The sequence below is a fragment of the Hemitrygon akajei genome, chromosome 5, assembly GCF_048418815.1.
Source record: "Hemitrygon akajei chromosome 5, sHemAka1.3, whole genome shotgun sequence".
In the NCBI taxonomy this organism is placed as follows: domain Eukaryota; kingdom Metazoa; phylum Chordata; class Chondrichthyes; order Myliobatiformes; family Dasyatidae; genus Hemitrygon; species Hemitrygon akajei.
Genome location: NC_133128.1, coordinates 91,918,705 through 92,062,883, shown reverse-complemented (window position 1 = coordinate 92,062,883; position 144,179 = coordinate 91,918,705). Strand labels below are relative to the sequence as shown.

At 42.7% G+C, this 144,179-nt stretch overlaps 3 protein-coding genes across 8 annotated transcripts; 1 reads left to right on the top strand and 2 right to left on the bottom strand.

The window, feature by feature from the left end:
* Window positions 1-2,240: 2,240 nt before the first annotated feature.
* kbtbd7 (kelch repeat and BTB (POZ) domain containing 7) lies at window positions 2,241-6,995 on the bottom strand. The gene is made up of 2 exons (XM_073046044.1): window positions 6,511-6,995; window positions 2,241-3,931 (listed from the first exon to the last, which is right to left on the bottom strand). Exons 1-2 carry the CDS (start codon window positions 6,940-6,942, stop codon window positions 2,438-2,440), a joined length of 1,926 nt encoding a protein of 641 aa, XP_072902145.1. The 5' UTR covers window positions 6,943-6,995; the 3' UTR covers window positions 2,241-2,437.
* Window positions 6,996-36,310: 29,315 nt separating this feature from the next.
* On the bottom strand, window positions 36,311-89,331 carry tmco3 (transmembrane and coiled-coil domains 3). 3 transcript variants are annotated; one of them, XM_073046042.1, is made up of 14 exons: window positions 89,220-89,331; window positions 83,627-84,141; window positions 80,118-80,297; window positions 77,943-78,134; window positions 69,046-69,174; window positions 63,396-63,488; window positions 62,714-62,735; window positions 60,977-61,094; window positions 54,993-55,126; window positions 54,261-54,367; window positions 50,739-50,889; window positions 46,756-46,835; window positions 42,469-42,618; window positions 36,311-42,349 (listed from the first exon to the last, which is right to left on the bottom strand). In XM_073046042.1, exons 2-14 carry the CDS (start codon window positions 84,071-84,073, stop codon window positions 42,236-42,238), a joined length of 1,917 nt encoding a protein of 638 aa, XP_072902143.1. In that variant the 5' UTR covers window positions 84,074-84,141; window positions 89,220-89,331; the 3' UTR covers window positions 36,311-42,235. The 3 variants fall into 3 exon arrangements, with proteins under 3 accessions (XP_072902143.1, XP_072902142.1, XP_072902144.1); XM_073046041.1 differs by lacking the exon at window positions 54,261-54,367 and having other exon boundaries at window positions 54,931-55,126; window positions 62,549-62,735; XM_073046043.1 differs by lacking the exons at window positions 36,311-42,349; window positions 42,469-42,618; window positions 46,756-46,835; window positions 54,261-54,367 and having other exon boundaries at window positions 50,768-50,889; window positions 62,549-62,735.
* An 11,882-nt stretch (window positions 89,332-101,213) lies between these two features.
* Window positions 101,214-110,831, top strand: LOC140727979 (uncharacterized). Of its 4 annotated transcripts, XM_073046036.1 has the most exons (6): window positions 101,280-101,320; window positions 101,428-101,501; window positions 102,916-102,984; window positions 108,779-108,942; window positions 109,092-109,270; window positions 110,506-110,831. In XM_073046036.1, the coding sequence occupies exons 4-6, from the start codon at window positions 108,835-108,837 to the stop codon at window positions 110,732-110,734; spliced, it is 516 nt and encodes a 171-aa protein (XP_072902137.1). In that variant the 5' UTR covers window positions 101,280-101,320; window positions 101,428-101,501; window positions 102,916-102,984; window positions 108,779-108,834; the 3' UTR covers window positions 110,735-110,831. The 4 variants fall into 4 exon arrangements, with proteins under 4 accessions (XP_072902138.1, XP_072902140.1, XP_072902137.1 ...); XM_073046037.1 differs by lacking the exon at window positions 109,092-109,270 and having other exon boundaries at window positions 101,214-101,320; XM_073046039.1 differs by lacking the exons at window positions 102,916-102,984; window positions 109,092-109,270 and having other exon boundaries at window positions 101,214-101,320.
* The last annotated feature ends 33,348 nt before the right edge of the window (window positions 110,832-144,179 follow it).

Here is a 144,179-nt window from a genome sequence, read left to right as displayed (position 1 = left end):
ACAGTAGGATAGGAAGAACCATCTCCCTGCTTATGGGTTCGCAGAAAAACCATTGTCTCCTCTAACAGTTTTGATCTTGAAGAAGCAAAAAAGATAACCTTTTATTGAATATAGCAATAATAGTACAAATGCATGAACTTTTATGGATTAGCTGCCCATCGTATATAACAGGTCATTTTAACATCAAACTCAAAGCATTTGCTTCCTAAACAGCACTCAAATCTGAATAATCTGTTCTGCTGCCAATTTCCAGTGAAAAATACGTCAAATAGCAAGCTATTAAACCTCTACACTGAAAGGCAAGTTGGGAGGGTGGTGAGGATAGATTTAATAAACTATTGTTTATAAATGTGTATTTGACTGTAGCAATTTCAGCTAAGAATTTGTACAAACATGCATCATTTAATTAAAAGTCAAAACTCATGAAACACACCCTATCTAAAATACTGAAAAGATGAAATTACAGATAATCAATGGAATAGCTTAAATGCCTTATTTAGGAATAAATTATTCAAGTCAATAAATGGTTTTAAAAATGCTATACACTGTTTAATGAAGATCAAGCCTAATCAGGCAATAAGTTCAGCTGCCCAAGCCCTAATCTATGGAATTCCCTCTCAAACTCATCTAACCACAGCCCCCCACCTAAAACCCTCACTCTAACTAAACACCCCTTTATGCAAACTAAGATACATTTTACCATGTTAAAGACATTACATTAATACAAGTTGCTGCCAAGGTTATGAAGGTTAATTTCCAAGTTTCTAAAGTCATTTGTACCTTAATACTTTAAAATTGGAATTCTATGAACTTTTTTTTTAATTTAAAAGGATTGAAAATGTTCGTTTGAAATGCCTCATTCCATTTGCTTAGCATAAACAAATCTTATTAAAATGACTGAACTGTCAAGGTAGGAGCAGGATGAAGTATGATGAATTTAATTCAATTCTAGTTAAAATGTGTTAAATTTAAGCTGCTTAATTTAAATTCCTTTATCAAATGTTTTTAAATTAAGAATATAATTTAATAAACAAAAGATCTTTTTAAACTGAAAATTTAAATCATGCACCACCACAACCTCTCATGCTGGTATAAACTGAAGACAAATGCATCACCTAGCCAAAACAAAACATTGTAAAAATCTGAGATCTCCTGATTCAAATTTTGCTCTTTTAACTGGATGTCGTGGCCATCTTTATTCTGTCTACTTCTGCCATTTTCAGAACATTAGAAAGTATAAAATGGTCAGAATGAGCAGGTTTCACTAGTTACACAGATCTTTCCAAATGAGTAGAGCATTGTGCTGTTTAAATCTGTGCTGCCATTGAAATACATCATGGTTAATGTCTCAATAATGTTGTCAGAGAAGTGATTAAGATCAGCAAATAAAATACAAGTAGGGTTGGGGTGATCGACATAAAACAGAAATACTGTATGTGCATTTTGGAAGCAAGCAAACACAGCCAGTTCTCATGCAGAAAACAACAAACATTCCTATTAGGCACATCTGTACTTTCGATGTCCATACAGACAGGTTCAAAACAGTTCCAATCTTACTGGCCAGCTTTTAAATTGCTATTTTCAGGGGGAAAAAAATTCCCACAAATTTATACAAATATAATACATGTTGATCTACTTTTCAAAAGGGGAATGTTACTTAATGACCAGTTTTTTCTTTTATATGAGGATTTCCACCAAATGTATTTGGGTTCTACTAAGGAGATATAGAACATGGCTACTTAATCCATTCTTACTACCAATCTGACAATACCACAAGCTTGCTGAGTTACTTGATTTCATTAAGGTCAACAGATTACCCAAATGAAGGTTGCAAGTTAAATCTGGATTGTTCTTATTCTTGAAATAGAATTCACTAAATTAAACTAGAGCTGTTTATTCCCTGGTGAGCTGAAATAACCCTTGGCTTCTTTACAAAAGTCACCACAGGCCATTCTAGTTGCAAGTTTGCTGCTGTTTTACTAATTCTTCATGGATTCATCGTCTTGTGTGTATTCGTCATACAAGAATATGAGATTAAGTATCACATACAAGTATGTAATGTAAATGCATATATGATAAGTAAACCTCAGACCTCTACTTTTACTGAGAACAATTCTGAACACGGTTAACCACTTCACCCCCATCACCAAAGTAATCATTTTTAAAATGGTGCTGCACACTTAAAAAGGACCAGAAAAAAATGCAGAACAAATTTGTGGTGTAACTGCCAATACAGAAGATCAATTTCAATGCAATTTTTATTTTCCTAGTTCTTTCAAACATACTAACATGTACCGCAAAAAATATAACTGTCTGTATTTGCCAAAAACTACCAGATCAGCAACAATCCAAAAAAAAAATACTAGTTACTTTTCACTATTTTTGAATCTTCTGTCCCCCCTCCCCCCAAATTAAAGAGCATTTAAAATAGAGTTGGTTAGTTCCCACTTTGACCATTCATATGAGGAAGTCTATTATCTGGAGGGACTGAGTGGCCATTTTGCTGTATTCGTTCAACTCTTAGTCCTCCTGGTGGCTGCCAAACATCATCTGAAAATGAACTTGAGCTCCCTGACTCTGAGTCAATATCACTTGAGCCTTCAAAATCCCAGTCTGCACTTGACTCACTCCGGATATCATCCTCCTCGCTAATAAAGCTCTGCCCAGGCTCCAAGCATGAAGGGTATAGACGTGCTGAAAGGCATATAAAGTCACTGTCGTAGTGTAGCAAACCCAGCATTGTACCAATGTTGACCCACTGATCATTGCTTGCATCGTACTGATGAACAGTCACTCTGTTCTTCCTCCACTGTGGCACTATGGTAGTTATGAGAAGCAGTTTGTTGCCATGACAAACAATCTGAAAATTGTGGATATTGGCATCGATGGGGATATCACTGATCTTTCGCCACTCACCTTTTGAAGGGTTGTAAACTTTTATGACTGGGATGTCACAAATACAATAAATTTCTTCATTGAAAACACAAGCTTCCTGGAACTCACTCCGCTTTAAGGAAGCACAATTCAGCCACTGATTCCTTTCCGGTACATAGCATAACATCCTCTTATTATTGACCGCGTACAAGCAGTCTCCAACTGTAATCAGCTCGAATGAGTGCAGTGCATGAGGCAAAGGGGCTACAAAAATCCACTGGTTTCTTTGAATACTGTAACACTCAACTTCTTTAACCTTGAGGCCTGTCGACGGGTCACGACCACCTAGAATGTAAATGTATCCATTCAAATATGCAACATCCATCCCTTCTCTTGCCAGCAGTCGTTCGGCAAGCTGTTGCCAGCTATTCTGAACTGCATTATATACCCAGAGTTGTTTACTTGGCTGTGCTGCCAAAAAGATATCGTTGTCTGGTGAAACACAGACAGCAAGTGAACTGATGGACTTTGTAAGGGCTGGACTAGTCAAAGGTGAAGACATTGCATAAATGTCACCTGAATAGGGATCGTAACAGAGGAAAGGCTCCTTTCGATGGCCAAAAAATATAACCATCTCTTTAGCACTAAATCCAATCCTTTTTGAAGAGTTATGTATGCTGGTAGACACATCAACACCTTTGGGAGCAGAAAGGTCATCCAAAATGGAAACAAGAGACTTGTTTTTGACAAACAACTGAGATTTAAGTGCATCGACATCCAGCCTGTCTTTCTCACTGAAATGATGCCATCTGACACACCTTAAGACTTCAAGTGCATGTGCAGCACGCTCAGTGATATTTGATTCAATCCACTGAATTGCCACTGCGCACACCTTCCCCTCGCTGTCAACATCCAGTGTATCCAGTTTTAGTATCTCTTTGATCTGTTCCAGTGAAAGCTCACACAACTCCTCCATTTTGCACAAATGCTGTAAGTTGCAAGCGATGAAAGCAAGTGCCTTTTCTTTCAGTTCCACGTTGTCAAAAGCATCTGCAAACTAAGGGTAAAGAAATCAGTTACAGATTTGACAAGTGAGTTTTCAGAAATGCACTGATTTAATACGTCATATCCTCAAAGTCTCAGCTAACCAAACACCTTTCAAAATATATCACAACTACCGGTACTACACATGTCCACTTGTCATCGCATATTCAAGATCCAAAAGAGTATAATCCCATCAACATACTTGAGGTTTGTTGGCAGATGGATGTCGATCATATGGTCTTTTGTTTTATTTAAATAGCAAGCAGACAGATGGAGCATGTTACACAAGTTATGCAACTGCATTGGTGCCGCACGGTAGCCTAAACAAGTGGTCAAATTAAAACACATTAACTTTTTATTACTGGAAAAAAAACAAAATACATTTTCAAATCTATTCTTTATGAAACATAAGAAATGCTGGCTAAAACAAATCCATGGACTACCTGGTTCACTGACAAAGGTAATCATGTAAAGCAAACTTTTAAAAAGAGAAATCACAGCTATCAGTCTAAAACAGACCCAGACGTGGTTAGGAAACCCTCACATCAATATTTAATGGATGTGAAAAACACAAATGCAAATTCAACTATTAAAGAAAACCATATTTTCCAAAGGAATTTTTAGGGAATTTTCTTGATGAACTGATTGCTATTCAGGAAGGAAACTGTACAATATCCTGTGCTGTGCAGTGTAACTAAACTGCAGCGTTTTTCACTGGAGAATATTTAAAGAATAATTATATCAGGATATGGTAAAAGAATAAGACACTACTGAATGAGAAGGAAATTTTGTTCAAGGAAACAAAAATGAGTAATCAAAGAAAGACAGCTTGGGTAGAAAACAGGCATGAATGTAAAAACATTTATAAAAGACTAAATAACTTCTTGTTCTTGTAAGCTCAGCCACAACCTTAACTTCTAAATGGCTCAACCTTCCATCAAGTCAAGCCATCCTAGACATCAATGAAGGAGAATAGGAGTCCAAAACTACAACAATGAGATATTAGACACATTTACAACACTCAAGAATATGGATTTAACTTAAGACAGAAAAGGAAGCCATGATGATTTCAAGGTAAGTAATTCATTAGAGAACTAGACTGTAGCACTGAGATCCAAAAGAAATAAGAGCCAGAGCACTAAAGATCAACAGCTCCACCATAAAAGGAAAAAATGTCTTTTAACTAAACATTGAAATGTAATCTAAAGAGTTAGAAATAAGCTTGTAAAGACAAAAGATGTGGTTGAGGTTAAAAGACTTGCAACGTACACTTTCTGGGCCAAAAGGTTTCCAGCTGTGTCATTGAATAATTCTGAAGGAGGAAATACTATGAAATGAATTTGCCATTTCAAAGCCCATTCTTTGGACTGTTCACTGATCTTGGAAACGTTACCTCAGTGAAATTGTGGACTTTCTCATTCAAGCATAGGCAACTTTCAGGTGGAGCAAATCTGAAACAAATTTTCCATCACTTTGGTTCTACAGTTAAATACAAAGCATCCTAATCACAGAAGTCTCAAAGATCTTAGCTAGAAAAACAGTCATTCAGAAATCTAATCCTGACTAGTCATGACTCTCTGCCCTAGTGATCCCAGTTTACACTAGGATTATTGAGTATGAAACAAAATGTTTTTGTTAACATAAAATCCATTCAAAACATGTTAATCTTATAAACATTTTAATAGCTGGAACATATTTATCATAACCAATTGCTTCAATACTACAGATTTGTGAAGGGCATAACATGAATGTAATTTTATATACAGGGAATGGAAGAATAAAATGGACCATGGACGGGCTGAAATATTTAATTTAATTCTGCACTGTGTTTGGCACCTGGGCTGAAGGATCTGATCAGTATTTTTAAAGCCTATGTTATGTTTTGCAAATGCATCCAAGATTCTATCAGGTCAGCTTCACGGGAGCAGGACCAGAAACAATACTTAAATCAATTAGGACAGCATCTTCTGAATAAAGGGGGACGAGGTGGGTTTTCAAGGGTAAATTTGGGAGTTAAAAAAGAAAAGTGATTGTGCATGGTAGCCAAATGGAAAATGATCAAAGCAAGGAACAGTGTAAACAAAGAGTTCAAGGGCAAGGAAAATTGTAAATAGACACCCATTTCATGTTTTTTTTTAAACTTGAAAGCATGTACCATTTGAAACAGGGCAGTGAATTGCTGCAACAAACAGAATCAAATGTGTATCTTCACTAGCAATTGGAAAGGTATACCTGGAATGTGACCAAAGTAAGGAAGTACTGTACATACATACCCTGGGAAATCAAGATCTCTTTTCTAGGCAAATCTACTAGACCATGAAAAGGACACAGGCGAGCCACACTTTGAGATTTGCTCCTCCAGTTTTAAAACAGGTACTTATACGGATTGGGGAGGTCCTCTTCAAAGCCCTCTCGTGGGAAGACGGGGGTATCCCCTTCTCCCCGGAGACCGGGAGGTTCCACCCCCACCCCCACCCCCACCCCCACCCCCACCCCAAGCTTTCAGCGGTCAGTTTCCCCTGGGCCCGCACACCGAGAGGTGCAGGCGCATTGTGCCCGGGAGTTTTGGAAGGGGGAGGAAGACCCGCTCACCTTTAAGATGCCGGCACAGTTGTAGAGGTCGAGGCGCCGCGCCATGAAGGCGGCGCAAGCCTGCCTCACGTACTCGAGCTGCAGCATGTTGGCCGCCACGTACAGCTTCTGCACGCTGGCCTCGCACACGGTGACGCGGCCGGTGTAGCAGTAGTCGATGATGAGCGCCATTGAGTCCGAGTCCACGTCGTGGATGGTGACGCTCTGCTGTTTGCTCTCGAACAGGCCGCCCGTGAACATACTCCTGAAGTAGGGGCTGGCGGCTGCCAGCACGTTCCGGTTGCACAGGAAGCGGCTCCCGCCGTCCACCTCCAGCGTTACATCCACCAGCAGCCGCGCATCGTAGAAGGACTTGAGCTCCCGGAGCAATGCCCCAGCATAAGCCGCGTCCTCCAGCTGCTCGGGACCCGAAAGGCACTGCAGAGCCTCCATCTTGTCCAAGCCCGGTCCCGCAGTCCAAGCCCCGCCTCCTGCCCCCCACCGAGTAGGCGGGCCTCTACCACATTTGACCAATCAGGCACTACCATGCGCGACCCTCCCGCTCCTTCATTGTCCCTTTTGAACGTCAATCATCTGACGTAATCGGCGGACCGGCGAAGGGGGTTATTCGTATTAGCGCTCCTATACGCAAACAGATACCAGACTGATAAGTTCCAGAATTTTCTCCAATTGAAAATAGATACAAAATTATAAAGTGATTCCATAAACACACTCTAAAATTGTCTAACTGGAATCATTACTATTAAGCTGGTTTTTCTGATTCATAGGACACAACTTGTCTTAAGTGGATATTAATTGGTTCCTACAATCTAAAATCTAGGACGCTTGATTAAATCCAATTTATGAGACACGCTTTGCATTAAAAATGCTTCTTAAGTATTGATTTCAGTAGTACAGCTATAATACTTCATGGTATCAGTAAGACCCATCTGTTACCTGACTCTCTCAATCCCCTACTTGCTGTCACGTTAGTGCAATGTATCCAAAGATCTCCGCCCAAAACATCAACTGTCTATTCCTTCCATAGATGCTAACTAATCTACTGAGTTCCTCCATTTTCTGTATTTTGTTCAGGATTTCTGTAAGAGGTGATTAAGCTGTTAAGATGTGCATTAACACGAAGTAGTTAAAATTTTAAGCTTCTGCTAAACTGTTAATACGTACTTGTAGCCAAAATGCTGAATTCCAGACATGTAACCGCAAAGATGGTGAAGTAAGTTACTGATAATAAAATAGAGGATGTAAACGGTTGATCGTGGGTCCTAACAAAAGACAACCCTAAGTATGGAATGGAAAAGTACTGAGCTCAAAATTGTGCACCTCATAGCTCTTCTGAGCCGGGAGGGGAGGAGTTAAGAGAGACATATAAAAATCTGAACTGTGTAAGGCTCGGGGTTCCTTTTTTAAGGCACCCAGCTCTGCAGACCTGTTCTAATAAACTTTGTTTCCTTGAATTTGTCCTTGGCCATTATTCAGGGGCAGGACGTTTCTGACAATTTCCAAAATCTTCATAACACTATACAGTTTTCATCTCCATTTCTCTAAGCTTTTTGAAGAATAATTTTTGTCCTATTTAAGTGAAGCTTTAATGGGGTCCGAAAATGTATTATGGTTGACATTTCTTTCTGCAAACACGAGGAAATCTGCAGATGCTGGAAATTCAAGCAACACACACAAAATGCTGGTGGAATGCAGCAGGCCAGGCAACATCTATAGGAAGAAGCACTGTCGACGTTTCAGGCCGAGACCCTTCGTCAGGACTAACTGAAAGGAAAGATAGTAAGAGATTTGAAAGTAGGAGGGGGAGGGGAAATGCAAAATGATAGGAGAAGACCGGAGGTTGTGGGGTGAAACTGAGAGCCAGAAAGGTGATTGGCGAAAGGGATACAAAGCTGGAGAAGGGAAAGGATCATGGGACAGGAGGCCTCAGGAGAAAGAAATGGGGGGGGGGGGGGAGCACCAGAGGGAGATGGAGAACAGGCAAACAACTAAATATGTCAGGGATGGGGTAAGAAGGGGAGGAGGGGATTTAACGGAAGTTAGAGAAGTCAATGTTCATGCCATGAGGTTGGAGGCTACCCAGCCGGTATATAAGGTGTTGTTCCTCCAACCTGAGTGAGGCTTCATCTTGACAGTAGAGGAGGCCATGGATAGACATATTAGAATGGGAATGGGACGTGGAATTAAAATGTGTGGCCACCGGGAGATCCTGCTTTCTCTGGCGGACAGAGCATAGGTGTTCAGCGAAACGGTCTCCCAGTCTGCGTTGGGTCTCACCAGTATATAGAAAGCCACACCGGGAGCACCAGACGCAGTATACCACACCAGCCGACTCACAGGTGAAGTGTCGCCTCACCTGGAAGGACTGTCTGGGGCCCTGAATGGTGGTGAGGGAGGAAGTGTAAGGGCAGGTGTAGCACTTGTTCCGTTTACAAGGATAAGTGCCAGGAGGGAGATCGGTGGGAAGGGATGGGGGGGACGAGTGGACAAGGGAGTCGCCTTGGGAGCGATCCCTGCGGAAAGCAGAGGGGGGGAGAGGGAAAGGTGTGCTTGGTAGTGGGATCCCGTTGGATTTCTTTCTGCATTTTGTTTTGGAATTGTGAAGATGATGCCCCCCCCCCTCCACCACTATTGGATCTGTTCTCTGCCACCATCAACCATTCTCATTTTTATCAAACTTTCCATCGAACAGCGAGAGAAGCAACATCTGTCCCTCTCCCTTCCCGCAATCCAGGGGCTGAAAGTTCAAACAAATCACTTCATGAAGTGAAGTAGTAATTCACTTGCATATCTTCCAATCTCATTTACTACATTTGGTGTTTATGATATGGTCCTCTCTCTACTGGAGAAACAAACACATATTGGATGACCATTTTGTCTGCATTTAATCTGCAGGAGTGTGCCCATCCACTTCAATTCCCCTTTCTAGTGCTACTCTGATTCATTCATTTGTGGTCCCTTACATGGTTACATCTCGACTGGGAAACAACTTCTCTTTCGTCCTGGAATGTTGAAGCCTTCCTTACTTAAATCTGCAACTTCTGGTAACTCGATGCCTCTATCAGATCTGGCCACTTCTAGTGAAATTTTCTGATTGCAATTTTGCTCAGTTTTTCCTCCCTCCGGTCATGGTGCCTGAAATACTGAGCATGTTCTACAGCACAACGTTTTACAATATTTAACACTTCTCTGTTTATAACACATTAACTGCCACCATTAACCCTTCAATAAGTATGACGTTGTGGCCATCTCTGAAACTTGGCTAAAGGATGGCTGTAATTGGGAGCTGAACGTCCAAGGATATATGGTGTATTGGAAAGATAGGTTAGTAGGCAGAGGGGGTGGTGTGGCCCTGTGTATAAGAAATAATATTAAAACATTAGAAAGGGATAACATAGGATTGGAAGGTGTAGAGCCTCTATGAGTTGAGTTAAGAAATGGCAAGGGTAAAAGGACCCTAATGGCAGTTGTATACAGGCCTCCAAACAGCAGCCGGGATGTGGATTACAAATTACAGCAGGAGATAGAAAAGGCGTGTCAAAACAGCAATGTCATGATAATTGTTGGGGATTTTAATATGAAAGTGGATTGGGAAAACCAGGCCAGTACTCAACCTCAAGAGAAAATTTGTAGAATGTGTAAGGGATGGTTCTTTAGAACAGCTTATTGTTGAGCCCACTCGGGGATCGACTGTGCTGAATTGGGTGTTGAGTGTGTTAAGAGAGCTTAAGGTTAAGGAACCCTTAGGGAACAGTGATCACAATATGATTGAATTCACTTTGAAATTTGAGAAGGAGAAACTAAATTCCAATGTGTCGGTATTTCAGTAGAATAAAGGAAATTACAATGGCATGAGAGGGGAACTGGCCAAGTGGTTGACAAGTCAGAGCCAAAGTAAAAGCAGAACAGAGGGCCTACAAGGAAGCCAAAGCTAGAGGAAAGATAGAGGATAGGGAAATTTTTAATAACTTGCATGAAGGAAACTAAGGAAGTCATCAGGAAGGGAAAGGTGAATTATTAAAGGAAGCTGGTGATTAATATCAAAGAAGATACTAAAAGCTTTTTAAAGTATATAAAGGGTAAAAGAGAGTCAAGGGTAGATATAGGACCAGTAGAAAATGATGCTGGAGATATTGTAATGAGAGATGCAGAGATGGCAGAGGAACTGAATGTGTGTTTTGCATCAATCTTCACATTGGAAGACATCTGCAGTGTACCGGGCATTCAAGAGTGTCCGGGAAGTGAAGTAGGTGCATTGAAAATTACAACTGAGAAGGTGCTCAGGAAGCTTAATGGTCTGAGGGTGGATAAATCTCCTGGACCTGATGGAATGCACCCTCGGGTTCTGAAGGAAGTAGCTGGTGAGATTGCAGAGGCATTAACAATGATCTTTCAAGAGTCGATAGATTCTGACATTGTACCGGATGACTGGAAAATTGCAAATTTTACTCTATTTAAGAACAGTGGGAGGCAGCAGAAAGGAATCTACAGACCTGTTAGCCTGACATTAGCAGTTGGGAAGTTGTTGGAATCGATTGTTAGGGATTAAATTACGGAGTTCCTGGAGACAAATGACAAAATAGGCCAAAGCCAGCATGGTTTCCTGAAAGGAACATCCTGCCTGACTAATCTACTGCAATATTTTGAGGAAATAACAAGCAGGGTAGAGAAAGGAGATGCAGTGGATGTGGTGTACTTGGATTTTCAGAAGGCCTTTGACAAGGTGCCACACATGAGGCTGCTTAGCAAGATAAGAGCCCATGGAATTACAGGGGAGTTACTAGCATGGGTAGAGCATTGGCTGATCAGCAGAAAACAGAGAGTGGGAATAAAGGGATCCTATTCTGGCTGGTTGCTGGTTATCAGTGGAGTTCCACAAGGGTTGGTGTTGGGACTGCTGGTTTTTACGATGTATGTCAATAATTTGGACTATGGAATTAATGGATTTGTGGCTAAATTTGCCGATGATACAAAGATAGGTGGAGGAGTAGGTAGTGTTGAGGAAACCGAGAGCCTGCAGAGAGACTTAGATAGTTTAGGGGAATGGGCAAAGAAGTGGCAAATGAAATACAATGTTGGAAAGTGTATGGTCATCCACTCTGGTGGAAGAAATAAATGGGCAGACTATTATTTAGATGGAGGGAGAATTCAAAATGCAGAGATGCAAAGGAACTTGGGAGTCCTTGTGCAGGATACCCTAAAGGTTGACCTCCAGGTTGAGTCAGTGGCGAAGAAGGCGAATGCAATGTTAGCATTCATTTTTAAAGGTATAGAATCTAAGAGGAGGGATGTGATGTTGAGGTTCTAAAAGGCACTCGTGAGACCACACGGAGTGTTGTATGCTGTTTTGGGCTCCTTATTTTAGGAAGGATATACTGACATTGGAAAGGGCTCGGAGAAAATTCACCAGAATGATTCCAGTAATGAAAGGGTTACCATATGAGGAACATCTGGCAGCTTTTGGGCTGTATTCCCTGGAGTTCAGGAGAATGAGGGAGGATCTCACAGAAACATTCTGAATGTTAAAAGGCCTGAACAGATTAGATATGGCAAAGTTATTTCCCATGGTAGGGGAGTGTAGGACAAGAAGGCACGACTTTAGGATTGAAGGATGTCCACTTAGAACAAGTATGCAGACCAATTATTTTAGTCAGAGTGTGGAAAATCTATTTGTTGTCACAAGCAGCTGTGGAGGCCAAGTTATTGGGTGTATTTAAGGCAGAGATAGATAGAGTCTTGATTAGCCAGAACATCAAAGGGTATGGGGAGAAGGCAGAGGAGTGGGGATGACTGGAAGAATTGGATCAGCGCATGATTGAATGGTGGAGCAGACTCGATGGACTGAATGGCCTACTTCTGCTTTTATATCTTATGGTCTTATAATTACTTAACCTCACTATAACCTTGGAAAATCCTGGTCTCTCATTACCAGACATATTACCTTTATCCTATCTATTCCTCCCCTCACCCTCTCTGCAACTTAAATGTAACTTGTTTTTTTTTTCTCTCAATCAGTTCTGATGGATCTCAGACATAAAGTGTTAATTGTGCTTTCTTTCCACAGGTGCCGCCCGACCTGCTGAATGTTTTTTAGTATTTTCTGCTTTTCCTTATACCAACGAAAAGACCCAAATACTGTATCTGAATTATTTAAATATATTTGGAAGGACACATTAGAAAAGGAAGCTGAAATACAGTTTAAAATACTTTAAGGTAGACTTTTAAAAGTAAACAGTTTGCAAGTTGAAAAAGTATTCTCTGTTCATGAATAAAATTTACCAAGGACACAGTTTACAGTATCTGTAATCTCCCTAGTCTGATTTTATGTGAAATTTTAGTACAGTAGAAACTTTTCAAGGTGTTGATCAACTCAAAGTTCTTCCCATTAAATTAACTCTTCAGTGATGATTGCTGAATCAATGTTAGCTGGACTAATTATGTTGTGCAGAGCCTTATAAGAACTAAACTGGACAATTAGAAAGAGAGAGGTTGGCATCAATCATTGTCACAGACATGATTTCTTTGTATTACAAAACAGGAGGTTTGGTGGATAGTTTGCATGAATATCCTTTATGTGCTGTAACTACACCAATGACTGATACAATTTAAGAACACATCATCATCGGAGTATAATTTGACCTCACCTTCTGTATGACAGAAGAAGCAAAGTGCGTTTTTAATACAGTAGCTAACTGTACTATGGAAACTATAGCTACAATTACAGGATTATCATGGTCAGCATACTGTATATTGTGTATAGAAACAAACTGTACAAATACTTGCAGAAGTTCATTCCGGCAAGAAGGAATGCAGTGTTCTCTGACCAATAATACTCCTTGTTTCTCCCCAGTACTTATTTCAAGAAGAAGACAAATGGATTTTGGGGGAACATGTTGTCAGAAGGAGATAATTTTTAATGTTGAGGAAAACTTGAAAGAGGAACTATTATATGTGTAAATTAGTTTTCTTACACTATACCTCTTGAACCAGAGCACTGAAAGCAGATAAACAACAGTTAGATCTGGTTCAGAGATGTTATTATCATTTGCTCTTGAGAAGTGGAGAAGTACAGAACGACATTACTCACAAAAAGTTAATTACTTGATATAATGATATATAGGATTGTGGAATTAATGTAAGATTACATCCCTGAGAAAGGATTATATCCATATTTTGGTCTACAGGTTGAAACTCTCCAGTCTGGCACCCTTGGGAGCGGACCACAGAAATTGCCCAGGGAATCCCTAACCCCTATGCATGCCTAACGCATGCCTAGCCCCTGGCTATGCCAGTTCATTCACCACAGACTTTAAGTGGCCTTGCAGCTGCAACAACCAATGAAAGAGGTTGTTCTTTTAGTTTCCAAAGCAAATCTCTTAAGTGGCCTCCTGTTGCACATCAGTGCCTGCATACATTGTCCTGGGTAAACTAGTTCAGTTCTCTACATATACCTTGTGTTTATTTCTTTTTCCACATAAATTCTGTAAGAACACATTTTAATCCTGTATCACAGAATCTGCTAATACAAGTTGCTAGCCATCCCTGTGGCCATTATGCAAACAAATGGCTTCAGATAAAAAAAACCTGCCAGTTGCTGGATCATTGAAGATCAGAGAGTTTCAACCTATAACACAATTAATATTGATCTTTACTTTGTTAATAATAATGCGTGCAAAGTATAAAACACAGCAGTTAAAGCAAATAATTAGCTAAATATGTTATTATTAATCACAGTATAAATGAATAATGACAGTGAAAGGTGTAAATGGGTATTCTACAATAATATATGGTCTGCTAGGGCATTTAGAATGATAATTCTATCCAGGATCAATGCTTTAATATATAAATGATGTATTACACACACTTCTAATCCATGTAATCAGTTGAATGTAGAGTAGCTTGTTTGGGTTGACTGTCTGAAGAACAACAAGATTACAATATAATTCTTTTAAGCAAGTACTTCAGACTCAAATGGATGAGTGGGGGGGGGGGGGGTGTGAGGAACTTACAAAGGTTTTTGGTGACTTACTAAATCCCCACGGACTTGTAACAAAGTACTGCCTTTTTCATGTTTGTATCAATGTGTTGGGCCCAAAATAGACTCATCTTATATAAGCCACACAGTTATGTGCAGTGAGATTAGGGCAGCGGGCTCAGCACACATCATTGAGGTACACCAGTGTTGATTGTCTGTGAGGAGGTGATGTTACCACAGACTATGGTTTTCCTATAAGTAAGTCAAGGATCCAGTTGCAGAGAGAGGTACAGAGACTTGCTGATTATTACTGTGGAGCTGATGGTGTTGACCGTCTAGCTGCAGTTAATAAACAGCAGCGTGAGGTTTTGCTTGCTGTTGTTTAGGTGATACAAAACCAAGTAGAGAGCCAATGTGGTTATGTCCACTGTAGACTTACTGTAGCAGTAGGCAAATTGCAGTGGGTCCAGGCCCTTGCTGAGGCAGGAGTTGATTCTGATCATGACCAACCTCTCAAAGCACTTCATCACAGTGGACATGAGTGTTACCTGGCAAAAGCAGTTGAGGCAGCTCACCCTTGCGTGCAGTATGATTGCTGCCCTCTTGAAACAAGTGGGAACCTTTGACTGCAGCAGTGAGAGCTTGCAGATGTCCTTGAACACTCCAGCCAGCTGGTCAGTGCAGCCCTGCCACGTACACCACTGGGGTTTGATGCCTTCCAAGGCTTCTGTACCAGCTGCTTAATTTCCCTAACTCCTTTTTGCCTTTTGCTTTTATGTCTACTTCAAAATTATTGATGGAATTTGACTGAACGTGTAACAATCTCCAAATTAACGTATCTCACTTTCAGAGATGTTCTCCCAGTTAATTTTAATCACTTCTTTGTTTATTCATCCACTTTGGAGAGGGATACATTTTATTTAACTGCTCCTCCAGCCTCCCAAAAGAGGCTTTGAGTTGCATCCCTGTCCTTGCAGAGTTAAGCTATACGACACAGCTGTCCTTGCTGCCAAAGCTTCCTTGAGAAAAAGTGGGGATAAACTGGTTCATGGCTGATCCAAATAATGATCAAGGATCCTGATCACACTGCCAGTTGGAAATCTTTCTTCTTAGGCAATCTCCTGAGACTGAAGGAGAGGCTTCCAGTCTAGTTCTATAGATTCTAAATGAGGCTAATACAGGAGTGCCAGATTTTTCTACAGATGTTATATGTCCTCCTTCTTCAGTGACTCCAGATTCTTAATACCATTCTGAATGCTCCTTCTCTACTTTGAGACACAGATTTCCAGGAGTCAAAAGGGATGCTGCGTTTTTTCAAGCAATCTATCAACGTAAACCTGGACCTTTTTCTGTGTCTTCTTGTAACACAGTTTGGAATAGGTTGTGTTTGGGGCATGGGCTTTGCAGCAGCACTGGCCAAGTGTTGCATGCTGGGGATGTTGGTTTTGCAACATCACACATAAAGACTTCATAGTCACATGGTGCTTTGAAAGAAGCCAAAGAGCTCCTGATGCAGGGTCCCAAACCAAAATATTCTCCATTTCTTTACCTCTACAGATGCTGCTCGAGTTCCTGTAGCAGTTTGTTTGATAGCTCAAATATCTTTTATCATTGTTTTGTTGGTGCAAGCACTATTTATAGGATGACTCTGCTCAACGATTCAAGAACAGCTTCTTCCGCTCTGCAACCCAATACTGAAATTATATTGAACCCATGGACCCTACCTCACTACCTTTTTTATTCCTATTTATTTGCCCTACTTACTTAATTTAACTATTTGATAAATAAATGTATGTACCTACCATAACTCAGTTCTTTTCTCTCTGTTATCATGTATTGGCACTAAGTTAACAAATTTCACAACATTTGCCAGTGATATTAAACCTGATTCCGATTCTGATTGAATAAGCCCTCAAATATGAACCGGAATTTGTTCTAATTTTAAAACATTTAAGGTTTTATTTTATATTGCTTTGGTTGTTTTTATTCTATTCTTATCTTTTATTCAGGTAAATTTTGTTATATTTAATCAAAATTTGTCTAAGTTGGTCTATTTTTAAGAAGTAGAGATATTTTGTTCAGGATTTCATAAGAAAGTTTCTTTTTAGTTTTACAAATATGTTAACCTGCTTATAATCCTTGTGGATCCTCAAATGATGGATTACATGGGCTACATTATAATTAAGCTAGGTTTGAAAGTAAATCTACAGTGTCTATAAAGAGTATTCACCCCTCTTGAAAGTTTTCATGTTTTATCATTTTACAACATTGAATCACAGTGGATTTAATTTGGCTTTTTTGACACTGATCAACAGAAAAAGACTCATGTGTGAAAGTGAAAACAGATCTCTACAATGTGATCTAACTTAATTACAAATATAAAACACAAAATAATTGATTAAGTATTCACCCCCTTTAATATGACACATTAAATCATCACTGATGCAGCCAATTGATTTTAGAAGTCACAAAATTAGTTAAATGGTGATCAGCTTTTGAAGACCTGTGTGCAGTCAAGGTGTTTTGATTGATTGTAGTAAAATACACCTATATATGGAAGGACCAACTGCTAGTGAGTCAGTTTTCTGGCAAAAATTACACCATGAATACAAAAAAAAACACACATCAAGTGACTCCACAAAAAAGTTAGACCAAAACACTGTGAGACATAGGAGCAGAATTAGGCCATTCAGCCCATCAAGTCTTGTCTGTCATTCAATCATGGCTGATCCTGGATCTCACTCAATCCCTTACTCCTGCCTTCTTGCATATCCTTTGATGCCCTGACCAATCAGAAACTATCAACTTCTACTTTAAATATACCCACAGACTTGGCCCCCACTGCAGTCTGTGGCAGAACATTCCATAGATTCACTACTCTCTGGCCAAAAAAAAATTCCTCCTTATCCCTCTTCTAAAAGGTCACCCCTCAATTTTGAGGCTGTGCCGTCTAGATCTTGATACCCCCACCACAGGAAACATCCTCTCCACACCCACCCTATCTAAGTCCTTTCAATATTCAGTAGGTTTCAATGAAATACCCCGCATTCTTCTAAATTCAGGTGAGTACAGACGCAAAGCTGCCAAACACTCCACGTATGTTAACTCCTTCATTCCCAGAATCATCCTCATGAACCTTCTCTGGACTCTCTCCAAAAACAATACATCCTTTGAGATATGAGGCCCAAAACTGTTGTCAGTACTCCAACTGTGGTCTGACTAGTGTCTTATAAAGCTTCAGCAATATTTCCTAGCTTTTATATTCTATTCCCCTTGAAATAAATGCCAACATGACATTTGCCTTCTCTACCACAGACTCAGCCTATAAGTTAACCTCCTGGGAGATTTGCACAAGGACAAATCCCTTTGTACCTCTGATGTTTGAATTTTCTCCCCATTTAGATAGTAGTCTGCATTATTGTTCCTTTTACCAAAATGCATTCCCAGCACTGTATTCCATCTGTCAAGTTTTGGACCATTCTTCCAATTTGTCTAAGTCCTGCTGCAATCGCATTTCTTCCTCAGCACTACCTACCACTCCATCTATCTTCATATCAGTCACAAAATTTGCCAGAAAGCTATCAATATTATCTAAATCATTGACAAACAATGTGAAAGCTAGCAGTCCCAATACTGACCCCTAAGAAACACCATTATTCACTGGCAGCCAACCAGAAAGGCCCACTTTATTCCTACTCACTGCCTCCTGTCTGTCAGCCATTTCTCTATCCTTGCCAGTATCTTTCCTATAATGCCATGGGATTTTATCTTGTTAAGCAGCCTGATGTGTGGCACCTTATCAAATGCCTTCTGAAAATCCAAGTAAATGACATCCACTGCTTCTCCTTTGTCACCCTGCTTGTTACTTCCTTAAAGAACTCTTACAGATTTGTCAGGCAAGATTTGCCTTTACAAAAAAATATGCTGACTTTGACTCCAAGTAGTCTCTAAGTACTCTGAAACAGCCTTAATAATGGACTCCAAAACTTAGTTTGTCATTGGTCTCCAAATACCTTGAAACCTCCTCCTTAATAATAGACTCCAACACTTTCCCAAACACTGAGGTTAGGCTAACTGGCCTATAATTTCCTTTCTTTTGCCTTCCTCCCTTCTTAAAGAGTGGAGTGACCTTTTGTGGTGAACTACATATACCAGAGTGGTTTGCTCCCAACAGACCCCTGCTGACTGCTCCTGTGGCTCCTCCCACAAACCCCTGTATAAAGGCGAATGAGGCCTGAGGCCGGCCCTCATTCTCCAGGATGTTGTGTTGTTCATTCTTCCAGTCAATAAAAGCCGATATCTCACTTCTATGTCTCAGAGTGAGTTATTGATGGTGCATCACCTTTGCAATCTTCCAGTCCTCCATGACCATGCCAGAATCAAGTGATTCTCCAAAGATCATAACCAATGCATCCGTGATCTCTTCAGCAAACTCTCAGGACTCTAGGATGTAGTCATCTGGTTCAGGTGACCTATTCATCTTAAGACATTTGAGCTTTCTAGCACTTTTTCCTTTGTAATAGCAATGGCACTCACTCCTGTTCCCTGACACTCACAGACCTCTGACACACTGCTAGTGTTTTCCACAGTGAAGACTGATGCAAAGTACTCATTAAGTTCATCCGCCATTTCTTTGTCCCTCATTACTGCCTCACCAGCATCATTTTCCAGTGGTCCAATATCAACTCTCACGTCTCTTTTTACTCTTTATATAACTGAATAACTGTTGGTATCCTGCTTTATATTATTGGCTAGTTTGCCCTCATATTTCATCTTTTCTCTTCTTATAGCCTTTTTAGTTGCCTTTTGTTGGATTTTAAAAGCTTCCTGATCATCCAATTTCCCACTCACTTTTGCTACCTTATATGCCCTATCCTTGGCTTTTATGCAGTCCCTAACTTCCCTTGCCTACCCCTGCCATGTGAGAACTTCTTGTGTGGGACATATCTGTCCTACACCTTGTGAACAGAGGCAAGGCCACTGTTACTTCTCACAGGTAGGTCACCCCCACAACAGTACTCAAAATGGAGTACTTATTGTTGAGGGGGAATGGCTATGGGGTGCTCTACATATCTGATATTCTCTCTTCACTCTCCTGTCAGTCACCCATTTATCTGTCTCCTGTAGTGTTGTGGTGACTACCTCTCTGCAACTCCCTTCTATCTCTTCTTTAGTTTCCCTAACAAGCCGAAGGTCACGGAGCCTTGGCTTCAGTTCCTTAACACGGTCTCTAAGGTGCTGCATCTTGATGCACCTGGTGCAGACGTGGCCATTGAGGGGGCTGGTAGTCTCCTGGATATTCCAAATCTGACACCCAGGACAGAACACTGGCCCTGTAGACATACCCCCGTTTTCTCAAAAGTTAATTAAGAAATGAGGCATGAACATACCTACTTACCTTGCCATCGTCTGTTTTCGCCAAAGCCCTGTTGAGCCAAAGCCTTACCACTCTGACTCAGGTCACTCCCATGATGACTGCTCTGCTAAGTGGTACCCCTCTTTTATGGAGACTGGGTTTTTAAAGCACTTTGCTGGACTTGCACAGGAACGCTTCTCCTGCATCTGTGCAGTGTTCCAATCTAAAACCTTTTCAAAGGTTATTGAAAAGCTCAAATCAGGAGATGGATACAAGAAAATTTCCATAGAACCATAGAACACTACAGCACAGTACAGGCCCTTCAGCCCTCCATGTTGTGCTGACCCATATAATCCTTAAAAAAAGTACTAAACCCACACTACCCCATAACCCTCCATTTTTCTTTCATCCATGTGCCTGTCCAAGAGGCTCTTAAATACCCCTAATGTTTTAGCCTCCACCACCATCCCTGGTAAGTCATTCCAGGCACTCACAACCCTCTGTGTAAAAAATTTACCCCTGATGTCTCCCCTAAATTTCCCTCCCTTAATTTTGTACATATGCCCTCTGGTGTTTGCTATTGGTGTCCTGGGAAACAGGTACTGACTATCCACCCTATCTATGCCTCTCATAATCTTGTAGACTTCTATCAAGTCCCCTCTCATTTTCCAATGCTCCAAAGAGAAAAGTCCCAGCTCTGCTAACCTTGCTTCATATGACTTGTTCTCCAAACCAAGCAACATCCTGGTAAATCTTCTCTGCACTCTCTCCATAGCTTCCACATCCTTCCTATAATGAGGTGACCAGAATTGAACACAATACCCTAAGTGCGGTCTCACCAGAGATTTGTAGAGTTGCAACATGACCTCTCTACTCTTGAACTCAGTCCCCCATTAATGAAGCCTAGCATCCCATAGGCCTTCTTAACTACCCTATCAACCTGTGCAGCGACCTTGAGGGATGTATGGATTTGAACCCCAAGGTCCCTTTTTTCATCCACACAAGAGTGTAACTGACCATTAATCCTGTACTCAGTCTTTTGGTTTGTCCTTCCAAAATGCATCACCTCACACTTGTCCAGATTGAACTCCATCTGCCATTTTTCTGCTCAACTCTGCAACCTGTCTATATCCTCTTGTAACCTTTGACAACCTACAGTTCCATCCACAACTCCTCCAATCTTCTTGTCATCCACAAAATTACTCACCCATCCTTCCGCCTCTACATCCAGGTCATTTATAAAAATCACAAACAGATCTCTGCGGCATGTTGGGTGGCGTGTTGGGGAGGAAGCATTAAGAAGAAGGACGCCTCACGTCTTAATAAGCTGATAAGGAAGGCGGGCTCTGTCGTGGGCAAAGTACTGGAGAGTTTATCATCGGTAGCTGAGCGAAGGGCGCTGAGTAGGCTACGGTCAATTATGGAAAACCCTGAACATCCTCTACATAGCACCATCCAGAGACAGAGAAGCAGTTTCAGCGACAGGTTACTGTCGATGCAATGCTCCTCAGACAGGATGAAGAGGTCAATACTCCCCAATGCCATTAGGCTTTACAATTCAACTGCCAGGACTTAAGAACTTTTTTTTTTTTTAAAGCTATTATTAATGCTTTTTGAGTTAGTGATTTAGATGCATATCATATTATTACTGAGTTAAGTATTGTATGTAATGAGTTTTTGCTACAACAAGTGTATGGGACATTGGAAAAAATGTTGAATTTCCCCATGGGGATGAATAAAGTATCTATCTATCTATCTATCTATCTGAACATCCTTTGGAGTACAGTTAAGTCAATCATCCAAGAAATGGAAAGAATATGGCACAGCTGTAAATCTGCCTAGAGCAGGCCATCCTCAAAAATTGAGTGACCATGCAAAAAGGGGATTAGTGAGGCAGGCCACCTAGAGACCTATGACAACTCTACAGGAGTTACAAGTTTCAGAGTCTGAGATGGGAGAGACTGTGCATACAACAACTGTTGCCCGAGTGCTTCACCAGTTGCTGCTTTATGGGAGAGTGGCAAAGAGAAAGCCACTGTTGAAAAACTCTCATGAAATAGAGAGTATATGGAGGAATTTAAGGTGGGGAGATATATGGGAGGCAGGGTTTGAGGGTCGGCACAACATTGTGAGCTGAAGGGCCTGTACTGTGCTGTACTATTCTATGTTCTATTTTCTAAATCTTGGTTAGAAAGGCATGTGAAAAGCTTTAAAGTCAGCTGGAAGAAGGTTCCATGGTCTGATGAAACCAAAATTGAGTTTTTTGGCCATCAGATTGAAAGTTATATTTGGCATAAGCCGAACACCACACATCATCAAACACACAGTATCCCTACTGTGATGCATGGTGGTGGCTGCATCATGCTGTGGGAGTGCTTCACTGCAGCAAGCTCTGGAAAGCTTGTGAAGGTAGAGAGTAAATGTATGCAGAAAAATACAGGGAAATCCTGGAGGAAATCCTGATGCAGTCTGCAAGAGAACTGTGACTTGGGAGAGGATTTATTTTCCAGCAAGACAATGACCCTAAGCATAAAGCCAAAGCTACAGAGGAATGGTTTAAAAACAACAAAGTTAATGTCCTGGAGTGGCCAAGTCAGAGTTCAGACCTCAATCCAATTGAGAATTTGTGGCTGGACTTGAAAAGGGCTGTTCACTCACAATCTCCTGCAATATGAATGAGCCTGAGCAGTGTTATATAGAAGAATGGGGAAAGAATTACAGTGTTTAGATATGCAAACCTGATAGAAACCTATCCACATAGACCCAAGGCTATAATTGCTGCCAAATGTGAATCTATTAAATACTGACTTGAAGGGGGTGAATACTTTTGCAATCAATTATTTTGTGTTTTATATTTGTAATTAATTTAGATCGCTTTGTAGAGATCTGTTTTCACTTTCACATGAGTCTTTTTCTGTTGATCAGTGCCAAAAAAGCCAAATTATGTCCATTATGATTCAATATTTTAAAACAATGAAACATGAAAACTTCCAAGGAGGGTGGGGGTTAATACTTTTTATAGGCATTGTATCTCTACCTTTCTAAGCTTGGATTCAAGGACATTATATTCTAGGTAAAGGGCAAAATTTATCACATCATGTTTCTTGTCTAGTTGTAGAAAATGCAGGACATTGAAGAGATGTTTTAAATTTCCCTTGACTCTAAGTTTTCCAATAGGAACTTTAAGTTTGACAGACAAAAGTAATCTTTGGTTCACTTTGTTATCTCATCTACTGGTTCAGAATTGTTCATTTTGTTTGAGGTGGTGGTGGGAAGGAATCTGAGTGTTACATCATCACTGACTAACTGGACTCTGGCAACTTGCTCTTGTTTGTTAGTGACACTTTATTTACTGGTGCATAAGGAGAACAGCTCAGTCCCTCTCACTGAATTGTAATGAAGTTACAGCTCAAGATTGTTAATTTTTATACAGATATTGATTCAATAGACACATTGTGCATCTTCAAATCTATTATTCCCATATTTAACTACAAATATAATACATTTCAGATGTTAAGAAAATTCAAACGTATGCGTCAATGGCCAATAATACTTGAGAACTAGTGAAATAACTGTCTAATAACTAATAAGTGTCATCGAGCTGTCACCCGCTTTTTATCTTGTCTGCGTATGTTCGGAGGCCTTGGTTCTCAGGCTTTCAACAGGGAAGTCATGCAAAGAGGAGCTAGGTTCTCAAGTTTCGAGTTTTGTTTGGGTAGCCATGTTGAGCTAGATAACCATGCAATTTCTGCACTCTGCCTCTGTCTCACAATCTCTTAGCCCTTGCTGTGATACAATTGCCTACTCCCCCATTTTGGCCTGGCTGAGGCTCACAAAGCCTCCCAAATGACGCCATCAGGTGAGAACTGCTGTTGGACCACAATGGAGGTCTTTGCTCTTTGGTCCATTACTCCACAGAGTGATTTCAGACAAGAACAAATATCACAACTAGCTATAATATGGTCCCCAATGCCCACTGTAGATTGGAACTGCCCTGACCAGTGTGAAGCCAGCTAAAGGATTCCCAAGGTGAAGATGGCACCCATGTAACTCCTGCCGAACCTTTCTGACTTTGTCAGCTTCCAACTGAATATGTACGGCCAAATGAGTGGTATTTTCTGGATTTATCAGAGATTATGCGCAACCATCCTGGACGATAATGGCACAATACCACTTTGCTCCGGTATTAGGTAATCTAATGGTTTCTGATCTGGAAAGCCACAGTAGGCATCTTTAATGGCCTGGCTGGTGTCATGTAATGCTAGGGCCAAGCTCCAATGCCAAGGCTGTATTGATGCCTCATGAGCTAATCTGGCAGGTCCCCAGAACAGGGACACTATTTTCTAGAATTGCTCAGATTCTGTAAGTCCTTCAAAGGCAATCCCACACAATTGAATGTAGGGAGAGTGATGCTGATGGTACCCCCAGCAATCAATGGTGGGCCTTGTGGCCACACATCCACTAGGTACCATTGACAGGGTTTGAAGGGTAGTATGTTTTCCAATTCTAATCCCAGTCCATGATCATTGCAATAATAGACCTCAGCCTGAGTTTCATGAAACAGCTTAAGAGATGAGGTTTGTGTAACCCATCAAAAAAAAGGCAGATACCATTCCTTAAAGCAGATGCATAGACAAGATTCTACTTTATGACCCTGTCTGCCTGTGCCACCAAATTCAATGAATTATGGAACTGCATTCTCAGATCCCTTTGTTCAACTGCACTCCTCAGTGCCCTGCTATTCACTTTGCAAGACCTGGCCTGGAACGCAAAACACGAGGAAATCTGCAGATGCTGGAAATTCAAACAACACACACAAAATGCTGGTGGAACACAGCAGGCCAGGCAGCATCTATAAGGAGAAGCACTGTCGACGTTTCGGGCCGAGACCCTTCGTCAGGACTCAAAACTTGAGAACGCAAAACTTGGCACTTACCTGCATTAAATTCCTTCTGCCAGTTTTCAGTTCATTTTTCCGGCAGGTTCAGATCCCGCTGCAAGTTCTGATAGTCTTCCTTGCTGTCCACTACACCCCCAGTCTGGGTGTTATCCACAAACTTACTGGTTCAGTTAACCGCATTATCATCCAGATTGTTGATATAGATGACAAACAACAACAGACCCATCACTGATCCCTGTGGACTCCAGTAGTCACAGGCCTCCAGTCAAAGAAGCGACCATCTACTACCATCCTCTGGCTTCTCCCACAAATCCAATGTTTAATCCGCTTTACTACCTCATCTTGAATGCCGAGCGACTGAACCTTCTTGACCAAACTCCCATGTGGGACCTTGTCAAATGCCTTGTTAAAGCCCATGGAAAGGAGACAGGGGAGGGGGAGAGGGAATTTAAGCATTCTGTAGATCAGTTCATGTTGAGGATAAGGATTATTTTGATTTCTGTACTCCTGTTACTTACTGCTGTAGAGATTTGTTTTTTCCTTTTGTATTGCACCTGTGCTAGTTCTAAGGAAGTGTTTTCTTGTGGCCCTGAACACGTGTTTGATTGCGAATACACATGTTAATACACTGAGCTAAACCAGGAAAGAACACAAATGAATGTTAAAATAATTTTTGTTTACACACATCACTTCATAATTATACTGGCTTATCAGCAGAATTGGGAAAGGATGGTAAACACAAAGTACACTGCAGATGCTGTAGTCAAATCAAGATGTACAAAAATGCTGGATGAACTCAGCAGGTTGGGCAGCATCTGTTGAAAGAAGCAGTCAACGTTTCGGGTCGAGACCCTTCGTCAGGACTAAAGAAAGAGGGGGCAGGGGCCCAATAAAGAAGGTGGGGGGGGAGGGTGGAAAACCAATCAGAGGAAATATCAAGGGGTGGGGGAGGGGAAGCAGTGAGGGGATAGGCAGGAGAGGTGAAGAAGGAATATAAGGGATAAGCACTATGGGTAGTAGAAGAAGGCAGAGTCATGAGAGGTGATAGGCAGCTAGAAGAGGAGACAGAGTGAAGGTGGGATGAGGGAAGGGAGAGGGAGGGAATTACTGGAAGTTGGAGAATTCGATGTTCATGCCAAGGGGCTGGAGACTACCCAGACGGTATATGAGATGTTGCTCCTCCAACCGAAGTTTGGCCTCGTCACGGCAGTAGAGGAGGCCATGTATGGACATATCCGAATGGGAATGTGAAGGAGTGTTGAAGTGAGTGGCAACCGGGAGATCCTGTCTGTTGTGGCGGACGGAGCATAGGTGCTCGACGAAGTAGAGGAGGCCGCACCGGGAGCATCAGATGCAATAGATTACCCCAACAGATTCACAAGTGAAGTGTTGCCTCACCTGGAAGGACTGTTTGGGACCCTGAATGGTGGTAAGAGAGGAGGTGTAGGGACAGGTGTAGCAGTTACGCTTGCAGGGATAAGTGCCAGGTGGGAGATCTGTGGGGAGGGACGTATGGACCAGGGAGTTGCGGAGGGAACGATCCCTGTGAAAAGCAGAGAGGAGTAGAGAGGGAAAGATGTCCTTAGTGGTGGGTCCTGTTGAAGGTGGCGGAAGTTGCGGAGGATAGTATGCTGGATCCGGAGACTGGTGGGGTGATAGGTGAGGACAAGGGGGACACAGTCCCTGTTGTGGTGACGGGAGGATGGGGTGAGGGCCGAAGTGCGGGAAATGGAGGAGATGTGGGTGAGGGCATCATTGATGACAACATAAGGAAAACCACAATTCTTAAAGAAAGAGGACATTTGGGATGTCCTGGAACGGAAAGCTTCATCCTTGGAGCAGATGCAGTGGAGACGGAGGAACTGGGAATAGGGAATAGAATTTTTGCATTTGGCAGGGTGGGAAGAGGTATAATCAAGGTAGTTATGGGAGTCAGTGGGTTTATAGATGTCAGTGGACAGTCTAATGGAGACCGAGAGATCAAGATAAGGGGAAAGAACCGAGAGATGGAGAAAGGGGAGAGAAAGGATTGGCAGCCTGAACATACCAGGGTACCACATGCCCATGACTTGGCTCCAGTACCAACTAGGAAATCGAATTGCCATCCGTTGTAGAAGTGGGAATGTTAGCCAAATGGGCTACTTAAAGTAAACTGTATAGTTTGTGGTGCCAGTGGCAGTGGAAGTGGTTACTGGCTATTTGCAAAATTGCCTTGGTGCTGAGGCATCTTTGAGCCCATTGGGAAGGTTGTCCATAAGCAAAGCACTCCACACATGAATGTCCCACTCTTTCCCCTAACAATCCCATGGGGCTGTCCCCAGAGCAGAGACAATTATCTTATTCTCATCTCCCCTGACATTTTCACTCTCTTATGTTGTAATTGCCTTTGACAATTTTGTAAGATGCTTACAATTTTAACTCTTCCTCACCTTTTGCATCCCACAAAAATGAGTGAACATCCCAGTCTCCCAGATAATCTGGAAGAACACGTATTTGTTAAGATCCTTGTCTGTCCTTTGTACAACACCATATCTTGCGTCAATCCACAGTATGAGTATGAAAGCTTTAACAAATTTTAACAAAGGCGAAGGTCTTGCTCTAAGTAAGAACTGGAATTTGATTGTAAACAATGTGAAACAACAGAAACCTGACTGGATGAGGACTAACCAATCAGGAGGGATGACGGTGGGGGTATAAATACCACCGGACCAGACATGCCCAGGTGTCATCCCAGATGAAGATGGCAGAGTTTGTCATTGAAATTTTAGTTAAAGCCGAAACCTGTACAAGGCTGGAAGCCCGAGAAGAGTTTGTAGTTACTTCGGTTTATTTTGTGATATAATTGCATCTACATTTTGAGGTGCATCATATTCTGATTCACGTGGAGTTTTAAGTTAACTTTGCTGCTAATTAAAAATGGCATGTCCTGATGCCTTAAATTGGGCAGTTCACTCTCAGTAGCAGGGAGAGAGAAACTGAGCATCCAAGAGTTCACACTGGGCAGAGTATGGAGCTGTTACTGTGTTTTCTCATTGACATATTTTTGTAAATACTGGCAGTTTTCTTTTCAAATCTTTTTATTATATTATTCAAAAATAACACAAGTACATTGAAGTAACAACACTTACAATGCCTCAAGGAAAAAACTTATCTTAAAGATTGAAAATTTTGTGAATAAAAAAACCCTACTAAGCAAAAAAGTGGGAAAAAACCCATAAGGGGTACAACCCCGGAGCCATGCATCATACGAAAAGCTTCTAAAAATAAACATCAAACCGCCAGCAAGAAAGAAAAATATATCAAAAAAATTTACAGTTAGATCGTGGAGAAGATCTATCAATTAGCTCAAATGATAATAACGAGCAAATGAGCCCCATCTTTTCTCAAAATCAAATAAAGGTTCAAAGGTTCGACTTCTAATTTTCTCCAAACTAAGACATAGCATTACTTGAGAGAACCATTGTGACAAAGTAGGAGCTGATATATCCTTCCACTTCAACGTAATGGCCCTCCTAGCTATCAATGTAACAAATGCAATAACATTGGTCAGACACAGAAATACCATGGATATTTTGAAGAATTATTCCAAAAAGCGCAGTCAATTTATTAGGTTGTAGGTTAAATCTGAGTGCTTTAAAAATTGTCGAAAAAACTGACTTCCAGAACTGTTCCATTATAGAACATGACCAGAACATATGTGTCAAAGTGGTTATCTCAGTTTTACATCTATCACAATAACTATCAACACTGGAAAATATTTTAGAGAGCCTCTCCTTCATCAAATGGTAACAATGTACAATTTTAAATTGAATCAGTGAATGACTAGCACAGATCGAAGAAGAGTTAACCAGCTTCAGAATCCGCGCCCAATCCTCCCATATAAAAGTTAAATTGAGTTCCTTTTCCCAATCCTGTTTAATCTTAAATAAAGGACGCTTATCCTATTGTAATAATAAATTATAAATTTTTCCAATAGAACCCTTCATCAAAGGGCTCATACTCATAATAGTATCTAACAGGTCAGCCTCTAATATGTAAGGAAAATTACTTAAATATTTTTGTAAAAAATGTCTAACTTGAAGGTATTGTAAAAAGTGTGAATATGAGAGAGAATATTTATCGACTAATTGTTCAAAAGACATCAGTCTGTCTTCTTTAAATAAATCCAAAATCGAATTAATATCTTTATTTTTCCAAAGTAAAAAAATTGGATCACTCAAAGGTGGTTTAAAAAAGTAATTACAATAAATTAAACTACAAAGTTTAAATTTTTTAAGATTAAAAAAATTGCAGAACTGGAGCCAAATTTGTAAAAAGTGCTTAATCACAGGATATAGGTTTAAATTAGCAACTTTAGCTAATTGTATAGGTAAAGCAACTCCCAATAACGAGGTTAAATAAAACTGTTTCACAGCTCTCAGTTCCAGGTCTACTCAAATTGGCCGATCATTCCTATCAACCCAATATAACCAGAAGGACATGTATCGCAAATTAACAGCCCAGTAATACATTCTTAGATTAGGCAAAGCAAGACCCCCATCCTTTTTCAACTTTTGTAAATGACATTTACTAACTCTTGGTTTTTTATTATTCCAAATAAAAGACAGAATAAGAGAATCAATCTAATCAAAAAACTTAGTCAAAAAAACAGGAATATTCTGAAATAAATATAAAAATTTTGGTAAAATCATCATTTTAACTATATGAATACGACCAACAAGTGAAAATGTAAGTGGACTCCATCTACTAAATAAATACTTCATAAAATCCACTAAGGAAACAAAATTGGTTTTATAGAGATCCTTATATTTTTTTTAGTAATTATAACACCTAAGTATCTAAAAGAATCCGTAACTTTAAAGGGAATATTATCATATATAGAGACAGATTCATTTAAAGGAAGCAATTCACTTTTATTAAAATTTATTTTATATCCTGAAAAATCTCCAAATTCATTAAATAATTTTAGCAAAGCAGGAATAGATTCATCAGGTTTAGATATATAAACCAATAAATCGTCAACGTAAAGAGAGATCTTGTGCATGGTCTCATTCACAAAAATCCCATGAATATTTTTGGTTTCACGAAGAGCAATAGCAAGGGGTCCTAATATTAAGTTAAATAACAAAGGACTTAATGGACAACCTTGACTTGTCCCCCGTGATAGCTGAAAAAAAAAGACCTACAGTTGTTAGTGACAACAGTAGCAATAGGAGCTTTATATATCATTTTAATCCAATTATTAAAATTAGCACCAAAACCAAATTTTTCTAAAACATTAAATAAATATTTCCATTCGACTCGGTCAAACACTTTTTCAGCATCCAAAGATACAACGCATTGTGGAGTTTTCGAAGAGGGTGAATATATAATGTTAAATAGTCTCCGAACATTTGAAACACAAAAGAACAAACACCAAAGAACAACAGACAGTTCCATCTCCGAGTCACAGTTACAGCCAGCAACCTTGGCTTGCTACAGAAACAACCGGATCCCTACCTAGCTCAGAGTGGCTGACAGCCACCTGGCAGGCCCAGGAAACAGCCAAATCCATACCACAATGACAGCTCCAACTACTGACAGCAAGGCTCCAAGAATAATGGTTCTCCATCCCAGCCTAAAGATGGCAAGTGGCCATTCTAGCCTTCCACCAGCCATTTGCTCCCAGGGAAGCTTGACAAGACAACCACACTCAATCCCAGGGCCACTTATATTCCCAGCCAACAAGATGAGCATCAGGTGCTTATGGTTAAGTCCAACTGAAACAAAGGGCAGCTGGAGGATCTGGAGTCTGGAGTCCGCGGACCGGACCGTGAACCGGAATGTGGACTTCGGACCGGACCATGACAGATCAGGCATATAGATGAGGATAGTGCAGTGGATGTGATCTACATGGGTTTTAGTAAGGCATTTGACAAGGTACCACACGGTAGGCTTATTCGGAAGGTTAGAAGGAATGGGATCTAGGGTGGTTTGGCCAGGTGGATTCAGAATTGGCTTGCCTGCAGAAAGCAGAGGGTCGTGGTGGAGGGAGTACATTCGGATTGGAGAGTTGTGCCTAGTGGAGTCCCATGAGGATCGGTTGTGGGACCTCTGCTTTTCGTGATTTTTATTAACGACCTGGATGTGGGGGTAGAAGGCTGGTTTGGCAAGTTTGCAGACGACACAAAGGTTGGTGGTGTTGTGGATAGGGTTGAGGATTGTCGAAGATTGCAGAGACATTGATAGGATGCAGAAGTGGGCTGAGAAGTGGCAGATGGAGTTCAACCCGGAGAAGTGTGAGGTGGTACACTTTGGAAGGACAAACTCCAAGGCAGAGTACAAAGTAAATGGCAGGATACTTGGGAGTGTGGAGGAGCAGAGGGATCTGGGGTACATGTCCACAGACCCCTGAAATTTGCCTCACAGGTAGATAGGGTAGTTAAGAAAGCTTATGGGGTGTTAGCTTTCATAAGTCGAGGGATAGAGTTTAAGAGTCACAGAATAATGATGCAGCTCTATAAGACTCTGGTTAGGCCACACTTGGAGTACTGTGAACAGTTCTGGTCGCCTCACTATAGGAAGGATGTGGAAGCATTGGAAAGGGTACAGAGGAGATTTATCAGGATGCTGCCTGGTTTAGAGAGTATGCATTATTATACTTGGATTTTACTCTCTGGAGAGAAGGAGGATGACAGGAGACATGTTAGAGGTATACAAGATATTAAGAGGAATAGATAGAGTTGACAGCCAGCGCCTCTTCCCCAGGGCACCACTGCTCAATACCAGAGGACATGGCTTTAAGTTAAGGGGAGGAAAGTTCAAGGGGGATATTAGAGGAAGGTTTTTTTACTCAGAGAGTGGTTGGTGCATGGAATGCACTGCCTGAGTCAGTGGTGGAGGCAGATACACTAGTGAAATTTAAGAGACTACTAGACAGGTATATGGAGGAATTTAAGGTGGAGGGTTATATGGGAGGCAGGGTTTAAGGGTCAGCACATTGTGGGCCGAATGGCCTGTACTGTCTATGTTCTATGTAAAAAGAATAGCGACCCTTTATGAAGCCTGTTTGATCTTTAAAAATACTTTTACCCAAAATACTCTCTAACCAATTAGCCATTATCTTTGACAGAATCTTAGCATCAACATTCAATAATGAAGTAGGTCTGTATGAGGCACAATCAGTAGGATCTTTATCCTTTTTAAGAATTAAAGAAATAGAAGCCTCACAAAAAGTAGAGGGTAAATCATCTTTCACAAAAGAATCTTTGAACATCTCCAACATATATGGAGAAAGTAATTTTCCAAATTTTTAAATAAAATTCTACAGGATGACCATCAAGTCGAGGGGCTTTACCAGATTGCATTGAAAAAATAGCTTAATGAATTTCAGATTCAGTAATTTGGGCATCAAGAGTTTTTTGATCCTCAGCAGAAATTTTAAGAAAAGCAATCTTTCATTAAAAAAAAAGAATTCATTTCAGAAGAATCTACTGGACATTGAGATTTATAAAGTTCAATATAAAAATCTTGAAAAATCTTATTAATTTCCGGAGATCAATGCAAACCCTGAGTGCCAACCTTCTTGAGGATGATAACAACAGGACAGCTTCACTCACTATTTGAAGGCTCAATGACTCCCAGCTCCAGCGTAGTCCGAATTTCATCCTTCAGGTCTCCCACAAGTCACTCTGGCACTCCGTAGCAGTGTTGGCATACTGAACCCAGGTTGAATGTCCTGGCCTCTACTGGAAAAGCTCTGAAAGATCAGCAAACACCCTCTACAGCTCCAGGTCAATTTTCCTAGGGCCCTTCCAGGCTATCATCAATGGGTACTTCATCTGTACAAGTAGCAACAGAGGCAGGAGAACCAGCACATTTCCCACAGTGCCATTGCCGGTATGACTTTATAGGCTTGTGGTTTCTCCCTCGCACAAACTAGCATCCAAGTCAGGCAGAAATTATAATCCAGACAAAATATGAAACAGCGCTATCTACTCCTGGATTTTCAGATGAATGCGATTGGCTATTTCCCTTCCTTGGTAATTCATGTAACACAGACAAGTCTCTCCCCAGAATCACGTGAACTGGTCATTTCTCCAGCACCAGACTTTCATCAAGTACTTGTGGTCATCCAGTTCTATAGCGAGTTCTGCCAGTGGCTCAGACTTCCAATCGCCATGGACACATTGGCCAGGTGTTTGGTGACTGTACTCAACATCAAAGGCATGACTTTCCTTAATAAATGACAGTGAGTACCAGAATCTAAGAGAGCTCTAACAGTTTTTCCATTAACTTTGACTATTATAAACTGGCTCTTTCTCCTCACATTCTGCTTGTTTTCCATGACCAAGCTCACAATTATTACAGTCAATATTGGATCATCATCATCATCACATTTCTCTCTTGGTACATATCACATCCCTGACAATTTGGGATTCTTGAGAGGACACACAGAGGATTTATGACCTGGCTGTTGACAGTGGTGGCAAATAAAACTCTTAGAAGAATCAAAGATTCTTTGGCCTCATTTACAACCATAGAACATTACAGTACAGAAACAGGCCTTTTGGCCCTTCTTGGCTGTGCCAATTTCTCCCATTTCCCAATTCCACAGAGTTACCCTTAGGGTCCCTTGGCGTACGAGTTTCTGTTGCTTTGAAATTATCAATGTAATGACACCCCTTGTGGGCATTGAGGTACTGCAGGATAAGTTGGGCTATAGTGAGTCCAGCAATTGGCTCATCGTCTCAGACCCACGTTCTGATGTCTGGAGAAAGAACTCTAAAACAATGGCCACATCAAACTCCTTGGACTTCTGCTCAGATCGAATTCATCAGTGGTGGAGACCCTTCAGGCAATGATGAGTCTCAGTATTTGACTCCATAAGACACAGGAGCAGAATTAGGCCATTTGGCCCATCGAGTCTGCTCTGCCATTCAATCATGGCTGTTCCTTTTTTTTCCCCCTCCTCAGCCTTCTCCCTGATCTTTGATACCATATCCAATCAAAAACATTTCAAGCTCTGTCTTAAATACAACAAGTGACCTGGCCTCTACAGCTGCCTGTGGTAATAAATTCTGCAAATTTACCACCCTTTGACAAAGGAAATTTCTCCACATCTGTTTTAAATGGACACACCTCTATCCTGAAGCCGTGCCCTCTTGTCTTAGACTCCCCCACCTTCCTACATCTACTCTGTCTAGGCCTTTCAAATTTCGAAAGGTCTCAATGAGATCCCCCCCTCATCCTTCTAAATTCCAGTGAGTACAGATCCAGAGCTATGATAACAGTTCCGTTCCCAGAATCATCCTTATGAACCTCCTCTGAATCCTCACCAATGCCAGCACATCTTTTTTTAGGTGAGGAGTGCAAAATTGTTCACAATACTCAAAGTGAGGCCTCACCAGTCCCTTATAAAGCTTCAGCTTCACATCCCTGCTCTTGTATTCTAGACCTCTTGAAATGAATTTGCCTTCCTCACCACTGACTCAACCTGCAATTTAACCTTTAGGGTGCTCTGTACGAGGACTCTTAAGTCCCTTTGCATCTCAGATTTTTGGAATTTCTCCCCATTTAGAAAATAGTCTGCACATTTATCTCTACTACCAAAGTGCACGACCATGTGCATTTTCCAACATTGCAATTAATTTGCCACTTTCTTGCCCATTCTCCTAATCTAAGTCCTTCAGTAGTTTACCTGTTTCCTCAACATAACCAGCCCCTCCACCAATCTTCATATTATCTGCAAACTTGGCAACAAAGCCAATCTATTCCATCATCTAAATCATTGTTATACAGCATAAAAAGCTGTCCCAAAGCCAACCCCTGTGGAAAACCCACTAGTCACTGGCAGCTATAACACTAGAAAGTGGGCCCTTGAGACCTTCAGTACTACCTCCTTAGCAGAAAGTTTGACATCTACATGGAAAATGCTACTGCATATTACGTGTCTTAGATGCCAAGTATCATTGCTGCAGGAGAGGAGTGTGGTAAGTGACAAAGAGCGTTCTGTACACATGTGCATTTACAGATATATTGCCTTATCATTCTGCTGTTGTTGCATTTCAATGTCTCTCTCTTCCCCCCCCCCCCCCCCCAGTATAATAATAGGTCCTAACGGTTTGGCTTTTTTGTGCTTTTCCCACAAACACTTTGGAATATTCCATTTCTTTAGTAATAGGAATGTGTAAATGTGCATATGTTGATTGCATACAGTATTTAAGATAGATATTTCCATTTATTTTGTGATAAGATTGTAACTACATTATGAGATGTGTCAATCTGATTCCTGAGTAACTGTACATTAACTTTGTTGGTAATTAAAAATGGTATGTCCTAGTGCCTTTAAAAAATGGACAGTTCACTCTCAATAGCAGAGAGAGAGATTGAGCTGCCAGGAATTTACGCTAGATAAAGCATAGAGCTGTTATTGTGTTTTCTGGTAGATATATTTTTGTAAATATTGGCAGTTTTCTTAATTTTTCAAATTTCTTATGTTTTGGGTAATTTTTGTAAATTTGATTTTCTGACGCACCGAACACCCTCACACAAAAATACTAAGTGATTCCAGCCACATTTTGTAACCCATGTATCACAACACACAGAAACAGGCCCTGCCACCTACCAATTCCTAGCTGACAATTAAGTACTCAGTTATTCCAATCCTATTAGAATACCTACCTGGTCTATACCATTCTATGCATTTGCAATCCAACTACTCATCTAAATATTCAAATGCTACACTGCCTCTACAACTCCCTCAGTGTGTTCCACATTCCAATTATAATTCAAGTACACAAATTTCTCCTCAGATAATCTCCAAACTTCTTACCTTAAACATACTTCCGCTTGTTTAATATTACATTAAGTTAAAGTAGAACACAGGGAACAATTTTTGTTTCAGGATTACTAAATAAATTACAGTCGGTTTTATGGTCTGGCCAATGTTACCGTACTTCTATTGTAAGGATCTGAAAGAGGTACATGGTCAGATATATGGAAATGGGCAGATAGGAACATAGAACATTACAGCACAGGAACAATGTTGTGCCAAACCAATTAAATTAGTAATGGTAAACTAATCCCTTTTGCCTATAGAATGTCTATATCCTTCTATTTCCCTCACATTCATGATCTGAACACCTCTTAAAATCCCTAGTGCATCCGCCTCTGCTACCTCCCAAGGCAGCACATTCCAGTCACCCATCAATGGGGGAAAAAAACTTGCCCGTCACATCTCCTTTGAACTTACCCCTTCTCACCTTAAATGCATGCCCTCTGGTCTAAGCCATTTCAACACCAGGAAACACATATTCCCTGTCCACTCTGTCTATGCATCTCATAATCTTATAAACCTCTGTCATATCTCCCCTCAGCCTTCACTGCACCAGAGAAAGCAACCCAAGTTTGTCCAACCATTTGTTACAGCACATGCCCTCTAATTCAGGCAGCATCCTGGTAAACCTCTTCTGCTCCCTCTTCAAAACCTCCACTTCATGCCCAATCAATAAATTAACCGAGCTTGTGTTTAAATATTAAAGAGCTACATTAAAGATACACTTAGAGATGAACAAAGTGATGTAAAGTGTAAAATTATTAATCTTATCTTTATTACAAGAATTGTTAAAAGGAACAAACATCACAGTGATAGCCAATATGTGATATAAATATGCAATGACTCAAATGGTTTCATTATATTTCTATATTCATTAAAGTTCTACAATGCTCTAAATTAATAGCAAGTTGTGCCTCTTCAAATATATTCAAAATTACTGATGACAATTTCCTATCCTCTAAGTAAAAACAATTCCTGGATTTTTCCACTCAGTTTTATTTTAACCTTAACAATATCTCAAATGTAGTGCACCCAAGATTTCTTCCGGCAAGCAATCAGAAGAACTGAGGAAATTCCTTGCACATTCAGCCCAGAATTAGGAAACTGGATGCTATAATTCCAAAAAATGTCAGTAAAATTCTTAAGTAAAACACTTAAAAGCAAAATCCAAAGAAATATCAATTTGCAAAAGCAGCCATCTTAGGATTTCTTTCTTAAATGGAATTTTATTTTACTGGGGTATTTGTGCTTCAGTGACAGGGTCAGCATTTAATGCCTATCCCTTATTGCCCTCAAAGTGGTGATGAACTGTCTTCTTGAACTTCTGCTGTCCTGGTTGAAGGTGCTACTACAGTAATGTTGAAGATACACAATTTAGAGCCTGTGCAATAAGGGACTATTGACTTTCAAATCAGTATGATGTGCAACTTAGCAAGGACTTTGCAGAGTTTGTGTTCCAATTCACTTGCTGCCCTTGGCCTTGGTTGATAAGAGTTTGTGGCTTTGAAATAACATTGTTTTGGGTGATGGATGGGGTTCCTATCTGCCTTGCAGGTTTTATCCTGGTAATTAAAACTTAAGGAGTTTTTGTTGGAGTTGCACTCATCCAGGCAAGGAGTGAGTATTCCATCACACTTCTGACTTGCAGCCTATACACTGTACAAAGCATTTGTATTGCCAAAAGGTACCCAAACCCTGAATTGTTCTTCAATGACAGTATTATATGGGGTTTGTCCAGGTGGTGATATGAAGGAGCACAATGCAGACAGTGACATGGAAACAAGATACAGAAGACCAGAGTGAAATCAGTATTTCTGGTGGGAATAAATCAAGCAGGAGCTTACCTTTAAAGTTATGAAGAGCAACACTTTTTGTAGTAGAGTAAGAATGAACTTGAGAATGAGCGGTCGTGCTGTGAACAAAACTGAGACCATTGGGTTTTCTTTTGCATAGTGCAGCAGGTTGTTCTATTGAAGTGTTCTGATCTTTACACCGCAGAAAACACATCATGATATGGAACCAGTGGCACTGTCTAAGACACATTGTAAAATAACTTCAGTGCATGGGTTTGACTTTACTGTGTCCAAAAGGTAAAGATACACTCTCTCCTTGCCTGGATGAGTGTAGATCCAATAAATACTGCACAGAATGCAGCCCCTCTGTATTTCTTAATCAACAAAAAAAAAGTGTGGCCCAAATAATTTCATTATTAAGGTAAGGTGGTGGAGGAGGGGGGAAGAAGAGGGATGAGCTAGATCTTGTTTAGAACCAGTCTAAAGTAACCATTCAGATACAGTGGATGAGTGTGGTCAGGTAGGAAGTGGCATCTCCCTGCCCCATCTGCACTCCAACTCCACACAGCCTTGAATTGTGTGTGTCAAGATGTTTAAAAACAGTACCAAGAAACAAAATGGCTGAGTCTGGCACTGTGGCTCAGAAGGGAAGTGGGGTGGGGTGGGAGAAAAGAAGAAGTGAGCTTAAGTGATAGGGGAATTTATTGGTTCTGTGAACAGCAAGTAGGTTGAGAACAAGATTCCAAGATGTTGCCTTCCGGATGCCAAGGTCAGGGATATTTCAGACCAAGTCCACAACATTCTTAAGTGGGAAGGTAAGCAAACACAGGTCGTGGTCCACATTGGCACCAATAACATGGGTAGGAGGGGTGATGAGATCCTGCAAAGTGAGTTCAGGGAGTTAGGTACTAAGTTAAAGGACAGACCATCCAGGGTTGTGATCTCAGAATTGCTACCCATGTCATGTACTAGTGAGGCCAGAAATAAGATCATATAGTCTAACACATGGCTAAAGTCACAGGAGGGAGGGCTTCAGATTTTTGGATCACTGGGCTCCCTTTCAGGGAAGTTGAGACCTATTCAGAAGAGGTGGCTTGCATCTGAACTTCAGGGGAACAATATCCTGTGCTGCATTGGGGGTGGGGAGGGGCGGGGAGAGCTTGAACTAGAGCTGCATGGGGATGGGAATCCGAGTGCCAGAACACAGTGGAGCGGTTGTGGAGAAAGATGTTGTAACTCCTACATACGAAGTCAGGAATCAAAAGGTAGGACTAATATCCTGAGCTGTGTGTATTTCAATGCAAGGAGCATTGTAGGAAAGACGGATGATCAACAAGTGGAATTATGGTACTGTAGCCATTAGTGAGACTTGTTCGCAAGTGGGACAGGACTGGCAGCTCCATTGGTTTAGAAGTGACAGAGCGGGAGGGGTGGCATTACTAGTATGGAAAATATCATGGCAGTGCTCAGTCAGGACAGACTCATCTAGTGAAGCTTTATGGGTAGAACTGAGGAATAAAAAGGGTATAGTCCACATTAATGTGATTATATTACACACCACCCAACAGCAGAATTTCGAGAGAGATCTCAGACTGCTGCAAGAAGGTTGTGATAGTACATGATTTTAACTTTCCACATTGACTGGACTCCCATACTGTAAAAGGGCAGGATGAGAAAGAGCTTATCAGATTTGTTCAGGGAAGTTTCTTTAATCAGCACATAATAGTCCAAACTAGACAGAGTGTGATACTAGGTCTCCTATTAGCAAATAAGGCAGAGCAGGTGACAGAAGTTTGTGCAAGCAAACACTTTGCATCTTGTCATCATAACGCCATTAGTTTCAAAGTAAAAAATTATAGGTCTGGTCTTCCAGTTAAGATTTCGATCAAAACCAATTTTGATGGTATTAGAAAGAATCTGGCAGGAGTAGATTGGAACAGACTGCTTTCTGATAAGGTGTACTTGTAAGTAGGCTTACAAAAGTGAAATTTTGAGAGTACAGAGTTTGTGTGTTCTTGTCAGAATAAAAGGCGAGGATACAAGGTTTATGGAACCTTGGTTTGAGAGATATTAATGCTCTGGTTAGGAAAGGAGGTGCATAGCAGGTGTAGGCAGGCAGAAAAGAATGAGGTACTGAGGAGTACGAAATGCAAGAGAACAGTTACGAAATAAATCAGGAGGGCTAGAAGAAGGCACAAGTTGCTCTAGCAGACAAGGTGAAGGAGAATCCTAAAGGCTTCTACAGATAAATTAAGAGCAAAAGGATAACAAGGGACAAAATTGGTCCTCTGGAAGATCATAGTAGTAATTTATTCATGGAGCCAATAGAGAGGAGGAGATCTTAAATGGATATTTTGCATCTGCATTTACTCGAGAGATGGAAGTGAGGCAAAGTGGCATCATATTCATGGACCCTATAGAGATTACAATGGAGGTGGTGTTTTGAGGCAAATTAGGTGAATAAATCCCGAGGGCCTGACGAGGTTTTCCCTGGATCCTGTGGGAGGTTAGTGCAGAAATTGCCGAGGCTCTAGTAGAGATATTTAAAACATTTTTAGCCTTGGGTGAGATGCTAGAGGATTTGAGGGTAGCTAATGTTGCTCTGCTGTTTAAGAGCGGTTCTAAGGATAAACTAGGAAATTACAGGCCGGTGAGCTTGACATCAGTAGTGGAAAAATTATTGGAAGGTTTTTTTGGGGAATGGATATCTAAGTATTTGAATAGACAGGGACTGATTCAGGATAGTCAAGTTGGCTTTGTGCCTGCTAAGCCTTGACTAACCAATCTTAAAGAGTTTTTCAAGGAACTTAGCAGGAAATTTGATGAAGGCAAGGCAGTGGATGTTGTTTAGCAAGGCCTTTGACAAGGTCTCACATGAGAAGTTAGTTAAGAAGGTTCCGTTTCTTGACCTTCAAGATGAGGTAAGAAATTGGATTAGACATTAGCTTCATGGGAGAAGCCATAGAATGGTAGTAAATTGTTACCTCTCTAAATAAAGGCCCACGACTCTTAGCATGCCGCAGGGATCAGTGCTGGGTCCTTTGTTGTTTGTCATCAATAACAATGCTCTGGATGATAATAGGATAAGCTGGATCAGCAAGTTTGTGGATGACACCAATATTGGGGGGTGTAGTGGACAGTGAAGACGATCGAAGCTTGCAGTGGCTTCTGCACCAGCTTAAAAATGAGCTTAAAAATGGCAGATGGAATTTAATGCAGGCAAGTACGAGACTGGGAAATCGGTGCAGAGTAGGTCTTACACAGTGAATGGTAGGGCACTGAAGAGTGCTGTAGAACAAAGGGATCTGGGAATAGAGGTCCATAATTTCTTGACTGTGGTGTCATAGGTAGATTGCTGATCCAGCTTATCCCATTATCATCCAGAGCATTGCTATCGATGACAAACAACAAAGGACCCAGCACTGATCCCTAGGTAGATTTGTTACATTGGCTTTCATAAATCAATGTACTAAGTACAGGCAATTGTATCAGACATTGGTGAAGCCTAACTTGGGAGTACTGTGCGCACTTTTGGTCACCTATTGTATTTACAGGAAAGACTGAAAGAGTGTAGAGAAAACTTACAAGGATATTGCTAGGACTTGAGGTCCTGAATTACAGGGAAAGACTGAAAAGGTTAGGACTTTATTCCCTAGAATGTAGAAGATTGAGGGGAGATTTGATGGAGGTATACAAAATTCTGAGGGGTATAAATAGGGTAAAAGCAAGCAGGCTTTTTCCATGGCATTTTTGGATGGGACTACAACTAGAAGTCATGGGTTAAAGGTGAAATTTTAAGGGGAACATGAGAGGGAACTTCTTCAGAGGGTGGTGAATGTGTGGAATGAGCTGCCAGAGCAAGAGGTCGATGCAAGCTTGTTTTCACCATTTAAGAGAAATCTGTATAGTACAAGGATGGGAAGGCTATGGAGGGCTATGGTCCAGGTGCAAGTTGACAGGACTAGGAAGATTAATGGTTTGCCACAGACTAGGTGGGTCAAAGGGCCTGTTTCTGTGCTGTGTTCTATGACTCTATAAAAGTTAGCTATGTTTGCCAAAAAGGGCTCCTTTGCATGGAACTTTACAATGTATCGATTTCACAATAAGCCTCAGTGTCTTGGGTTGTAAAGAGGTTAGATGACAGGACTCAGAAAGTTGGGGTAATGGATCTGTTTATCAATTAGTGAGATACAAACTGCAGTATTCCTAGATATCTATACCAGGCCATTAGCTCTTCACAGTATTTAGGAATGACTAGTAAGGACTCTGGGAGACAATTATACATTAAATTAAGCATACACTATAGGTAGCAAGAGATAGGAGTAGAAAGTTATACCGAGATCTGAAGGGCACCTTTTGAAATGCAATCAAGGCAGACAATTAGGTAGTGATTAGACATGATACAGGCAACAACTTTAAATTCAAGTAGTTCAAGAAGCCTGTGGAACATGAATTTAAGCCAGTCTGGAATGTACACTGAGTGAATGAATGTAGTTCTACCACCTCCCAATGAAAACATCACTAGCACCTAAAAATGAATACACACTTATCAAAAATATGTCTTCTTGCTTCCCTTAATTGGTATTCCACAAAGTATATTATAAACTTCAGCACATTTCAGTGTTATTTTGCTCCAAAAGTCCATTTCTTTAATCAAATATGAGGAATATGAAGCAGCATGAAATGTTCCAGCAGTAGATTCAAGGTGACTTTTGCCTTTCCAGTTGTCACCTTAAAGGCAGGGGAAAGCCAGGGAAACCAACTTCCGTACTTCTATTGGTAGAGCTTTCTACAAGAAGTCTCTTAAGGAGACTGAGAACAGCCGGAGGCAGCGACCTCCAACATTTAACAAGTGAAGTGAATGGACCGTATTATCTATATCCCATCACGTGGTCAATCGCCTGTCTGGTTTTGGTGCACATTTCAAAATTGCTCCTCTCCACAATGCAGGGGCAAGTAAAAGGCTTAAAGTAGTGACACTGAGAATGAGAAGGTACACCTGTAGAGAAAGAAGATGGTATCTGCTTTATTTTAGGTTTTATTGTGTATAATGCAAAATTATCCAAATACATTATTGCAATGCTTAAACTGATACTGAACAATTAAAAAATAACCTACCTCTCGAGATATAATCCCCGACTTACGGGCCCGACTACTCAGAACAAAAGAAAACTCACTGACTTGCGCTAAACCAGCAGAAACTATCCATCTGATGTACCTGCTGTTTCTTGGGAGAATCAGAGAGAGGACAAGAACTGCTAAGATAAACTAGAAGAGAGAAAATAAATTAAAAATGCATTAAAACTATCACTTACACACTGTCCTCAATGATTTTAAACACTCTAGGTCATTTCATTGTATTGCACATGACCTGTATTTTTAAATTATCAGCAACTGCTTAAAAACAAACAGCACTTCACAAGAGGAAACAGACTTTTGAAAACCCAATGATAACATACACTCAGTAGCCACTTTATTCAGTACATTAATGCAAATATCTAATCAGCCAATAATGTGGGAGCAAATCAACGTATAAAAGCATGGTCAAGACTCTAGAAGTTCAGTTGTTGCTCAGACCAAGCATCAGAATGGGAAAGAAATGTGATCTAAGTGACTTTTGACTGTGGAGTGAATGTTGGTGTCAGATGGGGTGGTTTGAGTATATCAGAAACTGCTAATCTGAAAATCTCAGATTCTGATTTTCATGCACAGCAGTCTCTTGAGTTTACAGAGAATCCAGCAAGTAGCAGTTCTGTGGGAGTAAACACACTGTTAATGAGAGGGATCAGAGGAGAATGGCCAGACTGGTTCAAGCTGACAGGAAGTTGACAGTAACTTTTAACAACCACACACTACAACAGTGGTGTACAGAGGAGATCTCTGAATGCACAATATGTTGAACCATTAGTGGATGGGCTACAGTAGTAGAAGACCATACTGGGTTTGATTCTTGTACCTAATAAAGTGCCACTGTGTATATAATCTTTGAAGTTATTTTAAACTCAAAACCTAAGTTTGCTGTAAAAATGTCCTTATACAAATGGCACCTCAGAGAGATGATTTCTTGTGTGCAGCTCTCAAGGTAATCATCAAATTTTCCCATTTGGAACTACTGCAGCTAAAATCTGTAGCCACAAACACTGCAGTGAGTAACATTGTTTCAAGCTATTTAAAAAACTAAATCCTCACTGATGAACTTTGGACTGCAGACCACTCGGAATGAGTTTAACAGCTAGAAGCTCAGGTGAGGTGTCCATTGTCTCAAAAAAACCCACAGCTGTCTTGGAGGGCTCCAGGGAAAATGAGGTGCAAGGCCCCAAGACCTTCCCCCACCATCATCCTGGCTAATGCAGTGACTCTGGAAAATAAAACAAGACCCCAGAGCAACACTGCAGTACCAGAAGGACATCGGGGTCACCCACAGCACCATCCACCTCATGGACCAGACAGTGGCGGCAGGTAAAGGCAGAGGCTACACTGTTTACTCATCATTGTGAAAAGATATGGTAGTTTTGTCTCAGTCCAGCTCCCGACCTGGAACAACGGGCAGTCAAGTGTCATCTGTTCTACCTGCTGAGGGAGTTCTCTGCCATCATTCTGGTAGCAACGTACATTCCACACCTGGCAAACTGGACAAGCTGAGCATTACAATCAACATTCATGAGGTAGCACACCCTGACATCTTCCCAATCATCACTGGAGATTTCAGCCAGGCCAGCTTGAAGTCCCTGAAAACTTATCTCCAACATTTCACGTGCAGAGAGAAGCCAACACACTCGATCACTGTTACACTTCTATCAAGAATGCTTACTATGCCATCCTGTGCCTGCACTTTGACAAGCTCAATCACCTGGCTGTACGTACCATGACAGGCAGAGAAGCATTTATAGGACTGCTTCAGAATCAGTGGACTGGACCATTTTCAAGGTTTCATCTGAATGAATATGCCACAGATATAACTGACATCATCAAGACCTACACCATTGTGTGTGCGGCTTCAAGAACATACTGAGTTTCCCAAACCAGAAGCCCTGGATGAACCAGGAGATTCACAGTCTGATGAGGGCGAGATCTGTGGTGTTCAAGACCAGTCACCCAGAAGGTCATCATATGAGCAAAGAGACAATTCCATGAGAAAGCAGAGATGCAATCAGATGTATGGCAGTTGTGCTAGGGTTTGTATGACATTATTTCCTATAACGTGAAACCTAACAGCATAAACGATAGTGATGTTTCACTCCCCGCTGAGCTCAATGCCCTTTATGCACACTTTGAAAGTGAGAGTAACACAACCCCCATGCAAATCCCCACAACATCCGTCTATCCTGTGATCTCTGTCTTGGGGAGGGGGGGATCAATATCAGAACATCCTTCAAGAGAGTTAACCCTCACAAAGCATCAGGGTACTGAAAACTTGAGTCAACCCATTGGCTGCAGTAATTAAGGACACTTTCAACCTCTCACTGCTACAGTCTGAGGGTCGCACTGTTTCAAAAGGGCAGTAATCATTCTGGTGCTCAAAAAATGCAGGGCGACTTGCCTCAACAGCTATTCCCAGTGCACTCACATCTGTTGTGATGAAGTGCTTTGAGAGTTTGGTCATGGTTAGAATCAACTCCTCCATGAGCAAAGGCCTGAACCCACTGCAGTTCATCTACCATCACAACAGGTCTACAGTGGATGCAGTATCACTGACTCTCCACTGCTTTAGGGCATCTAACAGCAAAATATACTGTTGTTTATTGATTAAAAGTCAGCATTCAATACCATCACCCTCTTAGTATTAATCCACAAGCTTCAAACCTGGCCCTCTGTACCTCCTTCTGCAACTGGATCCTCAACTTCCTCATTGCAAAACCGGTCAGTATTGATTAATAATAAAATTTTCTCCTTGCTGGCAATCAACAATGGTGCACCTCAATGATGTGTGTTTTGCTCACTGCTCTACTGTCCCTACACTCATGACTGTGGGGCTAAGCAGAGCTAAAACACCATCTATAAATTTGCAAATGACATCACTGTTGTTAATAAAATCTCAGGAGGCAACAGGAAGGTATACAGGAGATAGATAAGCTGGTTGAGAGGTGTTGCAACAAAAACTCACACTCAAGATCAAGGAATTGATTGCGGACTTCAGGAAAGGGAAGTCAGGAAAATACATACCATTTCTCATTGAGGGGTTAGTGGTGGAAAGGATGAGTAACTTTAAGTTCCTGGGTGCCATCTTGTTGGATCCTTGGCCCAACATACTAATGCAACCATGAAGAAAGCAGTCAGTGGCTCTACTTCATTAGGAGTTCGAGGAGATTTGGTAGGTGAGTAGGTCACCAAAAACTATTACAAGTTTATGTAGGTGTATAGTGGAAAGCATTCTGACTGGTTGCATTATAGCCCGTTATGGAGCTTCCAATATACAGCACTGTGTGAGGTTGTAGACTCAATCATCACAGACACAACCTTCCCCAACAATGAAACCTTCATGAGGCAATACCACAAGAAGGCAGTATACATCACTGAGGACCCTCACCATCCAGGGCATGCCCTGTTCTCATTACTACCTTCAGGGAGGAGGTACAAGAGCCTGAAGACCCATACTCAAGCATTCATTAACAGTTTCTTCTCCTCTGCCATCAGATTTTTGAATGTTCTATGAATACATGAACATTACCTCATTATTCTTTTCTTTTGCAATATTTTGTAATATATGGTAATTTTATGTATTTCCACTAAACTGCTGCCACAAAACAACAAATTTCACATCATACAAGACAGTGAAAATAAATCTCACTGGTTCTGAAAATGTGCCTCTAAATTTACTTACTGGATTTCCTGATAAATTAGAGAGAGGCTCACTTGTCAAACTAAAGATAGCCACCTGATGGCTGGTTACAAGCAGCAGCAAATAGTAACAACCTTAGTTAATTTTAACTACAATTAACAATTAGTTCCAAGTACAAATATTATTGCACTTAGTAACTCAGGGCAACAGTGCACAAATGTGCCATCAAAACAGTAAATAAAAGGCTCAGTAATGCTAGCTTTTATAAACAGAGACAAGAATACATAAACAAAAATAAGAGTACCAAAACAAGAACGTTATGCTAAACCTATATGAAACTACAGCTTAGCTCCAGTTGGAGTATGGTATCCCTCTACATTTTGAATTTTATATAATCCAGTTTTCCACAAAGCCACCATGCTACTTTCAAAGTATCACAGGATTTCAACAAACACACTCTTACTAACATCACATAGATTCCAAAAGCATTTCAACAAATAAAGGAAAAATATCACAGCTGTAGGAATCCTAAAAACTCAAAAATTAGGGAACGGAAATACTCAGGTCAATCTATTGAGAACTGGAAGCTATGTCAGCCTTCCTCAAGCTGGTATTAACTACATTACCTTAAATACCACCACAGTCAGTGTAAGGCACATTAGGACAGTCAGTTCATAAAGCACAAATGTTGGGAACACGTGTAGACCTGTGAAAAGCAGAAAATCATTATCAGTAGTCTAGTTAAAATGATAGTTTACATATTAGTTCCCAATATCACTAATCTGGCTTTGTTAACAGCTAAAAAAAAAACAAAAACTCAATGCAAATCAAAGAACTGCAGATAATGGAATCTGAAACAAAAACAACAAAAAAATGATGGAAATATTCAGCTGGTCAGTAGAAAGAGAAACAGTTTCAGGATGAATTTCTTACATAAGAATGGGGAAAATAGATAACTAAGAGCAGAACTGACTAGTTTTCATGCTAACAAAGGAACCAAGTTACCCAAATCAATAGAGTGCAGAAAGCTGTAACATTGCACCTCCTGTAGAGTGGAGGTACAGGAGCATGAAGACCTACACGCAGCGTTTAAGTAACACCTTCTTACCCTCTGTCATCAGATTTATGAATGGTCCATGAATTCATGATCACTACCTCACTATATTTGACGCAGTAGTACCAGGATAACAGCCTCTCTCTCAATGTCCAAAAGAGGAAAGAACTGATTGTGGATTACAGGAGGAACAGGGACACGCTCAGCCCGATTAACATCAATGGGTCTGCAGTTGAGAAGGTGAGTAGTTTCAAGTTCCTCAGTATACACATCACCAAATGATCTCACACGGATTGTACACACCGGTTTTGTGGCAAAAAAACAACTGTGTCTCTTCCACCTCAGGCAACTGAAGAAGTTCGGCATGGGCCCCCAAATCCTCAAGATCTTTTACAGGGGCACCATGAGAGCATCCTGACTCACTGTATCACCACCTGGTACGGGAACTGCACCAACCTCGATCACTGGGCACAGCAGAAAGACCTGGAAGATCGCTGGGGACACCAGTTACCCCAACCATAAACTGATTTAGCTGCTTCCATCTGGCAAATGCTACTGCAGCATTAAAGCCAGGACCAACAGGCTACGAGACCATTTCTTTCTACAAGCCATTAGATGGTTAAATTCACATCACTGTACTTTGCAACAGAGTCATAACACAAAGATTTTTACTCCTTCACTTTGAGGGATGGATGCAAGATTAAAATAAATTCAAATTCTCTTTTTGTACTATTTATTTTATATATTTCTTATTGTAATTTTAAGATTTTTATGTATTGCATCATACCACTGCAAAACAATTTTCATGACATGTCAGTGATAACAAACCTCTTTCTAACCTGCTAAGTGTTTCCATCAGTTTTTATTTTGATTTTACACTCAAAATGACACATTCATTCCTTCACCATTATTAATTCCTCAAGAGTGCTCCTCTGTCAGAGCCCACACCAACAGATATGCCCATGCCCTCACCCTTGAATTCCCATTGCCCAAAGCAAGGGATGCCACTCACTCAGGACAACTTCCCATTGCCCATTCACAGATTTAGATTTAGGATAAGGGATAATAAATTTAGAGGGGATCTGAGGGGGACCTTTTCCACCCAGACAGTGGCGAGTACCTGGAATGTACTACTGAAGAGTGGTGGAAACAGAGTCACTGACAGCATTTAAGTACCCAGTTAACCACTTGGTTCATCTAGATTTTGGAATCTATTGGCCAAGTGCTGGAAAATGAAATTAATATGTATAGGTGCCGGTCAGCAAAGATGAGGTGGGCCAAACAGTCTGTTTCCATGCTATATGACTCTGACACAGAGAGACATCCTCATTCCTCCTCCACACATCCCTACATTATTGGAAGCTCTTAAAGCCCCTCCACATCAAAGAAAGGTCTTTACCCTGTTTCCCCACTTCCCCCACCATGCACTGAAGGTGACTCCGCACCACTACCCTCCTGATTAAAGGATACTCTTTGCAACACACACAAAGCATTTTACATTCTCTTCACTACATTATAATTCAAGCTGCAAGTCACCATATAAAACACGATTTCTGGAAAGTACTCAAAATTATTAAAAATCGTAGCCAAAAGTGGATCCCTTTCATATTGTTAAGGTTCACATCACAGATATAATCACCTTTTCTTGGAAGAATTAGATGACAATGTGCTGTACCTCAGCCTTTAAAAAGCATTATCATTTCTTCATGGTGACAGACAATATCCCGCTGTTTCCTATTCCAAGCCCATTGAAGGTGTTGTGGCTCACATTCACCCCATATTCTCATCAACTCCCTCCTAATTTTTTTCCACTCACTTACAAACTAGGGGAAATTTACATCCTCCTATTTACCAAATAACAGTCTTTTCAGATGTGGGAGGAAACTAGAGAAAACTCACAAGGTCACAGGGAGAATGTATAAACTCCACATAGATAGCACCAGTAGTCAGATTGAACACAGGTTGCTGGAGCTGAGGCAAGAGTTCTACTGGCTGCACAACTGTTCTGCTCTATTTTTGGCAGAAAATAATCAGCATATATATTTCAGAACACACACTTAGCACAGCACAAGCAGCATGGATGCTTAGTCAGATTTTTAAGAACAGATTTTGATGCTCAAACGCTTTGTAAGGTGTACAGTTAGGCTAAATGGCCTGTTTCTGTGTTGTGGTGCTCTATGACTCTAATACCTTTTATTTTTTTCACTTCTATAAGAGTTTCCATGTTCATCTTACTGAGAGATTTGATGATTATGCAATGCTCTTTAGCGAAAAAAAAACAAATGCCTTAGATCAAAAATGAAAAAAAAAATCAGAACTGAAAAATTAAGGTAGGATATTCCAACACAGAAGTATCATATGTATGTTGGAAAGGTAAGATAATTAAATAAGCATTGCTGGAGAGATGTCAGCATTCACTATTTGCCTATTGGAAACAGCACTTGTGTATAATTTTTTAATATTAATATTAAATTCCAGACTGTTAATAAATAAGCGATAGTCCAAGATGACGGCACAACGCAGCTTGCAGCAGCCACTCCGGAGCTGATGCCTGTTACTTGTTAAGCGGGGTGCTGTGCACAATCCAAATCTGATGAAAAACGGACGTGGGAGCACAGAGGAACATCTGGAAATCTCCAGGAAGGCCTTCTTCATTGCTGCTGCTGCTGTGAGGTCCGGGTCTCTGCTGGGAAGAACAGGCCCCCAGTCCTCGGGGTCGCATTACCGGTGGCCGTTGGCGGGGGCGTCTTAATGCGCTCAGCAGAGGATGGTGCTTGGAGAGGCTGTGCCGGAGGGGATGGTCGGAGGTTCGACGGTCTCGGAGTCTTCTGCGGTCGGGGTGCTTTCACTGTGTGCTGCGTCTGCAAGGCTAGGTCTGATGGAGCTTTCATTGAGTGCTGCGTCTGCAAGGCTGAGTCCGGAGGCGCCTTGGAAGTCCATAGCAGGGGTATTCCCTTCTGCTGTCGGCGTGGGATGACGAGTCTATCGGGACCCTGAGAACTTGTGGAAACTGTGTGGTGGTTTCTTTTGAACTTAGTCTTTTAACATTTCTGGACTATTTTTTACTGTGCCCATGGTCTGTTTTTTTTAAAAAATCAATTGTGGTATTGTCGGAGCATCTGTTGTAACTATATGTTAACTAAAACTATATGTAACTACATGGTTTTGTGTAGGTCTTGTAGCTTTAGTTTTTGGTTTGTTGGGTGGTAGAGTTGGTCTCCTGACTTGGTGTGTCTGGGTAGTCTTGTTTTGTCTGGTGGACTTGGAGCTCCTTTCTGGGGAACGCGCTAAGATGGTAGCACGATATTAATACGCAGCAGCCTCTCCGGACTCTGGATTGGGGATTGCTAAACGTTATGTGGATTTTCTGGTGTAGTCTGTTTTGTCATGTGCTTTTGTGATATCATTCTGAAGGAACGTTGTCTCATTTTCTAACTGCATTACATTTGTGGTTTCTAAATGACAATAAACTGAAATTCAATTAAATTCAAATAACTTTTAAGTTATAAGTAGTACTCCCATTCCCTAAACCCCTTATAAAGCACTGTTAATTACCAACTGAGGCAAAGAAAATGATGGCCAGAAAATCCCGTATAGGTTCCATACAGTACATCACTTCCTCTGTAGCCATGTGGCCTTGCGATGAAATTAATGCCCCAGCCAAGAAACAACCAAGTTCCATGGAGATGTTGAGCATTTCAGTTACCTGCAGGAGTGCATAAACAGAAAAGTTCACAAAGTGTAATGTGGTTCAAAGGTCTACAGTTAATAACAATTTAATTCTTCTATTTGTATTAGTATACGTAGCAGTAATATATTTGTGCTTAACATTACTTCACATCACAGACATTTCTAATAAACAAAGCCAAAGAAACAAACAGCCCATCAAAGTTTTTATTAATTCCTTCTGATTTTCTTTTTAAGGTAGTATTGTAACCAAGAAAATGTTCTTCCCATGATTAATCTTGGACAAACTTGCATTTCCAAGTTGGGGTCCAAGTTCATAGCTCCTTGAAAGTGGCCACACAGGCTAATAGGGAGGTTAAGGCGGCTTAAGGAATGCTTCTGTTTATTAGTCGAGGCATTGAGTTTAAAAGTCATGAGGTTATGTTGCAACTTTATAAAACTCTGGTTAGGCCTCATGTGGAGTACTGCATACAGTTCTGGTCACCCCACTATGAGAAGGATGTTAGGTTTAGGAGAGGGCGCAGAAGAGTTTACCAGGATGCTGCCTGGTTTAGAGGGCATGTGCTTTCGTGAGAGGCTGGACAGATTTGGGCTGTTCTCTCTGGAGCAGCAGAGGTTGGGCAGAGATCTGATAAAGGTTTATAAGATTATAAGCTGTATAAAGTACTCAGGGAGTATCTCTCTCCCAGGGTAGAAATGTTTAATACCAGAAGACATGCACTGAAGGTGAATTGGGTAGCTTCTAAGGGGATGTTAGGGGTAAGTTTGATACACAGAGAGTGGTGGATGTCTAGAATGCGCTGCCCGGTATGGTGGTAGAGGCAAATACAGTAGAGGCTTTCAAGAGATGTTTAGATAGGCACATGAATACAAGGAAGATGGAGGGATTAGTTTTGGTTTTTTAAAATTTACTTTTTATCTGGTTTGGCACAACAGTGTGGGCCCAAGGGCCTGTTCCTGTGCTCTACTATTCTATGTTTAATGCTGCAACATTTGAATGTCAACCTGTGACACACAACTCACTACCACATGTCAACTTTGATGTATGATGTGCAACTCAGCCTTGTGACATTTTGAGAACATTAAGTCCTGTTGTAGTTTTGAATTGGCTAGTCTTTTCTCTGGTGCATTTAGGTTCTTAGTTAGGGGCCAATAAAGTGTATGTCCAATACTTTGAGCTCAAAATTTCAAATACAAATAATAAGAATGCAACAAAGATTTATGAAAGTATTATCTTCAGTATATAAACTCTTTGAAACTGAATTTAATTTGTCCAATTTATTCATAAACCCAGAACTCAAAACAGAAGAATTTAATTCTTAAGTGTATATAACATGAGAAGCAAGATAGGCCATTCACTCACTGATGACTGCAACTCTGTTCAACAAGATATCAGTCAATCTTTTACCCATAGTGCCACTTTCCTGCACTAACCTTAAACACCTTAATTCTGGTAAAATCCATAAATCTAACAATCTTATGTTTAGAGTATGTCCACTCATGGGTAAAGAACTTCAAAGATTCACTGCTCCCTGGACAAAAAGAAATCTCATTTCAGTCCTGATACTGAACAGCGAACTTTGAGATTTGACCCCCAGCTCTGGACATCCCATCCAGGAAAAACATCATTCATGCACCTATCCTGTCTAACTCCAATACAATTTTGCAAGTTTCAATGAGATTATTAGAAATCAGAGCAGAAATGGACAACTCAGCCCTTGAGCCTGCTTGCCCAATGCAAATCATAGCTGATCTTTTACCTCAACATCAACCTCTCTGCATACTCCTCAATTTAGTCAGTTTGAATGCAATAGATATTGTTTCTCAAATGATTCCTACTGTTCAGTGCTGATTAAACAAAAATCCTTTGCATACACAATTTTTCTGACAATAGGCATCTTGCACCAAAAGTGTCTTTCAAGACATATCTTACCAATTCAATGTCTGTGCATGTCCATTCTATAATTTCTTACAAAAAGCATCAAACCCCACTGCTTCCAAACACAGAGTCCTGCACCACAGCCACATAACACCCCTCACTGAATTAACATTTTTCTTGACCAGTGCTCTTTCATCAATTCCCTGCTTCTTTCAAGCACTCATATCAACATTATCACCTGTTTCTGGAACAGCAGCTACTGAACTGGTATTGTACTTACTTTCTTTACTAGTTAGAAAATGGTCAGATCAGCAAATTGACTTAGGTCACACTGGTCTTCCAAACTTTGCCTGCTGGTCAATCTGGTCCATCTCTGTGCTTCTGGGAACTTCATCTCCTAGCCGTCTGATGTTTTAGTGATACAGTTTCTACTGAGATCCTTTGAAGTACTTCAATCACAGGTGACAGGAGACCTCACAGAGCATGAATGCAGGAAGGAATCAGATTGCCTCTCATTTGTCTCAATTCAAGAGGTTGTGGTCCTGGGTCTGCTTCACCATTGGATGATCCCTGATCCAAGAAATCAATCTGATGAATGTTCACTGCACTCTTATTGCAAGAGTGCCCTTCTTGACATGGAGCAGCCAGACCTTTACATAGTTGGTGCAGGTGTAATGTCATTAGGGACATACACAATTAACAGACAAATATCAGTGGTTAGAATGGTCTTATTAATGTGCTAATTCAGGTAGCCCAGGTACAAATCCAACTGATATATTAAAACAAAGCAACACACACAAGCATCTGCAGATTTTCTCTTGTTTGCGTTTTCAAAACAAAGGTTGTTCACAAGGCACTGTGGGGTATCAGCAACAGCAGAACCTCACAGCAGCATAAGAGTAATGGCTTGGTACACCTCTCACTCCTCAATCAGGGCAAGACTGAAGACCAATCTTCAATTGTAAATGTTTATATCATGTGATAGACTTCAGAATATTTTGTATCATACATAGGAATTAGGTGTAGGTGGCAAGTCTGAGCTTCATATGTCTATCTTATTGCCCTAAATTGATGTTAATGGATCCATCTAATTGTTGACTACTTTCAAATCAGCTACTATTCATGGTCAGAAGGCCACATATAATGGTTGATGCAACTCCTTGTATTTCTCTTGTTCTTGATGCATGATGAAAATCATGTCTGCCTTATATCTAGATGAGTGCTGCCCAACTTTTCTTGTGCTATGGATCCTTAATATTAAACAAGGGGTCTGTGGTGTCCAGGTTGGGAACTCTGCTCTAGAAGGTCAGGATCCACAATGTGACTTGGGGAACAGCTCTTTGGCCTGAGACGGTGAAGGTCGACAGGATACTGGCAATGAACTTTCCACTGCTAAATAGCAGAGAGACTCTTCTGCTGCAATCAAACTCTTGATGAAAGTCATGATTACCTGAAATCACCTGGCATCTTAAAACATGGAAGAGAGGATCGAGGATTTGTGAATGAAGTACCTCTTCATCAGGCTTATGAACTTCTGCAGGGAAATAGTCTGCTCCCAAGATCTTGCTTGGTTGGCCTTTAGGCTTCTTGTTGTCAGTGGTGGCTAGAGCAGAATATGCTGTGAAATGGATTTAAGAATGTTCATATTAAGAACTATGACACGGCTGAAGAGTTTTTCAAAGTCCACCTTCCAGCAAACTCTGACTGACACTGCCCTTAATAAGTAAACTTCTTTGCTGGTTTTCAGCAGGATGGGACCTTGGTTGTTTGGGGCCCAGAGAGCTTTCCCTGAGCATATAATATATATTAGCTTGTTGCTTTCCACTCATCATTTGTCAGATACCTTGAGTGGCTGCTTTTCCTCTGAGGTGCACTGGAGTTTCCAATTCACACGTCTTCTCGATCTCTATTTCATTCTTAAACATTTTGAAACTATATTCACTACAGAGTGGTGGATTTTGCTCAATGAGGTGGGATGTCTTATTTTGATAGAGGTCTATTTGAACACAAGGCCCTTCCTGAAATCTGCTGAACATACACTTTTAAATAATTCTTCAAAACATTTGGTTCTAGATGAACACTTTAGAAGTCATGGGTCTAGATCAAAGATTTCACTCATTTCTATTGTTCTCAATGTGTGAACTACAATGCTGTAAGTTGAATCAAAATAAATATAATTACCATTAACATAAGAAAGATAAATGCAGATATTCCTAGGACAAGTATCTCTCTATTTCCTTTACCCTCAGTGTGTAGTTTTCTGTAAAACGGTCCAATGAGATAAGTCTTTATCACAAGAGACATCAAAAGAATTGCAGCCAACGAAAACAGAACTTGACCAATAAGAGCGAAAATCCTCAGCAGCTCTAATATTAAACTGTAGAGAAAGAAGGACAAGAAAGAGAATATGAAAGCATATTCCAAAATAATTCTAAGCATGACACTAATATATATAATTATTAACAAGTTTAGGATTTATGGTCAACTGCTACACAATGTTTGTGATATTGCTACCACTCTATGGGATCATATTATCAGAGGACAACAAATGTCGTCATTGGTTCTCAGCCAGGTCTATCCATATTACTATTAAATCTGATACTGGATCTTGATTTTAGTTCTCTTTGGCCGGTACTGACAATAATTTTGTCAGTTTTCCCACAGCAGATAACGTTTAGATTTTTAATGTAGATTTCAACTATTTCTCAGAGAGAAAATATCTTTCAAAGAGCAATCATCAATTTAGTTTTATATTCGAGAGCCACACGTTCTGAAGTTCATGACCTTACAAAGCAATGCATTATCTGATTTAACTTGATCCACATTGAATTAATGAGAGAAACATATTTTAGATCTACAGGGATGTCCGTGTGCATATCCATCTGTACGAATGATGATGTGCCAGAAAAGTCTTATCCAATGTGAGAGGAATATTTGAGCATTTGATTTATAAAAATAGTCTAGAAAAACAAGCAGGTACACAGTCTTGTTTGAATGTGCCAAAGAAATCCAACAACTCATGATCTACAATTTCCCAGTGTCATACAGAAAACCTATGTTAAATACGTAGCCTTCTTATGAGTACATCCAAGCATCTCCCCTGCCTTTACAGCAATGTGTGCAAACAGCATTTCTCCAAAAGGAAGCAAAGTTGCACAAATGTATACTCTAATGGGAGGGGGGATTACTCCACCATCTCAGTAAGGCAAGAAGTGGTGAAGAACAGCACCATCACTGACGAGAGAAGAGATGGAAGTGAACTGGACAATGGGGTGTTCTGAGCTGTAGAAACACTAACATTCCAAGACAAGGAGGAGGATTACTATAGGTTCAGGTAACTCGAATTGGGGTACATGTTAAAGCCAAACATTACAAGAGAATGTATTTCTTTCCCTTTCCACTTATAAATCAAGAGTACACTAGTGCCTGACTCATGCATATTCACTGGGCTTGTCATTATGAAATCAGACACTAGAGGCGATAACTGAGAATGATGGTGCTCCAACCAAAATTAGGTTTATATCAAGTCGTCAAGTCACTTTTACTGTCATTTCGACCATAACTGCTGGTACAGTGCATAGTAAAAGTGAGACGACGTTTTTCAGGACCATGGTGTTACATGACACAGTACAAAAAACTAGACTGAACTATGTAATAAAAAACAACACCGAGAAAGCTACACTACAGACCTACACAGGACTGCATAAAGTGCACAAAAAAGTGCAGGCATTTACAATAAATAATAAACAGGACCATAGGGCAAGGTGTCAGTCCAGGCTTTGGGTATTGAGGAGTCTGATAGCTTGGGGGAAGAAACTGTTCCATAGTCTGGTCGTGAGAGCCTGAATGCTTCGGAGCCTTTTCCCAGACAGCAGGAGGGAGAAGAGATTGCATGAGGGGTGCATGGGGTCCTTCATAATGCTGTTTCCTTTGCAGATGCAGCGTGTAGTGTAAATGTCCGTGATGGCTGGAAGACAGACCCCGATGATCTTCTCAGCTGACCTCACTATCTGCTGCAGGGTCTTGCGATCTGAGATGGTGCAATTTCCGAACCAGGCAGTGATGCAGCTGCTCAGGATGCTCTCAATACAACCCCTGTAGAATGTGATGAGGATGGGGGGTGGGAGATGGACTTTCCTTAGCCTTCGCAGTAAGTAGAGACACTGCTGGGCTTTCTTTGCTATGGAGCTGGTGTTGAGGGACCAGGTGAGATTCTCCGCCAGGTGAACACCAAGAAATTTGATGCTCTTTACGATCTCTACTGAGGAGCCGTTGATGTTCAGCGGGGAGTGGTTGCTCCGTGCCCTCCTGAAGTCAACAACCATCTCTTTTGTTTTGTTCACATTAAGAGACAGGTTGTTGGCTCTGCACCAGTCCGTTAGCCGCTGCACCTCCTCTCTGTAAGCTGACTCGTTGTTCTTGCTGATGAGACCCACTACGGTCATGTCATCGGCGAACTTGATGATGTGGTTCGAGCTGTGTGTTGCATCACAGTCGTGGGTCAGCAGAGTGAACAGCAGTGGACTGAGCACGCAACCCTGGCGAGCCCCCGTGCTCAGTGTGATGGTGTTGGAGATGCTGCCTCCGATCCGGACTGACAGATCTCCCAGTCAGGAAGTCTAGTATCCAGTTGCAGAGGGAGGTGTTCATGCCCAGTAGGCTCAGCTTTCCGATCAGTTTCTGAGGGATGATTGTGTTGAATGCCGAACTGAAGTCTATGAACAGCATCCGAACGTATGTGTCCTTTTTGTCCAGGTGGAGGGTGGTGCCAATGGCGTCATCTGTTGAGCGGTTGGGACGGTACACAAACTGCAGGGGGTCTAGTCAGTGGGGCAGCAGGGTCTTGATATGCCTCATGACAAGCCTCTCCAAACACTTCATGATGATGGATGTAAGTGAAACGGGACGGTAGTTGTTGAGGCAGGACACTGAAAACTTCTTCGGCACGGGAACGATGGTGGCGGCTTTGAAGTACGTTGGAATGGTGGTGCTGCTCAGGGAGATGTTGAAGATGTCAGTGAGAACATCTGCTAGCTGGTCCGCACATCCTCTGAGCACTCTACCAGGGATGTTGTCTGGTCCAGCAGCCTTCCGTGGGTTGACCCTGCACAGGGCTCTTCTCACGTCGGCCACGGTGAGACACAGCACCTGGTCATTTGTAGGTGGGGTGGACTTCCTCACCACCACGTCATTTTCCGCCTCAAACCGGGTGTAGAAGTTATTCAGCGCATCTGGGAGGGAGGCAGCACCTGCACAGTCAGGTGATGTTGTCCTGTAATTAATTGGTGATGTCCTGGATGCCATGCGCCACGTGTCGCCGCTGTCCTGGAAGTGGCTGTGGATTAGCTGGGCGTGTGCACGCTTTGCCCCTCTGATGGTCTGGGACAGTTTGGCCCTTGCTGTTGTTAAAGCTGCCTTGTCACCTGCTCTGAAGGCGGAGTCGCAGGACCTCAGCAGCGCACGCACCTCTGCGGTCATCCATGGCTTCTGGTTGGCACGTATAGTGACGGTCTTGGACAGAGTAACATCATCAATGCACTTGCTGATGTAGCTGGTCACTGATGCTGTGTACTCCTCTAAGTTGGTAGAGTCGTCATCGGTTGCAGCCTCCCTGAACATGCGCCAGTCAGTGTGCTCAAAGCAGTCTTGAAGAGCAGAGATGGCTCCTGCTGGCCACGTCTTCACCTGCTTCTGAACTGGTCTGGAGCGCCTGACGAGCGGTCTGTATGTTGGGATTAGCATAACAGAGATGTGGTCTGAGTATCTGAGGTGGGGGCAGGGCTCTGCCCGGTATGCATCGGGGATGCTTGTGTAAACCAGGTCCAACGCGTTATCCCCCCTCATTGCAAAGTCCACGTACTGATGAAATTTGGAGAGCACTGACTTAAGGTTCGTGTGGTTAAAATCACCGGCAACAATAAACAGACCATCGTATATGTCCAAAACAGAAGAGAAAACAGAGAAAGAGGAAAGAAAGTCTACTAGCAGAGAGAAAAATAAAGTGTTAATAGAAGAGGCAAGGAAAAGAGAGAGTACAGAGTCAAACTCAAGCAAGGATCAACATAGAGATAAGAAACCTCAAAAGAAATGGGGCAGGTTCACCTTTTGGAATGTAAAAATGTCAGGAAATGTGCCCCAGATGAGGCGAAGGTAGAAATTGTACTTTAACTGCTAAGTTAAGGATACTATAATCTTGGGCCTGAAGACTGGAAACTAAGGCAGTTGCCCAGCTGAAGAAAGTGGCCAGTGCTCAAGTACAGAGTGATATTTTCTACACAAGATCAAGTAAGTCATGTCACTGAAACAATCACACAACTCCACCTAACCAGACTTGTCTAGATAAGTGCTTCTTTACATGTGAATGACAAAGCGACTTATTAAATGACTAAAAAATGTCACATTTTGTCATCAGACAATGCAACAAGAATTGACCATTCCACACTTGCTGCCATTCTTCAACTTCAAAATAAGACATCTTCAGGCTTTAGCCTTCAGTAGAACATGGAATGTGAGAAAACTTTTGAGATCAAGAAATTTTACTGAGATTCTATTTACCCAACCCCTTCAAAGTACATCACTGTGACAGTGTGAAGCTCCCTACAGCATAGCATAATTTTATTCAAATTAATTGTCTCTACATATGATTGTAAATATCTACTATGCATTGAATGCAGAAGAGTCTAGAATATAAAATTGTCTAACAATAAAGCAAATATCTATCAATAGCTATTTGAAAAGCAAAATGTAGCAGTCCACTTTCAAGGCCTCTTCAACTCATGTTCTCAATAATCATTTCTTTGTTTCTTTTGTATTTGTAGTTTGTTTTTTTTTGGCAAGTTAGTTGTTTTGCATACTGTTGAGTGCAGTCTCTCAGAGATTCTATTATGTTGAATGCATTTACTACAATTGCCCCCAAGAAAATGAATATTAGGGTTGTATATGGTGACATTTATGTACTTTGATAATAAATTTACTTTGAACTTTAAACAGCCTCTAAAGGATTAAAAAGGAATTATATTTTGCTAGACGTACACAATGTTTTTCCAAGTCTAATCAGTTTATCAGAAAATATTTCATATGTCATTGTTAACATATAAAAGCCCCTTATGTACTTGCTTCCAAGTGCACTTCTTGGTCTTTAATAGGAACTCACAGAACCTTGGTTTTTGACACTATTTGATTTCTTTAACATGGACTTCCCATTTCACACTTCTGCCATTATCAAATGTTTTTACTAATCTTTTTTTTTCCCCCTGGGCATTCCTAAATGTGCTCACTTTTCTTTTTAATGCTCACTTCCACCACAGTTGTGACTGTTCTGAGGTTGAAAATGCCTTCCAATTATCACAACTTTTCAACCTGTGGTAAATGGATAAATGGAAGACTGGATCTAGGGACTAACAGCTTACAAATATCTGAAGGCCCATCCAAACGTTTCTTTAAGCTTACTTCAGTCATCTACTTGCATATTTTCCATTGACAGTAGGGGAGATTCAAACAAGAGGACATGAGTTGAGAGTTTAGGGGTAACACAAGGGAGAACTTCTTTACTCAGAGACTGGTAGCTGTGTAGAACGAGCTTCCAGTAGACGTGGTAGAGGCAGGTTTGATTTTGTCATTTAAAAAATAAATTGGATAGGTATCTGGACAGGAAAGGAATGGAGGGTTATGGGCTGAGTGCAGGTCGGTGGGACTAGGGGAGAGTAAGCGTTCGGCACAGACTAGAAGGGCAGAGATGGCCTGTTTGCGTGCTGTAATTGTTATATGGTTATAAATTGTGGGGAATCCATGCACCCCTTTCCTTTCAGTTAGTCCAGACGAAGGGTCTCGGCCTGAAACATCGACAGTGCTTCTCCCTATAGATGCTGCCTGGCCTGCTGTGTTCCACCAGCATTTTGTGTGTGTTACCCCTTTCAAAACAAGTTTTGTTTAAGAACTATAATTAATATTGTATGATGAATTAATATTTCTCCTTTCAAGAATTTAATAAGATTATTTTAAATCATTATAGTATTACATACAGTGTCTACCTTTATATTAATTATCAGATTTGGGCAAAGGTGTCATTGTTATTTGCCTTCAAGTGGTGGATACAGATATCTTCCTGGGTCACTGCAGAGGTTCCAGTGTGTTAGGAAAATGCTGACAGTTACAGAACTGGAGCAGGAAAATGAAGTAACTTTATTGCAATCGGCATTATTTATATAGGTACCTGTTAAGCATTCACCTGTTAGCAGTGCTATTGCCTGCTTGAATCAGCATGGGCATCACGGCAATGAATAAACTCAGCTGAACATCCTGCATCACCAGCATTCCAAGCAATATGCTGCTATAATCCGCATCCCCTATTCAACAAAAGGAGAATCAGATGAAAAGGACTGCATCATCCTTGGACAAAAATAACATACAATGAATGTGTTCACTAGAACCCTGTTAGATAACAATACGCCTTTATTTTACGTTTTAGTTCAGTTGGAGAAATCAGCAGCCCAGTGCAAAATGCAGTGTGAAAATGGCAGAATGAAGGGCACTTTCACTGAAAAGCAAGATTTTATTTCTGTTTGGCCTTTCTGAAAATGTGGAAAAGAGTAACATTTCCACATAGATCACTGGTTAAAATGCTAGATACAAATGATTTATATCTACCCAACAGTGGCTTATCCACAAACTTTCTTTCATCTCCTATGTGATGAGCAAACCAAGCTGAGATGGGGTCCAGAGTTGACCCTCCTGTGAACTATGCTGCTAACGAGAGAGAGGGAAGAGGAGGGGGGAGGCATCCTGCTGCAGATGAGAAAGAGAGAGACATGATTTAGTATTATGGCTTCTTCGCTAATTGTTTACTTTGCTCCAAGGACTCTTTCTTTGCCTGCTTGTAAGATTCTTGCTGAGACACCAAGGCGGGACCAGGTGATGGACGGCCGGTGCCCTGCAAGTGATGATAAAAAGCAGGTCTGCGAAGACACAGGCAGACACACCATGGGACACTGAAAGAGCATTGTGCACCCACGTGAAGGTGGGGGTTTGGGGGAATCGATCAGAGGCTCACAGTGTGTGAAGGTGCGACCGGTGGGGGCTTGTTTGTGTGTCCACCCTTGCCTGGTACAAGGTCATAGTCGGTGACCATAACAGGACAGGAAGACAACCGAAGGTTCGATGGCAAAGGCATCACCTCTCGTGCTCTCTCTCTCTCCAACGTTACACCAGAACCACCTCGACCTAAACTGAACTCTTCACCATCGTAAGACTATTCATTTACCCCTAGACTTTGAAAGAGCTTGGCTTTTGATTCCTATTTCCACACTTCTGTATATATCATTGCCAACCTGTTTCATATATATGCATTTTATAGTACTGTATTACTTAGCTTACTAATAAACACTATTAGTTACAGTAATACCAGACTCCAACATATTATTCCATTTCCGGTTACGGGGTACGTGACACCCAGCAATTGGCTTTGAAGTAACTTGGGAACCTTCATCCATTCCTTACACTGATTTCTCCTATTCCAACTACAGCATAAAATCCCAAACATCACAGGATCCCACATAATCACTCAAACAACCTCCTCACTTACCCACCACTATTTATTTCCAATTCCAGGGCTTTCGTCAGCCCAGAAGAATTAGATTTCAAATTTCTCAGAGGTTCCTACAGTTCCTCTACCACCACTACTCCATGGATCACTGCCAACTTGTATTACTCTGTCTCCCATAAATTCACAGTCCTAAATCTTTAAGTTTAATGCTAGATGCAAAATTACTCTACAATCTTCCTTCAATTGTACTACATTTACCTTCTTTCTCTTCTCTGGCACCAAGAGCAAGGAATCTGGACACCAAAGGAGTACTTGATAGAGACAAACATGTAGAAATAAATATACTTTGTGTTGGCCTAATTCTCAACAGATAGCCCCAGAATAATCCAAATGCAACCATCAGGACTGTCACGTAATTAGTACCTTGCAAGGAAACCTTCCAGACCTAGGAGCAGAAAAATATAAAACAATGACTAAAAATATTTTAATTAAAATACAATGTCAATTCCTAACTTTCTTAGTGGGGAAGGCAAGGATTTAATAAAGGACTAATTTCATACCCAAGCATACAATATGCACATCCTTTGAATTTTAAGATGACCTTTTCAAAGCTGATGCAATAATCAGCTTTGAAAATTGTTCAGGCATCTGCAAGTCACTAAAATATACAAAACTTGGATTTTTAGAACTTGAAGATTGCAGTAGGAGTCACTGACATTTGAATTTCACAGATTTATTGCTCTGAGAAACAGTGGGCTTCTGACTTTAAGTGATTTTGTTAGTAGTTGTAAGGGATCTAACCATGGCAATTTACCATCAGCAAGAATATCCCCTGATGTTATCCTGATTCCAAATTATCCTGCACATCAGAATATTCACATAAAGCCTCATGCAGTAAGTAGTGTATCAGAGATGGCTCATTTCAGATATCAGCAAGATGTAGTGCCTACTTGAGTTAAGTCACTCACTACAAAGAGGATTTCATCAGTGTTAACATAATGAAAGCATTAATATTTTTCCAAAAGGGAACAGGGAAATGATTTAAGAGCAAATAATAGGATTGGTTTATTCAAATTAAATTTAGATGAACACAAATCATCAATACCTTTCTGAGTTTATCAGGAGAAAACTCGAGACCAACGAAAAACAAAGTGAAAAATACTCCAAATTCACCAAGAGTCTCCACTTGCACAATAGACTGTCAAAAGATATGTCAAATCATTAATGTCATGTGAAATCACAAATTCACTAAGTTATATTACAGTTTTTAATGTATAGAAATACCCTTATTTATCCTATGTTTATGGTCCACAAGCATCTTCATATCCTTCTTTGTTCCATCTATATCTTTGTCCTCTAATCTTCTAATACTTATTTAGATTCCCTTTAAATATATCAAAGTTATCTGCCTCAACTTCTCTTTGTGGCAGTGAGTTACACATTTCAGGTTAATTGTGATAAGTTTCTACTGGAATCTGTGTTGGAATGCAAACATCTTCCCTATCTCTATACTAGCCAATCCTTTCAAGATCTCTGAACTCTTACTTTTCTTTTAAAATAATTAATATTTTTAAAATAAACCATAGTTATCAATTACGCAAACTATCTCTGATGGCCTTCATCACTTGAAGATTGAAGTGGTCCTCACCACTTCAATCCCATTTAATAATTCAAATCCTACATTCCTTTCTTTTCATTGTATATCATTCAACATAAATTATACTATAATTTAAAAAAAAATATATATTTTTTTAAAACACATGCCCAAGAGGTGCACCATTGATGAAATTATCTCCATAGACCCATTTATGTTAGAATTTCATGTTGCTGGAACTGTAAGATGCCAACTTTAGTAGCTACAACATTCTGTTGCCTCTGGGCCAGGTTCTGGGGAAGATGGTATTTGTATAAGAAAACAAGTTGCACCTCAGCCTGGCCAGGACTGGTGTGGGAAGAAGAGCAAAGGAAGGGAAGCAGAGAAGGAGATGGAAGGTAGAAAAGCAGAGAGAAATTTTGGAAGGTGAGTCAGAAAAGATTTGGATAAAGATTTTAAAAAAAGGAATCACAATAAGCCAATTGTGTTTAATGCTATGTATTCAAGTAGGCACTGAACTGAAGGAGACACAAGAGAGCCTGCAGATGCTGTTACCTGGAGCAAAAATAAAACAAATTGCTGGTGGAGCTCACAAGATTGGACAGCATCACTGAAGGCAGGCGGATAGTGAACATTTTGTGTCAAGACCCTGCAGAAGTTCGCTGACGACACAGCCATAGTGAGGTGTGTCAGGAATGGACAGGAGGAGGAGTATAGGAAACTGATACAGGACTTTGTGATATGGTGCAACTCAAACTACCTGCGTCTCAATATCACCAAGACCAAGGAGATGGTGGTGGACTTTAGGAGACCTAGGCCTCATATGGAGCCAGTGATCATTAATGGAGAATGTGTGGAGCAGGTTAAGACCTACAAGTATCTGGGAGTACAGTTAGACGAGAAGCTAGACTGGACTGCCAACACAGATGCCTTGTGCAGGAAGGCACAGAGTCGACTGTACTTCCTTAGAAGGTTGGCGTCATTCAATGTCTGTAGTGAGATGCTGAAGATGTTCTATAGGTCAGTTGTGGAGAGCGCCCTCTTCTTTGTGGTGGCGTGTTGGGGAGGTAGCATTAAGAAGAGGGACGCCTCACGTCTTAATAAGCTGGTAAGGAAGGCGGGCTCTGTCGTGGGCAAAGTACTGGAGAGTATAACATCGGTAGCTGAGCGAAGGGCGCTGAGTAGGCTACGGTCAATTATGGAAAACCCTGAACATCCTCTACATAGCACCATCCAGAGACAGAGAAGCAGTTTCAGCGACAGGTTGCTATCGATGCAATGCTCCTCAGACAGGATGAAGAGGTCAATACTCCCCAATGCCACTAGGCTTTACAATTCAACCGCCAGGAGTAAGATATGTTAAAGTGCCGGGGTTGATTGTATTTAATGTATTTAAGTAAACTACTTAAGAACTTTTTAAAAGCTATTATTAATGCTTTTTGAGAGAGTGATTTGGATGCATATCATATTTTTACTGAGTTAAGTATTGTATGTAACTAGTTTTGCTACAACAAGTGTATGGGACATTGGAAAAAAAATGTTGAATTTCCCCATGGGGATGAATAAAGTATCTATCTATCTATCTATCAGGACTGAGCATGTAAAGACAATATAAAGAGATGATGGAACGGATAGAAGCAAAGCTGGTAGGTCATGAGCGGAACTGAAGTGTGATATTATAACTACTGTGGCAATGTGGCTGGAAGGCTGGATATGGCAGTTTAACATTCCTGGTCACAAGATTTTTTAAAATATAAGATCCACCTACAATCTTTTAGGTGGATCATCAAATGAACTGTGGTAAGGCAAGGGGTAACTACAACGTCCAGGCAAGATTAGCCTCTGGCAGTCGCAATTAACCCAGACCTTTAATGTGAGACTTCTAGAGCCGCCCCACTACTTACTGTAGTCGAGAGAAGAGAGGATGACTGCTGTGGTGTGTAATCAACCCAAACAAGTGGGATCTTTTCATGGGCTGATCCAATTCTTCCAGTCATCCCCATACCCTTTGACACCCTTAAATGCACCCAATGACTTGGCCTCCATAGCCGCTCATGGCAACGAATTCCACAGATTTGCCACCCTCTGACTAAAGTAGTTGCTCTGCATCTCTGTTCTAAGTGGACATCCTTCAATACTGAAGTCATGCCCTCTTGTCCTAGAGGTCCCCTACCATTGGAAATAACTTTGCCACATCTAATCTGTTCAGGCCTTTTAACATTTGGAATGTTTCTATGAGATCCCCCCTCATTCTCCTTAACTCCAGGGAATACAGCCCAAGAGATGCCAGACGTTCCTCATAGGGTAACCCTTTCATTCCTGGCATCTTTCTCTGAATCTTCTCTGAACCCTCTCCAATGTCAGTATATCCATTCTAAAATAAAGAGCCCCAAATTGCACACAATCCTCTGTGTGGTCTCACAAGTGCTTTATAGAGCCACAACATCACATCCCTGCTCTTATATTCTATACCTCTAGAAATGAATGCCAACATTGCATTCGCCTTCTTCAACACCCACTCAACCTGGAGGTTAACCTTTAGGGTATCCTGCACAAGGACTTTCAAGTCCCTTTGCATCTCTCCATTTCGAATTCTCTCCCCATCTAAATAATAATCTGCCATTTATTTCTTCTACCAAAGTTCATAACCGTACACTTTCCAACATTGTATTTCATTTGCCACTTCTTTGCCCATTCCCCTAAACTATCTAAGTCTCTGTTTCCTCAGCACTATCCACACCTCCACCTATCTTTGGATCACTGGCAAATTTAGCCACAAATCCATTAATGCCATGGTCCAAATCATTGACATACATTGTAAAAAGCAACGGTCCCACACCGACCTCTGTGGAACTCCACTGGTAACCGGCAGCCGGTCAGAACAGGATCCCTTTATTCCCACTCTGTTTTCTGCTGATCAGCCAATGCTCCATCCATGCTAGTAACATCCCTGTAACTCCATGGGCTCTTATTGTGCAAAGCAGCCTCATGTGTGGTTCTTTGTCAAAAGCCTTCTGAAAATCCAAGTAGATGGATTTCAGGGACAGTAAGATCAGTAGACCAGACAAGCAGAAGGATGGCAGGGAGTGAGGAAAGATTGCTAGATTAAATTTCATTTCAATGAAGGAGTCCTGACAGGTAAAGTGGATGAACTCAGTTCATGAACAGCTAGCTACATTGGACTGGGATATTTTAGCTATTACAGAAACATGGCTGAGGAAGGGTCAGGACTGTTAGCTGAATGTACAAGTGCTACAGATTAGATAGAGGTAGAGAAAAGAGAGGAGAGGAGGCTGCATTTCTGATTAAAATAAAACTGCCAAGGGATTGTCTGGTGAGGATGTCCAATGATCATGGTTCTATTAGCTTTAATTTTTTTTACTGAAAGGAGAAGACCTGTCCACAAATTAAAGTTCTAAATCAGGACAAGGCAAATTTTGACAACATTATAGACAGAAACTTGAAAGGTAATTAAAGTAGACAGTGTCCAGGCAACAGAACATCTGCAAGTGAGAGGCTTTAAAAAGTAAGATAATTGAAGATCTGCACATTCCTATTAAGGATGAACAGCAAAGAATGGGAAACCCTGGATGATAGGAGATTTTGAGGCTCTGTTCTGGTCAGGAAAAAGGTGCCACAGATCAGGTACAGATAGCTGGGATCAACTGAATCCCAGGGGGAGTATAGGGGTTGGAGGACTATACTCAAGAAGGAAATAAGAAAGGCAAAGAAAGGGGACATGAGATAACTTTGGCATAGAAGATCAAGGAAAATCCAAAGGTATTTTATGTACTGTATATTAAGGAAAATATACTAATCATGGAAAGACTAGGATCCCCAAAGACAAAAGCAATTATCTCTGTGTGGTACTGCAGGAGATGGGTATGGTCTTCAATGAGTATTTCTCCTGTTTTTATTATGAAGAAATACGTGAAGACTTTAGACCATAAGATAAGTTAATGGGGAGGTTCTGGGGACAATATACCTTAAAATGTACGGTGATAGATAAATCACCAGAGACTGATTAGGTACAACCAAGAACACTGTGGGAAGCTGCAGAAGAAATTGCAGGAGCCCTGGCTAAAATATATACATCATTAGGAAGGGGTGAAGTGCCAGAAGACTGAAGGGTGAATCATATTGTGCCTTTATTTAAGGACTACAAAGAACCTGGGAACGAAAGACAGGTAAGCCTAACATCTGTGGTAGCTAAGTTACTGAAGGGATACTGAAGGACAAGATGTACAAGCATTTGGAAATTTACAAGTTGATTAAGGATAGGCAGTACGGCTTTGTGTGTGGAAGATCATGTCTCATGAACTTGATTGAGTTTTTTGAAGAATAAACTAAGGAGGTTGACAAGGGCAGGGCAGCAAATGTGATCTATAAGGACTTCAGTAAGGCCTTTGATAAGGTTCTGTGTAGTAGGCTGCTATGCAAAGTTAGATCACATGAGATCCAGGGAGAGTATCAGAATTAACTTGATAATAGGAAGCAGAGGGTGATAGTAAAAGGCTTTTTCGGACTGGAGACCCATGACAAGCGGTGCTCTTAGAGGTTATTGATAGGCCCGTTGCTATTTACCATCTATAGCACCAATTTAAATGAGTGTAAGTTCCTCCAGTACTTTGTGCATGTTAGCATTGTTAGTAAGTTTGCAGACAACACCAAAACAGGTGATGTTCCTGACAGTGTAGACATGATAGTGAAGACAGTTTTTAGCAAGATGGCCTTTGTCAATCAGGCATTGAGTTTAGATGTTGGGATGTTATGTTGCAGTTGTGCAAGACATTGGTGAGACCACATTTGGAATAATGTGTTCAGTTCTAGTATGAGACAGGTAACAAGATTCAAAAATCATTTGGATAAATACATGCATAGATAAGGGTTAAATGAGAGCAAGTGGGACTAACTTGATGGGCACCATAGTTGGCACAGATGAGTTGGATTAAAGGGCATGTTTCCATGCTGTTTGACACTATGACAAATGAAATACCAACATTTACAATGATCCTCCCCTCTTCCACTAAACGATTAAACACACTGATGAATATGCCTTTTTCTTAATGTATAAGGTTTGTTTCAAAAATATACAATTCCCTTGTCCAAAATAACTCAAACAGGGGTGTTTACATCACTGACTGATAATAATTAATCGTACCTTGATCTGGTTTAGTCCTGAAGGACCCAACAGCACTCCACAAATGATATAACCAAACATCGTAGGAAGCCCCATCAGAGTACAAATCCAGGCACATGGCAGAGATAATACTACAATGGATATTATATCCTGAGAATAAATTACATGATTAAATACTTAAGAACTTATTAAATAAAAATAACATATTTTACATAAATGTACAAATTGAATATTAGCTTTCATATTGTCTTGTCCATGCTAGGATGGTCCACTTAGTTAAACAGATCACTTAACATGAGTGTTAGCTGAAAATATTTACTTGTCATTTAAAACTCCAGGAGTGGTCTCATCAAGATGCTAAGTAATTGCAGGAAGATATCTTTACTCTAAAGGTCAAATGCTCTTAGAGCAAAGGCCAACATACTACTTGCCTTCCTAACAAGTTGTGTACAAGGATACCCAAGTTTCTTGAATATCAACATTTCCCAAACTCTCATTATGTAACAAAGGACTCTGATCTATATTTGTCTACCAAACCAGGTAATCACATTGTTAGTATCTGCTCCTGCATCTGCCCTCTTATTCTTCACTCTGTATCCTCTTGAACTTTGTTGCTTCATCATCACTTATCACCTGATAACTTTTATTTACGGATAAAGCACAATAACAGGCCCTTCTGCCCCTTTGAGCCATGCTGCCCACCAACACTCCCAGTTTAATCCAAACCTAGTCACAGGACAATTTACAATGACCAATTAACCTACTAACCGTACATCTTTGGACTGTGGGAGGAAATTGGAACACCTGGTGGAAACACACACAGTCACGGGGAGAACATAAAAACTCCTGACAAGCAGCGACAGGAATTGAACTTGTGTCACCTGCACTGTAAAGCATTGTGCTAACCACTATGCTACAGTGCCACCCTATCTGGACCCAGTCATTGGCACTGTAATGGCATTACGCCAACTGCTGCGCTACCATGCCACCTTTATTAGAAAACTTAGAAATGTTACATTTGGTTCCTCAGTCAAATTATTTGCAGATTGTCAATACAAGCAAACCTCGAAACACAGCCTTATGAGTAACAGAAAGTCACCCTAACAGGATCCACAAATTACTGAAAATTTGAGGTAAACAATAAAATTCATTCTCATGGAACTTTTGAAAGAAAAACTAAATTTTGCTCTCGACTCACATTTCTTGATGCATGTACAAATACACAACTCCATGTTAAGGAAAAATTGTGATGTAGACCTCTTAGAACAAATGTAACTCCTGATAATATTGGAGTTCTGTGTACTACATTGGGACCTCAAGAATCAGTCATTGGAGGAAACTATTAGGCACACTCTTCCAACCAGTGAAGAACAAAGTCATGGACAGATATAGCAGAGCAATAGGCTCTTCGGCCCACCAACTCCATGCCAGCTATCAATAATTCATTCACACTATTTCTACATTAAGCCCCACACCTACACACTAGGAACAACTTGTAGTGGCTAACTAACCTGACCTCTTTGGAATGTGTATGGAAAATGGGGCAGCCAGGGAAAAAGTGAAAACTCCACACAGAAAGCAGCCAGGATTAGGATTGAACCCTAGTCTCTTGTTCTCTAAGGCAGCTCTTCTAACTGCACCATAAAGCCAATTTTTGTTAAGCAGTGGATTCTGTTTAATGAGAACACATCGAGACCAGTACATCTTGGCCCAATTAAGCAGCTGCCCCAATTAACTGAAGCTTTATGGAAATACATAGTTATAAAGGTATAATGAAGGACATATTATCATTTAACAGAGTAACAAATTATGTATGTAAATGAAATACAGAGCAAATTAGAACACAACCACTACTACTACAGTGCTATAAAACTGTGCATTAGTTCCCAATAGTTATCAATAGGGGAATTCATCCAGCGTATGCTGCTGTGTTCTTTTGATTAAATGAACAAAATCAGCAGAGACACCTAGTGCAGGTAATGGATAATCTTCATTTTCATTGTAACATTCAAGGTGATTGTTGATACCTTCAAATTTTTTGTAGTTCCTAACTTGTAGTAGAATTGTTTCATTTTCACTCTTGCCTGTTTCTGGCATCTCCAAGCTTGAATGCTTGAAATCGCAGTGAGCAAGAATTGTGTTCTGCATATCTCTTGCCAACTACCAATTATAAACTGCATGGTCTGTACTGCTTTTTGAATCACCAGCCATCAGCCCAAATGGATAACATAACACAACAGACATAATTTAAAAACCTGAATCCACTGTAATTTTATTAAACTAAGACACCCAACTAACCAATAGATAAAAGGCATCATCCCCTGACCTTGTGTAGACAAAAATAATTAAACGTAACACTTAAAAGTCAAGAAGGGTGAGAGGGATAAGTCAAGTACTTTCAAGCTTGAGAGTCTAAAATAAGTGATGAAGAAGTCATTGAGAAATGTTCCAAGGCACAGGATTAATCAGACAGATTGCATTGAATTTTTGGATGATGTCTTGTCTGAGCAATTTGATTTGAGTTTTTGGAGAGATAACAAATTGTATTGATGTAGTCTATATGGACTTCAGCAAGGTTATTGGTCTTAGATCCAATTTACTCAGAGCAAGTTGGCAGATGAATCCAAAACTGGCTTGTTAATACAAGGTGATTGACTAAAGCCAGCGGTCAGTGGCGTACCAGAGGGGATCAGTGCCTGGCACTTTAACTGCCTGTTACATATATTAATGATTTGGAAGTGACTGGAGTTGGTGTGATCAGGAAATTTGTAGATGATGCAAGAATTGGTATTCTTCTTGATAGTGGGAAAAGTAGCCTTGGGCAGTAGGATGATATCATTGATAAGATTAACTGAACATTGGCAAATCAAGTTTAATTCTGATAGTGATAACATTTTGGGAGGACTAAAGGCCCAAAGGACAAGACATAATGAATGACAATGCCCTGCAGAATCTTAAGGAAGAGATAATCTCAGTCTACAAAGCCCAAGGTTCTTCGCAAGTGATACTACAGCTACACAAGATGGTACATGAGATAAGTGCTTTTGTTAGCCAGGACACAGAATGTTATGGTGTAGTTAAGATGTAGGTCTTTACAAATAAAATAACAGTGACGTTTTATGTTTCAAGAAAGCCATAGCAACTAATTTATTGAATACCAAAAAACTAAAGTGCGCAAAAAACTCTAATTATGTCATCACATCACACCAGCCTTAACTCAATTTAATGTTGGGTGGCTGTTCATTACATACATTTTTACCAATTATGATACCCTAACACAGGCCTCCCAAGAATTCATTAAAGCCGGCATTGTGAGATTGTCTGGAGCTTGGACCAGGTTCAGGTCCTATGTTCCAAGGGTGGGGGAATAGTAGGTGCCTCTAGCTTGTCCAGAGGCACTCATGGTCATGTGGTGACACCAGGGGCATGGTAGTGGAATCCTCCAAATCTTGGTGGGCTGGCTTAAGGTGATCTATCAAAATATGTTCAGATTTACTCCTCTTATCCATAATAAAAGTCTTTTCTCCCCATTCCAAAACCCAGAATAAGCCATTGTAAGGGGGCCTTAGTTGTGCATCATGGTGGATGAAAACAAAATAGGCAGAATGTAGGTCAGCAGGAACCCAAGAATTCTGTATGCCATGATGGAAGGCAGAAATGGGGGAAAAGGAACAGTTCTTTGAGCACAGAGCTCGGATGAAGCGATGCAACAGACTTTTAGCACCATAAATCAGCAAGTTGCTTTGTTATGTCTCCCCTCTCGCTGTGAAACTGGGACACCTTTTTTCCCTTATTAGGGAGAGAGCCTGTGGTATGTTGAATACTGGGTGAACAAGTAGTCTTTGGGGTACTGCAAATCTGTGTCTACTGATGCTTTGCTGCAAACTTGTGTGCTCGGTGGGGGGGGGGGTGCCGATGCTTTTTTGCTGGTGGGGGCGTCGTTGCTTCACTGCTGCTTTTGTGTGGGAGCTGGGGGGCTTTGGGGTTCTAACATTTAACTGTCATTCATTCTTTGGGGCACTCCTCTGTTTTCATGGACGTCTGTGAAGAAGAATTTCAGGATGTATATTGTATACATTTCTCCGACATTAAATGTACCTACTGAAACCTATTGAATTTACTGAGGAGGGTGGAACACTGTTGAGAGGCCATTAGGTGGCCCTGCCATCAAGAATGAAATCTCCTGGCACTCGTAACAGCTGTCTGTATATCAACTCAGCCATGTATGAATGCAGGTCCTCTTTTGAAACTGTTCTGAGCCCTAGAACCCACAGGAGGCGATCATGCCAACACTCATCAGTCAGGGTAGGACTCAGAGCAGCCTTTAAGAAGTGGTAAAACCGATTGCATAGGCCATTGGACTATGGGTGATATGCCGTGATGTGATGGAGCTTAACGCCAGGTTGACTCTGTGGTTGAGAAGGCATACGGTGCATTGCCCTTCATCAACCATGGGACTGAGTTTAAGAGCTGAGAGGTAATGTTACAGCTATATAGGACCTTGATCAGTCCCCACTTGGAGTACTGTGCTCAGTTTTGGTCACCTCACTACAGGAAGGATGTTGAAACTATAGAAAGGGTGCAGTGGAGATTTACAAGGATGTTGCCTAGATTGGGGAGCATGCCTTATGAGAATAGATTGAGTGAACTCAGCCTTTTCTCCTTGCAGCAAAGGAGGATGACAGGTGACCTGATAGAGGTGTATAAGATGATGAGAGGCATTGATCGTGTGGATAGTCAGAGGCTTTTTCTCCAGGGCTGAAATAGCTAGCACGAGGGGGCACAATTTTAAGGTGCTTGGAAGTAGGTACAGAGCAGATATCAGGGGTAGGTTTTTTTTTATATAAACGCAGAGAGTAGTGAGTGTGTGGAATGGGCTATCAGCAACGGTGGTTGAGGCGGATATGATAGGGTCTTTTAAGAGACTCCTGAACAGGTACATTGAGCTTAGAAAAATAGAGGGCTATTTCTAATGTAATTTCTAATATAAGTACATGTTCAGCACAGCATTGTGGGCTGAAGGGCCTGTATGTTTTCTATATTTCTCTGTTTCTGGGCCATCACAGCCCAGAGGATCGATATGAATTAGGAACTGCGGTCAGAGGAAATATGAGATGATGATCAGGTAACCAGGTGCTGTTGAATGCCCGAGGCATGTCTGCAGCCATCATCAATGCTGGGGAACGACCTCTGGCCACTGGTGGCATGGTCCACCATGGTAAGGAGGTGCATGAAACCGTGGGAATGGGGGGAGAGAGGGAAGAGGACCGAAGTCCACATTGACATGGTCAAACCGTCACTTAGGGACCTCAAAAGGTGCCAACGTCACCTGAACATGACGGTTAATTTTTTCCCACTGGCACTCCAATCACGCCCATCCTTTCAAAGGCTGTGCCACACAAACTTTAGTGCAACCACTTTCTGTGAGGCCTTCCAGTCCGGATGCAAAAGGCCAAGTATGGATTCAAAAACAGTGCGTCTCCAGTTTGCGCGCAAAATATGGCGAGGATGATCAGTTAGAAAAAATCATACAGTAGAGAAACCCATGCTTCCCTGAACTTAATGTCAACCAACCGCAGGCTTGTGACTGCTGTTCTTTAAGCAGTCTGGGCACTGTTCTCTCTGGGTTACTAGCTTGGTCGACTGCCATGCTGGCATAGTCAACCCCTCTAGCCTCAAAGGTTGGCCGTGAGAGGCAATTAGCCACAGCGTTATTTTTCCCCTTGATATGTTGTATATCAATTGTGAACTTGGATATGTAGACCAGGTGGTGTTGCTGCCATTTTGATTGTCTGATATTTTAGCCATCATGTGCACAAGGGGTTTGTGGTCAATAAACAGTGTGAAATGGCAACCCTCTAGAGGAAAACAAAAATGGCAGACAGCCAGATAAGAGTCCAAGAAGCTCCTTTCAGGGGGACGGCGCTGCCACCTGAAGAAGGCAAGCGACTCCGACCAACTGTCTGTGCTCAGCAGCCACAGCACAGTCTGAAGTGTCAGCAGTAATGGCTATGGGTGGGTTGGGGAGCAGGTGTGTCAACAGGGTCTTATTAGAAAGAGCTTGTTTGCTATCATCAAATGTCCTGCTCATGTCCACTGACCAGTCAAGCACGTGACTAGTGGTATTGACTTTAAACGCACTATACAGGGGAAGCACAAGTTCAGCAGCTCACAGAATGAAGCAATGATAGAAATTTACCATGCCTAAACTCCTCTAGTAGAGTTTTTTAGTGTGCGGCAGAGGAAAATCCGTAACAGCAGCAATGGTTTCACACTACCTGCAGTGATGCGAAGACAGAGAAAGTCAATGGCTGACAACCCAAACTGGCATTTAGCAGGGTTAATCAACCTGTGTTGGCTTAAGTGTTCGAACAGTGTGCGGAGATGGGATACGTGTTCAGATTTGGACGCACTGGCAACCTTCCATACAGGAAAACAAAAAAAATCTAAGCCTTTTAATACAGAGTCCATCAACCACTGGAAAATCTGTGCTGCATGTTTCAGTCCAAACGGTATGCGCAGAAACTCAAAAAGGCCAAATGGGGTTACCTCAGCTGTTTTGGGAACATCCTAGCCCCAACTAGATCAATTTTGGAAAAAACTGATTTTCCGGCTAAACGCACTGAAAAGTCATCTTGGATGTGTGGGACCCGGTAGCAATCAAGGGTGGTGACCACATTAAGGCATCAGTAATCAATGCATGGGTGGCAACTACCATCAGATTTGGGGATCACATTGAGGGGTGAAGTCCAAGGGCTATTCAACCGGCGTACAATGCCAAGTCTTTCCAGGTTGGCAAACTCAGCCTTCGCAGTTGCCAGCTTTGCTGGGTCCAGTCTACATGTACAGAATTGCACTGGTGAGCCTGTGTGGAAATGCGATACTCAACCCCATGTTTTGTGACTCTCATAGAGAACCTGAGCTTGGCGAGGTTTGGGAATTCCCCCAGCAGTCGAGCAAACTCACATTCAATAGTGCATGTGCTTGATACAGTCATTGTGGGGAACTTTCTGGGGATTCAGGATACTGACCCAAAGTCCTTGATATCCACAAGCCGATATTTTATAAGATCAACCAACAGTCCTTAGTCACACAGGAAACCTGCACCAATCAGAGATCTAGCCAGGACAAAGTCCCACGTGGGATGCCGCCCACTGAAGCAGAGTATCACCCATCGTTGTCCTGTAGGTCTGGATCGTGCTGCTGTTGGCAGTGTCCAGCGAGGTTTCATCATTCTTTGCCTTCTCATCGATAGATGGGATGCTGGCAGCACACTCACTTGAGCACTCGTGTCGCAGAAGAAAGTCACCCTGAAAGTGTGTCCATAATGAACAGTCGACATCCCTGGTAGCTGGAACCCATGGTGATCACAGACCTCTGATGTCCTGATGCACTGGCACTGTCAAAGGCAGTCAGCACTTCCTCGTGTACCTACCAAAGCGAGCGTGGTAAAAGCACAGACCCGGTGTCATCTGTCGCAGGCACAGGCATCTTTGTGTTGGAGGCTTATTGAGGTAGAGAAAGGAGGAGAAATGAAGCATTGCTGCCTGGCTGCCATTTTAGCAGACTCCCAAGAGTCCATCACAGGTGCGTTAGCGAGGGCTATGTGAACTTGATCAGGCATTTGCTGTGTGAAGAATTCTTTAAAAATAAAACAAAGATGGTGATTTCGCAGGAGAGACAGCACATGGTCCGTTAGCTCTGAAGGCTTACCATCGCCAAAGCCGGGCAAGAAGAGCAACTGTTTAGACTCCGACAGTCCAAAAGTCCATAAAAGGTGAGTTTTTAAGTGATTGTTATTTATAGTGTTCAGGTAGATGTTCTAGTAGACACACCACTCTTACAGGCATGGCGTGTGAGTGACACTACAACATAGAAATATTTGGTGTTGTCGGCGGAGGTTTCTGCAAGCACGAATTAAGCCTCGTTTGTATGAGCCAAGTGACAGCACTTTGCTCCCAAACCTCCAGCAGTTTCAAAGCGACTGCATTGGCAGACATGTTCAATACCTCTGGAACCATCCTAGAGTATCAAGATCACCAATATAGGTTTCCGCAAATAAAATAACAGAGGCTATTTATGTTTCAGAAAACCATAGCAACTCATTTATTGAGCACCAGAAAAGTGAACTCAAAGCATGCTAAAAACCCTTTATATAATTATGTTATCACATCAGACCAGCCTCTTCAAATGAAACCCCAATTCATGTCAGTGGCTGTGAATTATATACATTTCCCTACAATTATGTTACCCAAAATAGCTCTTCTTACCACACAAAAGGATGTGATTCAGGGGAGTTTCACCAGGATGATTCCTGGGCGGAGCATTTCACCTTTGAGGAGAGAATGAAAATGACCTGTTTCTGTGCTATATGGCTCTATGATCAAATAGTATCTTTGAAGAGGGAGCTAATAATACAGGTACAATAGATGACCTAATAATCTCACAAACAGGAAAGATTGGTTATTTGAAATTGTTATGCTGAGAATATTATCAACCTACAATCTACCTGGCTAGAATATGCTATTCCTCAGACTTTGTTGGAATAGCAGCACATCAAATGGGTGTGGAAAGAGAAATAAATAAATTTCACCACCATCAAATTGGTTTTGACCCCTTCTTCCTTTATGCCCACCTTCACCTCTCTATTCAAACTCCTAAAATAAATACGCATTCATTTATCTAACTTAAATAGCATCAAGATAACTCTCACTCTGCACCCATCAGAGGCATTCCTTTGGCTCTCTCAGCACCTCTGAAATTTAAACCAGCTTTGTTTTCCTACTACCTGTAGTTTTTATGACAGACTATTGACCTGAAACATTAATCCTGTATATAGATGCTGCCTGCCTTATTATTTCTGGTGTGTTTTGTTTTTGTTTCATCTGGTTACTGTTATAAAATGAAAGCTTGGTTACCTTTATAAAATGGATATCAGCTCTGGGGATGGTTGAGTCCCTTGGTTTTGTCAGTATATACTGGTTGTTCTGAGAGTCAATGAGCATGCTCAACCCCAAACCATCATGCACCTCATGCATGGAAGTGTTCTGTTTATGGTCTTCTTCAACCTCTTCAACCCTGATGACTGCTTCAAAATTTCCACCGTGTATCTGAAAAACAAGACACTGAAATGCCAAAATTTGTAGGAGATCACTAAATCTCCCCTCCAAGAGGACCACAACCTGGTCGTAGGGTTTGGAGGCTTGCATGCCTCAATGACCTGGAGAACTATGTTGGCTGGAGTCAGGACCTCGTGCTTTGGCTCTTGGTAGGGTCACCATGCCAAACCAGTCAAAGGGTAGAGGCCAGACCTCATCCTCCAGGTGTGGGGGCTCAGCTCATAGCTAACAACAACGACCAGTCAAAAAAATTGTTAGGGAAACAGCAATGACGAATCCTTCTTTTATCTGTGTGGGATTGTATGGACGGACAGAGCTGAACGACCTTCATTGCCACCCTAAATGCCAGCTGCGTTACAGGCAAGACTCAATAAATCTTCGATTGCATAAAAACTCACTAGTCGTCTAGTTGAACAATTATTCATTCTCCTTCAGTGCAAATACCTGGATAAACTGACACAAGAAGAAACCTCTGGATTTAAAAGCACTTGGATATTTCTGCAGGAAGTACAGATCATTCCATTCAGTATTATTTTCACCTTCAACAGTTCTTGGAGTTGCAGATGATCAATATGAAGCATCCATCACATAAGTACATTTTGTTTTAGTGCAAGCTCAAGCTTTATCTTGGGATTTTTCAGCCACTTATCTAGTGCATCAGCTTAGATTTTTGGAACACTTTCTCCTCAGGGGCTGATTCAATGTTGAAGTACAGTACTTAAAACAACCTTTCTGATGGCTCCAGACAATAATGTCAACTGAAAGCTAGCTCTGTCTGGAGTGGTGCTCAAATATTTCAGACTCCAAATAAAGGACAGGATTACTAAAGTCAAAAACACAATCCTGGAGAGTTGTAGGTTTTGCATTTCCTTTCATCATTTTTGTTTTTACACCAATGTCAACTTTTCTAAATACCATGGCCCACACTTATGCTAGGTCTGCCTATTTGCGACCATTAATATGGAATCTAACCTCTCATTTTACCAGGGTCTGTTTCTCTTGGTAACCAAAACTGTGCAAAATAATAAAGTACACATTTAGTAATAACAACTTAAATTTATCCAATGAAACTGAATTCTGTCCCCACTTTGTGTACATAAAAACTTATTTGTAGATATCAATCTTTTCAAAATTATCAATATGGATTTGATGTTTCCCATCTTTGTGACATAACAAAAATTCATAGTGTATTCTGAGCACTGCAGTTAACCCAATTTCTTATGAAATCAGGGAATGCAACAAGTCTCAGCCTATTCTTTTCAAGAGGAAAACAGCACAGTCTATCCTAATATATTATAGCACTTTAGTCTGCCATCATCCCTTTTTGCATCTTCATTGATTCTGTATCTTTTTCATAACAAGAGGGCCAGAATTGTCCTGATGCAGGGTCTCAATCTTTCACTCCTCAGATGCCGCCTGACTCACTGGGATCCTCCAGCACCTTCTCTTGTGCTCCACTGAAATATAATTATGGATTAACCAAGATTCCATATATTTAACATAAACTGAAAAGAACAAACTTCAAACACAATCCATAGTCCTAGAGGAGAGGCCATACTTGAAAGAATGGTGAAAGCAGATTTAAAACCAACTTTCAAGTGGATAAATATCCACGTTAAAAGTTTTGTTGGATGATGGGAAGAGCAAAGGAGTGGGACTAATATCTGCTTCTGTGAGCTAACTGCAACAGTTTATAGTGTACTTTTCTCTGTTTCTAATTATTAGACTGAGACATCTATGCAGAATAACAAGTAACGAGCTTTAAGAGACAAGATGTGTGTAGCAGGAATGCTGAATAGCCTTTGAGAAAGCATTTTATTTGAGAACAAGGACTGAATTCTTTACTGGGTATTTGATCATTCCAGAATTCAATTACCTCAAAAAAGAAATTCTACCAGCCTCACAACTAAATATGAGTCTTACAATAAAAGGATTGAACAAACCCAGGACCATACATTGCATTCTGCAACTCACCAGTTTGTTGTTGTCAAAGACATGATCGTCAATCTCCTCCTCCAAACGATCAGCAGCCTTCCTCACATCCTCGAGAATTTCATCAAGGATTGATAAGCTTTTATTTGCATGCTGAGTATTTTTAAGCACCTCGGCTTGGTGTTTCTCGGCAGCCAATAACTCAACATATTCTTTTTCTTCCTGTAGATTCCGAACAGCAATGAAAATACAAACTTAGAAACAATGGTAACAGGACTACTTCTGAATCACCACATGGTGATTCAAACTACACATATACTGTACTTTAACATAATTTGTTCTGAAAGATTATAAATCTACATATGAATGAGCCAATATGGGTACTTCCATCCTGTTTCACTGTCTACTTATTTCTGTAATCAAATAAATACTCATACATTAACAGTGAGGTTAATACATGCAGAATGTTAGCGTGCAAAGAAATGCACATATGCCCTGCTAAGAACTGGTCAGATTAGTTTTCTAGTGGGTAGGCCAGAGGAGACTTCCATGACACTGCATGAGGAAGCACTTCTTAACAGCAGCCTCAAATGCCAAGTTCTAATTTTAATTTTCAATTAACTTATTCTGAAGTTTTGCATCAGAATAAAATCCAATAATTCTAAGACAACCTTAAGTCATCTTAAAAGCCCAACTGGATCAAATCAGTTTTTCTATATTCAAGAGACTGCAAGTTTGTCTATGCAACTGGGCTTACTCAGATGAATATGCATTGTACCTTTTCAAAACCAAATTCAAAAAATCAGATCAAGTGTCAAGGCTCTGTGGAGCTGTAACAATGCCCAGTAGTATATAACAGTGGACTTATAAATCCCTGTGGTGTTTACATTTCCTAACTTTCACCATTTAGAAAATAGCTTAATCTATTATTTTTCAGGTCACAGGAGAACTGAACAATTTTTCACACTGCACCTCTTCTACTTCTGTTTTACTCATTCAATTAGTCACTGGTCTGATAGTTACATCTATTGGAATCTGGGACTAGGCAGAATAATATTTGCAGTACAGACTAGATGGGATGAAGGGCATGAATCTGTGCCGTAGTGCTCTATGATTCTACAATAGCAAGTGAGAGCCAGAAAGCTCCCTGAAGATGTTAAATTTGATGTTGAGCCGAAAAGGCTGCAATGTCCTCAAAGAGAAGATGTTGTCCAAGTCTGTACAAATAGGGAAGAGGCCACAGGCAGACAGCAAGCTGAATGGAGAATAAAAATGGCAGAAAGCAGAAAGCTCCTGAGGGCTGCATTGAGTACAGTACACTACACTGAAAGAAATGCATGTGAATCACTGCTTTTATCTGGAAAAGACCATTTGGCTCCCTGGATGATGGAACACTATTGCATCTCCTCTGGTTTAATGGGAACAGCGTTTCCCAATCTGAGGTCCACAAACCCCTTGCTTAATGGTATTGGCCACTGGCATAAAAAATGGTTGGGAACAAGAGCAAGGAAATCCTATTGCATTTGTACAGGGCCCTGGTGAGACCACACCTGGAGTATTGTGTACAGTTTTGGTCTCCAGGGTTAAGGAAGGACATCCTGGCTGTAGAGGAAGTGCAGCGTAGATTCACAAGGTTAATTCTTGGGATGTCCGGACTGTCTTACGCAGAGAGGTTAGAGAGACTGGGCTTGTACACGCTGGAATTAAGGAGATTGAGAGGTGATCTGATTGCAACATATAAGATTATTAAGGGATTGGACAAGATAGAGGCAGGAAATATGTTCCAGATGCTGGGAGAGTCCAGTACCAGAGGGCATGGTTTGAGAATAAGGGGTAGGTCATTTAGGACAGAGTGGAGGCCAATTCTCTGGATGCTTTCAAGAAGGAGCTAGATAGGTATCTTATGGATAGGGGAATCAAGGGATATGGGGACAAGGCAGGAACCGGGTATTGATAGTAGATGATCAGCCATGATCTCAGAATGGCGGTGCAGGCTTGAAGGGCCGAATGGTCTACTTCTGCACCTATTGTCTATTCACAAGATGTTGTAAAGCAGGAGTGGTTGGTGGGGTCAGAAGAGCAGGCCAGGAATCATAAGGGGACTCATGAAAAGCTAAAAGGGAAAGAGAAAGTGTGTCTAGTGCTGGAACCCTGTTGGATCTGCAGGAAAAGGCAAAGGATGATCCATTGAATGTAAGAGGTAGAAGGCAAAAATAAGGAGAACTCTATAATTGCTTTCTCCAGGAAAATGAAGACATTAGTGCAGAAATACATGAGATGTGGTCAAAGGCTATATCCACTAAGACAGAGAAAGAAAGATATTATTTCACAGACACTTGTGCAGAAAGTCTTGTCAATAAAGCAACAGGAGTCTGTAGGATTATTACGGATGTTTGTGGCTAACCTATTTTCTGAGATGGACGTGGAGATATCCTGAAAGGGAAGGAAAGACCATCCATGTAAAGGTTTTGCTGCAACTCTTTGGTGCTTTTCCCAGAAGGCTGTTGGAAGCAGAGCTTTTCAACCACTCTTCGACCCAAACATTAACTGCTTCTCAGATACAGTCTGAGCTATGGAGTAATCTTAACATCTTTTGTTTATGCTTAACAACAGACACTGCATCATTTAATAAAATTAGTCATTAAAATCTCTGGAGATGAATAGTACAGGATACACTCAGAAGAATCTCAATTACATATTTATTTAATTCGATGCCAGTTAGGTGACAGTCGTAACAGTGCAAGAGAAAGCACATTTGGAAATGGAGTAAGTTAACAAGCAGCACTGAGACAGAAGAGCAGTAAAACATAAACAGCAAGAGAATGAGAGTGTAAGCCAGTAAACTATATACAGAGCAGCTGATGCAAGGCATGCAGAGAATCCAGAGAAGGTCAGGCATCAGATAGGCAACATAAATTAAAAATTCATCGACATACAAGCAATTACACACATAATAAAGATATTGAACACCACAAGAATGGGTGACGCTAGAGGAAGCAAGAGAAAACAATAAAACTGCTGGTAATTCTCAGGAGGCCAAGCAGCAACCCAGCAACTTTTAAACCGGATTTCTAGTATACATATTTGTTTTCATAATTAGCATATGAGATCTGGTCAAACAAGGTCAGAGGCAGTGATGTATAAAGCAAAGTAAAAGCAAAGCCATTTCATTCCAGAACTGTAGAATTGAGAAGGAATGAACAGCAGAAGGTCTGGAGACAGCAGCAGAAAATGGAACATTGAGGATTGTACGTACGGCCAGAGTTGGGAACAGCTTCTTTCCAACTGTGATAAGACTGCTGAACAGATCCTGACCCGTATCTGTATCTGTACGCTCTAGTATCAATTGTTTGGTGACAATAAAGTATTTGTATTGTGAGGCAGTCCCAGTGATGACACGGGTTTTTAATACAATTCTTTGTGGCTGCTCCAGCCAACATCATTCCTATAAACCAATCCCTCCTGCTTTTATCACCCCATCCCAATGTGTGGTCAGCAGATGCAAAAAGTTAATAATTCATAAAATACGTAATAAAAGCAAAAACTCTGACCTTTATAGCAGCTTCTCTTAAGGCTTCAAGGCGTTGTTTGCTGCTTTCTTTCATGTTTACTATATCTTTGTAGTCCCCCTGAAGAACTCTCTCAAGCCCACGGACAGCCTGGAACACTGATTTCTCACTTTCATTCAACTCTTTTTGAAAAGTCTCAAAGGTGTGAATCTGGAAGATCTTTTCTTCTACAGACAGTCTGGAATCCTTCTCTACTGTTTCAATTGCTTTCTTCATTTTGTTGATCACTACATTCTTTTGGTGAAGCATTCCAGACAGCCTCTTACAATTGTCCATAATCCAGAGCTTCCCTTTAGTGACTGCAGCCCCTCTCCCTCTGTGCAATTTGATCACATGTTTGGCCATATCTATGTGTTCTGCAGCTTGCACTGAACACAAGTAAGCTAATGCAAACACAATCCAGATGATTTCAAATTTAATCTGCTTCATTTTGTGTTACTAAATTCACAGCCACAGAGGCACTGCATGAATAATTTCATTTCTGGTCATTTACCAGCCTAAAAAGAAACGGGATTGAAAACTTTGAATGACAACAATTTAAACCACTTCAAGACCATGTAGTTATTCATAAGTAATGCTGTACTTTACAAATTTATGATTAAATTATTTAACCATGAAACACTTCAACATTGACAGATATTATCAATCAGATGTTTGACAACATACAAGATGCCTTAGATAGCAGCTTTCAAACCTATGATTTCCACCAGCTAACAGGACAAGGGTAGCAATATTTTCTGTCTTCTGCTGTTTCTTTGCATACTACTCTGATTTTCTATGCTAATATTCATTCTCTTCACTGCTTCTATCCCATCTTTCTTCTGGGACTACTTCCATTTGGAAATCGCATAAAACATTAGTGTTCTTGAATATGTAACTCCCAATACCGCTCTCTGCAACTACTTCTCTGTAATAGTTAATTGTACCCATTTATTTCCATTTGTACTTTTAATTTGTTTATCTTTTTACAAATGCTACATGTTTCATAGCTTTCATATGATACTTTCCTATTCTGAATCATTTTGGAGGTATGCTCATGTTTCTGCTCGCTCTGACCCTTCCACACTTTGCTTGTGCTAATATAGTTGGCCCTCCTTATCCGTGGGGGATTGGTTCTGGGACCCCTTGCGGATACCAAAATTTGTGGATGCTCAAGTCCCTTATTCAATCCGTCTCAATGCGTTGGACCTTAGGACCCAGCAGAACCCCAGACCTTATTTAACCTGTCTCAGTGCGGTGGACATTAGGACCCGGCAGCAGAGATCTGAATCCACAGTGTTTCTGTTCGGAAAATAATCACAAACACGACTGAAAATAAAGTGGAAATAATAAAGCGATCGGAAAGAGGTGAAACGCCACCAGTCATTGGAAAAGCGTTAGGCTACGTTGGTCAACGATCGGAACGATTTTAAAGGATAAAGTGAGAAAGGCTCTGCCCCGATGAAAGCTACAATTATTACTAAGCAACGTAGTGGTTTAATTATTGGGTTTTAGATCCTCCATATCAACCCAGCACAGTGGAGAGCGCACTCGGGAGCAGTATGTCCCAAGTCCTGAAAACTTCTGTTCCCGAGCCCGGCACTGAAACATACGTTCTTACGTGTTTTATATGCATAGGAAGGTAAAATATAAACTAAGTACTAAGACAAACATTTGACTGATGCTAAATAATACCGGATGTACCTGTTCCGACTTAGTAAGAGAACTTATGATTTTTTTCGATCTCGATCCACGATAACCCCCGCACATCCTCCCGTATACTTTAAATCATCTCTAGATTACTTATAATACCTAATACAATGTAAATGCTATGTAAAATGGTTGTTATACTGCATTGTTTAGGGAATAATGACAAGAAAAAAAGTGTGCACATGCTAGAACAAGAAGTGTTAGAAGAGCACTTCCAGGTTTTCGCGATTTGCTGAATTCGCGGATATGGAGGGCCGACTGTACACTCTATTGCTCTACACTGTTACAGGGAGGCAAAAGTGTAACTGACAGTGGTGTAAGGTGACCGTTACTCAACTTGTCAAAATATCCTCTCACCAGAGCCTTCTTATTAACTTCTAAGACTAACATCATATTGCAGCCCTTATTATTTGATTCACCAGAATAATCCTATACACTGATTTTTGAAAGTTGAACCACCCCTTCACCACGCCCCCCACACCCTATTTTTTCATGATTTTTCATTTAAGAGAAATACTTTATGACCACAAATATAACTTTCCTTGGATTGTCCGGAGATCTATTTTATTCTGGCTTTGATCCATTCCTTTCTAGTTCTGATGAAAATTGTTTATTTCCCTCAACTTGCTGAGTTCCAGCATTTTGAGTGTTGCTACAGTACACTCCCATCAGTTTGATCACCATTCGCCCATTAATCCAAGTCACACATCCTCATTTGATTACTTTTCTGATCTATCATACTTCACACAGCTGTGAACATGTCTTTAGATATTTCATAATCTGTTGTTTTTAATCTCCCCCATCTCATCCGATAACCAAGAACATTAAGTTACCAATCTTTCCTTTTTTAACCCGCGATTCAGATGGAGCTAACCATCACACTCACACACATTTGTACCTTCTACTTAATTCCCTATATTTAGAGATATACCATTAAGCACAGACTTACATTTTTTTGTCTTTTTCTAACCTTTTGTTGTGGCTTCAAAACACTCAAAAATATTTGGCCCGTTATTACCAGATTTGCTTTCTGAATCCTTGCTCTGCTTCCCTTTCATCCATGTATCTGGTTAAACCCTCCCAACAGCACAAGTAAATCTGTTCACAAGGACACTAGTTTCGATCCTGTTGAGTTGCATCCCATCTGGCTTGTATAGGCTTCACCCACTAGACACTGAATGCTGTTGTTCAGAGGCAACTAAAAGAGGACAATAAACACATGTGGAATAAATACTAAAGTGGAAATGCAACAAGAATCTAAAACCACCTCTCTACTCTGCATTTCCAGCCATGCATTCATCTGTGCTGGCGTCCCATTTCTATCTATATCAAATGGTACACAATATTAATAGTGAAAATTAATATCAGAAAATTACTACTCATTAAAATCCTGCTTAATCATATCACTGCCTCCTTAAAGCAGGGGTTCCCAACCTGGGGTCTACGGACTCTCAATTAATGGTAGGGGTCCACAGCCTAAAAAAAAAGGTTGGGAACCCCTGCCTTAAAGTCTGCCTGCAGGGCCTCATCCTCTTATTGAGGCTCCAACTCTTCACTCTCTACCTCATATATTCTACAGCACTCAAGAACATCCTTGGCCCTGACATCAGGGAAGCAATATTATTTTGTCTTTCTCTTCCTCCCCTCTTGAACTGCAGAAGGCCATCTACTGAAACATGCTTTTGGTGGCACACAATACATTAGCTCACAGATGGGCTACAGAGGTATCAGCTATTGCTGAAGCTCCAAAACCCAAAGCTCAAGACTCCTCTAACAGCACTTCTTAGCAAGGTACAACCTGGAGTTTCCACGTGGCACAGAGTGTGCATTCCATAAACCTGTAATGCCCTATCACACCCATATTAGATTAACTGACTGTGCAAACATATACATAACTTAAATACAAAAATACTCACCAGCAACACATAAACCAACTCCTTTCCTTGTCTTGATCACCTCATTGTCTCCGTGATATCATACCTCTACACCTTTTACCTTAGTGCTTTATTCCTCCAATCTGTTATCCAGCACTTTTAGCTCCATTTCCCCTTCCTTTCAGGGTGCTTTTCCAGATTCCAGATTCCACCTCTGTAGTCTCTTGTAACTGCTTTCCCAGTTCAACTACATTAATTCAAAGCTTCCAGCACACCGTTAAAAGGCAGTACGATATGGAACTGTACTCCTTCACATTCCTTATCACAAGCTGCTTATGAGTAGACAAAATCCCAAATTTGGGACTGCTGATGAAACATTTTCCCCTGGAACTAATAAATGAGTTGTCAGGAAGAGTGGGGGAACTCCAGTCAGGTAGTTCAAGTTAATGGTCATTCAACCCAGTTGAACATGTGTAACAGTCAACATGTATAACAGTTAAATTAAACATCATTCTTCTAGGGCCAAGATACAAAACACCAGATATAGTTATAATCCAGCACACACAATTACAAAATATTAGCACAAGTCCCTGAGTGTTATGACCTGAAGACTGACAGGTTGACATTAAGTGCAAGCTGCATGTTTAGTAATGTTACTGGTGTTATCATAATAAAACAGGCAGGTATATAAATATCTGAAATAATACCAATAGAATAAAAGATGAAAAGTGACCAGGGCAGGATGTGGGTCTTCTGTGAGTTGGGGGGGTGGTGGGGGGGGAAGATGAACTGAAATGACAGGGTGTATCTGTCTGCTGGGTAGTAGGATGTTAAGAAGTCTAACAGGCTGCGGAAGAAGCTGTTACCCAGCCTGACAGTTCTGGTTTTTAATGCTGCTGTACCTTCTGCTTGATGGCAAGAGGTCAAAGAGATTGTGGGAAGGATGGTCTTTGACAATGCTGGAGTACTGAATCTATCAGGAAAACAAGCTTCACCTCCACTGACTCTGTCAACACTTTGTGCTGACTTTGAACCCTCCTACTCAGTTCCCCTTCTCCTCCTTCCCATCAGGCAGAAGATACAATACCTTGCCAATATGTACCACCAGGCTCAAGGACAACTTCTCTCCTGCTGTGTTCAAACTCTTGTTGAGATCTCTTACATGATAAACTCTTGTTCCTCAGCCTACCTTGTCATATGCCTTGTTCTATATTTGGTTACCTGCACTGCAATTTCTCTAACTGTAGCACAATATTGTGCATTGTATTCCTTCCTGTGCTACCTTGAAATAATTATGTACATAATTATCTCTCTGAATGGCATGCACAACAAAATTTCTTCATGTGACAATAACAAGTCGCTAATTTACAGCAGTTATATTCAGCCAAGTATCACATTCCAGGCATATTTCCCCTAATAGGCATGCAACCACTTTCACTGGCCCTAGAATTGATAGGGTTAATGTCGAGGAGAGTTTGATGGCTCTGTACCTGTACTCCCGAAGAACGGGGGGCGGGGACATTTCGTGGAAAGCTATCGAACATTGAAAGGCCTAGACCCCAGATAGGGTGGACATGAAGAGTAAATTTCCAACAGTGGGACAGCCTCGGATCAGAGTACAATATGGAGGAAATTAGTCAGACGGCCGTGAGGCCAATATTTAAATCGGGAGGGGGGTCGGTTCTTAATTAGTACGTGTGTCAAAGGTTCGGGAAGAAGGCAGGAGAATGGGGTGGCGGGGCAGACACGATGGGCCGCATGGCCTGCCTGTACCCCTGCCGACAACTTTACGACCTGAAGTGTGCAGCTCTGACAAGAGGTGAGCCCCAACCCTCCCCTCACCATCTCTCCTCCAGAGACTCTGCCCACATTCCCAAACTCACGGCATCAGGCAGGCAGGCAGGCCGGCCAGACCGTAGCCGAAGCCCCCGGAGGAGGTGATGGCGCAGGTTTCGGCTCGTTGCTACTCTACCCCGTCAAACCATGCACCCGGCGGGCCGACGGCTACTTACCGGCTGCGCGCTCCCGGTCTCACCGGGTACGCGCCCAGGTTGGGGGCGTTCCCGGTGACGTCTACAGGCGAAAGTGACCCACTTTCTGCGCAGGCTCACAAAGAGCCAGCGCGCGGGGAGAGGCTTTGGTCACGCACCTCTGACGTCATTTCCGCCCGGAGAGGGCGGGCGCTAGGGATTAAATGCCAGCGCCGCGAAGTTTGAATAAACTAATCTCGAAACGGCTTACCGACTGCGTGTCGTTATTTCAGCGCTGTGTGTAACACATCGCTACAGTGGTGACCCCGACGGTCCAAACGGGATTTGGACCAAAGATGACCGACTCTTCATCTGTTCACGCAGTTTCGCTAAAACTGCCGACTTTCTGGACGCTGCGACCACGTGTGTGGTTTAGCTAAGCAGAAGCCCAGTTCCGGATTCGGCAGATATCCTCTGATTCCAAGCGTTACTACCATGTGATGAGCGCCCTTGACCAGGAGACAGCCGCCCAGGTTGCGGATTTCATACAGTCGCCCCCGGAAGAAGGGAAATATGAAGCATTCAAGGCGATGCTCATTGGGACCTTTGGCCTCTCACGGCATGAGCCTGCTTCACCTGGACGGTTTGGGAGACAGACTGCAGTCAGCATTGATGAACGAGATGCTGGCCCTGGCCGACGGACACAAGCCCTGTCTCATGTTCGAGCAAGCGTTCCTGGAGCAACTGCCCGAGGACATACATCTGCTGCTGGCTGACACAGATTTCAGCGACCCCCAGAAGGTGGCGGCCCGGGCAGACATGCTGTGGAAAGCCAAGAGGGAGAGCGTGGCGTCTGTCGGTCAGATTACCAGGCCACGTGCCCAGCAGCGGACCAGACCAGGCCCGGCAGGGGGGCGCACACAGCACAGAGGCAGGAGTGAAGAGGCCAGTGAACAGTGGTGTTTCTACCACTAGCGGTTGGGGCACAAAAGCCTGCCGTTGTCACCCGCCCTGCCAGGGCCAGCTGCCGCTAATGACTGTGGCGGCTGGCCACCAGGACAGCCTCTTGTACGTCTGGGACAAACAGTTGGGACGCCGCTTCTTGGTCGACACCGGAGCGGAGATCAGCGTTTGCCCCCGACGGGGTACGACACCAGCAACAGGAAGCCAGGACCCACCCTGAGGGCCGCAAACGGCAGCACGATACGGACCTACGGCACCCGCACAGTGCAGCTGCAGTTCGGTGCCAGCCGGTTCATGTGGGTCTTCACACTGGCCGCGGTGGCCCAACCACTCCTGGGGGCGGACTTCTTGCGAGCTCACAGCCTGCTGGTCGACTTGCAAGGGAAAAGACTGGTACATGCCGAGACTTTCCAGACGTTCTCCCTGCGTAAAGCCAAGTTGCCGGCCCCACACCTGGACTCCATCACGCTGTCGGACAACGAATTCACCAGAATCCTGGCGGACTTTCCATCGATTCTGACACCGCAGTTCACGGCAGCCATGCCCAGACACGGGGTACAGCACCACATCCCGACCAAGGGACCACCCCTCCACGCCCGTGCACGAAGGCTTCCCCCGGAAAAGCTCCGCCTGGCGAAGGAGGAGTTCAAGAGAATGGAGGAATTGGGGATCATACTGCGGTCCAACAGCCCATGGGCCTCCCCCCTGCACATGGTGCCCAAAGCAACAGGGGGCTGGAGACCATGCGGCGACTACCGCAGGCTGAACGAGGCTACGACACCAGACCGCTACCCTGTGCCGCACATTCAGGATTTTGCAGCAAACCTGCATGGCGCACGGATCTTCTCCAAGGTAGACCTCATCCGCGGATACCATCAAATCCCGATGCATCCGGACGACGTCCCCAAAACGGCACTCATCACCCCTTTCGGCCTTTTCGAGTTCCTCCGCATGCTGTTCGGCCTAAAGAATGCCGCACAGACGTTTCAGCGGTTAATGGACGCGGTGGGACGCGACCTGGACTTCACTTTCATCTATTTGGACGACATCCTCATAGCCAGCAGCAGTCGTCAGGAGCATCTGTCCCACCTCCGTCAACTCTACGCCCGACTGAGTGAATACGGCCTGACAATCAACCCGGCCAAATGCCAGTTCGGGCTCGACACCATCGACTTCCTGGGCCACAGGATTACTAAAGACGGGGCAACCCCTCTGCCCGCTAAGGTAGACGCAATCCGCCATTTCCCCCGACCCAACACAATCAAAGGCCTTCAGGAATTCGTGGGTATGGTAAATTTCTACCATTTCCTCCCTTCAGCTGCCCGAATCATGCAGCTGTTTGCCCTGATGTTGGGTAAGGGCAAGGACATTCCCTGGGACGAGGAGTCCGCCGCCGCTTTCATTAAAATGAAAGAAGCCTTGGCAAACACCGCGATGCTAGTGCACCCCAGAATGGACGTCCCTACCGCCCTCACAGTGGACGCATCTAACACGGCAGTCGGTGGGGTGCTGGAACAACTCATCGAGGGTCGCTGGCAACCCCTGGTGTTTTTCAGCAAACACCTGCGACCACCGAAGCTCAAATACAGTGCTTTCGACCGGGAACTGTTGGCGCTGTACCTGGCAATCCGGCATTTCAGGTACTTCTTAGAAGGCAGGCCGTTCGCCGCGTTCACGGACCACAAACCGTTGACCTTCGCGTTCACGAAGGTGTCCAATCCCTGGTCGGCTTGCCAGCAGCGACATCTGTCCTACATCTCTGAGTACACGACGGACATCCAGCATGTCTCGGGAAAGGACAACGTCGTGGCAGACGCACTCTCCAGACCAGCTGTCCAGGCCCTGTCCCTGGGGGTGGACTATGCAGCACTGGTGGAGGCTCAGCAGGCAGACGATGAGATGCCCAGCTACAAGACTGCAGTCTCGGGTTTGCAGCTGTAAGACTTTCTTGTAGGCCCAGGTGAGAGGACCCTCCTGTGCGACGTGGCTACCGGCCAACCTCGCCCCATCGTCCTGGCAGCCTGGAGGCGGCGAGTTTTCGACTCCATACACGGTTTGGCGCACCCATCTATCAGGACAACCGTCCGGCTGGTCTCCAGCAAGTTCGCGTGGCATGGACTTCGCAAGCAGGTCAGTGAATGGGCCAGAATGTGCGCGCAGTGCCAAACAGCCAAGGTGCAGCGGCACACTAAAGCCCCGCCGCAGCAGTTCGAACCCACCCACCGGAGGTTTGATCACATTCATGTGGATATCGTGGGCCCCCTACCAGTGTCCCGAGGAGCACGGTACCTACTAACGGTGGTAGACCGGTTCACGAGGTGGCCAGAGGCGGTCCCGCTCACCGACACATCTGCCGATTCCTGCGCCCGAGCACTGATCGCAACCTGGGTAGCACGCTTCGGGGTACCGGCCCACATTACCTCCGACAGAGGCGCCCAGTTCACCTTCAGCCTGTGGCCAGCCTGTTGGGAACGCAGCTGCACCACACAACTGCCTACCACCCACAGTCGAACGGACTAGTGGAACGCTTCCACCGTCACTTGAAGTCGGCTCTCATGGCCCGCCTGAGAGGACCTAACTGGGTGGACGAGCTTCCCTGGGTCCTGCTTGGAATTCGCACAGCGTCCAAAGAGGATCTGCACGCCTCGTCGGCCGAGTTGGTATACGGCGCACCTCTGGCCGTCCCGGGAGAGTTCATACCAGCCCCAAGGGGGCAAGAGGAAGAACCCGCAGCAGTCCTGGGCAGGCTATGCGAAAGGCTCGGCAACCTGGCCCCCGTGCCAACTTCACAGCACGGACGGACGCCGACCCATGTATCCAAAGAACTGTAAGTTCTAACGGAGATGGGAGTAGACTCTCACATGGTGGATTGGATAGTGGACTACTTGACAGATAGACCTCAGTATGTGCGGTTGGGAGACTGTAGGTCTGACACGGTGGTCAGCAGCACAGGGGCGCCGCAGGGAACCGTACTCTCTCCGGTCCTGTTCACCCTGTACACATCAGACTTCCAATATAACTCGGAGTCCTGCCATGTGCAGAAGTTCGCTGATGACACGGCCATAGTGGGGTGTGTCAGGAATGGACAGGAGGAGGAGTATAGGAAACTGATACAGGACTTTGTGATATGGTGCAACTCAAACTACCTGCGTCTCAATATCACCAAGACCAAGGAGATGGTGGTGGACTTTAGGAGATCTAGGCCTCATATGGAGCCAGTGATCATTAATGGAGAATGTGTGGAGCAGGTTAAGACCTACAAGTATCTGGGAGTACAGTTAGACAAGAAGCTAGACTGGACTGCCAACACAGATGCCTTGTGCAGGAAGGCACAGAGTCGACTGTACTTCCTAAGAAGGTTGGCGTCATTCAATGTCTGTAGTGAGATGCTGAAGATGTTCTATAGGTCATTTGTGGAGAGCGCCCTCTTCTTTGTGGTGGCGTGTTGGGGAGGAAGCATTAAGAAGAGGGACGCCTCATGTCTTAATAAGCTGGTAAGGAAGGCGGGCTCTGTCGTGGGCAAAGTACTGGAGAGTTTAACATCGGTAGCTGAGCGAAGGGCGCTGAGTAGGCTACGGTCAATTATGGATAACTCTGAACATCCTCTACATAGCACCATCCAGAGACAGAGAAGCAGTTTCAGCGACAGGTTACTATCGATGCAATGCTCCTCAGACAGGATGAAGAGGTCAATACTCCCCAATGCCATTAGGCTTTACAATTCTACCGCCAGGACTTAAGAACTTTTTAAAAGCTATTATTAATGCTTTTTGAGATAGTGATTTAGATGCATATCATATTTTTTTTACTGAGTTAAGTATTGTATGTAAGTAGTTTTGCTACAACAAGTGTATGGGACATTGGAAAAAAAGTTGAATTTCCCCATGGGGATGAATAAAGTATCTATCTATCTATCTAAGTTTATCTTTGTACGAAGGGGCGGACACCGGGCACTGCTACAGCGGCCGTACGAGGAGCCGTTCAGGGTGATCAACAACAACGGGTCCACGTACGTTCTGGACATTGGGGGGAAAGAGGAGGTTTTCACGGTAGACCGACTCAAACCAGTCCATGTGGACTTGGCGCAGCCAGTCGCGGTTCAGGCACTGCGGCGCAGAGGCAGACCTCCCAAACAGAGTCCGACCCAGACTGAGGACATTGGGGGGTGTATCGCCGGTTCTGGGGGGGGGGGGGGGGGGGGGGTTATGTGGCGACCCACTTTCTGTGCAGGCGAACCGGCTCACAAATAGCCAGCGCACGGGGAGAGACTTTGGTAATGCACCTCTGACGTCATTTCCGCCTGGAGAGGGCGGGCGCTAGGGATTTAAATACCAGCACCGCGAAGTTTGAATAAACTAGTCTCGAAACGACTTACCGACTGCGTGTCGTTATTTCAGTGCTGTGTGTAGCACATCGCTACAACCGACCATTTCCAATACGCGATGATGTCGTCAGGCATCTTCTTACCGTTGACTTGGAGGGAATTATGAATAGAGCTGGCATTTGGTGTTGGCTATTGCTTCCAGGGAAGATGAAGTGGGGTGAGGTCTGTGAAGAGTGCTCCATCATCCGTAATCCTGTGCCTTCCCGACTTTGCTGCCTGATACAATCCCCCCGCCCCCCATACACTTTGTATCTACAGTAAATGTGACTGCCCTACTGTCCTGCTTGGTAGGATCTCGGCATATTGAATGGAGCTGGAGTGAGGTTTGGGAAAACTAGGGCCGTGAACTTGGTGGGTATGTTTGCAGTGGGAGTCCAATCTGGATGTGCAGCTGTAGACAAGAGCGTGGAAAGTGGTTGAAGTCAAAAGAGTACTTGTATGTTTTAGCTTGTCGTTTATTCCTCCTGGAAAATCTCAGTTAGGCTTGAGTGGCTCTCACAAAGCCATGCTGACTATCCCTAATAAGACCATGCTTCTCCAAATACTCAAATTCTGCCCTTAAGAATCCTTTCTAATAGCTTGCTCAACGCTAAGTTAAGGCTCACTGATCTAAAAATCCAAGGATTATCCCTATTACCTCCCCCGCTTCATGAATAATTTGGCCTCAACTGTCTTCTGAGCTGGTGTATTCCTCAGGTTCAGGACACTTTGAGAAATAAATTTTTCCACGTTTCATTCCTAAATACCCTACCCTTTGTGGAAAACTGGGGCCTTTGTAGCAACTTTTAAAAGACGGCTGGATGGATAAATGCATAGGAAAGGTTTACAAAGTTGTTGGCTAAATGGGCCTAGCTTGGATGGGCATCTTGGATTGCAAGGACCAGTTGGGCTAAAAGGCCTGTTTCCATGGTCTATGACACTTTGAATTGTGTGCAAACTTTGTTGATCAAGTAGGGCAGGAAGGAATGTTAAACTTGATTTAACTAATTAGAAATTACAGATGGAGTTACTGTCTTTTTACTATTCTGCTATTATGTGTTCATCACTGTACTTATTTTAATCAGATATACTGTTTACCGTGTGAGCAGGGAATTTCATTGCACTCAAAGGAGGTATAGAAGGCAGGTTGTACAGATGGCCACAAATAACATCTGAAGCATTAGTAAGGTTAGAACTTTGGGAAATATCTTAAGGCTAATCATGGTAGAGTAAAGATTGGCAGGAAAGTCAGTATCAATGGGAACCCAAAGTCTGGTTAGACAGGTGATTAATTATGAATTAGTTATTATTATAAGAAGGAGGGAAGGGTCCTATAGTTTAGGAGTGCCTGAAGAATTTTTAAAAAAGGTTTACAAATATGGGTATAACCTGATTAATACCATGTATTACAGTTGTACAAGACATTGGTGAGGACACTCTTGCACTATTGTGTACAGTGTTGGTAATCTTGATACAGGAAGGACATCATTACGCTGGAAAGAGTGCAAAGAAAATTTTCAAGAATGTTGACAGGACTTGAGGGCTTGAGTTATAGAGAGTGACTGAACAGGCCAGGACTTTATTCCTTCGAGCATGAGAGATTGAAGAGTGATCTTATAGAAGTGTATAAAATCATGAGGTGCATAGATAGGGTGTACTCAATCTTTTTCACAGGGTTGGGGGAATCAAAATCAAGAGGACATGGGTTTAAGGAGAGAGGGAAAAGATTTAATAGGATGTTCAGGGGCAGATGTTTTTTTAACACACAAAGGGTGGACTATATATGGAACAAGCTGCCGAAGGAAGTAGTTGAGGCAGGAACAAGAACAGCATTTAAAAGACACTTGGAAAGCATTCTGACAGGCTGCATCACTGTCTGTTATGGGGGGGGGGTGGGTGGGGGCTACTGCAGAGGGTTGTAAATCTAGTCAGCTCCGTCTTGGGTACTAGCCTACAAAGAACCCAAACATCTTCAAGGAGTGTTGTCTCAGAAAGGCAGTGTCCATTATTAAGGACCTCCAGCACCCAGGGCATGCCCTTTTCTCACTGTTACCTTCAAGTAGGAGATACAGAAGCCTGAAGGCACACACTCAGCGATTCAGGAACAAACTTCTTCCGGTCTGCCATCGATTCCTAAATGGACATTGAACCCATGAACACTACCTCATTTTTTAATATATATTATTTTTGATTTTTGCATGATTTTTAATCAATATATATAGTAATTGAATTACTTAGTTACTTTTATAATTTTTTAAATTTCTTCTGCTATATTATGTATTGCATTGAACTGCTGCTAAGTTAACAAATTTCATGACACATGTTGGTGATAATAAACCTGATTCTGATTGGTAGATAGTTAGGAGAAGTTTGGCGAGATATTGGCCAGGCATGGGCATATGGGATCAGCGTAGATCAAGAATTCCCAACCTGGGGTTCACAGACCCCTCAATTAATGGCAGGGGTCTATGGTTGGGAGCTTCTGGCTTAGATGATCATTTTGGTTGGTATAGACCACTTGGGCCAAATGCCTATTTCCATTCTGTATAACTCTATGATTCTCCAACAATTCAGGATTTGAAGAAGATACCTGAAGAATTTGCAAAAAGAACATCAAAGACTGATAGATGTGTTTGACCGTGAATAACGCCATATATTCTTAACACGAGAGCCTGCAAGCTTGATTGAATACAAAAGGCTGGAAAGGGAATATAAACAGAAGTCTTGAGCTATTTCAGTGGTAGACCTGGGACCACAGAGACAGGGACCCTGAGTTTGGAAACCTGTGCAAATTGTTAGTTCACCCTGATTAACCAACACCAGTACTGTGTAATATTGAGGTAGGTTGGACATGCTTGTCCCTCTGTTCTTTGAAGTAATATCATTGTCCTCATTACTTGTCCATTTTGCAACATCATTTTGGTAACAGGATAAGTGCACTCTGGGTGAGGTTTACTTAGAGGGAGAATCCCAGTATAATCAGAAGGTGATAGAAAATTACTGGTAAACCCTTATTAACAACAGAGGAACATATAGAGCAGGAAGTGGTATTGTGACATAGTGGGAGATAGATGGGCAATTTTTCAAAAGTATTTATGTAAAAGAAATAACTCTCTAAAAAAAATTATGCATATCAACCCCTCCAAACTTCACCACCATTACTTTATAAATGGCCTGGATGAGGAAGTGGAGGGATAGATTAGTAAATTTGCTGATGACACAAAGATTGGGGGTGTTGTGGATAGTGTGGAGGGCTGTCAGAGGTTACAGCGGGACATTGATAGGATACAAAACTGGGCTGAGAAGTGGCAGATGAAGTTCAACCCAGACAAGTGTGACATGGTTCATTTTGGTAGGTCAAATATGATGGCAGAATATAGTGTTAATGGTAAGACTCTTGGCAGTGTGGAGGATCAGAGGGATCTTGGGGTCTGAGTCCATAGGACACTCAAAGCTGCTATGCAGTTTGACTCTGTAGTTGAGAAGGCATACAGTGCATTGGCCTTCATCAATCGTGGGATTGAGTTTAAGAGCCGAGGGGTAATGTAACAGCTATATAGGACCCTAGTCAGACCCCACTTGGAGTACTGCTTAGTTCTGGTCACCTCATTACAGGAAGGATGTGGAAGTTATAGAAAGGGTGCAGAGGAGATTTACAAGGATGTTGCCTGGACTGGGGAGCATGCCTTATGAGAACAGGTTGAGTGAACTCGGCCTTTTCTCCTTGGAGCGGCAGAGAATGAGAGGTGACCTGATAGAGGTTTTGTAAGATGATGAGAGGCATTGATCATGTGGATAGTCAGAGGCTTTTTCCCAGGGCTGAAATGGCTAATACAAGCGGTCACAGTTTTAAGGTGCTTGGAAGTAGGTACAGAGGAGATGTCAGGGGTAAGTTTTTTTTACGCAGAGAGTGATGAGTGCGTGGAACGAGCGGCCGGTGACAGTTGTGGAGGTGGATATGATAGGGTCTTTTAAAAGACTCCTGGATAGGTACATGGAGTTTAGAAAAATAGAGGGCTATGGGTAACCTTAGGTAATTTCTAAGTAAATACATGTTTAGCACAGCATTGTGGGCTGAAGGGCCTGTACTGTGCTGTAGGTTTTCTATGTTTCTAATTTGCTTTTTTTTGATACTGATCAACAGAAACCTTTTGTGTCAAAGTGAAAACAGATCTTTACAAAGTGATCTAGATAGATAGATAGATAGATAGATACTTTATTCATCCCCATGGGGAAATTCAACTTTTTTTCCAATGTCCCATACACTTGTTGTAGCAAAACTAATTACATACAATACTTAACTCAGTAAAAAATATGATATGCATCTAAATCACTATCTCAAAAAGCATTAATAATAGCTTTTAAAAAGTTCTTAAGTCCTGGCGGTAGAATTGTAAAGCCTAATGGCATTGGGGAGTATTGACCTCTTCATCCTGTCTGAGGAGCATTGCATCGATAGTAACCTGTCGCTGAAACTGCTTCTCTGTCTCTGGATGGTGCTATGTAGAGGATGTTCAGAGTTATCCATAATTGACCGTAGCCTACTCAGCGCCCTTTGTTCAGCTACCGATGTTAAACTCTCCAGTACTTTGCCCACGACAGAGCCCGCCTTCCTTACCAGCTTATTAGACGTGAGGCGTACCTCTTCTTAATGCTTCCTCCCCAACACGCCACCACAAAGAAGAGGGCGCTCTCCACAACTGACTTATAGAACATCTTCAGCATCTCACTACAGACATTGAATGACGCCAACCTTCTTAGGAAGTACAGTCGACTCTGTGCCTTCCTGCACAAGGCATCTGTGTTGGCAGTCCAGTCTAGCTTCTCGTCTAACTGTACTCCCAGATACTTGTAGGTCTTAACCTGCTCCACACATTCTCCATTAATGATCACTGGCTCCATATGAGGCCTAGATCTCCTAAAGTCCACCACCATCTCCTTGGTCTTGGTGATATTAAAAACAAAATAATTGATTGTGTATTTATTCACCCCCTTTAGTATTCATTAGATGCACCTTTGGCAGCAATTACAGCTTTGAGTCTGTGTGGATAGGTCTCTAGCAGCTTTGTATATCTGGACACTGCAAATTTCCCCCATTCTTCTTTACAAAACTGCTAAAGCTCTGTTAGATTGCATGGGGATCATGAGTGAACAGCCCTTTTCAAGTCCAACCACAATTCTCAATTGGATTGAGGTCTGGACTCTGACTTGGCCATTCCAGGACATGAACTTTGTTATTTTAAAGCCATTCCTCTGTAGCTTTGGCTTTATGCTTGGTGTTATTGTCTTGCTGGAAAACTAATCTTCTCCCAAGTTGCATTTCTCTTGCAGACTACATCAGGTTTTCTTCCAGGATTTCCCTGTATTTTGCTCCATTCATTTTACCCTCTATCTTCACAAGCCTTACAGGGCCTGCTGCAGTGAAGCATCCCCACATTCCCGTACTTCACGGTAGGGATGGTGTGTTTTTGATGATGTGTGGTGTTTGGCGTTTTCCGGTCAACTTCAGAGTCTCCCACATACCTTCTGGCAAACTTTAGCTGAGATTTCATGTGAGTGTTTTTCAACAGTGGCTTTCTCTTTGTCACTCTCCCATAAAGCTGTGACTGGTGAAGCACCCGGGCAACAGTTGTATGCGCAGTCTCTCCCATCTCAATCACTGAAGCTTGCAGCTCCTCCAGAGTTGTCATTGGTCTCTTGGTGGCCTCCCTCACTAGTCCCCTTGCACAGTCATTCAGTTTTTGAGGACAGCTTACTCTAGACAGATTTACAGTGATGCCACATTCTTTCCATTTCTTGATGACTGACTTAACTGGGATATTCAGTGACTTGAAAATTTTCTTGTATACATCTCCTGAATTGTGCTCTTCAATACCCTTTTTGTGGAGTGTTCTTTTGACTCCATGGTTTTGCCAGTATACTGACTCTCCAGCAGCTGGACCTTCAGATCCAGATGTACTTTTACTACAATCAATTGAAACACCTTGATTGCACACAGGTGATCTCCATTCAACTAACTACAGTATGTGACTTTTAAAACCAATTGGCTGCACCAGGGATGATTTGGTGTGTCATATTAAAGGGGGTGAATACTTATGCAATCAATTATTTTGTGTTTTATATTTGTAATTAATTTAGATAACTTTGTAGAGATCTGTTTTCACTTAGAAAAAGAGTCTTTTTATGTTGATCAGTGTGAAAAAAGTCAAATTAAATCCACTGCGATTCAATGTTGTAACATAATAAAACATGAAAACTTCCAAGGGAGGTCAATACTTTTGAACGGCTTGTATAATCCTGGAGGAATGAGGCTGAGGGGATCTCTTCAGAGGTTTATAGAATCATGATGGGTGTGGATAAGGTGGATGTTCACAGTCTTTTTCTCAGGGTGGAGAAATCTAAAATGAGACTGCATAGGTGTAAAGTGAGAGGGGTAAGATTTTCAGAGGGTAGTCTGTATATGGAACAAGCCTCCAGAGGAAGTGGTTGATGCAGGTACAATTACAACATTTAAAAGACTTTTGGATATGTACATGGATAGGAAAGGTTTAGTGTAATTTGGCTCAGGTAGGCTCTTTGGCCAGTGTGAACGAGTTTGGCTGAAGACTGTTTCAGGGATAATGCACAATTAATTTACACGGCTATCCAAGGTTAACTGCCTTGTGAAGTATAACACAACTTACTTAATTTTTAACTCAGTAGTCAATAAAGTGGTCAGGATAGTTGTGTTTTTAGTTACAACATAGCAACAGTCCATTTCTCCCTGACTTTCAAGTATTTCTGAATTAATCCTCAAGGTATTGTTCAAGGCAAACAGGTATGTTAGCTAATCTTTGTGTTTTATTTTTGTGGTAATTTAAAGCTGAATTGTGTGGTTGGTTGTTCTGTCATTGTGTCATTTGCTCTTATTCTAATATTCATCAGAACCAAGAATAACCAGGATCCCTGTGAAGTGTGATATATTGTTACAGATCCCCATGGCTAACAGAACTCAGGAGGCAAGTAAACCTGCTTAAGCAAAATTACCATTTGGTTGTGCTAAACATGTTTTAAAGTCAAAATGTTAAAAAGCATGGAAATAGACCATTTGGTTCAACTCGTCCAAGCTGAACAACCTGTCTATCTGAGCTAGCCCCGTTTGCCTACATTTGGTGCATGTCCCTCTAAAGCAGTGGTTCCCAAACTTTTTGTGTTACTACCCCCTTGGCTTCCAGACCACATCCCCAGTGCCCTCTCTTCCCTTTCTGGACATTACATAAACCTATAAAGAATTTTGATTTACAATGCTTAGTGAAAGAAGATGGGAATTGAAAATTCAAAGCAGTAACAAATAATTGCAAAAAAATCTATTTAAAGCTACAAATAAAATTATTTAATTACTGCAAAAACAATTTTCATCCACAATTTCGGAGCGTACATTAGTAGTCCAGCTATGAATTATTTCATTACTCTTTCACCTTTCAGTTAGATGGATGGACTTGGTGCAGTGATATCAGGCTAAATAACATTCAGAAGGCGTCTCAGATCCCCATGTTCAGTAATTTGCAGTCTGTTTTGTTGCTTTGAAAGTAGTTGGGTAATTGTTCTGAAATCGTGCTCCACTAAATATGATGTTAGGAAGGCAATAAAGAACATATTGACTTTTTTCCACAGTGCAGGATAGTGTTCAGAAATTTCTTTCTGCAACCAAGTCTTAATATAATTTTTTCAACCCTGGCCTCAGGTAAATGTCATTTTGTAGTGACATCAGTTCTTCCTCCATTGTTCCTGTTATTTCTTCATTACCAGTGTTCAGAAATAGATTTATTATCCAATCTGAAATTTGGTTCAAGAGAAGATCCTGAAATCTCTCTGACATGTCTTTATATAGCTCACGCAGGTTGATACACTATACTTGAAGATAATCATCTGGTGTTCTTTCTTCCTTTGCCAGCTCAGAGAGGCTCAGGAATTGGAAAATGTTACAATAGCCAATGTTACACTTAAATAGGATTTACATGGACAGAAATGTGGAGACAACTGATTTGACTGATAAGATTGACATTATTTACTTGCAACTGAAGGTTGATTTCATTAAAATTTGTGAATGATTCTGACAAATAAGCAATGTGATGCCTAGTATTCTTGAGTTGACTACAGAATGAAGTATTTGAATCTTCAAAGAATTTTATCACAGTTTCAAAAATGGCATAAGAATGTCTCAGTCATTTACCTTTTGAGAGCCGTCAGCATTCAAACTGTTTATCATTCTCAATACAAAGCTCTGAAAATAGTCGAGAATTAAGAGCATGGGACTTGATTTTATTTAGCACTGTGATAACAGCACTTGATGATTCGTGCAATCAATTGCTTAAGTTTTTTTGTGAAAAGATGTTGTCTGTGAATTGTAAATTAGGTACAGCTTTTTTTTAGGAAATAATAACCCCACGCTGGTATCCTGTCATTGATGATGCCCCATCTGTTCCACAAGCAAGAACGTTGGTGAGCAGAATGTCCTTCTCTTTGAAAAAATGCTCAACAACCTGAAATACTAACTCCTTCATATCTCTTTCTAGTCCACTTGCAATAACAACTCTTGAACCACACTTCCATCTTTTATGAAGCAAACATAACCAAGAAGCAAAGATTAATTGCCCGGCAAAGTTGACTCATCTAACTGCAGAGCAACTTTTTTTTCCGAAGTATGTTGCACAATGTGTCTTTCACGTTCTCAGACATTTCATCTATTCATCTTTGAACCGAGTTGTCTCGAGAATCACTTTAATTATTTGTTCTGGTGACTTATGCAAAACTGTACTTAGAACTTCCCTTATTGCCAGCAGAATCAGTTCTTCTCCAATTGTATGGTTCTTTCCAGATTTAGCAATGAACAATGCAATATTATATGAAGCTAGCAAACCATCACTGTTTTTTTTGTGAAGTGCTGGCAAACATGTTTTCCGTTTCTGAAAGTATTCACAAAGTGACTGAAAATAAGGTCAGTTCTTGCTTGTTTTATCAGAGTGTATTCTCTTCAAACGTCCAAGGAGCCCAGACAGTTTCATTGCCTCACTTGAAAAAATCTGTTTCACTCAACGGACACATTAGCTGCTGTAAGTTGCTTGGTGCTGGCTTAAATCCATATTACAGATACTCCACACTATACGATCTAGACTTCTTTTTCATTTGGTCTGCTTCTGCCATGTTCGTTATGGATTAACAACCACGGTCAATCACCTACTGTTTAAGTCCAACCTCAAGCGCTGTGATCCATAAAGCAGAAAGTTATGATGTCCAGATAAAACCTCACTCATCGTCGGAAGGTACTGAAAGTGGAGTAGTGATATCTCGGTTATGCTGTGGGTTAAAGAAGTGTGGTCAAGACCATTTGAAAGGGCAGATTCTGAACTTTACCTCATTGAATGCCAAACCCTAATTCACAGGAACTGAACTGCTGCATGATTAGAGTATGGGATTCATACGAGCTAACACTGTGCTACAGTATTGAACACAATGTGCAGCTGGGCCTGGAAATAACGCGATTTCTTCAGTCCACATAGATGTCATATTGTTTTTCAACAACTATAACGTGCTTTGAGCAAAGTCTAAGAGAATGGTGGGTTAGCAAGATCATTCCCTTAGTATCATTGTAATCAATTATGAGGCACTGAACATCAAATGCTTTTAATAAGTAATTCATTTCTTAAATAAAACCTTCAGCTGCCGTCCTTGCTACTGAGCGTCCCTCACCACCCGTTTAACTTTATTGCCCTTTGAGAAACTTCCACCACTGCTGGGTTGGGGGCAATATTACCCACTTTGTGAACCATTGCTCTAAACCTTTCTTATCCATGCCTGACCAAATATCTTTTAAATGATACAACTGTTCCTGCTTTTACTACCTCCCCTGTCAGCTCATTCTATATAGCCTTTACCCTCTGTGTAAACTCTTGTCCCTCTTTGACTCTTTCCCCTCTTGCCTTAAATCTATCCCTTCCAATTTTACATTCTTCATCCCTGCAGAAAATCTTCATCTATTTTTTGCAATCATCGAATAGTTACAGCTTAGAAGGAGACCATTGGGTCCATCACATCTATGCTAAGTTTAGTAGGAGCAATCTTCTGAGTCCCTTTCCCCTTCTCTCTTCAAAAAACCCTGAATTTTTTCACTGATGCCCCATAGAAAACATCCTATGCTGATGTATCACAGCTTGGTTTGGCAACTCTTCTGTCTGTGACTGCAGAAAGTTCTGAAAACACTTCAGTTCGTTACACAAATCATCAATCAGCTGCCCTCCATCCACTCCACAATACTTCCCACAACCTCGGTATAGCAGCCAGAATAATCAAGGACCCTCCTACCCCGGTCATTTTCTCTTCTTGTCTCTCAGGCAGAAGATACAAAAGCCTGAAAGGAAGTGCACAGCTTCTATCCCACCGCTACCAGACCTCAATACAATAAAGATCTCAGTCTATCTCACCACACTCCTGCTCTTTATTTGTCTACCTACACGGCACTATTTATTTATGGAGATATAGTACAGAATAGGCCTTAACACACACAAAATGCTGGTGGAACACAGCAGGCCAGGCAGCATCTATAAGGAGAAGCACAGTCGATGTTTCGGGCTGAGACCCTTCATCAGGACTAACTGAAAGGAAAGATACTAAGAGATTTGAAAGTAGTGGGGGGAGGGTGAAATGCGAAATGATAGGAGAAACCCGGAAGGGGTGGGTTGAAGCTAAGAGCTGGAAAGGTGATTGGCAAAAGTGATACAGAGCTGGAGAAGGGAAAGGATCATGGGACGGGAGCCTCGGGTGAAAGAAAGGGGGAGGGAGGAGCACCAGAGGGAGATGGAGAACAGGCAGAGTGATGGGCAGAGGAGACCGAAAAAAACAAACAACTAAATTTGTCAGGGATGGGCTAAGAAGGGGAGGAGGGGCATTAACAGAAGTTAGAGAAGTCAATGTTCATGCCATCAGGTTGGAGGCTACCCAGCCGGTATATAAGGTGTTGTTCCTCCAACCTGAGTGTGGCTTCATCTTGACAGTAGAGGAGGCCATGGATAGACATATCAGAATGGGAATGGGACGTGGAATTAAAATGTGTGGCCACCGGGAGAACCTGCTTTCTCTGGCGGACCGAGCGTAGGTGTTCAGCAAAACGGTCTCCCAGTCTGTGTCGGGTCTCACCAATATATTAAAGGCCACACTGGGAGCACCGGACGCAGTATACCACACCAGCCGACTCACAGGTGAAGTGTCGCCTCACCTGGAAGGACTGTCTGGGGCCCTGAATGGTGGTGAGGGAGGAAGTGTAAGGGCAGGTGTAGCACTTGTTCCACTTGCAAGGATAAGTGCCAAGAGGGAGATTGGTGGGAAGGGATGGGGGGCAGGAACGAGTGGACAAGGGAGTCGCGTAGGGAGCAATCCCTGCGGAAAGCAGAAAGAGGGTGAGGGAAAGATGTTCTTGGTAGTGGGATCCCATTGGAGGTGGCGGAAGTTATGCAGAATTATACGTTGTTGGCTGGTGTGGTATACTGCGTCCGGTGCTCCCGGTGTGGCCTTTTATATATTGGTGAGACCCGACGAAGACTGGAAGACCGTTTCGCTGAACACCTACGCTCGGTCCGCCAGAGAAAGCAGGTTCTCCCAGTGGCCACACATTTTAATTCCACGTCCCATTCCCATTCTGATATGTCTATCCATGGCCTCCCCTACTGTCAAGATGAAGCCACACTCAGGTTGGAGGAACAATACCTTATATACCGGCTGGGGAGCCTCCAACCTGATGGCATGAACACTGACTTCTCTAACTTCTGTTAATGCCCCTCCTACCCTTCTTACTCCATCCCTGACAATATTTAGTTGTTTGTTTTTTTCTCTCTCTCTGCCCATCACTCTGCCTGTTCTCCATCTCCCTCTGGTGCTCCCCCCTCCCCCTTTCTTTCACCCGAGGCTCCCGTCCCATGACCCTTTCTCTTCTCCAGCTCTGTATCACTTTTGCCAATCACCTTTCCAGCTCTTAGCTTCATCCCACCCCCTCCGGTCTTCTCCTATCATTTCACATTTCCCCCTCCCCCTACTACTTTCAAATCTCTTAGTATCCTTCCTTTCAGTTAGTCCTGACGAAGGGTCTTGGCCTGAAACGTCGACAGTGCTTCTCCTTATGGATGCTGCCTGGCCTGCTGTGTTCCACCAGCATTTTGTGTGTGTTGTTTGAATTTCCAACATCAGCAGATTTCCTCATGTTTACCCCCAATTAATCCTAGCCTAATCATGGGCAATTTCCAATGACTGATTAACCTACCAACCTTTGGACTGTGGGAGGAATCCAGAGAACTGGGAGGAAACCAACACAATTATGGGGAGAACATACAGGCTCCTTACAGGCAGTGGCAGAAACTGAACGCAGGTCGCTGATACTGTAAAGCATTGCGCTAACCACTACGTTACTGTGCCACCTTTCTCTGTAACTGTAACCCTATATTCTGCATTCTGTTTTGCTTTCCTTTTTACCACCACAATGTTCTTGTGTTTGGAATGATCTGTCTGGAAGGCACACAGACAAACCTTATGCACTGTGTCTTGGTACATGTGACAGTAATAAACCAAATCGTCACCTCCCCAGTGTGCATCAATTTCCTTTTGGAAGATCCCAATTGACCTTGCTTCCAATGTTATTATATGTTGTGAATTCTAGCTCATCGCTGCATTTTGTGTTTTCTTCACGTGCCCTTTGTATCTCGTGACCAAAAATTTAAAGCTGTTCACCTTCCCCAGTCCCTGAGCGATCTGTTAATGGGAAGAGCTCTCTGCTAGCTACAAATCCCTCCATATAGTACAGTCCATAATGCTTTATTCTTCTGGTGAAACTACGATGTCCAGAAAGGAACCCAAAATTTACATTGGTATACCTTGATTGTTACATGAAAATTAAAAATATCATCAGATGTTGCAAATTGAAATACAAAAAGAACATGTTGGAAATACTCAGCAGGTCAAGCCACATCTACGGAATGAGAACAATTAATATTTTGAGATCAAACACCCTCGGTGAGAGATGGGAAGGGGATAAAAGAAGCAGCAGGGAGTGTGGATGTCTCTGATGGGGTGAAACTCTATCAATGAGGGTTAAGAATAAGGGATAGGCAATTTAGAACAGAGTTGAGGAAAAACTTTTTCACCCAGAGAGTTGTGGATCTATGGAATGCTCTGCCTCAGAAGGCAGTGAAGGCCAATTCTCTGGATGCTTTCAAGAAAGAGATAGAGCTCTTAGAGATGGTGGAGTCAAGGGATATGGGGAGAGGGCAGGAACGGGGTACTGATTGTGTATGATAAGCCATGATCACATTGAATGGCGATTCTGGCTCAAAGGGCCGAATGGCCTACTCCTGCACCTACTGTCTATTGTCAGTGAGTGAAAGGGTGCAGGTAGAGAGTGAGAAGTTGGACAAAAGAACATAGACAAATGAATGTGGTAGTTTCTCCTGCCCCACTTTACCAGTCTGTCCTCCTGAGATGTCAGTATTTACCATAGTTACACGTTTTAATGTCATCTGCCAGCCTTGACCTTGCATCTTGTGTCTTCCCATTAATGTTATTAATATATGGGTAAAATGACAGAGCTTCAGAACCAAGTCCTGGGAGTTACTTCCCTTAACCCAAGACACAACAGGTCACCATAAACTTTGTTTCCTGTCCCTTAGATTATTAATAAATGGTAAGGAGAGTGATGGGAAGATGGGAACTCATCTCTCAGTGGTTTCATTAAGGTAACTAACTCTGCTGGTGAACAGGCCCTTCAGCCTACCATATTTGCATCAACCATCAACCACCCGTTCATAGTAACACTACACTTTTCCCATTTTATTTCCCTCCAGACTTCACTTACACACTGGGGGTAACTTTTAGCAGCAAATTAAGCTGCCGCGGGGTCACAGAGAGATTGCGCAAATGCCACACAGGCTGTACTGGCAGAGCAGTGAGGTAGCAAGTTCAAGTTTACTGTCATGGGCATTCATACTTGAAATGCATCAAAAACATGACAAACATACGTTAATATAAACTTAGATTAACATACTGTACATTGAAATTAACACCAGCTGTCCCATGTTTCTGTTCATCTCCATCCTAATAACCCTCTTGCATACCTTGGCTAACAATAATAACATCTTGATGGCATTTCCCTTCATATTCTCCTAATCTGTCTGCAGTTCTGCTTGATAAAGACTTGTCAGTCTGAAACTGGCACTCCATGAGTGTTATTTACAGAGAGCTGTTGTCCTGCCCCAAGGATGCTGTGATCAATGTGAAGTTTATCCAAGAACTTGCAAAAGACCTTGGCTTTCAATGGACCCTTGTGGCTTTCGAGCTGGGATTCTCCAGGGCAGACATTGGTCGGTTTCAAGCAGCCTCCATGCAGAAATATGTGCAAGCCAAGAAAATGTTGGAAAGCTGGTGAGTCAAGGGTTTCATCAGTAGTTTTAAGATGTTGCAAACTCATATTAACTCTTACTGTTTCCCAGTTAGCACTACTGATCTGTTTAGTATTCTGATTTTGTGTACACCTCTCCAAGCCTGCAGTCTAAAGGTCTGGTCTCCCAAAGGTAGGCCGCTGGATAGGAGTGGACAGAAGAAGTGCGACACCATTATCAGACAATGAAGCAAGTCAGCACAGGGGCACAAAGCTGGTACCACAACCTGAACCTCCACTGGAGTCAGCACGTTCTCCCTGTGATTGCGTGGGTTTCCTCTGGGTAATCTGGTTCTCTCCCACATCCCAAAGGTAAACTGCTTGTTTGGTTAATCATCCACTGTAAATTGTCCCGGTATGCAGTAGGAGTAGGAGAATTAGGGAGGAATTAATGGACAGCCATTAGTTTACAGGGAAACTAGAGCGGGTGAATGGGACTTGGCAATCTCAGAGAGAGAAAAACTACTAATTGCATCACACACTGACCATAAGCAGTAGTTATGTGACTTATTTTTATGAAACTCTGATTAGGTTGCATGTGGAGAAATGCATTCCCGTTATAGGAAGGATGTCGAGACTTTGGGGAGGGTGCAGAAGAGCCTCACCAAGATGCTGCCTGGATTAGAGGGCATGAGCTATAAGGAGAGATTGGACAAACTTGGGTTGTTTTCTCTGGGGTGGTGAAGCTGAGGGGGAGACCTGGTAGAAAACGATGATTATGAAAGACGTGGATAGGGTAGGCATCAAGGACGATCTCAGAGTCAAATGTCTAATATTAGAGGACACATTTCAGCTGAGAATGGGAAAGAGATGTGTGTGGAAAGTTTTTTTAAAAACTGAACATATAACAGAACAGTACAGCACAGGTACAGGCCATTCAGCCCACAATGCTGTCCAAAACTACGTTAATACCTAAGTAAACTATCCCTTTTGCCTACACATCCCTTCATTCAATGCAAATATGTAGCTATCTAAGAGCCTCTTAAATGCCTTGTATCTGCCTCCACCATCACCCCTGACAGTGCATTCTATACACCCAGCACTCTCACACATCTCCTTTGAACTTCTCTCCTCTCACCTTAAAAGCATGTGAGTGCCTGGAGTGATGGTGGAGGCAGATATCATCGAGGTGTTTAGTTACTACCTGTAACTCCGCTGCTGTTTAGGGCAGCATAGAGGAGTTTAAGAGGCTCTTAAATAGGCACATAAATATGGAGGGATATGGACCATGTGCAAGCAGAAGGCTTTGAATTAGTTAGGAATCTTTAGCTGATTTTGTTTGGCACAACATCACGGATTGAAAGGCCTGTTCCTGTGCTGTACAGTCTGTGTTCAATGTTAACTTTCACCTTGTGTGTCTTTGGGATGTGGGAAAAACTAGAACACCTGAGAGAAATGAACCTGGTCACAAGGAGAACGTGCAAACCCCACGCAGACAGCACCTGAAGTCAGGATTGAATGTGTGTCTTGGGAGTTGAGGCAGCAGCTCTACTTGCTACCAGGGCTCTGCTGTGTTTGTACCTCACACTTCTGAAAAATTGTTTCAGGTATGAAAAGTCAAAGGACCAAGAGAATAAAACTAAGCGGCTGCAGGTGGCTCTGGAGCGGGCTGGACGGAGAGACCTGGCGGATAAGCTGCAGTGTTTGCACTGGGGGCACCAGAACCTCAGCAGCCGTGTGGAGCTCCCATCAGCCTTCCCGTTCCTCATCACCGTGCACAAGACCATCAACAACCGCCAGGGGCTGCAGAGAATCAATCAGCTCAGCCACAGATAACAAAAACCAGCATTGTCAACTGACTAAACCCAAACTGTTGCTTCAGTTTTACCTGTATGCACAGAAGTGACAAGTTCAGTAAAAACATCAATTGTTACTGATGACTCTCACTCGCTCATTTCTCATGACTTTCTCTTTGCTCTTTTAGGTTGGGTTCCAGAGCAGTGAACACCTCTCTGTATTGTTCATGAAAGTGGTCATTTAGAGTATAGGTCCTACCCCAGTTACAGCAGCATTCCATTCCTGTTTGTAACCTGGACAGATTACAAATCAAAAATGCAGCCACAGACCAAATTCCCGCACAGCTGACACGAGGAAATCTGCAGATGCTGGAAATTCAAACAACAACACACACAAAATGCTGGTGGAACACAGCAGGTCAGGCAGCATCTATAGGGAGAAGCTCTGTCGACGTTTCGGGCCGAGACCCTTCGTCAGGATTAACCAAAAGGAAAGATAGTAAGAGATTTGAAAGTAGTGGGGGGAGGGGGAAATGCGAAATGATAGGAGAAGACTGAAGGGGGTGGGATGAAGCTAAGAGCTGGAAAGCCAAGCGAAAGTGATACAGAGCTGAAGAAGGGAAAGGATCATGGGATGGGAGGCCTCGGGAGAAAGAAAGGAGGGGAGCGGAACACCAGATGGAGATGGAGAACAGGCAAAACAACTAAATATGTCAGGGATGGGCTAAGAAGGGGAGGAGGGGTATTAACGGAAGTTAGAGAAGTCAATGTTCATGCCATCAGGTTGGAGGCTACCCAGCCGGTATATAAGGTGTTGTTCCTCCAACCTGAGTTTGGATTCATTTTGACAGTAGAGGAGGCCATGGATAGACATATCAGAATGGGAATGGGACGTGGAATTAAAATGTGTGGCCACGGGAGATCCTGCTTTTTCTGGCGGACCGAGCATAGGTGTTCAGTGAAACGGTCTCCCAGTCTGCGTCGGGTCTCACCAATATATAAAAGGCCACACCGGGAGCACCGGACGCAGTATACCACACCAGCCGACTCACAGGTGAAGTGTTGCCTCACCTGGAAGGACTGTCTGGGGCCCTGAATGGTGGTGAGGGAGGAAGTGTAAGGGCAGTGTAGCACTTGTTCTGCTTATAAGGATAAGTGCCAGGAGGGAGATCGGTGAGAAGGGATGGGGGGGACGAGTGGACAAGGGAGTCGTGTAGGGAGCGAATCATACACAAATAGATAAACTTATAGTTTCCCAGTCTACCTCGAGGTGGCCCTGCATTTATTTTCCTCTCTGTAATGCACCTTTTCTGTAACTGTAACAATATATTCTGTACTCTGGTTTCTCTTGTTAGCTCTATGCAAAACAAAAGCTTTACACTGTTTCAGTACAGTAATTTTGTACAGTAAACCAATGCCATCAAGACTATTCTAGCCAGCAAAGCAATTCCCACCATTTAACATCATTTAGCACTATTAGCAACCCCACTAATATTCCTATGGCCTATTCTCCCCACATTTCCATCACCTCCCCCCAAGGTTCTACCACTCATCTGCACATTAGGCAATTAACATACCAATTAGCATGTCAATGAGATTTTGAAGAATCCAGGGGCATCCCACACAGTTACAGAAAGAATCTATAAACTCCACACAGATAGCACTGCTCACTTTTGTCAGCTTCTGTGTGAATCTGTGACTGTTATGTCCCTGTGTGCTCCAATATAACTTCTACCAAAAGTGCATAACTGCCCTGGAGGTGTCGTCATCTGGAGATTTATTGGTGACCCCAAAGGAGATCAAACCAATGCAATCCTTAAGACAGAAGATTACAGCCTTCAGCCTCATTCTCAATGAATCCAGTGACCATAATACAGGTTCCAATCTCTGAACTGCTGCATTGACATCCAGTGGGATATGTGTATCTGGTGAGAGCTGATTGGTTTCTCCCCAAGTTCTAGGTTTATTGGTAACAGTTTATTATTGTCACATGTAGTGAGATACAATGAAAGATTTTTGTGTCCTTGCTGTGCTGTCAAATGATTTCATACACAAGTACACCAAGATAGCAAAAAGAGAAATAGACCTCAATTATGGTTACAAGTAAAGTTTCAGATTGGGTCTCCTCTTATCCCGTTGTTGAAAGGATAATCTTTTGGGAGGATAGATCAAACCTTGATTTAGATAGCATGTTCTTTTATCATGCAAATTAACTTGCTTCATAAAGACCCATTTGTACAGAGTTCATCTACAAACTGAAGTTGCAATTACAGGAAAAGTGCATTGCAGCTAGACGAAGTGCAGAGGTCACAGTGAGGTAAATTGGGATATCGGGAGTTCATCATTTTGCTTACGAAAGCTCTATTCAGGAGCCTGGTAACAGTGGAATAGAAGCTGTCCTTGAGTCTGGTGGTTTGTATTTGCAGGCTTTTGTTCTTTAGCCCCACAGGGTGGGGGGGGGGGAGGATGAAGAAAGAATACTGGGGGGGGGAGGGAGTGGTCTCTGATTATGTTGGCTGCTTCCCTAAGACAGCAGGAAATATAAACAGAGTCAATGCAGGGGAGCCTGGTTTACATTCTGTGATCTGCCACATCCATAGTTCTGTGCCATTTCTCATGCCCTTGGGCAGAGTGGTCGCTACCCCCGCTGCAAAGCAACCAGATAGGATGGTAACCTGATGGAGACATCTACAGTGAATCTGTGAACATTGGTAACCTGATGGAGAGGTCAGGGTAATAAAATCTCAGGCAAAATGGGATTTTTGGTCTAACAGCATGATGTATTGGATGTCAAGCAGAACAAAAAGTATCTCTGGTACTGAAGAGCAAGAAAAGAAAACTTTGGGGATATTGGATAAAATAAAGGTAGGAGGTAAAGTGTGGAGAGTATAGTGCGCAAGGTCCTGTTGAATTGAGGTAGTTACAGAATCCTTGGCAGCTCATTCTTTCTGTGTGAAAAATTTTCTTTGCATAATTTCTTTAAACTTTTCCTCTATCACCTCAAATACATAGTCTACTGTACTTGACATTTCTTACCTGGGAAAAAGTTTCTGGCTGTCTACTTTATCTCCGCCTCTCATAATTTTATCCTATCAGGTCTTCTTTCAAAGGTATTTACTCCAGAGAAACAACTCAAGTTTTTTCCACAAAGTTTGTTAAGGAATAGAGTTAATGTCCTCCAGCAAAGCACGAACCTAATTCAATAAATCTGGCAAGTTGAAAATCTACATGCATCTCTCAGTTGGTAAATCTAAAACATTGATCATTTCCCGTTCCACAGCTGGGTTTTCCTGACATTTTCTGTTTTGGTTCAGTCTGATGAGCAATAGAAAGCATCCATGTAAATTGAACTATAATAATAAAATCTCACTGTTTTATAAAGGGACCATCCACTTCCACTTGGTCTGAATCAAGACTCCATCTCCACTCTTAATAGCCAGTTCTAAAACTTTCACTAGTTATGCTAAAACAAGCTGTTGCAGGAAGGAACAATAACCACCATTAGGGAAAGGGCTGCAACACTTCAAAGCTAGAGATCAATATTAATTCCAGTTAACAATTGCTGGGCATTGGTGTCTGGGTTACTCACGTTCTAAGAGTCTGATTGGAAATAAGAAAGGGATCAACTAAGAAGCAGGGTGGAGAGGAGTTTTAGAACAATAATTATTCTTGAAACAGAGGGCGTAGGCGAAGTGAGGAGTATGGGGCAACCTGAGGGTGAAAACACTCTTTTCCCCTAAGAACTTGAAGGAACAGCTTTAAGGTGAGAAGGAAGAGATTTCACAGGAACCTGAGGGCCAAGACCTTTATGCAGAGGGTGGTGGGTATATGGAATGAGCTGCCAAAGGAAGTTGAGGCATGTACAATGACAACATTTAAACAACCTCTGTACAGGTACATGGATAGAGGGAAATGGGTCAAATGTGAGCAAATGGGACTGGCTTAGACAGGCATCTTGGTTGAGTTGAAGGGCCAATTTGTATGGCTGTGAGTTAGTGGGGAACTGGAAAAAGATTTTTTTTACCCAGACAGTGGTTGCAATCTGCAACACATTGAAAAAGATGCTGGAGGCAGGTACTCTCACAGCACTTAAGATGTATCTGAATGAGCACCTGCATGGTTCAGGCATTAAAGGCCAAATGTCTGGAAATGGGATTAGTATAGACAGTTCCTTAACGATCAACATCCACATAGAGGGCCAAAGAGCCTGCTTCTGTTCAGTATGACTCCATGAAACCATCTTCTACACTGGAAATACCATTAGCAGAGTATACATTTCAGGGCATTTACTCTTGGCACTTCCCATGAGGCCATATAAAATATAATAATTTTGATCTCCAGAAAATCCAGAATTTGATATGAGTCTCTGAAATGCTCCTGGGGTGCAGTAAATTCTACCCCAATTTCACCTTTCCATGAACTCAGCTACAAAATGTCAGGGATCTTTACATTACCCTCTGTTACAGATGTAAAGTACGCAACACCTATTACAAACACTCTCAATTTATTGGCTTTTTTTTACATAAAACATATGAGTACATAAGAACAACTATCTCAAAAGCTCCAAAAATAGATCTTTCTAAAACAAAACTGTTGACATATGATATCAGTAGCATTCATTTTATTAACAATGATGTTCAGCAGGCTATGGAGTTCCATTGACACAAGAATCGGCTCACTAACTTTGAGCCTGACCATTATATACAGATTGTTCTAGTGCACATTTTGATCAGTGCCAGAGAAGTGAAATGGTATTTTACAGGAGAAGCAATGGTGCAGAGGGTTTCCAACCCTGGTAGTGGGCCAGGGCTCCTTTTCTTGTATGGTGCATAAACTACACAGATGCATAATCCTTGTTTCAGTTCGGTTTGATCATTGTGTACAGTAATTTTGCATAGAAAACTGCTAAATTCATGTGTTCATTTAGATGCAACTTATACTGTAATTCATCGAATGGAACCACCAAAACACATCAATGTAAATTTACAAATGTATTCATCAAAGACATGTTGAGGGCAAGGTGATAGAGACTTTTCATCACACATGGAGATGTTACAGTAGAGATATTGATTCCACTGTAATAAAGTGGGGAAAGCAAAACTTTGGATTATAAAAAGTAGAGTGTAAACATGTCCTCAGGTCTTCAGGAAACCAAGGATTTTACTTAAATGTGTGAAAGACTTTCTTCAGTATCTTACTTCTTGTAAAAATTTTCCTAATTTCCTGTGCAAATCATTTCCTGAAGTATAACTGTTTATTCTGTGTGAGAGTGTGCTTTCAAACACTTTTCCCTGTGACAGCTCTCTTAATCTGACATTGCAATAGCACAACAATCAAAAATAAAACTGACACAGCTTATCCAGCAAAGAGAATTGGTTAATGTATTTAATCAGACTCCTCGACAGACACTATTTCATACTTGCAGTGAGAATCAGTGTGCCTCTTGATGTAGACCAACTCTAAAATTCAGCCAGGCCAGTATTCCAGAGAATCATTCCACTTCTGAAGATGTTGCCCTACATTTTTGGGATGCACAATTTTCTTTGCTGGCTTTTCACCTAGCTTTCATTTTTTCCTTGACCTGTTTATATGTCCAATGGTATAAAACACACCCAAGCATATGGCAATGTCACTGTAATGAGGCTATACATTGATAAAACTAATATTCACCAAGTTCTTTCCCAGAGCCTTACGAATCACTCAATATTTTTGATGATGATATTACTCTTTAATTTATAGCCAATGTTCCTGTGTATTTGGCCTATAATCTACATAAATCTAACTCTGGATGTTTAATAATGATTTTAATTTACACCTTACATACCTGTGTCTTTAGTCTAATCTCCAAGTCTGGATAACAACCCAAAGAAATGTGAATTCACTTCAGATAACACACAATACACAAAGGCCATGCATCAGCTGCTCTATATTTTCAATAACACTCAACATTTACGAAGATTTACTGGTTATTTCAAACCTACAGGTAGGTAGGTAGGTGTGTGTGTGTGTGTGTGTGTGTGTGTGTGTGTGTGTGTGTGTGTGTGTGTGTGTGTGTGTGTGTGTGTGTGTGTGTGTGTGTGTGTGTGTGTGTGTGTGTGTGTGTGTGTGTGTGTGTGTGTGTGTGTGTGTGTGTGTGTGTGTGTGTAAGAAACCATAACAAAAGTGGATTGTTCTAGGAAACAGATATAAGGGCAGGGTCTGGTCCATGGTATCACTTAACCCAATAAGTAATTAATGATGAAAGCAAATGTTTCCATTTCTTGCATTAAAATATTCAGTTTTTACTCTGAATATCTAATCTGCAGTCTTTATTAGTTACATTATGTCAATTCTTCAAATGGAAATTCTGCATTTTGCTTGCCTAAAAAGTATAGCAGTTTACTAACAGAGTCTAAACAAAAGTTCAGAATCACTGATTTGAGAGCTTCAAATAATAATATCTGCCATCTGCCCATTCATCTTTCCATTTAACTATCCACCTAACTGATTGCATTAACCATTCAACCACCCACCATCTAGCAATTAATCCATCCATCAATCTCCATTCAGCTATTCTCCAGCAACCATGCATCAACCCATATGGTGACTATTGCCTATTGTCATGTAATCTGCAGCCTCCTGCCCATCATGTAGCATCTAGAGGACTATTTATATATCTCTGCATCCAGCCATTACTTCTCCATCCATCCTTACCTCCATCTATCTTTCCATTGATGTACAATCTATAAATGCTCCAATGAATCATCATATCTTACTGTCCACCCATTCACCAATTAACTGTCTGCTCACTACCCACAAAGGTCCAAAAAACAATTTGTCTGTCCACTCACTTATTCTGCACCCTACCCAAAGTGTCTGTTCATCATACAATCTTTCTGTATATGCATCCAACATCTATCCAATCTTCCACCTAGCTGTCTATTCATATATCAACTAATCGCCATCCTGTAATGATCATTCTATTGATCATCTCCCAACCCATCCTATCTATCCATGGATCCATCACCTTTCCTTGTATTTATTTATACTGTAAATTGTGCATTAATTCTCTGAAAGATAGCTATCTGCTCTTCCATTGATGTCCACGCATTTGCCCATCTTCACAGATATTTTCCACCCATCCTGTCCAGCTGCCCTTATCAAATGTTCATTATGAATCTATCGAGCTACCAAAAACTAATTTGAGTGGCTATCCAACTTGTAATTAACCCATATATCATTCGCCCATCTACTTATTCATATATCTGCCTGTATAGCACCCAACATTTGTTGATTTGTCATCCCAGTCTCCTCCATATGCTGTCAAAGATCATATCTGTCCATTTATTCATACAAGCATCTTTCCACGTTCATCTATCTCTCTGTCCACTTGTGTGCGTACCTCTCTCTCCACTGTCTATCTTTTTGCAGTGCACGCAATTATTGCCTATCTCACCACTATTTTTATACATCCCCATCCACTCAGAGACGATGTTTTCCTCCTGTCTATTACAAATCTGTCGACCGCTCCCTTACTACCCAAAAGCAGTTGATTTTTTGACTCCCCCCACCCCATTACAATTGACGATTTATTCCATGCGCATTTGCCTCTCCAGCAATCTCCATCTAATCACCTTTTCAATCACCTATCTATCCATCTGCCGAGTGACTATTATCCCTTTGTATGCAACCTATCTGTGGATCACTTCACGATTTGTCATTCATCACACTTCCTAATTGTCCATTGATCCACAATTTTCCATCAGTTTATCAATCTATCCATCTATCTCTACATCACTTACCCAACCAAATGTCTACATTAAAAAAACTGTGCTAACACCAAATCACTGTGGCTATAACATAATCCAAAAGGAGATAGGATAACTGTACAGATCATACATAAGACCTTAAGATACAGGAGAAGAATTAGGCCATTTGGCCCATTGAGCCTGCTCCACCATTTCATCACGGCTGATCCATTTTCCTTCTCAGCCCCAATCTCCTGCCTTCTCCCAGTATCCCTTCACACCCTGACTAATCAAGAATCTATCAACCTCTGCCTTAAATATACCCAATGACTTGGCCTTCACAGCTGCCCTTGACAACAAATTCCACAGATTCCCCACATGCTGGCTAAAGAAAAGGAACTACAATAAGGAACAAGACAAATGGTGACTTATAAGCAAAAGGTATATGCATTCAAATAAAATGCAAGGAGTATACTGTAAATTATGCCTATGACATGTACTATAGAACACACAACATTGGAAATGAGCTGGAGGAAGAAATCTTGTGTGTAAAATTGTGAAATGAGTGAAGAATATAGAATTACAATGTAGGGAGATTTTGACCACAAGCACGTAAACTGTCAGGAAGAGGAAGTGGAGGGAGTTATAAAGAATGGAATTTGTACATTGAATTCATGCATTTCCAAATACATCAGTAAGGAGAGTTTAGCACAGGATCTAACAATATGAAATTTAACCAGAAAAATGAGACAGGATGGGGACCTTCCAGTCAATAGCGATCTCAGCACAACAAACCAAACGATATAAAGGCATGAGGAAAGCAATGATCAGAGTAATACATGGAGGAAAATGATTTTAAGAGAATAGGTTTACAAACAGGGAAACAAACAAAACTAAAGTACTAAGAAGTAAATAAATAGAACAACTGTGAAAATTAGTCAGAGAAATTACATTAAAGAAAAGATTCCAGGCTCCAATAACATCCGAGGTATAAATAAAAAATATAAGATAACATTTAAATTTTAAAATGCATCACTAAGGACATGAAGAACAGAAGACAGGAGGCCAAAATATATAGAAAAGTGATAATAAATGCAAAAAAAGTCAATGAATGTATATTGAAAGAACAAATTATTCTACTGATACATTAAACACAAAGAAAATTGAATAGGGATGGAGTCACTAAGATACACAATAAGTCAGATGAGTTGCAGAAATACAATATAATCATTTTGCCTCTATATTTTTTGGATGACTAACAAAATTAGAAGAAATTAAAATATTCTTGAGGGAACATTGGGAGAAGATGCAGAGACAGAGTAGGGGATGGAGAAAATGGATAATTAATTAAGGAAACCATAGTCCAAATGGATTACATTGATGGTGAATTTTAAATATATTGATCCATGTTATAAACTACATCCTTCTCAAACTAAATAGAAAATTTCTAAAATATGCCTTGTACTTAGTTAAAGATCAATTTCTCTGCTCTTCAAAAACACAAGAGATTCTGCAGATGCTGGAAATCCAGAGCAAAACACATAAAGTGCTGGAGGAACTCAGCAAATCAGGCAACGTCTATGGAAGGGAATGAACAGTCGTGCTTCAGTTTGAGACCCCTCATCACTGACTTGCTGAGTCTCTGTTCATCAGTTCTCATCTTCTGGATAAATATAGGAACAAGTAGAGGTAAATCAAACAAATGACCAATGTACAATGTGTGCAAGTTGAAGTTTCTGTTTGAGATTGCCTATACCAAGTAGTACTCTCTCATTTTACAACCCCCTTTCAGCAGGGTCCAAAGAGCTATTATATTCATTCAGTTGAAAGAGAATTGTGCCATTTGATAGAAGAAACAGGTTTAAATCATACCTTTCACATGCTTAGAAGATCCCCAAAGTATTTAGCTGGAAATTATGAAATTCTTTTGAGATGCTGTTGCAAATGAAGCAAAACACCCATGAAACTGTTCAGGTTGACATAAAACAATGGCCAGGATATCTTTCTCCAATCCCTGCTCTGGGATCTTTAAAGTGCACCTGACAGAGGCTGTGGCTTTGGCTCATCTTTCTTTCTGAAGGGGTAGTGCTTGACCCATACGGTCAACTTGGCTTAGGTTTACAGGCTGATGGCGAATTATGATCACCGCAGAGGAAATTGAGGACCATCTTTTGATTTAGTTTCAGATTTTTTCTTGGCCAACTGGACTGAATGGATTGTTGTTATACACAATGCTGAGAAAAATAGAAAGCAGAATCTAAAATAACCACACATTCAGAATCAGAATCAGGTTTAATATCACCAGCATATGTCATGACATTTGTTGTTATGCAGCAGCAGTACATTGCAATACATAATAATAAACTCTGTAAATAACAGTAAGTATATACATTTTATTTAAGTTAAATTAAATAAGTAGTTCAAAATGAGAAAAAAGTAGTGAGGTAGTGTTCATGGGTTCAATGTCCATTCAGAAATCTGATGTCAGAGAGGAGGAAGCTGTTCCTGAATTGTTGAGTGTGTGCCTTTAGGCTCCTGTAGCTCCTCCTTGATAGGATTGATGAGAAGAGGGCATGTCCTGGGTGATGGGACTCCTTAATGATGGATGCTGCCTTTTTAATTTAAGAAGGGTGTAGTCTGTGAGATGGATCAATATATTTTTTTAAAAATACCATCAATGTAATCCAATTGGACTATGGATTTTATCTTCCCTAAATACCAGTTTTCTCCATTCACATCTCCATCTCTGCACCTTCACCCATTACTTCTTGAAGATGTCCTGGATGCTAATACTGAGGAGGCTAGTGCCTACGATACAACTGACGGAGTTTACACACTTCTCCCCCCACCCCATACCTTACAGTGATGCAGACTCTCAGAATGCTTTCCATAGTACATCTGTAGAAGCTTTCAAGTGTCTTTGGTGACAAACCGAATCTCCTCAAGCTCCTAATGAAATATAACATTCCTTCTTTGTAACTGCATCGATATGTTGGGTTGAGGATAGATCCTCAGAAATGCTGACACCTAGGAAATTGAAATTGCTCACTCCTTCCACTTCTGATCCTATGATGAGGACTGGTGTGTGTTCCTTCAACTTGTGCTTTATGAAGTCCACAATCAATTCTTTGGTCTTACTGACGTTGAGTGCAAGGTTGTTGCTGTGACACCTCTCAACCAGCTGATCAATCTCACTCCAGTATGCCTTCTCATCACCATCTGAAAGTCTGTGAACAATAATTGTGTCGTCAGCAAATTTATGAATGGTATTTGAGCATACACAGTCATGGGTGTAGAGAGAGTAGAGCAGTGAGCTAAGATACATCCTTGAGTTGCGCCAGTGTTGATTATCAGGTGGAGATGTTATTTCCGGTCCACAGTTAACAAATTTCACGACTTATGCAGGTGATATTAAACCTGATTCTGATTTTGACTGTTGTCTTCCAGTGAGGAAGTTAATGATCCAGTTGTAGAGGGAGGTACAGAGGTCCAGGTTTTGGAGCTTTTTGATCAGAACTGTAGGAATGATTGTGTTAAACGCTGAGCTGTAGTCAGCTGTAAGTATGAGTATTCTCCAGGTGATTCAAGGCTCCATGAAGAGCCAATGAGATTGCATCCGCTGTAGACCTGTTGTGGTGATAGGCAAATTGCAGTGGGTCCAGGTTCTTGCTGAGACAGGAGTTGATTCTAGCCATAACCAACCTCTCAAAGCACTTCATCACCATAGATGTGAGTCCTATTGAATGGTAGTTGTTAAGGCAGCTCACCCTGCTCTCCTTGAGCACTGGTATGATTGTTGCCCTTTTGAGCAGGTGGGAACTGAGCTCCAATTTCATTCAGCTTCATGATAAACAGTAACCATATAATTTGTGCCAGTTCTCTCACTGCTATAAAACTGATGCATTTAAACTGTTATTATGAGGGAATTAGCCATAGGCATTTATATATTTTACATCATAAGAACTCAGTTAAAGGCATGAATTACTGTCACTCTTTTGGTAGCCTTTTAATGGAAACAAAGAATGTTCATATCTACTCACTATGGAGTAAATAATTTTTAATTTTAAAAATTTTATCTTGGTTTTTTTGTCCTTTATTTCTATCTCTGATTTTTTTTTCATAATCCAACCTTTCTTTTTCTTTCTGAAACTCTTATAATTCTGATCTCCTTACCTCAATCCCTATCATTGGATGTATTGATTAAGGAGATTAGTTATTGGACATGATGGTCATGAGATTGCAGATACCTCCACTGCCATGTTATTAGATTAACAATTCCAGAAACCCCCAAGCAAATTAATTATGATTTGAAAGTTCAGATCAAAGAGTCCATTGATATAACAATAAACAATCTGCAAGAGAAACTCAGCAGGTCAAGCAGCATCTGTGGAAGGAAAGGAATTGTGAAGCTTTTGGGTTGAAGCTCTGCATCAGGAATCAGATACAGGGGTTTGACACAAAATGTTGACCTCTCCTTTCCACTTCTCAATCCATTGAGTTCCTCTAGAAGTTTGGTGCTCCAATCTACCATGTCTATGTCATCACAAACAAGAGAAAATCTGCAGATGTTGGAAATCTGAGCAACTCACACAAAATGCTGGAGGAACTCAGCAGGCCAGGCAGCATCTCTGGAAAAGAGTTCAGTCAACGTTTCGGGCCAAAACCCTTTGGCCGTCCTGCTGACGGGTTTCAGCCCAATACGTCGACTGTACTCTTTTCCATAGATGCTGCTTAGCCTGCTGAATTCCTCCAGCATTTTGTGTGTGTTGCATGTTTACATCATGTTTTTCTTCACATTGATTACCTATACATATTCTACACATTCTTCACACATAGTACTCCAACTAATCCCATTATCCACCCTATTCTAATATATCCTCTATTCCCAGTAATATTCATCCCAATCACATGCTGTTCTCTGCTCAATGTGCATTCCCTCGAAAATCACATCAAATCTAATCCCATTATACCCTTTAACAACTCACCCAGTCTGATCCCAATCCCCTCCTCCAAAGTTTTTGACATCCCAATAGACTAAAAGCATTTGCCAATTCACTCCCCATAGCTCTTACTAACCCATCCATCTAATTCCTCACTCACATTTTCATATCTTTTAACATTTGTAATTTTCTAACAATTACTACAATTAAGCTTTAACCAACCTTTACCTTGAAATACCTTCCAACCTACGCTTAGACATTCCTGTCATTATTTTTCCCCTTATTGTTACCATCTCATCAACCAATGAGAATGATTTTTGAGTTGTTGTCTTAACTTCACTTCCATTTTTCGTTAATGGACTATGTCAGAAAATGTGAAACAAAAGGCAAAACAGCTGATTTAAAGATCAGAGCCTGTCCCAACATTTTAATTTACAATTGTTTTAAACAGTCTTTTCACATACTATCTAATGTATATTATCCCCAAATTAGGTAAAAAAATATACTTGGAGAAAAATGTGGGTGTTTTTTTTAAATTCATTTATCTATTTTGGCAACCACTTGAACTAAAAAAAATTAGCCGAGGTTTGCTCGACAACATGAAAGATGCACATTAAAACTACAAGTTGATTCTTCATGTAATAAACTACACTGAGGGAATTAAATTTTCACTAAAGTACCACTGACCCACTTGGACTGGCTGAGGCTCTTTCAACTGTGATTGTTATAGAAGATTAAAAATATCTTAATAGACCTCTGAAAATGCATATTAACATATTATGATGATTAAATTATTTCTAATAATCATATCTAAATATAGTTAAACAGAGATGAGGAGGGCATGCAGGTTCTGTTCTTGAAAAAATTTATTATGCTTTTGTGGTAACATTTTCCTTAGGTTTTGATTGCTGTTGAGATGTAATTGCATCCACCGCCACTATGTGACATTGTTGAACATTCATTTTCCGACTTATTAAAAACTTACGTACTTGTACAGCCATCGGATAGGTCCCAACAGATAACCAACTGAAAGAGTGAGGGAAAATCTTCTGAGTGATTGGGAGTAGGATGAATGAATGGCACTAAAACCCTTTAGATTTAGTTGGAGAGCAGGAGAGACCAAACTTCTTCAGTCAAGTGTTCTTCTCTGGTGAGTAACACTACTTCCTATCCAGAGCCAAACAGGAGCATTGATAACATTGGAAGAGAGGCCACAAATGGAAACGAATGATTCCGAGAGGTGTCACTGTAATCTTGGTCTGGTGTTTCCATAGAACATCATTAAGCTGTACTAGATTTCAAAAACAAAGTTTGCTTAATGAAATGGCAGCCTCTGGGGGAGGAAAAAACCTCCAAAGTTTGTTTTAAAGCTTCTCAAAAGATGATACGGTTTGTCGCCACTCCTGATGAAAAAAAATTGCTTTATTAAATGGTTTTACTTGAAAAAAGTGAAAGCAGTGTTTGCAATGGCATGAAGCAGTTAGTTTCAATCAGGTAATTCCCGGATTATTGCAGGCATTTGATTGTGTTAGGAGTTCCACACAAAATTTACTGCATTGGTGTATCCTCCAACTTTTGATTTGTAAACAAGCAAAAAATAATTGATGTTGTGTGGTAGTCGCTTGCTGCTGACGGTGCTTTCTTCCAGCCAATAAAAGCCTATCTTGACTCACGTCTCCGAGAGTTATTGATGGTGCATCAATAGGAGGCCTGGAACATGTTAACGCAGGTGTTCCCTGCCTAGTTAAAAATAATGCACAAAATCCTCACACTCTGTTCACTGATAATGTCCCATGAATTTCTGCAACAATGTAAAATCCAACTGAAAAGTACCAACACTCATCAAATCTTTGGAATTATATTCTGGAATTTACGTATGTAAGATGGCAATGGAGCACAGCAACTAGTTGCAAGATGCTCTCTGAAGATCTACCCATTACCTCTATCATAATTGTTCTACTCTTTAAATCTAAATTCTATGACTCTAAGAGTTACTAACAATGTTCTTTTAAACCTACATACAGCTCTGGTGACCTTTCCACCTCCTGGAAACATCACAATCCTCGTAGTGGCCTTGCACCTTATTGTCTGCCTGTAACTGTAGCACTAGATTCTGCGATCTGTTATTTTCCTTTGTACTACCTCAATGCACTGATGTCACTAAATGATCAGCAATGGATGACATGCAAAACAAAATTTTCACTGTACATATGAAAATAATAATATCAATTAATTGCCAATTTCCTTTGCCACCAATTTTAGTGGATTATACAGTCACTGGTGACTGAGTGACAATGGTTGTGCACGAAAGCAATTAAGGTGTTTCAGGTAAGCCCAAATAATGCTCTCCCCACTCCCCAGTGACTATTCACCACCAAACCCCTTCAAAAAGTGAAAGGCAACTTGATGTTACATAACTGGTGTGGGCTTCTGTATATCGAAGAATTTGGATTAGAACCACATCTTTTTAATGTGAAAGGTGATTTCCAACTATATCTGTTTGAGTTTTGAAGGACTATTTTAAATAAAATAATAAAATAAAACTTTCAGATGATCTTTTCATCTATCTGAAGCTAACTCCATTGCTTCTTCACAGATGCTGCCTGGCCTGCTGAGCATTTTCATGACTTTTACTTCCATCTGGAGTATCTGTCACGTCATGCTCTCCTCACCTATCAAAGGCCATTCTTGGTGTGCAAGACAATCAAAAAGATTGAAAATTTAACCTTCAAGAGACAAAAGGAGCAGCAGTAGAGACTCTCTCTGCCAAGGCCACCTATGGAACAGGGCATTCAGTCTGGGCACCTCGGAAAGGATTCATCATCATTAAAGCACATTGATATGATTGATCTCAGGACCAAAGTGGGTAAAGTATGAAGACTGTTTAAATTAACCTGTTCCTTTAAGTTAAAAAAATGGAGCCGAAGGTGATTCAAGTGCTTAAAATAATAACACGATTCAACAAAGTAAGAAATTAAGACAAAAGTAAAACAGAGTAGGACAAAACAACCTGGAAGCACTTATGGAGAGGAATAAACAGTCAAAGTTTCGGGCCAAGATCCATCCTGATGAAGGGTGCCTGACTTACTGAGTTCCTCCAGCATTTCTGAATGTTGCTCTAGATTACCGGCATTTACAGAACCTCTTGTCCTTAAGACAAAGACCTACCAGGTCTACATTAGATGGATATAGAGCAAGGGTGAGGAAGTGCCAATAAACCAAAGTCAATGATTTAAGGCAGAAGAACCAAAGGAAAAATTAGGAAAGTTGCTTATGCAACTGCTGGTTGGGACTTATGGGCAGAGGGAGAGAAGGAGATTCAACTGTAGATTTAAAGAGGCAATTCTTAGACATTGCAAGAGGGGAAATTGTAACTGATGGCAATGAGAACTGGGACCTACTGCAATGCAGATGATGGGTCAAAGGTGACTCTTCAATGATATGCTATTCCTATGTTCAACACAAAATTAGCAAATATCTAGTATTTAAAAATATACTGTTAGAGGCACCCAGTGATGTCACACACTGTCCGTGGAGAGTAACAGACAGACAATACCTGTAGAGGCTAACGGACAGACACTATCTCTGGAGGGGAACAAAGAGACACTCTCCGTGGAGGTAATCAACACACGCTATCTGTGAAGGGTAAGAGACAGACAATATCTGTGAAGGGTAACAGACAGACACTATTTGTGGAGGGTAACGGAGAGTCACAATCAGTTGAGGATATCGGACAGACACTATCTCTGGAGGGCAAATGACAGACTCTATCTGTGGAGGGTCACGGAGAGACATTATCTGTGCAGGGTCAAGGACAGTTACTATAGAGACACAGTATCTCGAGAGGGTAATGGATAGACGCTATCTGTGTAGGGTAATACACAGACACTATCTCTGGAGGATAACAGTTAGACACTATGCATGGAGGGACTGCAAAAACATTATCCATGGAGCATCACAGACAGATACGATCTGTTGAGGGTAATATACAGACAGTATCTCTGGAGGATAACGGAGAGATAAGATCTGTGGAAGGTAATGGATAGACACCATCTATGGAGGGCAATGGACAGACAGTAATGGAGAGACACTATCCGTGGAGAGTGACGGACAGACACTATCTAGGGAGGGTGACGGACAGACACTGTCCGTGCAGGAGAATGGACAGACACTATCCGTGGAGCATAATGGACAGACACAATCCGTGGAGGGTGACGGAGAATGGACAGACACTATCCGTGGAGGATAATGGACAGACACTATCCGTGGAGGGTGATGGAGAATGGACAGACACTATACATGGAGGATAATGGACAGACACTATCCGTGGAGGGTGACGGAGAATGGACAGACACTATCCGTGGAGGATAATGGACAGACACTATCCGTGGAGGGTGATGGAGAATGGACAGACACTATCCGTGGAGGATAATGGACAGACACTATCCGTGGAGGGTGACGGACAGACACAATACGTGGAGGAGAATGGACAGACACTATCCGTGGAGGGTGACGGAGAATGGACAGACACTATCCGTGGAGGATAATGGACAGACACTATCCGTGGAGGGTGACGGCAGACACTATCCGTGGAGGGTGATGGAGAATGGACAGACACTATCCGTGGAGGGTGACGGACAGACAATATCTGTGGAGGGTGACGGACAGACACTATCCGTGGAGGAGAATGGACAGACACTATCCGTGGAGGGTGACGGACCGACACTATCTGCGGAGGGTGACGGTCCGACACTATCTGCGGAGGGTGACGGTCAGACACTATCCGTGGAGGATAATGGAGAGACACTATCCGTGGAGGAGAATGGACAGACAATATCCGTGGAGGGTGACGGACAGACACTATCCGTGGAGGGTGACGGACAGACACTATATGGACAGACACTATCCGTGGAGGGTGACGGAGAATGGACAGACACTATCCGTGGAGGGTGATGGAGAACGGACAGACACTATCCGTGGAGGATAATGGACAGACACTATCCGTAGAGGGTGACGGAGAATGGACAGACACTATCCGTGGAGGATAATGGACAGACACTATCCGTGGAGGATAATGGACAGACACTATCCGTGGAGGGTGACGGACAGACACTAGCTATGGAGGGTGATGCAGAATGCACAGACACTATCCGTGGAGGGTGACGGACCGACACTATCTGCGGAGAGAGACGGTCCGACACTATCTGCGGAGGGTGACGGTCAGACACTATCCATGGAGGATAATGGAGAGACACTATCCGTGGAGGAGAATGGACAGACACTATCCGTGGAGGGTGACGGACAGACACTATCCGTGGAGGGTGACGGACTGACACTATATGGACAGACACTATCCGTGGAGGGTGACGGACAGACACTATCCGTGGAGGGTGATGGACAGACACTATATGGACAGACACTATCCGTGGAGGGTGACGGAGAATGGACAGACAATATCTGTAGAGGAGAATGAACAGACACTATCCATGGAGGATAATGGACAGACAGCATCCGTGGAGAGTGACGGACAGACGCTATCCGTGGAGGATAATGGACAGACGCTATCCGTGGAGGGTGACGGAGAATGGACAGACACTATCCGTGGAGGGTGACGGACATACACTATCCGTGGAGGGTGACGGACAGACACTATCCGTGGAGGATGATGGACAGACACTTTCCATGGTGGGTAATCAACAGTCACTATCCGTGGAGGAGAATGGACTGACACTATCCGTGGAGGGTGACGGACAGACTCTATCCGTGGAGGAGAATGGACAGACACTATCCGTGGAGGGTGACGGACAGACACTATCCATGGAGGGTAATCAACAGAATCTATCCGTGGAGGAGAATGGACTAACACTATCCGTGGAGGGTGACGGACAGACACTATCCGTGGAGGAGAATGGACAGACACTATCCATGGAGGATGATGGACAGACACTATCCGTGGAGGGTGACGGACAGACACTATCCGTGGAGGAGAATGGACAGACACTATCCGTGGAGGGTGACGGACAGACAGTATCCATGGAGGAGAATGGACAGACACTATCCGTGGAGGGTGACGGACAGACACTATCCGTGGAGGAGAATGGACAGACACTATCCGTGGAGGGTGACGGACAGACACTATCCGTGGAGGAGAATGGACAGACACTATCCGTGGAGGGTGACGGACAGACACTATCCGTGGAGGAGAATGGACAGACACTATCCGTGGAGGGTGACGGACAGACACTATCCGTGGAGGGTGAAGGACAGACACTCTCCGTGGAGGGTGACGGAGAATGGCCAGACACTATCTGTAGAGGAGAATGGAAAGACACTATCAATGGAGGGTAATCAACAGACACTATCCGTGGAGGATGATGGACAGACACTATCCATGGAGGGTAATCAATAGACTCTATTCGTGGAGGAGAATAGACAGACACTATCCGAAGAGGGTGATGGACAGACACTATCCATGGAGGGTAATCAACGGACTCTATCCGTAGGGGAGAATGGACTGACACTATCCGTGGAGGGTGACGGACAGACACAATCCATGGAGGATGACGGAGAATGGACAGTCACTATCTGTAGAGGAGAATGAACAGACACTATACGTGGAGGATAATGGACAGACACTAACCGTGGAGGAGAATGGACAGACACTATCCGTGGAGGGTGACGGACAGACACTACCCGTGGAGGGTGACGGACAGACACTATCTGTGGAGGAGAATGGACAGACACTATCCGTGGAGGATATTGGACAGACACTATCCGTGGAGGGTAATCAACAGACAGTATCCGTGGAGGATAATGGACACACACTATCCATGGAGGGTAATCAACAGACACTATCCGTGGAGGATAATGGACAGACACTATCCATGGAGGGTAATCAACAGACACTATTCGTGGAGGATAATGGACAGACACTAACCGTGGATGATAATGGACAGACACTATCCGTGGAGGATAATGGACAGACACTATCCGTGGAGGATAATGGACAGACACTATCCGTAGAGGAGAATGGACAGACACTATCCGTGGAGGGTAATCAACAGACACTATCCGTGGAGGATAATGCACAGACACCATCCATGGAGGGTAATCAACAGACACTATTCGTGGAGGATAATGGACAGACACTAACCGTGGATGATAATGGACAGACACTGTCCGTGGAGGATAATGCACAGACACTATCTGCAGAGGAGAATGGACAGACTCTATCAGTGGAGGGTGACGGAGAATGGACAGACACTATCAATGGAGGAGAATGTACAGACACTATCCGTAGAGGAGAATGGACAGACACTATCCGTGGAGGGTAATCGACAGACACTATCTGTAGAGGAGACTGGACAGACTCTATCCGTGGAGGGTGACGGAGAATGGACAGACACTATCCGTGGAGGGTGACGGACTGACACTATCCGTGGAGGGTGACGGACAGACACTATATGGACAGACACTATCCGTGGAGGATAATGGACAGACACTTTCCATGGAGGAGAATGGACAGACACTATCTGTGGAGGGTGACGGAGAATGGACAGACAATATCTGTAGAGGAGAATGAACAGACACTATCCATGGAGGATAATGGACAGACAGCATCCGTGGAGAGTGACGGACAGACGCTATTCGTGGAGGATAATGGACAGACGCTATCCGTGGAGGGTGACGGAGAATGGACAGACACTATCTGTGGAGGATAATGGACAGACACTATCCGTGGAGGGTGACGGACAGACACTATCCGTGGAGGATGATGGACAGACATTTTCCATGGTGGGTAATCAACAGTCACTATCCGTGGAGGAGAATGGACTGACACTATCCGTGGAGGGTGACGGACAGACTCTATCCGTGGAGTAGAATGGACAGACACTATCCGTGGAGGGTGACGGACAGACACTATCCATGGAGGGTAATCAACAGAATCTATCCGTGGAGGAGAATGGACTGACACTATCCGTGGAGGGTGACGGACAGACACTATCCGTGGAGGAGAATGGACAGACACTATCCATGGAGGATGATGGACAGACACTATCCATGGAGGGTGACGGAGAATGGACAAGACACTATCTGTAGAGGAGAATGAACAGACACTATCTGAGGAGGATAATGGACAGACACTATCCGTGGAGGAGAACGGACAGACACTATCCGTGGAGGGTGACAGACAGACACTATCCGTGGAGGGTGACGGACAGACACTATCCGTGGAGGAGAAAGGACAGACACTATCCGTGGAGGGTGACGGACAGACAGTATCCATGGAGGAGAATGGACAGACACTATCCGTGGAGGGTGACGGACAGACACTATCCGTGGAGGGTGATGGACAATGGACAGACAATATCCGTGGAGGGTGACAGAGAATGGACAGACACTATCTGTAGAGGAGAATGGACAGACACTCTCCGTGGAGGGTGACGGAGAATGGCCAGACACTATCTGTAGAGGAGAATGGAAAGACACTATCAATGGAGGGTAATCAACAGACACTATCCGTGGAGGATGATGGACAGACACTATCCATGGAGGGTAATCAATAGACTCTATTCGTGGAGGAGAATAGACAGACACTATCCGAGCAGGGTGATGGACAGACACTATCCATGGAGGGTAATCAACGGACGCTATCCGTGGGGGAGATTGGACTGACACTATCCGTGGAGGGTGACGGACAGACACAATCCATGGAGGATGACGGAGAATGGACAGTCACTATCTGTAGAGGAGAATGAACAGACACTATACGTGGAGGATAATGGACAGACACTAACCGTGGAGGAGAATGGACAGACACTATCCGTGGAGGGTGACGGACAGACACTACCCGTGGAGGGTGACGGACAGACACTATCCGTGGAGGAGAATGGACAGACACTATCCGTGGAGGATATTGGACAGACACTATCCGTGGAGGGTAATCAACAGACAGTATCCGTGGAGGATAATGGACAGACACTATCCGTGGAGGGTAATCGACAGACACTATCTGTAGAGGAGAATGGACAGACTCTATCCGTGGAGGGTGACGGAGAATGGCCAGACACTATCTGTAGAGGAGAATGGAAAGACACTATCAATGGAGGGTAATCAACAGACACTATCCGTGGAGGATGATGGACAGACACTATCCATGGAGGGTAATCGACAGACACTATCTGTAGAGGAGAATGGACAGACTCTATCCGTGGAGGGTGACGGACAGACACTAGCTATGGAGGGTGATGCAGAATGGACAGACACTATCCGTGGAGGGTGACGGACCGACACTATCTGCGGAGAGAGACGGTCCGACACTATCTGCGGAGGGTGACGGTCAGACACTATCCATGGAGGATAATGGAGAGACACTATCCGTGGAGGAGAATGGACAGACACTATCTGTGGAGGGTGACGGACAGACACTATCCGTGGAGGGTGACGGACAGACACTATATGGACAGACACTATCCGTGGAGGGTGACGGACAGACACTATCCGTGGAGCGTGACGGACAGACACTATATGGACAGACACTATCCGTGGAGGGTGACGGAGAATGGACAGACAATATCCATGGAGGATAATGGACAGACAGCATCCGTGGAGAGTGACGGACAGACGCTATACGTGGAGGATAATGGACAGACGCTATCCGTGGAGGGTGACGGAGATTGGACAGACACTATCCGTGGAGGGTGACGGACAGACACAATCCATGGAGGATGACGGAGAATGGACAGTCACTATCTGTAGAGGAGAATGAACAGACACTAACCGTGGAGGAGAATGGACAGACACTATCCGTGGAGGGTGACGGACAGACACTACCCGTGGAGGGTGATGGACAGACACTATCCGTGGAGGAGAATGGACAGACACTATCCGTGGAGGATATTGGACAGACACTATCCGAGGAGGGTAATCAACAGACAGTATCCGTGGAGGATAATGGACAGACACTATCCGTGGAGGGTAATCGACAGACACTATCTGTAGAGGAGAATGGACAGACTCTATCCGTGGAGGGTGACGGAGAATGGCCAGACACTATCTGTAGAGGAGAATGGAAAGACACTATCAATGGAGGGTAATCAACAGACACTATCCGTGGAGGATGATGGACAGACACTATCCATGGAGGGTAATCGACAGACACTATCTGTAGAGGAGAATGGACAGACTCTATCCGTGGAGGGTGACGGAGAATGGACAGACACTATCCGTGGAGGGTGACGGACAGACACTATCCGTGGAGGGTGACGGACAGACACTATATGGACAGACACTATCCGTGGAGGATAATGGACAGACACTTTCCATGGAGGAGAATGGACAGACACTATCCGTGGAGGGTGACGGAGAATGGACAGACAATATCTGTAGTGGAGAATGAACAGACACTATCCATGGAGGATAATGGACAGACACCATCCGTGGAGAGTGACGGACAGACGCTATCCGTGGAGGATAATGGACAGACGCTATCCGTGGAGGGTGACGGAGAATGGACAGACACTATCCGTGGAGGATAATGGACAGACACTATCCGTGGAGGGTGACGGACAGACACTATCCGTGGAGGATGATGGACAGACACTTTCCATGGTGGGTAATCAACAGTCACTATCCGTGGAGGAGAATGGACTGACACTATCCGTGGAGGGTGACGGACAGACTCTATCCGTGGAGTAGAATGGACAGACACTATCCGTGGAGGGTGACGGACAGACACTATCCATGGAGGGTAATCAACAGAATCTATCCGTGGAGGAGAATGGACTGACACTATCCGTGGAGGGTGACGGACAGACACTATCCGTGGAGGAGAATGGACAGACACTATCCATGGAGGATGATGGACAGACACTATCCATGGAGGGTGACGGAGAATGGACAAGACACTATCTGTAGAGGAGAATGAACAGACACTATCCGAGGAGGATAATGGACAGACACTATCCGTGGAGGAGAACGGACAGACACTATCCGTGGAGGGTAATCGACAGACACTATCTGTAGAGGAGAATGGACAGACTCTATCCGTGGAGGGCGACGGAGAATGGACAGACACTATCCGTGGAGGGTGACGGACAGACACTATCCGTGGAGGGTGACGGACAGACACTATATGGACAGACACTATCCGTGGAGGATAATGGACAGACACTTTCCATGGAGGAGAATGGACAGACACTATCCGTGGAGGGTGACGGAGAATGGACAGACAATATCTGTAGAGGAGAATGAACAGACACTATCCATGGAGGATAATGGACAGACACCATCCGTGGAGGGTGACGGACAGACACTATCCGTGGAGGAGAATGGACAGACACTATCCGTGGAGGAGAACGGACAGACACTATCCGTGGAGGGTAATCGACAGACACTATCTGTAGAGGAGAATGGACAGACTCTATCCGTGGAGGGTGACGGAGAATGGACAGACACTATCCGTGGAGGGTGACGGACAGACACTATATGGACAGACACTATCCGTGGAGGATAATGGACAGACACTTTCCATGGAGGAGAATGGACAGACACTATCCGTGGAGGGTGACAGAGAATGGACAGACAATATCTGTAGAGGAGAATGAACAGACACTATCCATGGAGGATAATGGACAGACACCATCCGTGGAGGGTGACGGACAGACACTATCCGTGGAGGAGAATGGACAGACACTATCCGTGGAGGATATTGGACAGACACTATCCGTGGAGGGTAATCAACAGACAGTATCCGTGGAGAATAATGGACACACACTATCCATGGAGGGTAATCAACAGACACTATCCGTGGAGGATAATGGACAGACACTATCCGTGGAGGATAATGGACAGACACTATCCGTGGAGGGTAATCAACAGACACTATCCGTGGAGGATAATGGACAGACACTATCCATGGAGGGTAATCAACAGACACTATTCGTGGAGGATAATGGACAGACACTAACCGTGGATGATAATGGACAGACACTATCCGTGGAGGATAATGGACAGACACTATCCGTAGAGGAGAATGGACAGACACTATCCGTGGAGGGTAATCAACAGACACTATCCGTGGGGATAATGGACAGACACCATCCATAGAGGGTAATCAACAGACAGTATTCGTGGAGGATAATGGACAGACACCAACCGTGGATGATAATGGACAGACACTATCCGTGGAGGATAATGGACAGACACTATCCGTAGAGGAGAATGGACAGACACTATCCGTGGAGGGTAATCAACAGACACTATCCGTGGAGGATAATGCACAGACACCATCCATGGAGGGTAATCAACAGACACTATTCGTGGAGGATAATGGACAGACACTAACCGTGGATGATAATGGACAGACACTATCCGTGGAGGATAATGGACAGACACTATCTGCAGAGGAGAATGGACAGACTCTATCAGTGGAGGGTGACGGAGAATGGAAAGACACTATCAATGGAGGGTAATCAACAGACACTATCCGTGGAGGATGATGGACAGACACTATCCATGGAGGGTAATCGACAGACACTATCTGTAGAGGAGAATGGACAGACTCTATCCGTGGAGGGTGACGGACAGACACTAGCTATGGAGGGTGATGCAGAATGGACAGACACAATCCGTGGAGGGTGACGGACCGACACTATCTGCGGAGAGAGACGGTCCGACACTATCTGCGGAGGGTGACGGTCAGACACTATCCATGGAGGATAATGGAGAGACACTATCCGTGGAGGAGAATGGACAGACACTATCTGTGGAGGGTGACGGACAGACACTATCCGTGGAGGGTGACGGACAGACACTATATGGACAGACACTATCCGTGGAGGGTGACGGACAGACACTATCCGTGGAGCGTGACGGACAGACACTATATGGACAGACACTATCCGTGGAGGGTGACGGAGAATGGACAGACAATATCTGTAGAGGAGAATGAACAGACACTATCCATGGAGGATAATGGACAGACAGCATCCGTGGAGAGTGACGGACAGACGCTATACGTGGAGGATAATGGACAGACGCTATCCGTGGAGGGTGACGGAGATTGGACAGACACTATCCGTGGAGGGTGACGGACAGACACAATCCATGGAGGATGACGGAGAATGGACAGTCACTATCTGTAGAGGAGAATGAACAGACACTATACGTGGAGGATAATGGACAGACACTAACCGTGGAGGAGAATGGACAGACACTATCCGTGGAGGGTGACGGACAGACACTACCCGTGGAGGGTGATGGACAGACACTATCCGTGGAGGAGAATGGACAGACACTATCCGTGGAGGATATTGGACAGACACTATCCGAGGAGGGTAATCAACAGACAGTATCCGTGGAGGATAATGGACAGACACTATCCGTGGAGGGTAATCGACAGACACTATCTGTAGAGGAGAATGGACAGACTCTATCCGTGGAGGGTGACGGAGAATGGCCAGACACTATCTGTAGAGGAGAATGGAAAGACACTATCAATGGAGGGTAATCAACAGACACTATCCGTGGAGGATGATGGACAGACACTATCCATGGAGGGTAATCGACAGACACTATCTGTAGAGGAGAATGGACAGACTCTATCCGTGGAGGGTGACGGAGAATGGACAGACACTATCCGTGGAGGGTGACGGACAGACACTATCCGTGGAGGGTGACGGACAGACACTATATGGACAGACACTATCCGTGGAGGATAATGGACAGACACTTTCCATGGAGGAGAATGGACAGACACTATCCGTGGAGGGTGACGGAGAATGGACAGACAATATCTGTAGTGGAGAATGAACAGACACTACCCATGGAGGATAATGGACAGACACCATCCGTGGAGAGTGACGGACAGACGCTATCCGTGGAGGATAATGGACAGACGCTATCCGTGGAGGGTGACGGAGAATGGACAGACACTATCCGTGGAGGATAATGGACAGACACTATCCGTGGAGGGTGACGGACAGACACTATCCGTGGAGGATGATGGACAGACACTTTCCATGGTGGGTAATCAACAGTCACTATCCGTGGAGGAGAATGGACTGACACTATCCGTGGAGGGTGACGGACAGACTCTATCCGTGGAGTAGAATGGACAGACACTATCCGTGGAGGGTGACGGACAGACACTATCCATGGAGGGTAATCAACAGAATCTATCCGTGGAGGAGAATGGACTGACACTATCCGTGGAGGGTGACGGACAGACACTATCCGTGGAGGAGAATGGACAGACACTATCCATGGAGGATGATGGACAGACACTATCCATGGAGGGTGACGGAGAATGGACAAGACACTATCTGTAGAGGAGAATGAACAGACACTATCCGAGGAGGATAATGGACAGACACTATCCGTGGAGGAGAACGGACAGACACTATCCGTGGAGGGTAATCGACAGACACTATCTGTAGAGGAGAATGGACAGACTCTATCCGAGGAGGGCGACGGAGAATGGACAGACACTATCCGTGGAGGGTGACGGACAGACACTATCCGTGGAGGGTGACGGACAGACACTATATGGACAGACACTATCCGTGGAGGATAATGGACAGACACTTTCCATGGAGGAGAATGGACAGACACTATCCGTGGAGGGTGACGGAGAATGGACAGACAATATCTGTAGAGGAGAATGAACAGACACTATCCATGGAGGATAATGGACAGACACCATCCGTGGAGGGTGACGGACAGACACTATCCGTGGAGGAGAATGGACAGACACTATCCGTGGAGGAGAACGGACAGACACTATCCGTGGAGGGTAATCGACAGACACTATCTGTAGAGGAGAATGGACAGACTCTATCCGTGGAGGGTGACGGAGAATGGACAGACACTATCCGTGGAGGGTGACGGACAGACACTATATGGACAGACACTATCCGTGGAGGATAATGGACAGACACTTTCCATGGAGGAGAATGGACAGACACTATCCGTGGAGGGTGACGGAAAATGGACAGACAATATCTGTAGAGGAGAATGAACAGACACTATCCATGGAGGATAATGGACAGACACCATCCGTGGAGGGTGACGGACAGACACTATCCGTGGAGGAGAATGGACAGACACTATCCGTGGAGGATATTGGACAGACACTATCCGTGGAGGGTAATCAACAGACAGTATCCGTGGAGAATAATGGACACACACTATCCATGGAGGGTAATCAACAGACACTATCCGTGGAGGATAATGGACAGACACTATCCGTGGAGGATAATGGACAGACACTATCCGTGGAGGGTAATCAACAGACACTATCCGTGGAGGATAATGGACAGACACTATCCATGGAGGGTAATCAACAGACACTATTCGTGGAGGATAATGGACAGAAACTAACCGTGGATGATAATGGACAGACACTATCCGTGGAGGATAATGGACAGACACTATCCGTAGAGGAGAATGGACAGACACTATCCGTGGAGGGTAATCAACAGACACTATCCGTGGGGATAATGGACAGACACCATCCATGGAGGGTAATCAACAGACAGTATTCGTGGAGGATAATGGACAGACACCAACCGTGGATGATAATGGACAGACACTATCCGTGGAGGATAATGGACAGACACTATCCGTAGAGGAGAATGGACAGACACTATCCGTGGAGGGTAATCAACAGACACTATCCGTGGAGGATAATGCACAGACACCATCCATGGAGGGTAATCAACAGACACTATTCGTGGAGGATAATGGACAGACACTAACCGTGGATGATAATGGACAGACACTATCCGTGGAGGATAATGGACAGACACTATCTGCAGAGGAGAATGGACAGACTCTATCAGTGGAGGGTGACGGAGAATGGACAGACACTATCAATGGAGGAGAATGTACAGACACTATCCGTAGAGGATAATGGACAGACACCATCCGTGGAGGGTGACGGACAGACACTATCCGTGGAGTAGAATGGACAGACACTATCCATGGAGGGTAATCAACAGAATCTATCCGTGGAGGAGAATGGACTGACACTATCCGTGGAGGGTGACGGACAGACACTATCCGTGGAGGAGAATGGACAGACACTATCCATGGAGGATGATGGACAGACACTATCCATGGAGGGTGACGGAGAATGGACAAGACACTATCTGTAGAGGAGAATGAACAGACACTATCCGAGGAGGATAATGGACAGACACTATCCGTGGAGGAGAACGGACAGACACTATCCGTGGAGGGTAATCGACAGACACTATCTGTAGAGGAGAATGGACAGACTCTATCCGTGGAGGGCGACGGAGAATGGACAGACACTATCCGTGGAGGGTGACGGACAGACACTATCCGTGGAGGGTGACGGACAGACACTATATGGACAGACACTATCCGTGGAGGATAATGGACAGACACTTTCCATGGAGGAGAATGGACAGACACTATCCGTGGAGGGTGACGGAGAATGGACAGACAATATCTGTAGAGGAGAATGAACAGACACTATCCATGGAGGATAATGGACAGACACCATCCGTGGAGGGTGACGGACAGACACTATTCGTGGAGGATAATGGACAGACACTAACCGTGGATGATAATGGACAGACACTATCCGTGGAGGATAATGGACAGACACTATCCGTAGAGGAGAATGGACAGACACTATCCGTGGAGGGTAATCAACAGACACTATCCGTGGGGATAATGGACAGACACCATCCATAGAGGGTAATCAACAGACAGTATTCGTGGAGGATAATGGACAGACACCAACCGTGGATGATAATGGACAGACACTATCCGTGGAGGATAATGGACAGACACTATCCGTAGAGGAGAATGGACAGACACTATCCGTGGAGGGTAATCAACAGACACTATCCGTGGAGGATAATGCACAGACACCATCCATGGAGGGTAATCAACAGACACTATTCGTGGAGGATAATGGACAGACACTAACCGTGGATGATAATGGACAGACACTATCCGTGGAGGATAATGGACAGACACTATCTGCAGAGGAGAATGGACAGACTCTATCAGTGGAGGGTGACGGAGAATGGAAAGACACTATCAATGGAGGGTAATCAACAGACACTATCCGTGGAGGATGAAGGACAGACACTATCCATGGAGGGTAATCGACAGACACTATCTGTAGAGGAGAATGGACAGACTCTATCCGTGGAGGGTGACGGACAGACACTAGCTATGGAGCGTGATGCAGAATGGACAGACACTATCCGTGGAGGGTGACGGACCGACACTATCTGCGGAGAGAGACGGTCCGACACTATCTGCGGAGGGTGACGGTCAGACACTATCCATGGAGGATAATGGAGAGACACTATCCGTGGAGGAGAATGGACAGACACTATCTGTGGAGGGTGACGGACAGACACTATCCGTGGAGGGTGACGGACAGACACTATATGGACAGACACTATCCGTGGAGGGTGACGGACAGACACTATCCGTGGAGCGTGACGGACAGACACTATATGGACAGACACTATCCGTGGAGGGTGACGGAGAATGGACAGACAATATCTGTAGAGGAGAATGAACAGACACTATCCATGGAGGATAATGGACAGACAGCATCCGTGGAGAGTGACGGACAGACGCTATACGTGGAGGATAATGGACAGACGCTATCCGTGGAGGGTGACGGAGATTGGACAGACACTATCCGTGGAGGGTGACGGACAGACACAATCCATGGAGGATGACGGAGAATGGACAGTCACTATCTGTAGAGGAGAATGAACAGTCACTATACGTGGAGGATAATGGACAGACACTAACCGTGGAGGAGAATGGACAGACACTATCCGTGGAGGGTGACGGACAGACACTACCCGTGGAGGGTGATGGACAGACACTATCCGTGGAGGAGAATGGACAGACACTATCCGTGGAGGATATTGGACAGACACTATCCGAGGAGGGTAATCAACAGACAGTATCCGTGGAGGATAATGGACAGACACTATCCGTGGAGGGTAATCGACAGACACTATCTGTAGAGGAGAATGGACAGACTCTATCCGTGGAGGGTGACGGAGAATGGCCAGACACTATCTGTAGAGGAGAATGGAAAGACACTATCAATGGAGGGTAATCAACAGACACTATCCGTGGAGGATGATGGACAGACACTATCCATGGAGGGTAATCGACAGACACTATCTGTAGAGGAGAATGGACAGACTCTATCCGTGGAGGGTGACGGAGAATGGACAGACACTATCCGTGGAGGGTGACGGACAGACACTATCCGTGGAGGGTGACGGACAGACACTATATGGACAGACACTATCCGTGGAGGATAATGGACAGACACTTTCCATGGAGGAGAATGGACAGACACTATCCGTGGAGGGTGACGGAGAATGGACAGACAATATCTGTAGTGGAGAATGAACAGACACTACCCATGGAGGATAATGGACAGACACCATCCGTGGAGAGTGACGGACAGACGCTATCCGTGGAGGATAATGGACAGACGCTATCCGTGGAGGGTGACGGAGAATGGACAGACACTATCCGTGGAGGATAATGGACAGACACTATCCGTGGAGGGTGACGGACAGACACTATCCGTGGAGGATGATGGACAGACACTTTCCATAGTGGGTAATCAACAGTCACTATCCGTGGAGGAGAATGGACTGACACTATCCGTGGAGGGTGACGGACAGACTCTATCCGTGGAGTAGAATGGACAGACACTATCCGTGGAGGGTGACGGACAGACACTATCCATGGAGGGTAATCAACAGAATCTATCCGTGGAGGAGAATGGACTGACACTATCCGTGGAGGGTGACGGACAGACACTATCCGTGGAGGAGAATGGACAGACACTATCCATGGAGGATGATGGACAGACACTATCCATGGAGGGTGACGGAGAATGGACAAGACACTATCTGTAGAGGAGAATGAACAGACACTATCCGAGGAGGATAATGGACAGACACTATCCGTGGAGGAGAACGGACAGACACTATCCGTGGAGGGTAATCGACAGACACTATCTGTAGAGGAGAATGGACAGACTCTATCCGTGGAGGGCGACGGAGAATGGACAGACACTATCCGTGGAGGGTGACGGACAGACACTATCCGTGGAGGGTGACGGACAGACACTATATGGACAGACACTATCCGTGGAGGATAATGGACAGACACTTTCCATGGAGGAGAATGGACAGACACTATCCGTGGAGGGTGACGGAGAATGGACAGACAATATCTGTAGAGGAGAATGAACAGACACTATCCATGGAGGATAATGGACAGACACCATCCGTGGAGGGTGACGGACAGACACAATCCGTGGAGGAGAATGGACAGACACTATCCGTGGAGGAGAACGGACAGACACTATCCGTGGAGGGTAATCGACAGACACTATCTGTAGAGGAGAATGGACAGACTCTATCCGTGGAGGGTGACGGAGAATGGACAGACACTATCCGTGGAGGGTGACGGACAGACACTATATGGACAGACACTATCCGTGGAGGATAATGGACAGACACTTTCCATGGAGGAGAATGGACAGACACTATCCGTGGAGGGTGACGGAAAATGGACAGACAATATCTGTAGAGGAGAATGAACAGACACTATCCATGGAGGATAATGGACAGACACCATCCGTGGAGGGTGACGGACAGACACTATCCGTGGAGGAGAATGGACAGACACTATCCGTGGAGGATATTGGACAGACACTATCCGTGGAGGGTAATCAACAGACAGTATCCGTGGAGAATAATGGACACACACTATCCATGGAGGGTAATCAACAGACACTATCCGTGGAGGATAATGGACAGACACTATCCGTGGAGGATAATGGACAGACACTATCCGTGGAGGGTAATCAACAGACACTATCCGTGGAGGATAATGGACAGACACTATCCATGGAGGGTAATCAACAGACACTATTCGTGGAGGATAATGGACAGAAACTAACCGTGGATGATAATGGACAGACACTATCCGTGGAGGATAATGGACAGACACTATCCGTAGAGGAGAATGGACAGACACTATCCGTGGAGGGTAATCAACAGACACTATCCGTGGGGATAATGGACAGACACCATCCATGGAGGGTAATCAACAGACAGTATTCGTGGAGGATAATGGACAGACACCAACCGTGGATGATAATGGACAGACACTATCCGTGGAGGATAATGGACAGACACTATCCGTAGAGGAGAATGGACAGACACTATCCGTGGAGGGTAATCAACAGACACTATCCGTGGAGGATAATGCACAGACACCATCCATGGAGGGTAATCAACAGACACTATTCGTGGAGGATAATGGACAGACACTAACCGTGGATGATAATGGACAGACACTATCCGTGGAGGATAATGGACAGACACTATCTGCAGAGGAGAATGGACAGACTCTATCAGTGGAGGGTGACGGAGAATGGACAGACACTATCAATGGAGGAGAATGTACAGACACTATCCGTAGAGGATAATGGACAGACACCATCCGTGGAGGGTGACGGACAGACACTATCCGTGGAGTAGAATGGACAGACACTATCCATGGAGGGTAATCAACAGAATCTATCCGTGGAGGAGAATGGACTGACACTATCCGTGGAGGGTGACGGACAGACACTATCCGTGGAGGAGAATGGACAGACACTATCCATGGAGGATGATGGACAGACACTATCCATGGAGGGTGACGGAGAATGGACAAGACACTATCTGTAGAGGAGAATGAACAGACACTATCCGAGGAGGATAATGGACAGACA

Bases quoted from the DNA above. Each gene is read 5' to 3' on its own strand.
- kbtbd7 (XM_073046044.1), bottom strand. From the start codon at position 6,942: ATGGAGGCTCTGCAGTGCCTTTCGGGTCCCGAGCAGCTGGAGGACGCG. The intron at 3,932-6,510 runs GTGAGCGGGTCT...CTTTACCCTTAG, and splicing joins ACTGTGCCGGCATCTTAAAG to TTTGCAGATGCTTTTGACAA.
- tmco3 (XM_073046041.1), bottom strand. From the start codon at position 84,073: ATGAAGCAGATTAAATTTGAAATCATCTGGATTGTGTTTGCATTAGCT. The intron at 63,489-69,045 runs GTACGATTAATT...ATCTTTTGACAG, and splicing joins CAGGACTAAACCAGATCAAG to TCTATTGTGCAAGTGGAGAC. The intron at 42,350-42,468 runs GTAGGTTATTTT...CTTTCTCTACAG, and splicing joins CGGGGATTATATCTCGAGAG to GTGTACCTTCTCATTCTCAG.
- LOC140727979 (XM_073046036.1), top strand. From the start codon at position 108,835: ATGGACCCTTGTGGCTTTCGAGCTGGGATTCTCCAGGGCAGACATTGG. The intron at 108,943-109,091 runs GTGAGTCAAGGG...GGTCTCCCAAAG, and splicing joins AAGAAAATGTTGGAAAGCTG to GTAGGCCGCTGGATAGGAGT. The intron at 109,271-110,505 runs GTAAACTGCTTG...AAATTGTTTCAG, and splicing joins TTCTCTCCCACATCCCAAAG to GTATGAAAAGTCAAAGGACC.